A 135,831-nucleotide genomic window follows, 5' to 3' on the forward strand; every position below is an offset into this window, starting at 1 on the left:
GTCTTTTTCTTTGGGGCTGTAAGGCTCCTTTTAATGCTCCCTACAAAGGTAGATTTTTTTTTTAAGAATTCTCTTAGTTTCTGTTTATTTGTGAATATTTTAAATTGGCCTTCATATTTGAAGGATAATTTTTCTGGATAAAGAATTCTCAGCTGGCAATTTTACTCTTTCAGTATCCTAATTGTCTGTTCTCTGGCTATTTTTCTGGGAGAGACACAAGTCCTGTGTCTCTCTAGTCCTCCTTCTTCCAGAAGTGGCTGGCTGGGTTTTTTTACATTTATCCCCACCCCACCCCCATTGTTGTTTTTGTGCTTGCTGTCTGCTCTCTGTGTCCACTGGTCTCCCTTTGTTGCATCATTGTGCTGCACCAACTCTCCGTGGCACAGCCATCAGCTCTCTGTGGCATGGGCCAGCTTGCATTCACCAGGATGCCCTGGGACTCAAACCCCAGGCCTCCCATATAGTAGATGGGAGCCCAATTGCTTGACCCACATCCGTTTCCCTCCTAGTGTATTTTTAATTTCATTCATTGTTTCTTTCATTCCCATAAGCTCTTTTACTTTTCTTTGCAGGCTTTCAAATTGTTCTTTATGCTCATCCAGTGTCTTCTTAATATTCTTTAGCTCTTTAGTCATATTTTCCATCAAATCTTTGAACTGACTTAGGAGATATGTGTAATTATCATTGATTAGTTTGTCTTAAATCCTGTATCTCACCAGGATATTTGATCTAATCCTTTTCCTGTTTTAGTGTGGCTTATAATTTTTTACTGATGTCTAGGCATCTGAATATGTTGGTGAATTTACTCTGATGCTCAATTTTCCTCTCTTGCCTAGTGTTTTGTTTTGTTTTTTTATGCTCTTCTTTGATTTTGGTTCAACTTACTCTGAGTCTTTTAAGTTGCCCAGCTTAAGTTATCAAATTGGGCCAGGGACTCACTAATGGGGCACAGATGTTTTTCCTAGGGGTTCAGGACAAGAGAGACCTAAAAGCAATATTTTTCCTTGCGGTTTCTTGACTGGCAGTAAATGGTGCTCATCAGTGAACCTTTCCACAGAGGTGTCTAAACCTCTGCTTGCCTGTGGCAAGATTCAAAGAGGGCTTTGCTTGCCAAATTCACTTAAGAAAAACCACTCTCCATCCTCTGCTGCACCCTCCCTCTTCCCAGGGAGGAAGAAGTCTATTTGCCTCTCAGCTGGCTGCAGTGAGCCACAGGTTTTTCCAGGCTGCGTGCGTTGAGAGTGGAGATGGGGTTTAGTAACAACATGTTTTTCAGTTCAGGCTGTCTCTCTGTCCTTTGTCCTCCTAGGGTTTGCACAGCACTGTCCTGGTCTGCTAACCCCCAAAGCTGGTCCTTTGGACAGCTTTTTGCCCTTTCTCCATTTGTCGTGTGTGGGTGTGTGTGTTTTTTGAGGTACCAGGGCTGGGGATTGAACCCAGGACCTCATATGTGTGAAGCCAGCTCTCAACCACTGAGTCACATCAGCTTCCCTGAGTTGGCTTTTTTGTTTGTTTTATTTGTTTGTTTTTGTTTTTTCAGGAGGCACCAGGAACTGAACCTGGCACTTCCTATGTGGTAGGCAGGCACTCAACCACTTGAGCCACATCCACCCTTCTCAGTTTTTTTTTGTGAAAGAGTTGATCCCTGTCTGCCTATTCCTATGCCATCTTCCTCTCCTTCATTCTTGAAGGACAGTTTTGTCAGATATAGAACTCTCGGTTGACAATTCTTTTTTCTTTCAGTATTAAAAAAAAAAGTTATACTTCTGCTTTCTGGCTCTATGGTTTCTAATTAGGAATCAGCTCTTAATCTTACTAAGGTTACCTGTACATGATGGTCCACTCCTTTCTTGTTGCTTTCACAATTCTCACTTTGGCTTTCAACAATTTGATTATAACATTTCTCCACATAGATCTTTTTCAGTTTGTACTGCTTGGATTTCATTTAGCTCTGTGGATATATAGAGTCATGTCTTTCATCAAATTTGGAAAGTTTTTAGTCAATATTTATTCAAATATTCTTTCTGCCCCTTTCTCTTTTCTCCTTCTGGGACTCCCATAATGTATATATTGGGTCACTTGATGGAGTCCTACAGGTCCTTTAGGATCTGTTCATTTTTCTTCATTCTTTTCCCTTTATGATCCTCAGACTGGATAATTTCAATTATCTTTTCTTCAAGTTCACAGATTATCTATTGTGCCTATACAAATCTGTTGTTGAACCACTCTAGTGAAATTTTCACTTCAATTTGTACCTTACAGCTCCAGAATTACTACTTTTTATATTCTCTATTTATATTCTCATTTTGTTCATTCATCATTTTCCTGATTTTTATATTCTCATTTTGTTCATTCATCATTTTCCTGATTTTCTTTAGTTTTCCATGGTTTCCTTTAGCTTTTTGAGCATACTTAAGGCAATTGATTTAAAATCTTTGTCTAATAAGCCCAATGTCTCTGTTTCTTCAAAGATGGCTTTTATTTATTTTTTCCTTTGAGTAAGCCATACTTTCTTGTGTCTTTGCATGCCTTGTAATATTTTTGCTTAAAACTGGACATTTGAATATTATAATGTGGTACCTTTGGAAATCAGGCTTTCCTCTTCCCCAAGGTTTGCTGTTCTTGATTGTTGAAGGCTTAGTTTGTGTTCATCTACTGTTTTAACAGAGATTTCCTTGAATGCCAGGAGTGTACGGGTGAAAGAAAACACCTCTTCCAGTCTTGGATGAATGACTATGTGTTGAGGCACTCTTTTATTTTATTTTATTTTTTTTTAAAGGGTTAGGATTATAGGTGATTTTTAACACTTGTGTGTTTTTCTTTTTTCTTTTTTTTAAAGATTTATTTATTTATTTAATTCCCCCCCCCCCCCCCCCCCCCCCCGTTGTCTGTTCTTGGTGTCTATTTGCTGCGTCTTGTTTCTTTGTCCCCTTCTGTTGTCGTCAGCGGCACGGGAAGTGTGGGCGGCGCCATTCCTGGGCAGGCTGCACTTTCTTTTCACGCTGGGCGGCTTTCCTCACGGGTGCACTCCTTGCGCGTGGGGCTCCCCCACGCAGGGGACACCCTTGCGTGGCACGGCACTCCTTGTGCGCATCAGCGCTGCGCATGGCCAGCTCCACACGGGTCAAGGAGGCCCGGGTTTGAACCGCGGACCTCCCATGTGGTGGACGGACGCCCTAACCACTGGGCCAAAGTCCGTTTCCCTAGGCACTCTTTTAATACTTAGCCAGGCAATTGCTTAGCCGTTACTTCCTGATTTTGCTGCACTTAGAGATCCATCAGCGATGGACTTTTCTTAGCATGCATCCTGTTGGGCATGCATGTGGTTTTCTAAACTTCCCAATATACACAGATCCTTAAAATTGCTCTAATCAAAGAAACTCTCTCCTCAGCTTTTCCTCCTAGGCCTTAGATCAGGGCTTCTTAACAAGTGGTGTGTGAACTTGAATTGAAATTCAAAAAAACATTATTCTTGTGGGGACATGTTGGTGAAGATGTGATGTATTTAATTAAATAGTACACGGTATAGTGTGGACTTAGTAAGGGGTCAGTGGAACAAAAAAGGTTAAGAATCCCTGCCCTAGAGTCTTGGATAAAATCCTGGTGTCTTGAAAACTGGCATTCCTTGTGGGAATTCTGGAAGGTTGGGTCTCTTTCTGATTTTTCTGTGTATTTTTAACACCTTGCACATAGTAGGTCCCTAATACATAGATGATGATCCCACATTTAGGGACAAGATTGTGCCAGTAGAAGACCCCACCAGCTACAATTAAATAAAAATTCCTAGCTTTCATTACTACTTCTACGTTCCTTTTGCCTTCTGCTGGAGAAAACAAGACAGAAGGAAGTATCAGAATCCGAATACTGACAGTTCGGCAGTGAGCTCATGGTCGCCCTCAAGGTACAAGAAACTGGAGGCATGGACAAGTAGTCTTTCAATTTACTCGAACCCACAGCTTTTACCTGAACCCATAGCAAAGACCGCGACTACATCCGGAGTCGCACCGGAACCTCTTGGGTGACTGTGTGGGTTTCTGGGAGAACATTTTAGGAATAGGAACACTTCCTGCTGCTGTGCAGGGGCGGGGGAGGAAATTACTTCGAGGAGCGGCATCCTGCCTGCGCTAGCGGGGCGGCTTGCGGCAGAAAGGAGGCTGCGGGCGGGAGAAGTGTCAGAGCCGGTAAGTGAGCTGCCTTGGAGCGGAAGACAGCGGACAGCACTCAGCGGCTTGCTTTGCAAATCTGCAGTCCCAAGTTATCAGGCTGCCCGGTAGGGTTGGGGCCGTGCCTGGTCCATCGCCTGTCAACCGGAGCGGAGAAGGGACTGTGGGGGCGCCAGGGCCGGGCCTTGCGGGGCGTCTGACTGCGCTACCGCTGGCTGACAGCCCTGACCCAAAGCCAGCGGGTGCAGTGGGCTGTCCTGCCTGGGGCCGCTGGGATTCCGCATTCTGAACATTTCTCAACAACGGTGGCTGGAATTCCGTGGAAAAAGGAAACTCCTGGGTGTCCCATTTAACCCTCAGGACCTGGCGAGATCCTGCCAAGTGGTTGGTGGACATAATTTCGGGAACTGAGGGAAGAGCTTGTAAAGAGATGGTCTATGACTGAAGTCACACTTTCCCTACCCTCCTCAAGCTATCCGAGCTGTCGGGAGTTGTTTTTAAAAACATACTTCCCCTGCTCCTGTCACTTCTGGATAATTAACTGCTTTCAGATCCTTTGTTAATCGTATCCCCTATTCGATTGATTATATTAGTACTCCTGAAGGTATCTGGTGACTGCTCTGTAGTTATATTTGATGGCGAGTTCACAGGTAAATGTCTCCAACCATTTTTTGAAGGGGGTAAGACTAACCTAGCTATTCGGACTATTTAACCCACTTTCCCTTACCTTCACATGTAATCGTTTTTAGCTTTCAGGGTAAGGATAGAGAGTCATCTTAAAGGTACTGGATTCAGTTAGAGTTTTGCATCCACAAAAGGTCCATCATATAATAGGGTATAAAATTATTTATTACTGAGCGACATAAGCACGACGATTATATAGAAATTGTTACTGGAAAAATCAGAAATACTTTTTAAGTTACTGCTTTTCTGTTGCCTTAGGTTCGGCTTTAGAGTGTGGTGAAGGGTACTTTTCATGGTGCATGGAAGGAAAGCCAATGCGCAGGTAGGCATTTAGGAAGCCCTTCTGTTCACTGGTTGAAATTTAGCACGTAATAATTCAGGCTTTGTTAAAAAAATAATTTATAAAAAGAACTTTCAAATCAAATCTTACTAAATTCTGCTTGAAACTAATGATTCTTGTTCTAAAATAAAATTATCGTCAGAATTAATATCTTTTTAATAGAGTAAACTCTAAAACTATAGCATGCTGTAATGTTTACGTAATTTTAATATTAAAATTTTTCATTTCTACATTTTTTGTGGTAAAAAATATTAACTGCACTATGTTATTTTATGGGTTCATAATAGTTTTAAATTCATATAGTATGTAGAGGGTTCTGTTGCCATATAAGAATAATAATTATTTATAATCCACTATGCTGAATGTTTGATTTTGGGTTTGGTTATTTCACTGGTGTTCAGTAATATAGTTCTGTTAATTAAAAGAGCTGCATTGCAGGGCAGGTTGTTTAAGGACTAAAAATGGTATTGAATATGAAACTTAGTCCATTGAAAAATAGAACATGTGTGGGAAAATATAGACAATTATAGACCCTCCCCTACCTAGAATTTAGTGATGCTTTTTCTCTGTTCTAACAAGTGGGGCTAACAACCCTATTAAAATGAAATCAGTCCGGTTCTATGTCTTTTCTTTCAAATTCTACAACCTGTAAAGCAAAGTTTCATTTTTTAAACTCATTTTATATTTATCAAACTGTTATTTTTTATTTGATGTCAAAGATGAATAGCTTTGGCAGATCTTTCTAAGAGACTAAACATTTCATGTTGGGGTATGAGTTGTAACTTAGAACCAGGAGCAGGAACTAGAATGTACAACTCTTTCCATATCCATTATTGATTTATTGATTGACCTTGAACTGGTTACCTTCTCTATGCCCCAATTTACTTTTCTAGTTTGTTTTACTAGGGTACTGGTAATTAATGAAGGCTTGAAAATGCTTTGAGATGGCCAGATGAAAAACTGTTATGGAAATGACAGATGCCATTATCAGTTACATATTCTTCTTTAATAGGAGTAATATTTGATGGCAAATTACATTACGAAATTAACAATCCATATATTAAATGTTTCATCACTTCAACTTTTAACATTTGCAAAAACCACTGATTGCTGCTATTCATTTTCAGCTGCCATAAATGCCATATCTTAAATAACTGCTAAAATAAGCGCTTATTGTTTTTTTAAAAGGGAAGCCAGAGCCTGGGAATATTTTTGGGTTATCAGTAATTCCTGTATGAAATATTCACTTAATCACACATGTCTATTCTTTTTTTTCCCCTTGCTTAATTACATAATACTGCCAGTTATTAAAAATCATGTTGGATAATTCTAGTGCCATTAATTCTTCAATTTACAACTCTTTCTTCATCATCAGCACTTGACTAGAGCCTGACCTGCCCATTGCTCTCTGGTCTGCTTTTATTTGCTGCCTGCATTAAGGCAGAGTTAACAGCTCCCTACGCTTTCCTTGTTGCGCTGTCATTCTCTTGGTGCTACATCCCAGAAGGTAGTCTCTGCAAAGTAATGATGGGTTTGTTCTCAGCTGCTATCGAAGAAGCTTTGAATGAGAAGTAACTCATTTTCTACAGAATTCTCCTTACTAGATTGTGAGCTCTTTGAGTCCCATATGTTTCAGTAACTTTGCATCTCTAGTACCTGACTACTGAATAACGTTTTTTTTTTTAAAGATTTTAAAAAAAATTTCTCCCCCACCCCCAGTTGTCTGCTCTCTGTGTCCATTCTCTGCGTGCTCTTCTGTGACCACTTCTATCCTTATCAGCAGCACTGGGAATCTGTATTTCTTTTTGTTGCGTCATCTTGCTGTGTCAGCTCTCCATGTGTGCTGCACCGTTCTTGGGCAGGCTACACTTTTTTCGCTCTGGGCGGCTTTACTTATGGGGTGCACTCCTTGCACGTGGGGCTCCCCTATGCCGGGGACACCCCTGCATGGCAGGGCACTCCTTGCGCACATCAGCGTTGTGCATGGGCCAGCTCCACACATGTCAAGGAGGCCCGAGGTTTGAACTGCAGACCTCCCATGTGGTAGGCGGATGCCCTATCCATTGGACGAAGTCCACTTCCCTGAATAATGTTTTGAATAACTAAACAGTTGGTCTACAAACTTTTTTCCCCCTGCAAAAAAGAAACTCTTTGGATTAGAAGAGATTGGAAATTACTGTTAAAGGTATTCTAATGCTTAATTATAAAGTATTTAAAAGTCAATTGATTTTTTTTTTAGTAAAGCTTCATTACATTCATTTAACTATTACATGTACATGGTGCAAAATTTAATAGCTATATTAAGATATTCAATGAAAAGTAAGCTTCCCAATTCTGACTCCAGCCCCCAGTTCTCTCCAGAGGACAAGCACTGTAAACAGTTTCTTATGCTTCTTTCAAAGGCATTGTAGTATGTATACAAGCATATATGAAATATCTTCCCTTTTTTAAAAAACACTAATGTCAGCATATTATACACATTCTTCAGTATCTTTGTTTTTTCATTTCACAAATTATCATGTAGAGTGTGACAAATACAAAAGATTGCCTGCGTTATTCTTTTCAATATTTATATAATCCATTGTTTGTAGATACTATACTTAATTAGTCTCTTTTGGGCGACATTTACGTTATTTGGAATGTTTTGCTGTTATAAACAATTCCACAACAAATGTCCCTTTATGCACTTCTTTACCCAAATGTAAAAGTATAGAATAAGTTCTAAGATGCATAATTGCCCAAAGAGGTGTGCATTTTTAAGTAATATTGACAAATTTCCTTCCTCAGAGGTTGTACCAGTCTATTCTCATGACAGTATGCCTGCTTTGGAAGATATTTTTAATTATTTCAAATGTAGATACTAAAATATTTTGTCATGTAACTCTTCCATCTTTCCTTAAAAATATGAATAAGGCACAGAGCTTGAGTTTTTTAGACATTAGTTGATTCATTCATCAAACATTTATATAGCACCCGCTCTATGCCTGGAACTGTACTGAAAGTATACCTATGAAATGACAGGAACAGACATATAAACAAACAATATAATACAAGATGAAAAGGATTTTCATAGAAATGTGAATACAAAGGATGGAGCCTCTGCTCTGGGGAGATGAGGAAAGCTTCACAAAGATGGTGATATTTTTAATTAGGTCTTCTAGAAAGAATAAAAAATTCCTTCGAAAGAAGGAACTTAATTAAGGATACCATAATCATAGAGAACAACTTGTGCCAAAAAAAAAAAAAAAGACACCAAGATCTGAACGTGCATGACATATATGGAATGGAGAGTTTATCTGTGTGCAGGGTATGTGGGAGAAGAGAGGAAGCAGGAAAAAAAATCATAGAAAATGAGGCCGAAACCATAAGAAAGAATGTGAGCTTTTTATCCTATAGGTATGAATAGCCAGTGGATATTGTATATAGATCAGATTTGTTCTTTGTGCTATTTTTTACGTACATTGGAGATGGACTGATTAAAGGGAAGAAGTACTGACAAAGAAACTAATAAAGAACTGTTGTAGTTTAGATGAGAGATGATGTGGACTGAGTATATCTGTGGCAGTTGGGATTGAAGGAAAGGGATGGATTTGAGAATTTGTTTAATTAGTAAAATTCAAAAGATTTGGAGAACATGGGAAGAGGAAAAGGTAACAATATAAATGACTCTAAAAATTTCTACCTTGGGATACGGGGTACTGCCAGAAGGAGATTTAAAAAATACAGGAAGAGGAATAGTTTTCAGTAAGCCAAGAATAGATTATATTGTTTACACTTTAAGGTAATTATGTCTAGGAAACAGCCTGGTGGGAATGACCAGCAGGTAATTGGAATACAGATCTGGGCCAGAAGAAGGTTAGGCTAGAAATGAAAATTTTCAGAGTCCTCAGTACACAGAAGATTCTTAAAGTTGTAGGCATGATGAATGAGGGTAGAAGAGAGAAGGAGAATGCCAAGGACAGAATCCTAGGGAGTGCCAGGGATGCCTAAGGTGGGGCCGAAGAGGAAGACCCAGTGAAGATTCTGAAATGGGCAATAAGCCTTAGGTGCTTTGGGTCTTGGTTTTATTTAATTGTATCGAGAGTTTTTATAGATAATTTTTCATTGACAGTGAAGATCAGGTCCTTGATTTCAACTTCAAAAGACAAAAGGAAGATAACCAACAGATGTCATATCACTAGAATTTCTTTTTTATTCTAGTCAGTCTAAAATGTATGCTTAAAAAATAGTGTAAGCTACACCTGCTTGATTTAACTTTTCCCTAGTGCAGTACGCAGTAGGTTGATTCAGCACCCCTTCTTCCTTTCCTACCTCTACTATGAGGCATTACAATATTGAATACTGTACTTGATCTTTTCATATTTCTTGCATCTGCAGAATGGCTATTTGACATGTTCTGCCAAGAAGATGTCAGCAAAAGTTGGTGAGGGTATTCTAGGAAGGCTTTTTTTGCTTTCCATAAAGGAAGACAAGGTTTTTTGCATGGCCATTTGCCCTTCCTCTTTTTTTATTTTATTTTATTTTATTTTATTTTATTGACTTTGTAATATTACATAAAAAATATATATATGAGGTCCCATTCAATCCCACCCCCCCACCCCACCTCTCCCCCCCCCAGCAACACTCGTTCCCATCATCATGACACATCCATTGCATTTGGTAAGTACATCTTTGGGCACCTCTGCACCTCATGGTCAGTGGTCCACATCATGGCCCATACTCTCCCCCATTCCATCCAGTGGGCCCTGTGAGGATTTACAATGTCCGGTGATTGCCCCTGAAGCACCATCCAGGGCAGCTCCATGTCCCAAAGACGCCTCCACCTCTCATCTCTTCCTGTATTTCCCCATACCCATCAGCCACCCTGTCGACTTTTCCCAATCCAATGCCACCTCTTCTATGTGTACATTGGATTGGTTGTGTCCATTGCACCTCTCTGTCAAGAGGAGGCTCAGATTCCACATGGATGCTGGATGCAATCCTCCCACTTTCAGTTGTAATCACTCTAGGCTCCATGGTGTGGTGGTTGTCCTTCTTCAACTCCATCTTAGCTGAGTGTGGTAAGTCCAATAAATCAGATTGTAGGTGCTGGAGTCTGTTGAGGCTCAGGACCTGGCTGTCACATTGTCAGTCCAGAGATTCAAATCCCCTAAATATATCTTAAACTCCAACACTAACTGCACCTGCAGCACATTAGCATGAAAGTCTTATGAAGAGAGATCCCATCTGAGTCCAGATTCATAACACATAAACACCATTTGCCCTTCCTCTTTTATCCTGCCTTGATTGCTGGGCAGAGGTACTCAATGCTGACACTCATTTTATCTAATAAGCAGTGATTATTAGCAGTTGCAACCTGTTTTCAGATTTCATACAGGTTAACAGCCTGACTTGCTGATATGGAATCAGGCACAGAATGTAGTGCCTAGATGTTGCCTTTCTAGGAAGTAGAACTGGCATTCTATGTTAAACTAATATTTCCGTTTTGATTATTTTAATGCTCAGATCTCTAGCTCTCTCTAGTCAGATATGTTTAGGACTATTAATGAGAATAGCACAATGAATCTTTTTTTAAGATACTTTTTTTAAAGATATTTAGATTCCATAAATGTTACATAAAAATATATAGGGGCTTCCCATATGCCCCGCTCCCCATAACTTCCCGATTTTCCCACATCAACAACATCCTTCATCATTGTGGTACATTCATTGCAATTGATGAACATGTTTTGGAGCATTGCCACTAAGCATGGATTATAGTTTACATTGTAGTTTATACCCTCTCCCATCCAATTCTCTAGGTTACGTCAAGAGATATAATGGCCTGTATCTGTTGTTGCAATGTCATTCAGGACAATTCCCAAGACCCAATAATGCCCCCATATTACACCTGTTTTTCCCTTTCCCTGCCCTCAGTACCTCCAGTAACCATAGCCTCCACATCAATTATATAATTTCTTTCATTGGTAGAATCACAAGTCCACAGTATAATACCACTAAGTCTACATTAGTCCATAATTCATTCCCCAATCCTGAGGATTCTGGGATGGTGATGCCCCCTCCACCTCTAATGAAGAGGGGGCTTCAATCCCACATGGCTGATGAATGGGACTGTCTTGCTTGAAGTTGTAGATTCTTTTGCTTCCTTGGTATGGTGGTTGTCCATCATCTCCTCCATGTTAGTTGTCTTGGGTGAATCCAATGAACTGGAGAGTAGGTGTTGCAACTCAGTTGAGATTCAGGGCCCAGCTGGCACATGGACAGCCCAAAGATTTAAGTCTCTTGGACATACACTTACCAACTTTAGTACTAATTATGGGTTCAGATAGAAGGGACAGTAGAGCCATATGTAGGGACTGAGTCTAACTCTGTCACACTGGGGAGCATAAATTCCGAAGTAGGGCCCACTGGCAAGGCACCAAACTCCTGAGCTATCTGCCCCAACTATAATGTCTGGATGTCCTCAGAGCCCTCAAGAGCCACGCTATTTGGGGTAGCATAAGCTTTGGCTGTCAATGAGATACTGCTGAGATACGCGTAAGTGCAACCTTTGGAATGACCTCCCGACTCATCTTGAAGTCTCTTTTGCCAAATAAACTCATTTATCTTTACCTTTTTCCCTTTTTGGTCAAGGTCTTTTTCCAATTGCATTGCTAGTTGGTTCTTGGTAGTAATCCCTCGGTGCCAGGGAAGCTTATCCCAGGAGTCATGTCCCACACTGGGGGGAAGTTATTGCATTTATATGACAAGTTTGGCTTAGAGAGAAGCCTCATTTGAGCAATAAGGAGAGTCTCGGGAGGTAACTTAGACACCCGATAATACTAGGCTAAAATGAAGGCCTACCTTGCTGAGTGACTAATATCAGTTGGAGAGTAGGGTGGCTCTCCATCGGGGTGCACTCCTTGCACGTGGGGCTCCCCTACATGGGAGACACCCCTGCATGGCACAGCATTCCTTGCATGCATCAGCACTGTGTGTGGACCAGCTCACCACATGGGTCAGGAGGCCCTGGGTTTGAATCCTGGACCTCCCATGTGGTAGGCGGATACTCTATCAGTTGAGCCAAATCTGCTTACCAATAATGCTTTATAGTAAACATGCAATGTCAGTATTGCAATAACAATTTTTGAATTGGCCTTCTGTCTTTAATAGTTTTTTTTTTAAGTTTGATAGTATCACTGTTAACCATGAGATTTATTCTTTCAGCATCTACTATGTACAAGGTGCTGTTAAGCTCTATAGTTAAAACCTTTTTTGATTGTTTTATGTGGGTGGTAAAAAATTATCCTTTAACTGCTCAGCTTTATGTCCCAGCCTTTAAATTATCAAGAATAAGAAGTGCTGTTTCTATCAGATGTCAAGAATTGTGAACAGTTTGTACTCTAGAATGTAGACTCACCTGTGGGCTGAAGCTAAGCATAGAAAGATTGAACTTATAAGTACTTTGAAAAGAAGAATCATGTTCTTTGTTTTCACATTTTTCCTACAATCAGTTTCTTTGCCCCAGAATGTCCTTTTAGTTTCTCCACCCCTTTTTCCCAGGAGACGTTTTCAATACCTAAGCTTTTATTATACTATATCCTTTGTCAGTGCTACAGATTTGAGATGTTAGACATCTCAATATTGTCATAGATGATTAGCCTCAGAGAGAGAATCACATGAGACCGATCTAAAACCCAGTGATCAGCATGTTTGAGTCACCTACCTCCCCCCCAACCCCCCGTTTTAAATAACCTGGTACCTTTGGAAGAATTATCAGTAGGCAGCTTAGTGAATATAGAATCAAAAACAGACACATAGTGATCTGGAACATGGGTGTAGAATGTTTCACCTAAGCTAATATTCCCACCTCACAACAAAATACATACCCTTGCAGTCACCTGTTTGCTTATGCATGTCAGATCCAGGATCTTTTTCTCTTGAATGAAGTTGAACAAATTCTTAAAAGATTGTGCCTTTTTCAATTACGTTATTTATCATGGCTCTCGTCTTTCTGGTTATTCAAGTATCTCCACTTAATTAGATTTCCTCTTTATATTCCTTTGAATTTTCCATGGTTCATAGCAAAATGCTTTGTATATTATAAGCAATTAGTAAATAGTTGTTAAAAGAATAATTACCATCTTAACTCAGAAGCATAGATTCTCTTTTTTCTGCATGTTTATCAATAAAGTGTGGATTACGAAAATCCAGATATCTTAAACTTTGAATGCTGTATTTTTCAACAATTTAAGTTTGTGACTTTCACCTTAATTTCTATATATGAAATATGAATATAAGATACAAATTTGTTTTCCTTATATATTGTCTGGAGTAACTTTTTAAAAGGTAATAAACCCTTGACTATATTTTAGAAATTCTTAAAAGTAATTCCAAAAATTTCTTAGAACATCCCAGTAATTTTTAGCTAGAAGAGAGAGGACTTAGGTTCAATTTTGTTATGTTTGTTTCCTTAAATCTGAAATTCCTTTTGTAGGCCTGTTTTACCAAGTCATTTGATTTGTATGATATTTCGCTGGAGAAGTTCTTTATGATGACTGGATCTAAAAAAATCTGAATTTAGTACAATTTCCTGGGCTCTTAAAAAGAGTTGTGCAATAATTTGGATAATCTGTAGGAAAGAAAAACAAAGATAAATACTTATTTTAAATTGCTAAATAATCCTACAAACTCTCCCCACTTCCCCCTAGCACTTCCATGAATCACATTTATTCAATAGTCACAGAATCTCAGGAGGTACCTGTAGTTTATTCAGAAGCATCAGGAGATCTGTTTTGATATTGAAAATATGATTTTGAGCAAGTCCTAACCCAATGAGTTTCTTCATCTGTAAAAGGAGAGCATTATGCTAGATTATCCAATGATCCATTCCGTTCCAAATCTAGGTCTCCATTTTTTCACGCTGTAGTAACAGATTATACCAAGCAAGGAAGGCAAGGTTTCCTATTTAAGACTTAGAAGGAATATCAATTTGTAAAATTTATAGGCAAATACACGTATATATATACTCCGATCCTATAATGCACTGTTTATCAAATTTGAAGACTGTACAGAAACGCACCTCCCTTTTCTCAGATCCATTTTGTTCTGCAAATTGTTGTTCTCTTAACCTCATATTTTAAAAATTAACCAAATTTGTTAATTAAACTATTTCCTGCTATTGGTTTCATTAGGGGAGGCAATAAGGGAACAGTGTTTAGATTAGTTTTTTCCATTTTTAAAAATTTATTGAAGTATATCACTCATACATAAACATACATAAACAGTAAGTGTATAGTAATAGTTGTAAACTTATAAAACGAACAAGTATAACATCATACAGGATCTTGTACCTCATCCTACCACCAAAAACTTGCATTGTTTTAAGCATTTTTAACTAATGATTAAAGAGCATTGTCAAAATATTACTATAACCAAAGTATTTTCCCCCAACCCACCCTATTAGTATTATCTTTGTATCATTTATATATGAACAACATAAACAATAAGTGTATAATAAAAGTTGTGAACTTACCAAGCAAATGTGGGTAACATCATACAGGGGTCCCATACTTCAACCTTCCACCAACATCTTGCATTGTAATGAGACATTTGTTACAAATTACGAAAGAATATTGTCAAAATCTTACTACTAATTATAGACCTTATCTTACATAAGGTATGTTTTCCCCCATCCCACCCTATTATTATTTTTTAAATATACTTTTTACAACATATGTTGTAAACTTATAAACAATCATGCACATGTGCAGAATTCCCCAACAACACCCCTCTATCAACACACCACACTGTGGTGAAACATTTGTTACAGATAAGATAATATTATCTGATTGTTACCATGTCCATAGTGTACATTTGGCACATATTTTCCATTCTGCCCCACTATCAACACAGTACATCTTTGGCATAGATGCAAGCATATTCTATTATTACCACTAACCACAGTCCATAGGTCACTCCAGTTGTATTTTTCCCATGCTTTTCCATGTTCCCAACATCCTGCAATAGTGATGTACATTTGCTCCAGCTAACAAAGGACACTCTTGCATCTGTACCATCAACCACAATTCTTATCCACCTCTTGGTTTACCCTGCTATTCAGTTCCTAAATTATTCTCTAGCATTCTTTCATTTGGCATTTACATACCTAGACTACCATTTTCAACCACAACCCCATTTATAAACTAGCTGATACTCACTATATGTTACCACCCACTCTATACATTTCCACACTTTTACAGCAAAGCTAATTAAAACTTCTCATACATTAAACATCAATAGTACATCTCAATCCAAGGTCCACAGAGAAAATGTGGCATTGGTGTGGGAAGGGTGGCCATGGTGGCTGCTGGGTGCGGGGAATGGGAGGAAGAGATGAGATGGGGAGGTGTTTTCGAGACTTGGAGTTGTCCTGGGTGGTGCTTCACGGACAATTACAGGACATTGTAGATCCCCCCAGGGCCCACTGGACAGAACGTGGGAGAGTGTGGGCTATGATGTAGACCATTGACTGTGGGGTGCAGAGATGCCCAGAGATGTACTTACCAGGTGCAATGGATGTGTTATGATGATGGGAGAGAGTGTTGCTGTGGGGGGAGTGGGGGGGGGAGGCGGTGGGGTTGAATGGGACTTTATATTTTTTGAATGCAATATTTTTTTTAAAAAAGAATGAAAAAAAAATAGTACATCTCAGTCCTCCTCTTATCTCCTTTAAGAATCTACCACCTAACCCCAGGTCTTGAAGATATTTTCCTGTAATTTCTCTAGAGACTTAATGGTTCTTTCTTTTATTTTTAGGCTTTTGATCCATTTTGAGTTCATTTTTGGTAAAGGTATGAGATTGGGGTCCTCTTTCCATCTTTTGGGTATGGATATCCAGTTCTTTCAGCATCATTTGTTGAATGGTCTGTTCTGCCCGAGTTGTGTGGGTTTGACAGGCTAGACAAAAATCACTTGATCATACATGTGAGGGTCTGTTTCTGAACAATCCATTTGGTTCCATTGTGTTCCATGTGTCTATTTTTATGCCAGTACCATGCTGTTTTTACCACTACAACCAGATAATATGATTTAAAGTCTGGAGATGAGAATTTGCTTTTCCCTTTTAAGTGTTTCTGGCTATTCAGGACCACTTACCCTTTCAAATAAATTTAATAATCGTGTTTTCAGTTTTTAAAAATGCTGGTGGAATTTTTATTGGGATTGCATTGAATCTATATATCAATTTGAGTAGAGCTAACATCTTAATGATATTTGGTCTTCCAATCCATGAGCATGGAATGTTCTTCCGGTTACTTAGGGCTTTTTTGATTCTTTTAACATTGTGTTGCAGTTTTTAGAATATAAGTGCTTTACATCGTTAGTTAAGTTTATTCCTGACTATTTGAGTTTTAGCTATCATATTTTATTTTCACCACTCTTTTGACACTTTACTTTTATTAATATAATCTTCATTTATAGACTCTCTTCCAGGCCCCTCTCTCCTGTCTTTTCTTTGCAGACTCTAGCACACCCTTTATTTCCTGAAAATCCAGTCTCTTGGTTAGAAATTCTCTGTTGCTGTTTATCTGTGAATATTCTAAACTTGCCCTCATTCTGGAAAGACAGCCTTGCTGGATACAAGATTCTTGGATGGAAGTTTTTCTCCTATAATATCTTTTTTTTTTTTTTAAGATTTATTTTTATTTATTTAATTCCCCTCCCCTCCCCCGGTTGTCTGTTTTCTGTGTCTTTTTGCTGCGTCTTGTTTCTTTGTCCGCTTCTGTTGTCGTCAGCTGCACGGGAAGTGTGGGCGGCGCCATTCCTCGGCAGACTGCTCCCTCCTTCGCGCTGGGCGGCTCTCCATATGGGTGCACTCCTTGTGCGTGGGGCTCCCCTACGCGGGGGACACCCCTGTGTAGCACGGCACTCCTTGCGCGCATCAGCATTGCGCTTGGGCCAGCTCCACACGGGTCAAGGAGGCCCGGGGCTTGAACCGCGGACCTCCAATGTGGTAGACGGGCCAAAGTCCATTTCCCTCTCCTATAATATCTTAAATTTATCACACCACAGTCTTCTTGCCTCCATGGTTTCAGCACTTAATCTTATTGGGTATCCCTTATATGTTATGCATTGCTTTTCTATTGCTGTTCTTAGAATTCTCTCTTTGTCTTTGGCATTTGACATTCTGATGAGTATGTGTCTCGGAGTTGGTCTGTTTGGGGTTTTTTGGATGGGAGGGAGTACATTGTGCTTCTTGGACATGGGGATCTATGTCCCTCAATAGGGTTGGGAAATTTTCTACCATTATTTCTTCAAATATTCCTTCTGCCCCTTTTTCTTTCTCTTCTCCTTCTGGAGCACCCATGACACATATGTTTGCACATCTTTTGCTGTCATTTAGTTCTCTGAGACCTTGCTCAATTTTTTCTGTTCTTCATCTGTTCTTTTGTATGTTCACTTTCAGAGGTCATTTCTTCAAGCTCACTAATCCTTTCCTCTGCCACCTCAAATCTGCTGTTATATGATTCCAGGGTTTTTTAAAATTTCATTTATTGTGCCTTTCATTCTCATAGATCTGCTGTTTTTCTATGTATTCTTTCATATTCTTCTTGGTGCTCATCCAGTGTCTTCTTAATATCCTTAATCTCTTTAGCCATCTCATTGAATTTTATTAAGGAGGTTTGTTTCAGCATCTGTGATTAGTAGTCTCAACTCCTTTATGTCATCTGGAGGCTTATCTTTTTCCTTTAACTGGGCCGTAGCTTCCTGTTTCTTGGTGTGGATTGTAATTTATTGTTGATGTCTTAGCATCTAGTTTACTGAAGTATTTATTCTGGGTGCAGTTTTTCTCTTTAGTTTAAGACTTCCTGCCCTTTCTCCCTTGCTGGTTGTGCAGTAGCAGCCAAGGATGTAGTTGGTGCTATAAGCTGTGGAGGCTCAAGCTGCTGTCATTGCCCCAGGGACCAATGAAGCTTCTCCCAACTTTCTCCTTTGCCAGGGTTAGGGACGGAGTTAAAGTGCTGTGCAGTAATCCAAGTCATGCAGACCTAGACTGTAGTTGCCCAGAGAGACTGATGAAGCTTCATGCCCCTTTCTCCCTTGCCTGGGGCAGGTATGAAGCTGCAGATGTGGGCAGCAGTCCATGCAGTGCAGGTCCAAGATGACCACAGTTGCCCCGGTAGACTTCCGATTATTCAGGCTGTGCCAGCCAAATGTACTAGCAGTTACTGGGATAGGCTGGTTCAGGGCCCGCCAGCCTCCTCCCTACCAGAGGTGGGGCTGAAGCCTAGGCTAGGGTTGCAGGCTGATCTGGGTGAAAGAAACAGGTTCCTACCATCACTGTGATTTTTGGTCAGCCAGGCTTCCCTTCATACTGGGGGTGGAGTCAAAATGGCGGCTACTAGCTTCTTTCTGACTTGGACAGGTTCAAACTTTAGCTATTCTTAGGGTTATACTTTAGCCAGTTGAATTTACTAATCAGTAGCTGAATTCAGTGGCCAACCGTCGCTTCCTCCCCTGTTTTTGGGAAATGGAGCTTCAAATTTCAGCCACAGAATAGCTCCTGGGGCAGCTTGCACTGCCAAAGTGGGATAATCACCGGCCTCCGTGGCTTGGCCAGTAATTTCCCAGAGGCTGGTGCAGGTCACCCCAGCTTCCTCCTTGCTGGAGGTGGGGCTACGACTTATACTAGAGCTGCAGTCTGACCTGGATGGAAAGAAGCTGGTCTGTACCAGCACTGAGATTTTCAGTCCACCCCACTTACCCTCATGTCAGCTGTGGAGTTAAGATGGCAGCTACCAGCCTATTTCTGACTTGGACAGGTTCAAACATTACCTGTTCTTAGGATTATACTTTAGCCTACTGAATTTACTCATCTGTAGCTGATGTTGGTGCCCAACCATGTCTTCCTCCCCCACTTTTTGGAAATGGAGCTTTCGATTCCAGCCGTGGAACAGTTCGCAAGGCAGCTGGTGCCTTCAGTGGAGAATGGGCACTGTCCTCTGTGGCGTGGAGCGCTCTACTTAGGAGTCTTCTCTGCAGATGGTCTGTCTCCTCCTTCCATTCCTTCAAGGATGTTGCAGGGTGCTCTTCTGGTCTCCTGGAGCCCCCAGACAGGTGCTTCAGCTAGATCTAGAAAGCTCTGGGTGTTTGCTAACTGCCCTGTAGCAGGAACTGTCTCTAGGAGCTCCTTACCCCAGCACCATCTTGCTGGTTGTCCTAGATAGATCACTTTTAAAAGGAAAACAATTAATACAATCTCTCAAGCATGTGTCACCTAACACAATTTGGGCAGCACATACTTAATATATAGGAAATGCCAAATTTACAGACATCCACATTTATGTATACAAGTAACTACCCATTATCCTACCCTAAAACCTTTGGTTAAAAACCACAAACAACAACAGCAACAAATTTTAGAGCTTTGGAAGAATTTGTGCTTCAAAACTAGAAGAGTAGGAGAATCTGTGAAGAAGAGGACCCAATTACTGGGGAATAATCTTTAGTCAAGGAGGGATCAAGATTATCTTCTCTTCTCCGTGATATGTTACTGAATGAAAAAGCAAAATGAGAGTACTGTGTATAGTATGATAACCATTTATATTTGTATATATAAATGTAAACATGGTTGGGCATACAAAAAATATCTGGAAGGATGTACCCCCCACTGTTAAAGCTTACTCCATTGAGAGAAATGTTTGTATTTTACTCTATATATGTTGTTATTTTATTTCTTAAAATAATGATCACCAATACTTTTATTAAACAGAGAATAAAACATTTCCCTCTACTGTGCTTTCATACTGTTTTTACTTTTATTTGTTTTTCTGCCTAAAATTAAAACTAAAATTAATTTGGGCATCATCTTTTAAATATTCAAGACCACTGGAAGAATTTAAGAATTTATTAAAAATATGTTAGTGAGTTAGTTTAATATGATTCCTCCTTTCCCAAAAAAAAGAAACTCTTCCTTTAATCAAGTTTATTTAAAGAACACAGTTTTTTGGCGGGAGAGAAGTAGATAAGAAATTTTGGAGCCCAGAACATTTCAGAGCACCAGACTAAAAGAAGAGGGTTATCCTAGGGGGTTACCTTAGGAACTTACCAAAGGTGTTTGAGAAAAGTTATAGAAATTGAAATGGGAAGGTGCCAGAAGCAAGATTCACATGTTTTAGAACTTGGCCTTAGGTAATCCTGAAAAGAGAGCTGTTCTTTTCCTTCTCCCTTCTTGTACTTCTTGACCCTTGTGGCTTGAGACCCAAAACTCAGGCCAGACCTGTATGTCAGTGGCTTTTTAACTTTTCTGATATAACCTGCAGGTTACAAAGGCACGAAATATATAAATATATGTGAATTAGTATGTGTACACACATACTACTGAATGGTGCGTATGCCAATATTTTTTCTCTCCTTTGGTTTCATTTTTTTAAACCATTTATTTTGAAATACTTTCAAACTTAAAGGACCATTTAAAAAATAATACAAATCCCATACAGAGAACTCCAACATACCTCTATTCTTCCCAGATCCCCAGATCCACTTATGTCTGTCTTTCTACTTACCAACCCATTTTCTGAATATTTGAGTGTATGTTGTATACATTATGCACCTTGAACACTTGATACTGCCATATACATTTCCTAAGAACAAGGATATTCACTTATTTAATCACCTTAAATGCAGTTATTAAGCAAAAAAATGTAATATGTATATAAAACTTAAAATCTGTATTCCAATTTATTCATATGTCCTAATACTGTCTCTTTGAACCTTTTCTCCTCCCTTACTAGATTCCTTTTAGGATTGAGTATTGCATTTAATTGTCATCGTTTCTTTAATTTCTCTTTCTCTTTTTGGGGGGTGATTTTGGGGACATATATACCACATAAGCTTTCCCTTTTTCACTACTTCCAATATCATTGAATGGGATTAATCACATTTACAATACTGTGGTACCCTCACTACTTTCCAGTACTAAAACTTTCCCATCTCCCAAACAGAAATCCTACACCAATTATGTACTAATTCCCCATACCCCTGCCTCCTGCCCCTGGCTACCTGTTCTCTAATTTCTGTCTCTATAAGCTTGCATATTCTTTTTGTAGTTACCATGGGCCTTAACCTAACATTCTAAATCTACAACTATCTTATTTGCTGCTGTACCAACCCAACTTCAAGAGTACATACAAAGTATATTCCTGGGAAGTGGACATGGCTCAACTGATAGAGCATCCGCCTACCATATGGGAGGTCCACGGTTCAAACCCAGGGCCTCCTGGCTTGTGTGGTGAGCTGGCCCATATGCAGCACTGCCTCGTGCAAGGAGTGCCCTGCCACAAAGGGGTGTCCCCCGCATAGCGGATCCCCATGAACAATGAGTGCACCCTGCATTGAGCCGCCCCATGCGAAGAAAGCACAGCCTGCCCAGGAGTGGTGCCACACACACGGAGAGCTGCAAGCTGGAGACATATATACCACAGCAAGATGATGCAACAAAAACAGACACAGGGAAGCGGATTTGGCTCAACTGATAGAGCATCCATCTACCATATAGGAGGCCCAGGGTTCAATCCTAGGGCCTCCTGACCCATGTGGTGAGCGGGCCCATGCGCAGTGCCAATGCACACAAGGAGTGCTGTGTCACACATGGGTTTCCCCCACATCGGGGAGCCCCACACACAAGGAGTGCACCCCACAAGGAGAGCCGCCCCACACAAAAAAAGCACAGTTCGCCCAGGAGTGGCGCCACATACACAGAGAGCTAATGCAGCAAGATGATGCAACAAATAGAGGCACAGATTCCTGATGCCACTGACAAGAATGCAAGTGGACACAGAAGAACACACAGCAAATGGACACAGAGAGCAGACAACAGAGGGGGAGAAGGGGAGAGAAATAAATAAAAAAAAAGAGACACAGATTCCTGGTACCACCAAGAATGCAAGAGGACACAGAAGAACACACAACAAATGAACATAGAGAGCAGACAACAAGGGGAGAGAAATAAATAATAAAATAAGTCTTTTTTTTAGAAAAACACAAAGTATATTCCTAAACCCTCTGTCCCCCCACCTTTATGTAATTATTGTCACAAGTTACATGTTTATACATTATGAGTCCAAAATCACTGATTTATTGTTACATTTTATGCATTTGCCTTTTAATCCTCTAAGAATGAAAGTGGAGTTATAAACTAAAACTACAGTAGTACTGGCATTTATATTTACATGTCATTACCCTCACCGGAGATCTTTATTTCTTCATATGCCTTGAACTGTTGTCTATTTTCCTTTCCTTTCAACCTCCAGAACTCACTTTAGCATCTCTTTTAGGGCTGGTCCAGTGGTAACAAACTTCCTCAGATTTTGTTTTTCTGGGGATGTTTTAATCTCTCCCTCATTCTTAAAAGACAGTTTGGCTGGAGGAGTTTTTTTTCAGGTTTCAAAATTCTCAGTCTTTGGCATTGGATTATAACAATGCCTGGTGAGGGTGGTGTCTTTTCAGTTAATCCTGTTGGGAGTTCATTGAGTGTCTCGGATGAGTATATTCATGTTTTTTATTAAATTTGGGGAATTTTCAGCCATTATTTCCTTAAATATTCTCTGTACCCTTTACTCTTTCTTTTCCTTCTGAGACTCCCACAATGCATATATTGGTATGTTTGATGGTATCCTGCACATTTCTCAGGTTCTACTAACTTTTCTTCATTCTTTCTTCTTTCTTTTCCTCAGACTGGATGATTTCAATTGTCTTATCTTCAAGTTCAGTGATTATTTCTTCTGTCAGCTCCAGTCTGCGGTTGAACCCCTCTATGGCATTTTGGATTCCTTTTATGTTGGTCTTCAGTGCTGTTTGGTTCCTTTTCATAATTTCCATCTTTCTATTGATATTCTCTTTGTATTCATCTGTCATTTTTCTGGTTTCCTTTAGTTCTTTGTCCATATTTCCTTTAGCTCTTTGAGCTTAAATTAATTAGGACTATTTATTTAAAGTCTTTGGTACATCCCAAATGTAATCCTTGGCATTGATAGTTTCTAATGCTTTAGTCTTCTCCTTTGCCTCTGCCATGTCTTCCTGTTTGTATGTTTGTAATCTTCTGTTGAAACATGGACATTTTGATATTGTAATGTGTTGCCTCTGGAATTTAGACTTTGTGGCATATGTTCCTTAGTTGGTGTCCAGGGAAGCTGACTTGGCCCAGTGGATAGGGCGTCTGCCTACCACATGGGAGGTCCACGGTTCAAACCCCGGGCCTCCTTGACCCGTGTGGAGCTGGCCCATGTGCATTGCTGATGCGCTCAAGGAGTGCCCTGCCACACAGGGGTGTCCCCCGCATAGGGGAGCCCCACACACAAAGAGTGCACCCCGTAAGGAGAGCCGCCCAGCGTGAAAGAAAGTTCAGCCTGCCCAAGAATGGCACCATATACATGGAGAGCTGATACAACAAACAACACAACAAAAAGAAATACAGATTTCTGGTGCTGCTGATAAGGATGGAAGCGGTCACAGAAGAACACACAGCAAATGGACACAGAGAGCAGACAACTGGGGGCAGGGGGAAAGGGGAGAAAATAAATTTTTAAAAAGTTGGTGCCCAGCTAATATTATGACAGAGCTTTCCTTGATTGCCAGGAATGTCCAAAGGAAAAGGAGACAAAGAAAACACTTGTCCTAATCTTTGCAGATTAATCTGCGCAGGAACTCTCCTTCAGGATTTAGCAATACAATGAGTTTAGAGAATAACTCCAGGCCAAAGTGTAGGGACCTCCATGATCCTTTCTGGGCACACAGCATCCTGTCTTGGGCATATACATGTGGCTCTAGGGATTCCCCCATTTACAGGGTTCTGAATCTCCCTTCTTCCCTAGGAAAGTTTCCTCATAATCCCAGGGATTGTACTATATGTTTTACAGCCTGCAATCCCTTGCCCCAGGCAGCATGATTTGACTGCTCTACCGTATCATTCTGTAGAAGAGTTTCTTGAGCTGCCTTATACATGCAGGCCAAATTCTGGGACAGTGAGCCCCTCAAGCCACCACTAGACAGATTGGACCAGAAATATATGCCCCTGGTATGTACACGAAGGTGATTTTGCTCCCTTCAGAATCACAGGGGACTTGTGGGCAGCTCTGTAAGCTGGTGGGGGGTAAAGGAGGACTAGCCAGGCTGTCACAAGATCCTACTCCTTTTATATAGCCTTTTTCTTAATTTGGCACTTGCCCTATTACTACACTTCACCTCTTTTCTGGAGCTTTGAGAAAGATGTTTCTGCCAGTTCTTGCTGGTTCTTCAAACTTCTGTGGGGGGTGGAGCCCTGAAGCCTCTCACTCCTCCATCTTAAATACAGCAGGCTAAAGGTGTTTCATTTTTAAATGCTTCTTGTGACCCATTGAACTGATTTTATAACCAAACCTACCCCCAACTTAACATTCTTTACTGTAGAAAATACAGACATCTAAACAGCTGACATAAAAATTAAACTTTTAGAAAACTACTTATTTGTAAATTGAGGGCTGTTTATGAACCTATACATTTCTTTTGTAATCTAGTAAAACTTCTCTGATCAACTAATTGGGTGGGAACAATTTGATATATATGTGCTTTTAAATAAATGAAGCCTACTGTCATGTTTAACATCTCTAACCCCAAATTAATCTAACAAAATCATGATCTGGAAACTCTTAAGAGTTCTGCTAAATGAATATTTTCCTTGCCATCTTCTTTACCCTTTTGATTTTCATGAACTGTGAAAAATAGATTCTAAGTAAAGATAAATTTTAATCTAGACTTGCTGAATCATCATTTATTCAAATTTTTCTTAAATTTTAATTGAAACATATTAACTTAGGTTTGATTTTTTTTAAGATTAATTTATGTAGTTCTCTCCCCTCCTTCCCCCCACCCCAGTTGTCTGTTCTCTATTTGCTGCATCTTCTTTGTCCGCTTCTGTTGTCAGCGGCACGGGAATCTGTGTTTCTTTTTGTTGCGTCATCTTGCTGTGTCAGCTCTCCATGTGTGCCGCACCATTCTTGGGCAGGCTGCGCTTTCTTTCGTGCTGGGCAGCTCTCCTTATGGGGTGCACTCCTTGCGTGTGGGGCTCCTCCACACGGGGGACACCCCTGTGTGGTAGGGCACTCCTTGCGCACATCAGCAATGCACATAGGCCAGCTCCACACGGGTCAAGGAGGTCCGGGGTTTGAACCACGAACCTCCCATGTGGTAGACAGACGTCCTATAGGTTTGATTTTTAATATGGATAAATGTGACCACCTTATCTGAAATGGATGTAGACAGTTTTATTACTACAATAGCTACAATTTTAAATCATTAATTTTAAGCTCTGAACTGAATGCTTTTTTGTACATTATCTCATTTAATTTTTCCCTTAAGATGTAAATACTTAAACGTTTTGAATACAAAGAAAATGGGATCAGAGAAGATAAGTAACTTGTTCAGTAATTGCCAGTACTATGATTTCAACCCAGATTCCAAGTCTGCTTTGAAACTTTACGCTGCTATAACTAGAAAGACTCTAAATGAATATCAAATTTTTAATTACAGAATAGCCATAGTACTCAAGTATCAGAGCCAATAGAATGGGGTGGGGTAAAAGAAGAAAGAAGAAATCTTGAAGACACAGTAAAATGTTTTAAGACAGTTGTGATTTCACTTAGTGCAACATATGTAGAGGGGGTTGTTTTTGTTTTGTTTTTGTTTTAGGCAATGGGGCCAGGGATTGAACCCAGAACCTCATATATGGGAAGCCAGTACAGAACCACTTAAGCTATTAATATATCCGCTCCCCAAGGGAAGAAATTTTAAAACTCTTGATCCTCATTTTTTTCCCTGTGAATTGCTTCTAAAATATTTGATTTGATTATTTTCCTTCTTAGGAGCAAACTCTTATAAGTAACTATATAGTTATACACTCTATTTTCTAAGGTTTAAAAACAGTTTTTTAAAAATAAAAATACTGCATAAAAGGTACACAAGGATTTTCTTATTAGCTGGCAATATAGCAAGTATTTAACCATATAATTGATTCCTCAGTTTTCTTCAGTATCTCAATCAAATTTTGAGTAGGAGCTTCTCATTTCAGTCTAGAGAAAATATCAAGATTTTGGCTAAATCAGATTAACCCGCTAAAGTTCATAAGTCTGTTTGTGCAGAGACAGAATTATTTACAAATGTTTCCATAAATTTTTACTAACCTTACAACAGGTAGTTTTAAGAAATGTGGCCTAAGATAGTCTAACTACTTCTGGAATGAAAAAAGAATTATCTTTTATTTTATGCAAGTACATAGTAAAAGGGCTTTGACTTGGAATTAATAGCTGTGCATCCTCCAAGAGATTTTAAAGAAGTTTACAGATTCTAGAATTCTTAGAAAGGGAGTTCTTTGGGGGCCTAGTACTCTTGTCTTATGAACACTTTAGGGCAGATATAAGCTTCTAATAATATTGCCATTTTCTCTCTCCTTTACCCCCATTACTGTAGGTGTACCAGCATTCGACCAGGAGAGACTGGAATGGATGTAACAAGCCGCTGCACCCTTGGAGACCCCAACAAACTGCCAGAAGGGGTTCCCCAACCTGCCCGCATGCCCTATATCTCAGACAAGCACCCTCGACAAACCTTGGAAGTTATTAACCTTCTGAGAAAACACCGGGAACTATGCGACGTGGTGCTAGTCGTGGGCACTAAGAAGATATATGCCCATCGAGTCATTTTGTCAGCCTGTAGTCCTTACTTTAGAGCTATGTTTACAGGAGAATTGGCAGAGAGCCGACAGACAGAAGTCGTGATCCGAGACATAGATGAGAGGGCTATGGAACTCCTAATTGACTTTGCATATACCTCCCAGATAACTGTAGAAGAGGGCAATGTTCAGACCCTTCTACCTGCTGCTTGCCTCCTCCAGCTGGCAGAAATACAGGAAGCTTGTTGTGAATTCTTAAAGAGACAATTAGATCCTTCTAACTGCCTGGGCATTCGGGCTTTTGCTGATACACATTCATGTCGTGAGTTACTAAGGATAGCAGACAAGTTCACTCAACATAACTTTCAAGAGGTGAGTTGTACTTGGTGGTTTGAATGAGTTTATAATGTATTTGTTAAGAGAGCTTATGGGTTCATATTCTGCTATGAATATAGCATATTCATACCTGCCTAGATATTTATGGCTGATTCTAACTCATAATATGAAAGAAATATGTTGTTATAAAATATACACCTGACTTTTGTTTTAGAGGTCCATTTTGTTTTCTACCAGCAGAAATTAAGGTTTAGGGTTAAATCTCCCTAGCAATATTCATAAAAGGCAATTTATAAGCCAGAGTATGGCTTGTTAATTGATAAGAGGATCATCATCTGATAGGATACCTGGTATCAGTTGTTTGCATAAGGCATTCCCTTTCTGATTATATTAGTTGCTCAGCAGACTAAATTATGAATCACAGGTTATTTGGTGAACTGATAATCAAAAGAATGAATTTAAATATTAGCAAAAATATTTTTCATTAAGCCTGTGATTTTTTTCCTTATTTATTTAACAAATATTTATAAAGCTGCTATGTTCCAGCCACTATGCTTAGGACCTGAGGCCATGGTGGTGAACAAGATACCTAGAGTCCCTATATTCATAGAGTTTATAATCTAGCAGGGAAGATAGCCAAAAATGCATAATTACACAATTAATTACAGTTAATGAGTGCTACAAAGAAGCAGCACTGCATGATTTAAAAGTGTACTACAGAGAGACTTAGAGAGAGAGAGCTCTGGAACAGCTCATGGAAAATCCTGGAATATGAAGAAGCATAACTAGTTTGATGAACTGTAAGGAGCCCAGTGAAAACCAGGGAGTAATAGGAATGGTGTTACATATTTATTTTACAAAAAGAGCAGAGCCAGATCACTCTGGAGTTTAAAAATCATGTTAAAAATTGAGTCTTAATCTTAAGAGCTATAGAAACCATTAAAGGGTTTTAAGCAAACGAGAGACATGGTACAATGTACACTTTAAAAAACCACTCTTGAGAAGCAGATTTGGTTCAACTGATAGAGTGTCTGCCTACCACTTGGGAGGTCCAAGGTTCAATCCCAGGGCCTCCTGACCCATGTGGTGAGCTGGCCCATGCACAGTGCTGATGCGCACAAAGAGTGCCTTGTCACACAGGGGTGTCCCCCGCGTAGGGGAGCCCCATGCACAAGGAGTGTGCCCCATAAGTAGAGCTGCCCCGTGTGAAAAAAGCACAGCCTGCCCAGGAGTGGTGCTGCACACACAGAGAGCTGACGCAACAGAAAGAGACACAGATTCCAGGTGCCGCTGACAAGAATACAAGTGGACACAGAAGAGCACACTGTGAAAGGACACAGAGAGTAGACAACGGGGTGGGGGGGAAGGGGAGAGAAATAAATTTAAAAATAAAAAATAAAATAAAAAAACACTCTTCTCTCTACCAGAATAACCTCTAGTAGGACAAGGATTTAAAGATAAAGATGAAGCCATGAATATATTAGATGATGACATGAAACAATTTCTTTATAATTTTGACAGGAGGAAGGCCTTTCTAATTGCCTAATCCAGAGGCATGGAATGAAAGATTAATTGATTTGACTACATAAAAATAAAAAACTTCTCCATGATAAAAACAAAATAATAACAACAAAATAAAGGTCAAAAGACAAACCGGGAAGGGGGGAAATATTTGCAACTCATCACAGAAAAAAGGTTTATCTCCTTAATATTATCAATAGCTCCTATTGGTCAGTAATCTAGACCAATGACCTAACAGAAAGATGGGTAGTACATTTAAAAGAAGTATAGATTGCCTTCAAACATATGAAAATGAACATATACTACACCAAAGAACCATGTTTTATCTGTCAGATTACAAATACCCAGATTGTGTACTCTTGGCAAGGCCATGGGGAAATAGGCATATTGCTGGGGAAATAAGTAAATTGGTACAACTCCAGAAATTTTGTAGAATCTATCATAATTGGAAATGCACCCATTTTTGATGCAGTAGCCCCACTTGTGGAAATTTATATTACAGATGTACTGGAGAGGGGAGCAGTCTGAGGAGATAAGATAATGGGTTCCATTTTAGATCCATGTGCATTCACATATATATGTTGGTTTGAGGTGCCTGTGAGATCTCTAAGTAAAGCTATTGAGCAAGCAACTGCTTAAATGAGTTTCTTGCTTAGAAAAAAGGTTAGGCTGAGATTAAAATTTAGGAGTCATCAATGTAGTAATTAAGCTATGGCTTAAACTTTTCTAAGTAGTATACATCCTAGAAGCTATTAAGAAAGAAATTGATAGGTTTGATTGCATATATTTTAATCACTTTTATAACAAAAAAAAATGTACCATAAATAAATCATGCCAATGAGATTGCCTTGGAGGAAAAAGAAGAAAAGACACCTGATATTTTTCCAATATTGGGGGATAATAAGTGAAGGAACAACTGGCAAGGAGACTGAGAAATAACTAGGAAAGAGGAAAAGGAAATCCAGGGATATGGAGTCATAAGATGCAAAGGACAGGGTTGTCTCAGGAAGGAAGGAGGAGTATTCAGGAATAGTAGCCAGGAACTTTCTGAAAAATAGTATTAGGGTTATTGGCCTTAAAAAATATTAAAACAGTATAAACATGTTATAATGGGAAGAGAACAAAGCAATGGAGGTAAGAGAGTCGACATTTCAAGTCAGTGGGGGAAAGTAGAATTGTTTAATAAATGTCATCAGAAAAATTGGTGATTTGGGGGGGAAATAAACTCTTTAGATGAAATTTCTAATGTATCAATAATCTAAACCTAAAAAATGAAATTCTTAAAGTTCTAGAAGATAGCATTAATAGGCTAGGAGTAGAGAGGAGAGGGCCTTGCTAAGAAGGGTACAACCCAGAAGTCATAAAAGAAGAGACTGATAATTAGGATTACATAAAAGTTTAGAACATCTTTATAACAACAAAAAAAGTGCCATAACCTACGCCAAAAAAATCAGTGCCAAACTCAGAAAACCTATTTGGAGTATATATGACAGAAAAAAAAGGCACATTACCATAAAGCTCATACAAATCCAATGGAGAAAACCTATGAAAAACAATAGAAAAATAGGTAAGCAGTATAAATAAGCAATGTGTAAAAAAAAAAAGACATTCAAATGGAAAATAAACATGTTCAAGCTTACATGAAATTAAAGAAACAGATCAAAACAAGAAACCATTTTTAACCTATTGAAAAAATAATTTTAAATTTTTTAATTTGAAAAAAAATTCAAATTTATAAGAAGTTGTGGGAAATAGACATATACCCTTTACCAATTGTCAACATTTTGTCTCATCATTTGCTTTATCATTCTCTCTCTCACTATACAAATCTTTTTCTCAACCATTTAAGTGTATACTACATATACATACTTCTTTACCCCTGAACACTTCAATCTTTTCTAAAACCAATCGCATTCTCTTACATAATCACCAAGTACGAAATTCAGGAAATTTAACATTGATATAATATTATCTAATCTATAGTCCGTATTTCCAGTTTCAATAGTTTTCCCGTTGTCTCAGTGTTGTTCTTTATAACATTTTTTTTTCCCAGTCCAGGATCCTGCATTGCATTTAGCTGTCATGTGTTTTTAGTCCCTGTTAATCTGGAATTCTTTTCTCTACCTTCAAGAGTACAGGAGAGGTATGTTTTAGAATGTCCCCTCAGTTTGAGCTTGTCTGATGTTTCTTCATGATTAGGTTTGTGTTGTCCATTTTTGGCAGAAATATTACATAAGCATATTGTGTCCTTCTCCAGTGTGTTATATCCAGAGACATGTCTGTTGGTCCCATTGCTAGTTATGTTAACTTTGATCACTTAGTTAAGGTGATGACCCCAAGGACATCTCTATAAAGTTATTATTTTTCCTTTTATAATTAAGACCTTTTACAGGGAGATACTTTGAATTCATGTAAATATCCTATTACTCATCAAATTTTAACTCAAGTTTTAGCATCCATTGATGATCGAATCTGCCTAAATCATTTATTATCATCATGGCTGCAAAATGCTGATTCTTTTTTTACAACTCAAGTTTTCTGTGTACCTGTTGTTGTAAGAATGAGCTTTCCTTATTGACTGATTGATAAACATTTTTTTTAATTTCTTTTTATTTTTTATTTTTATTTTTTATTTTATTTGTTTATGTCTTTTTATTTTTTATTTTTATTTTTTATTTTATTTGTTTATTTCATCAAATTTTAACTCAAGTTTTAGCATCCATTGATGATCGAATCTGCCTAAATCATTTATTATCATCATGGCTGCAAAATGCTGATTCTTTTTTTACAACTCAAGTTTCCTGTGTACTTGTTGTTGTAAGAATGAGCTTTCCTTATTGACTGATTGATAAACATTTTTTAAAATTTCTTTTTATTTTTTATTTTTATTTTTTATTTTATTTGTTTATCCCTCCCCCCACCCCCACCCCGGTTGTCTGTTCTCTGTCTATTTGCTGCGTCTTTGTCCGCTTCTGTTATCAGCGGCACGGGAATCTGTGTTTCTTTTTTTGTTGTTGCGTCATCTTGTGTCAGCTCTCCATCCTTGGGCAGGCTGCACTTTCTTTCATGCTGGGTGGCTCTCCTTATGGGGCACATTCCTTGCCCATGGGGCTCCCCTACGCGGGGACAACCCTGGTGGCACGACACTCCTTGCGTGCATCAGCACTGCGCATGGGCCAGCTCCACACGGGTCAAGGAGGACCAGGGTTTGAACTATGGACCTCCCATGTGGTAGACGGACGCCGTAACCACTGGGACAAGTCTGCTTTCCAATAAACATGATTGATTAATGGATTCTTCTTATTCAATGGATTATAATAACTCATTGCCACCTGTAATGTTGGTGCTCAAATATTGCAGATTAAGCCAATGGTAACATTTACAAGCTGGCTGCTCTGTCTTTTTGATGGATCTCCATCAAAAAGCACATACTTATTTTCTGGCATAGCAAGATGTTCCCGGCCTTCTTGTATACTCTCTGGCCCAGCCTGGGAATCAACCATTTCTCTGTGGAGCCCTGATTGCATTTAGTGAAGAATGATATTTAGAAACCAAATATGTGTACTCATTACTGCTGGGGTGTCATTGCTTCTTGGCCAGTGATCAGCAAACTCTCTGTAAAGGGCCAGGTTATAAATATCTTATTTTTTTTTTAAATAATGATTTTATAGTAATACCACTGTAGCAATTTAATATTATTTATGAATTCCAAAAAGAGATATAGATTATGTTTATAAACTGGTCTTTTTCTCCGGACATGATACCCTTTGATTGTACTAAATTCAAAGGGGAAGCAGATTTGGCTCAACTGATAGAGTGTCTGCCTACCACATGGGAGGTCCAGGGTTCAAACCCAGGGCCTCCTGACCTGTGTGGTGAGCTGACCCACACACAGTGCTGATGTGTGCAAGGAGTGCTGTTCCACGCAGGGGTGTCCCCCATGTATGGGCAAGGAGTGTGCCCTATAAGGAGAGCCGCCCTGTGTGAAAAAAGCGCAGCCTGCCCAGGAGTCGTGCCACACACAAGGAGAGCTGATACGGCAAGATGGCACAAAAAAAAGAGACGTAGATTCCCAGTGCCGCTGACAAGAATACAAGCAGACACAGAAGAACACATACAACGAATGGACACAGAGAGCAGAGAATGTGGGGGGAGGGGGGAAGGGGAGAGAAATAAATTTTGAAAAAATAAATCTTTAAAAATAAATAAATTCAAAGGCTTTATATTTGCTTGATTAAATCAAGATTAGGGCTTTGATTCAACCACATCATTAGGGCATACAGGGTTAAGTCCCTGCCCCCTTGGTGGGCTATATAAATGGATGCTTACTCAAGAAGATACACAGGAGAAGATACATGGAAGAAAAATTAGCTCTATAGACAAGGCAGAGGAGAGAACTTTGATCCTAGGGCCCCAGAGAGAGCTGAGCCATTCACCTGATAGTTTACAGCTGACTTTGTGAAGAGACTAGAGCAGCTGAGCCCGGGAAGAAATGAGCCCTATGCCAGCCTATAGCTGAGGTCAGAAGAAGCTGGTCCCATGGAGCCTTAAGTGGAAAGAAGAAGGCTAAACCCTGACAGAGGTTGGCAACCATGTTTGGTGAGAAAGTACCTCTTATGGTACTTTGAGTTGGACTCTTTAGGACCTTGTAACTGTAAGCTCTTACCTCAAATAAATACTCTTTATAAAAACCAACAGATTTCTGGTACTTTGCATCAGCACCTCTTTGGCTGACCAGTGTAACAAATCAAACCCCATTCCTTGCCATTCCCCCATCCTGTATTTGCATCTCATTTATGGCTCTCAACAACATCAGTATATTGAATAATTTGCTTAGTGCTTCAGTATATGCAGAATGGTTTCAGAATTGCTATGCCCATACCACATCCAAAGCAGAGTTTAAGATGTGTTTCTGGTTTTGTTTCTTCAGATCGAGGGTATATAGTCAAAATAATTTGTTCAAAAGTTACATAGATTTGTTGCTTTTTTTCCCGTTTTTTCCCCAAATTCTTTTTAATTGAGTTCATTTAATTTCATTTGTATTCAATAGTAATATTTCCCCTATCCATGTTGATTTTATTTTTTTTAGTTGGACTTGTAGAATACAGGTAATATCTTAAATGATTCCATAAATAAAAACTAAACAAAAATATACTCAGGAAAGTTTTGCAACTTTCCTATCCTTTCCATCTGGTTCCCACAACCCACAGAATATAATTTCAGTAGTTTATGGTTTATCCCCCCTTTTGTTCCTCTCTTCAAAATCAAACAGATATATGAATATTTTCTTATGGCCTTTTCTTTCCTACCCAAAAAGTAACATTCTCTATATTTTTTATTACATTTAGTCATTTACTTAATGTACTCTAGAAATCACTCTGTTTATAGATATCTCCCTTGTTCTTTCTTAATAATCGTGTTGTACTCTTTGTGTGGATGTACCAGAATTTATTCAATCATTTTTCAATGTTTGAGAGCAGTTAGGTAGTTTTCAATATTTTGCTATTACAAATAATGCTGCAGTGTATAGCATTATGCATAAATATTATATTATTGTTGAAGGTTTATCTTCATTATATTCCTAGAAATGAAATTGCTAGGTCAATAGGTAACTGTGTATGTCATTTTGTCAAATATTATCAAATTTCCCTCTAAAGGTATTGAGTCATTTCCACCAGGAATGAATGAGAGTGTCTGATTTACTGTAGTTCCACCTATAGAATGTATTACCAGATTGTGGGAAGATGGTGGAGTGGGAGCTCCAGGACTCAGTCCTTCCACCAGAACAACTGTTAAACAGGCAGACTGTTTGAAACAATGATTTTGAAACTCTAGGAGCTGACAAAAACACTGTACAGCATCCAGGGAAGAGAGGAAGGAAGAGGCTGATAAATTACAGTAAGAATAGTAAATTGCCCTCTCCACGCAGAAGCTGCCAGCACACATCACCCACTCTTGCAGCAGGCTCTCGTGGGGTCCAGCCCCTGACGAGCTTGCTGGTTGCAGAAAGGGACATAAAATCCTCTTCGCCAAGACCAGGAGTGGGCATTACTGATCACTGATCATGGCTTTTGATTAGCAACTTTGGACGCTGGAACCCAGCTCTGAGGGCAGCCATTCTTTCAACCTGCCCAAGTCAAAGGCTGTGGCAGAAAAGAATGAAAGATCCTACACTTCTTCACAGCTGTGTGTGGGGGGGTGCAATTAATAGAAGGCATGCAATTTGCTGGGCAGACCAAGAATGCTCATCTATGGGGAGCCACAGAAGAAGCTCTTGGCACCCTTCCTGACCCCCTCCCCAGGGTACTTTACAGGCAATCTGTGTCCTTTTTGTAGATCCCAGACCCTGTTTCAACCAAGAAAGATTGACATGGGAAAGTTTTCACTGGCATGCCCCTCCTCCCAGAATTTGCCCTCCAAGCAAGAACACCTTGAAACAGTGAAAAGAGAAGAAACTATAGAGGCTAACAATCTGGGGCAAAGGCCTGTTGACTTTAGACACCCAGGAGAGGGAGGTCTGTCTCCTGGGAAACGGGACAACCAAACTCTGTTAATAGAGGAACTCGAAAACAATTAACACACAAAAACTCAGGACAAGACAAGACCTAGAAAGACAGGGAAAACCCTGCACACTGCATCTGCCTATGTCAGACCTTCCTGATTGGAAGACTTAAGCTCAAGAAAACTCTGTCTTATTACCAGCTGGTTAAAACACCAAGAAGCAGACACCTCAGGGAATAAATCCCAGTGTTAACATGTTAAGATGCTAAAATGTAGTGTGCAAAAAGAGTCCAAGACAAACAAAGAAACAGGAAATGATGGCCCACCAACAGAAGAAGAGGGTAAAAATCCAGAAAACACCAATGAAGAAATCCAGAATACGGGCTTACAAGACAAAGACTTTTTTAAAAAGATCCTTTTTTTAAAAACAATTACTTTTTTAATTTATTTATTTAATTTTTTAAAAAAATTCATCCCCCTTCTCCCAGATGGTTCTCTCATCGTTCTGTTCCTTGTTTGCTCACCTTCTTGAGGAGGCACCAGAAACCAAAACCCAGGACCTCCCACACGGGAGGCAAGTGCCCAGACAGTGTACCCACTTCCCACAGGCTGCAGCATCTGCTGACTTGTGGCATCTGCTCGTTTAGGTGTCTAGCTCCGTGTGGCGGTGTGGCATCTAGCTTGTTGCAATGTCTTGCTCATTGCTGTGGATGTGGTGTCTGCTCGTCTTCTCTAGGAGGCATCAGAACCTGAACCCGGGACCTCTCATGGTAGGCAGGTTTCCATTTTTTTTTTAAATCTTAAAATTGCTAAAGGAGATGAAGGAAAATACAGAGAAAGAACTAAAGGGTATCAGGAAAACAATGAATGAGCAGTGTAAGAATCTTAGTAAAGAGATAGAAATTTTTAAAAGGAACCAAACAGAGATACTGTAGGTCACACTTTACCTGAAGTAGCTTTATCAAAAGGTCCTACTTAAATGGGTTCACATCCACAGGAATGGGTTGACTTTAACAGTATGTTTTCTAGGGTACATACAGCTCCAAACTACTGTAGACTTATAAAGACTAAATGGCAAAATAGCAGAAAAGTCCTGAATTACCAGTAGTGATTTTAAATGTGTTATAGATCTACTTTCCAGTCAAAAGGTAGAGCTAGAATGAATGAAAAAAACATGACCCAACATATTCCGTCTGCAAGAGACTCACCTTAAATTCAAGATATAAGTAGATTGGAAGTGAAAGGATAGAAAAAAATACACATTCAAGTAGTGACCAAAATAGAACTGGGGTGGCTATATTAATGTATTTGTCAGCTAAAGGGGTGCTGATGCAAAATACCAGAAATTAATAAATGTCTTAAGATGAATAAAAACTAGAACACCTTATCAAATCCTGGTGGGTACAGTGAAGGCAGTGCTGAGAGAGAAATTTATAGTCCTAAACGCTTTATTAAAAGAGAAGAGAGAACTAAAATCAGAGCTAACTGGAACATGAAGGAACTAGAAAAAGGAACAGCAAACAAGCAAAGGGAAGAAATAATAGATAATAGAGCAGAAATAAATGAAATAGAGAACAAAAAAGCAGGGAAAATCAAAAACAAAAGATGGATCATTGAGAATGTTAGTAAAATTTGCAAACCCTTAGGAAGACTGACAAAGAAAATGAGAAGATGCAAATAAATAAAATCAGAAGTGAAAGGGGGACGTTATGATTAACCGCACAGAAAAAAAAGGATTATAAGAGTATTATGAGAAACTGCATGCCAACAAATTAGGCAATCTAGAAATGCACAGCCTACATGGACACTACAAGAAATACAGGAAATCAACAAACCAGTCACATTTAAAGAGATTGAATCCATCATCAAAAATCTCTCAACACAAGAAAACTCCAGGACCAGATGACTTCACACGTGAATTCTATCAAGCATTTTGTAGAAGTTGATATAGTTATGAATTCCAAAAATAGATATTGGATTATGTTTGTAAACTGGTCTGTACCTGGGCATGATTAAATTATGATTAAGGCTTTGATTGGGCCACTTCAGTAGGATGGGTGGGGACTCAGAGATAAAAGACATGGCAAAGGACAGAGTTGGAGGTTTTTGATGTTGGAGTTTGATGCTGAGGTCTTAAGCTGCAGCCCTGGGGAGTAAGTACACAGAGGAAAGAGAAGCAAGCCTCAAGAAGAGAGGAACCCAGGAAGCCTGAGCCCTCACAGACATCAGCAGCCATCTTGCTCCAACACATGAAAATAGACTTTGGTGAGAGAAGTACCTTAAGCTTTATGGTCTGGTATCTGTACGGTCCTACCCCAAATAAATACCCATTATAAAAGCTGACAGATTTCTTGTATTTTGCCTCAGCATCACTTTGGCTGACTAATATCAGAATTTGGTGTGAGGAGTAGGGTAATGCTTTTGCAATTACCAAAATGCTGGAATACTTTCATAAATGGGTAAGGGGTTGTTTGTTTGTTTGTTTGTTTGTTTTAGGAAGAATTGTGAAATGCTTGATGGAAGAGGCCTAGATCGCTTTGAGGAGACTGCTGATAGCAATATGGATGCTAAAGGGACTTTTTATGATGCCTTAGAAGTAAATGATGAAACTGATTGGAAACTGGAGAAAAGGCAATCCATGTTTTAAAATTGCAGAGAACTTAGCAAGATTAACTCCTGATGTTTTATGGAAAGAATAATTTGAAAATGGTGAGCCTGGGCATTTGGCTGAGGAACTTTCCAAGGTAAACCTGGAAAATGCGGCTTGGCTTCTCCTTGCAGCTTATCATAAAATGCTAGACAAGAGAAATACGCTGAGGACTGAACTGTTGGGCGCAAGGAAATCTGAAACTGATTCCAGAAATTCTAAGCCTCTGATGTCAAGTCCCTAGAGAAAGTACCCCATTTAAGGACTTGACTGAACTTTAAACTTGTAAATCAAGATTGAAGATGGGAAACGGACTTGACCCAGTGGTTAGGGCATCCGTCTACCACATGGGAGGTCCGCGGTTCAAACCCCAGGCCTCCTCGACCCATGTGGAGCTGGCCTATGCACAGTGCTGATGCGTGCAAGGAGTGCCCTGCCACGCAGGGGTGTCCCCCGCGTAGGGGAGTCCCACGCGCAAGGAGTGCACCCCATAAGGAGAGCCGCCCAGCGCGAAATAAAGTGCAGCCTGCCCAGGAATGGCGCCGCCCACACTTCCCGTGCCGCTGACACAACAGAAGCGGACAAAGAAACAAGACGCAGCAAATAGACACAGAGAACAGACAACCGGGGGAGGGGGGGAATTAAAATAAATAAATAAATCTTTAAAAAAAAAAAGATTGAAGAGGCAGTTATGTTGGAAAGACTTGTGGGAAGTCTTACTGTCTGATGGCTTGGACCCCTGTTTCTTGCATGCTAAACCAACAGACTTTTTGAGAGAGCTATATGAACAAAACCACTGTCAGCCTGGAATAAAAGGAACATGGAAAGGAGAGATTGAAGGGGAAATGACTTAAAGAGAAAAAACATGGAAGCTGAGATGTGGAATTAAGACATCCCTTGGGCCAAGAGAGGAACCCCACCCATGTGTACAGAGAGGGTGAGTTTGCCCCAGCAATTGAAGAGGGTGGATGTTCCCACCTGATGTTCAGGAAGAGTTTGCCACCCTGATTACAGAGAGGGTGAAGCACATTCCTCAAGGATTAGGGAGGTTTAGGTTGATGACTCATAGGTCTGGGAGGGGTGGGCCTGTCCCCCACGTATTAGGGAAGGCCAGGTGGTCAACTCATTGCCCTGAGAGGTTTGAGCCTGTATGCCAAAGGATAAAGAGGATGTTGCCTTCACTTCACTGTACTAGGGGGGTTCAGAATCTAACCCAGACATTGGGTAATGTGTGATAATCACCTCAATGCTCTTGGTAGTGTGAGGTCCGGAGCTTGGTTGACACCCAGATGCTTCATGAGGGTGGAACCAAGAAAATGGCCATTGGGCAAGCCTGTGGAAAGGGTGGGTCCCCGTGTGGCCCCAAGGAGAGGAAACCATCATCTTAAGAATGACTCTCAGACTTTGAAATCAAACAGAGGATGCCCTGCAGGTTTACTGAACTGTAGATAAACTATGACTCATGTTTCCCTCCCAATTTCTCCTTATTGTAATGAAAATATTTATCCTATGTCCGTTTGTGTATTGGAAGCAGATAAATTGCAAGTTTCAGGGGTCTATAGCAGACAGGACTTTTCCCTAAGACAAACTGTATTTCTTTAAATAGACTGTGATATGATTTAGTACTTGCACTGTTTTTTTTGTTTGTTTGTTTTAATATTCTAATGTCTTTTTGGAATTCAGAAGATGGAGTACAGCAGTTTGACATAGCTATGAATTCCAAAAATAGATACTGGATTTTGTCTGTACCTGGGCATAATTAAATTATGATTAGAGCTTTGATTGGGCCACTTCAGTAAGGACAGAGTTGGAGGTTTTTGATGTTAGAGTTTTAATGTTCGGAGTTTGATGCTGAAGTCTTAAGTTCAAACCCTGGGCAATAAGCACACAGAGGAAAAATAAGCAAGCCTTGTGAAGAGACGAACCCTGAACCCAGAGAGAAGCAAGCCCTGGGGAGAGAGAAACCCTGACCAGAGAGAAGCAAGACCTGGGAAGAGAGGAAAGCCTGAGCCCTCGCAGATGTCAGCAGCCTTGTGAAAGTAGACTTTGGTGAGGGAAGTCACTTATACTTTATGGCCTGGTATCTGAAAGGGCCTACCCCAAATAAATACCCTTTATAAAAGCCAGCAAATTTCTGGTATTTTGCATCAGCATCCTTTTGGCTGACTAATACGCATTTCAAGAAGACTTAACACCAATCCTATTTAAACTCTTACCAAAAAATTGAGAAGGGAAAAATTACCCAGCACATTTTATGAAGCCAACATCACTCTAATAAAGCCAGATAGATACTACAAAAGGAAAATTAAAAATCTCTTTAATGAACATAGATGCAAAAATTCTCAACTAAATACTTGCAAATAGAACCTGACAGCATATAAAAGAATTATACACCATGACCAAGTAGGAATTATTTCTGATGTACAAGGGTGGTTCAACACAAGAAAATCAATTAACATAATATTACACATTAACAAATTGAAGGGAAAAGAAGCACATCATCATCTCAATCACTGTAAAAAAGGTATTTGACAAAATCCAGCATCTTCTCTTGATAAAAGCACTTGGGAAGGAAAGTTCTTCAATATAATTAAGGGCATATATGAAAAAGCTGCAAGAAGAGATGAAGTCATGAAGGATATAATAATATGTATATGAACATGAAGGATATTATGTTGAGTGGAGCAAGCCAGACACAAAAGGACAAATATCCTTTGATTGTGCTATTTTGACCTAAATTTATTGAGTAATCTTAAAGAGTTAATAAGTAGAATAGGTCACCAGAAAATAGAGTGAGGTTAGAAAATGGAAAGCTGAGGTTTAATCTGGGCAGAATTGTAAGAATTTTGTCTGTTAATCTTGGAAATGAATAGAAATGGTGAAACCACATCATAGTGCTTGTAACTAGCCGTCCTAATATATGGGTATGATAGTCATTGAAAGGGAATGTCTAACGTCCTGTATGTTAGTGGAAGGAAAGCTGAAAAAATGTAACTTGGATCTAAATAGCGTAATGAAACCTCATGTGAAAAATAAGTATGGGTAATATTGCATATATAACACTCTTTTAACTGAAACAGAACAAATGTAAATGTTATAAAATGTTAATATCAAAAATACAATTAGTTAATATATACCACATTCACACAAGAAATGGAAGAAAACACATGATCATTTCAATTGATGCACAAAGGCATTTGACAAAAATGTAATGTTTATCAAGCATCTCTTCTTGATAAAACCACTTAGAACACTAGGAAACTTCCTCAACATGATAAAGGACATATAAGAAAAGCCCAGGCTAACATAATATTTAATGGCAAAAGACTGAAAGCTTTCCCTCTAATATTGAGACAAAACAAGGATGGCCACTGTCACCACTGTTATTGAGCATTGTACTGGAAGTTGTAGCCAGAGCAATTAGGAAGAAAAATAAATAAGAATCATCCATATTGGAGTCTACAGATTCACTACAATTCTAATTAAAATTCCAACAACCTTCTTTGCAGAGATGAAAAAGTCAGTCATCAAACTTACATGGAAGGGGAGCAGATGTGGCTCAAGCAATTGGGCTCCGTCTACCATATAGGAGTTCCAGGGTTTGATACCCAGGGCCTCCTGGTGAAGGCAAGCTGGCCCATGTGGCGAACTGGCCCACGCAGAGTGCTGGCCTCTGCAGCTGGCCCACGCAGAGAGCTGGTGCAGCAAAATCATGCAACAGAAAGAGACGCAAAGGAGGGATAATAGGAGGCACAGCAGACCAGGGAGCTGAATTGGCACAAGAGAATGATCTCCTCTCTCGCACTCCAGAAGGTCCCAGGATCAGTTTCCAGAGCTGCCTAATGAGAATACAAGCAGTGAATGGACACAGAGAAGAGCACACAGTGAATGGACACAGAAAGGAAATGGTGGAGGGAGGAGGGAGAAATAAATAAAATCTTGAAAAAAAATTTATGGAAAGGTAAGAGGCTCCAATTAGTCAAAGCCATCTTGAAAAGAAAGAAAAATTCTTTAAAATACATTGAACAACTTTTCATATGCTTAAGAGGCATTTTTATAAATTTTAAAAATTGGTAATATATTTTGCCCTTTTTTCTGTTGATTTTTTTCTCTTTTTTCCTACAATTTTTAGAAGTTCTTTCTATAGCAATGTTAGTCCTTTATCTGTGTTACATGTTATAGTTTTTCCCAATATGCATTTGTCTAGTGTTTGTATGGTCTCAATTTATTTTGTGCATGGTTTTAAGTACCTTTTCGAAATGATTATCTAATCCCAATTCCATTTACTAAAAAGTCCTTCTTAACCCCAATAACTTCAGATAACATCTACTTGCTTCTAAACTTTCTGTTCTAGGCCATTCATCAATACCACACTGTTTTCTACAGTATTTTAAGACTTTGCAGTTTACTTTAATATTTGGTAGGGCTAGTAATCCCCCAGTCCCCTTCAACACACATAAATCTTTGTATGTGTGTGGGTTTTCCAAGCTTTCTTGCATGCTTACTTTTCCAAATGAACTTTAGCATCACCTGATCCAGCCAGCACCAACAAAAAAGCTTGTTGGTATATTTATTGGGGTAATAATTTATCAGTTAGCTTAAAAAGAGCCATCATTTTTATGTTTACTTGTCCTGTCCAAGAACAGAAGAGATGAATTTTTACTTCTTCAATTCTATTTTTATATCTCTCAGAAGTATGCTATAGTTTTCATTTCATTTTTGTAAATTTCTTTTTAGTTTATTTCTAAGTATATTTTTTGTTGCTATTGCAAATGGGGTTTTCTCTTCATATTTTCTATGTGATTATTATTAATGTATACAGAAGCTACCTTCATGAATTCTTTTAATTCTTTGAACAAGTTGGGGGTTTTTTGTTTGTTTTTTGTTTTGAGGTACCAGAGGCTGCTGACCTTGTATGTGGGAAGCCGGTGCTCAGCCACTGAGCCACATCAGCTCCGTGTATTTTTTCATTTGTTTTGCTTGTTTGTTTTCAGGAGGCACCAGAAACCAAACTCAGGACTTCCCGTGTGGGAGGCAGGAGCTCAACTGTTTGAGCCATATCCACTCCCCTTTGAAAAAGTTTTATCATTAATTCTTCATAAAGTTTTCTGGATATACTGTCTTGTCATCTGCATGTTGATAGTGTTAAATTTTTCCATTTTTAATGGTTCTAAATGTTTTCTTTTGTCTAATTGCTTGGTTTAATACTTCTAGTAAAATATTAAATAGTAATGGAAATATTGGAAATCCTTCCTTTGTTTCTGACATTACTAACAATGCCTGTGTTGTTTTCCCATTGAGTAATATATTGAATTTTGGATTGAGGTATCAATATTTTATCCTATTATGGAGGTATCCATGCCTAATAATTCCTTTCCCTGTGTTTTTTGTTTTTATTTTTATTTTTTTAATCCCCTCCTTGTGACTTTTTTTTTAATGTGCTTTCTGCTCTCTGTGTCCATTCATTGTGTGTTCTTCTGTGTCTGTTTTTATTTATTTTATTTCGCCTCATCCCTTGCGGCTTGCTTGCTTTGTGCTCTCTGTGTCCATTCACTGCACACTCGTCTGTGTTTTTGCTTGTCTCCCTTTTTTTGTTGTTGTTGCATCACCTTGCAGAGTCAGCTCTCCATGGCGCTTGTGGGCCGGGCAGCACTCTACAGCGTCTGTGGGCTGGGGAGCACTCTGCGGCGTGCAGGTGAACCTACCTTCACAAGGAGGCCCTGGGATGCAAACCTAGGGCCTCCCATATGGTAGACGGGAGCCCAACTAATTGAGCCACAGCTGCTTCCTCCTTGTGTTTTTTATTAAGAATACGTGTTGAATTTTGTCAAGAACTTTCTCAACATTTATGGAGAGAATCATTTTAATTTTTCCCCCTAAACCTATTATTCCTAAAATTAAACCATCTTTGTCTTCTTTGTGTATACCATTTGGTCATGGTGTATTGTTAATGGTGTGAGAAATCTATTCACTAATATTGTATTCAGTATTTTTATGTCACTATTCATGTGATATTAGTCTTTAATTTTCTTGTGCTATCTTTAGCAATTTAAGTACAAACGTTTTATCTCGTAAAAACAAGTTAAAAGTTTTCCTTCATGTTCTGTGCTTTGAAATAATATATACAGCATCTACAAGTTTGGTAGAATTTTCCTGTGAAACCCTCTGGATTTGATCTATATAAAGTTGTATAACGTCATCCTTTTAAATTTTAAGTTCCTTCTGCATCAATGATATTTACCACTTGATGTTTTGTATTTTGTGTGTGTGTTGTTTTTCTCTTGAATATGTTAACTAGAGGTTTTTTGTTTTGTCTATTTTATTAATATTTGTCAAAGAATTGGGACTTTGACTTAGTCTACTTTTTCTCTACTTAATTACGTTTTGTTTTTACCTTTATATTTTGCTTCTTTGTGCTTTCTTTTGACCTTGTCATTTGTTTAACTGTTTGAGTTGGGAATTTAATGCATTTATTTTCACTCTTCTATATTAACTAATTTTTAAAATTTTATTCTTTAAAAAAAAAATTTGAACCCCTGTGTGGTCCAGAACATCTTCAAAAATGAAGCCTAATATATTGCCAAATTCAATTAGTAATGATAGGTTTAAAGATTAGAAATAGAATACATACTAATTTAGAAAAACTAAAATAAAGTAAAAACTAAATTGGGGTATTAAAAAATGAAAAATAGGGAAGCAGATTTGGCTCAATGGATAGAGCATCTGCCTACCACATGGGAGGTCCAGGATTCAAACCCAGGGCTTCCTTGACCCATGTGGTGAGCTGGCCCATGGGCACTGCTGATGTGCGCAAGGAGTGCCCTGCCATACAGGGGTATCCCCCACATACGGGAGCCCACATGCAAGGAGTGCGCCCCGTAAGGAGAGCTGCACTGTGCAAAAAAAAAGTGCAGCCTGCCCAGGAGTGGCGCCTCACTCAACAGAGAGCTGACACAGCAAGATAGCACAACAAAAAGAGACACAGATTCCCGGTGCTGCTGACAAGAATACAAGCAGACACAGAAGAACACACAGTGAATGGACACAGAGAGCAGACAACTGTGCTGGGGGGAAGGGAGAGAAATAAAATTTTAAAAAAAGAAAGAAAAATATCATAAAACTTTGTTTTTGACATTTTGCCTTTCATCACTGTAGTAGGTGTTGCCCTGTATATACAGTGGCGAGGCAGTTTCTTTCATTCCTTCCTCAGTATCTATATCCTTTTTTTTTTTTAATTTTTAATTTTGTCTTCAAAAAAGTTTTATATATATTAACTATTAATAGTGTTTAAAAATATTTCCTGTAATCACTGCTTTAAATATATTTAATAATTTATCTTTAGAGTTTCAATATCCTTTTACAAAATTTCTGTTTGTATTTTTCCTATAACCTAAGAACTTATTGATAGGTTTTGAAATTCCCAGGTACAAAGATTTTTTAATGAGTTTTTAATTTAATTTTTAATTTCTATTTTTAGTGTATTGTAATCAGAGAGTGCTGTTGGTGATTTTTCTGCTTTGTGATACTTACTGATGTTTTCCTAGTGATCTAATATGTGATTAGTTTTTCTGCCAGTACCATGTATACTTGAAAAGAAGGTGTATTTTCATGTTTCTATTCTTAATAGTGTAGTGTTTAGTATATATCATAGACCTACATTATTTATAATTTTACTTGCTCTTTTTATACTTATTTTTCTTTACTTGACCCATCTTATACTGAGTGATATATTAAAATCTCCTATGTTAGTATGTTTCTCCTTGTATCACCTGTATTTTATAAAGGTGGTTGCTATGTTGCTTGATGTAAAGATAATCATAACTTATATTTACATTTATATGGTGACATTTAGCATTATAAAGGGTCTCCTTTGTCAGATTTAATTCTTTTATTTGAATTCTACATTACCTGCAATCTGGATTGCAATTTGGTTTCTTATTGTTTCCCTTGCCTAGTATGCCTTTGCACATCAGATTACTTTTAATCTTTTGGATCATGTTGTTTTAGGTGTTTTTCTTGAATTACCATAGAATCGTGTTTTGCTTTAGGAACCAATTTGAAAGCCTTTTTTTTTGAATAGGCAATTTAAGTCTATTTGCGCTTACTGATATGACTGATGTATGTTTTTTCAATGTGATGTCTATTTTGCTTTTTACTTTAATTTCTTTTGATATATAGGAATTTTTGTATTTTTGTTTCAGTGGTTACCTTTGTAAGCTAGAAAAAATTGCAAATGAGACCAAAAGTAAGTAGAAGTAAGAAAGTAATAAAGGTGAGAGCAGAAATTAATGATTCTTGGAAAAATCAGTAAAATTAGTAAACCTTTAGGTAGACTGATCAAGAAAAAAGGAGATACATAAATTACCAATATCAGAAACAAAAGCAGGACTACCACTACATACCCTATGGTTTTACAAGGATAAGGGAAAATTTGAAAAATATTTTGCCAATAAAGTTGACAACTGAGATAAAATGGACAGATTCCTTGAAAAACACAAATTATTACAGCCGATTAAAGAAAAAGTAGAAAACTAGAAATGCCCTTACCTGTGCAAAAAAATTGAATTCATAATTTCAAAACCTTCCCTCAAGAATATACCAATCCCAGATGGTGAGTTCTCTCAAACATTTAAGGTATAAACAACATAATACACGTGAGATTTTTTTGCAGGAATGTGAAGTTGGTTTAACTTTCAAATATTAATCTATTTGGTTACTTCTTGTTGACCAAGATGTCAGAGTAAGACATTCCAGTGTTCCATTCACCCAGATAATCTTTGAACAACTGTCAAAACCTGCAGAGGCATCTTCCTCACAACTCCTGGAAACAGTTACAGAGGGTTGCAGTAACTGCCTGAGTGCCAAGTCAAGAAAATGCAGCTTGAAAAATGGTAGATGCTTGTGGCACCCTTGCTATTCCTCCTCCTGGCTCAGTTCTGGAGGGAATAGAGTAACCCTAAGGACATACTGGGGTACCTGTATGTCAATTCCAAGCTATCAGGTGGAAGCCTAACTTTTCTTGAAGGAAGAAGCAGCTTGTAGTGCTAAAGCAGTGTAAGAAGGAATTAAATCAAAGTGCCCTGGAGCACAGGTTTATCTGCATCAATATATACAATATAGCACTAAGTAGGGGGGTAAAAATCTATTGGAGAAGAGGGGTGTTTTAGTTTGCCAAAGGACTGCCTGTGCAAAGTACCGGGAATGGGTTGGCTTTTATAATGGGGATTTATTTGGTATGAAGCTTAAGAGGCCCCTGAAATGTCCTAAATTAAGGCATCAGCAGAAATGCTTTCTCTCCAAAGTCAGCTATCATGTAGGAAAGCACAATCGGTGCTGATCTCCACCTAGGTCTCTGCCTTACCCTCCAGAATCACCATCTCCCGGAGCTCAGCTGAGGGCAACCAGGGCTTGTCTCTTTCCAAGTCTCCTCTATTAGGCTCAGCTGTTCCACTTTCCTCCTGAGTTCAGCTACAAGCTGTCAGGCATGTGGCTCATCTCTCCCTGGGCCTCAGCTCTTTGAGTCTTTTGGGGGCTTCTCTCCTTGCAGCTCAGCTATGGGTAAAATTGGAGAGAAAGGAATATGATGGCTTCCTTTTCTTTGTGTGTGTCTCTCTCTGTCTCCATTTATATCAGACCCAGCAAGAAGGCATTCACCCCTTACAGACATAGTGCAATCAAAAGCCCTAAAGCAGTCTTATCAAGTAATCTAATCAAAGGTCCTTCAACCGAATTTAATGCAATAAAAGGGTACCACATCCACAGAGAATATATTACTTTAAGACCATAATCTCTTTCTTTGTTGAGGATTCATAAAATAACTTCAAACTGTCACAAGGGGGCATTCCAATTGCTCTAAACAGAGGAATCCCTATGGCTGTGAGTAAACACAAGCCTAGACCAAGAAGCAAGCTCAGGGGAAGCAGACTTGGCCCAATGGATAGGGCATCCGCCTACCACATGGGAGGTCCGCGGTTCAAACCCTGGGCCTCCTTGACCCATGTGGAGCTGGCCCATGCGCAATGCTGATGCGTGACGCAGGGGTGTCCCCCGCGTAGGGGAGCCCCACGCATAGGGGAGCCCCACGCGCAAGGAGTGCACCCTGTAAGGAGAGCCGCCCAGCGTGAAAGAAAGTGCAGCCTGCCCAAGAATGGCACCGCACACACAGAGAGCTGACACAACAAGATGATGCAACAAAAAGAAACACAGATTCCCGGTGCCGCTGATAAGGATAGAAGCGGTCACAGAAGAACATTCAGCAAATGGACACAGAGAGCAGAGAAGTCTGGGGGGGGGGGGGAGATAAATAAATAAAAAGTAAATCTTAAAAAAAAAAGATGATACAACAAAAAGAAACACAGATTTCCGGTGCCACTGATAAGGATAGAAGTGGTCACAGAAGAACACACAGCGAATGGACAGAGAGAGCAGACAACTGGGGAGACGGGAAAGGGGAGAGAAATAAATAAAAAATAAGTAAGGGAGAGAAATAAATAATAAATCTTTAAAAAAAAAAAAAGCAAGCTCAAATAAGATATCGAAGACCTTTATTTAGCATTGGCCTTGGGCTGATCTTTACATAAGTGCGATCTTTACATGATCTTCTTTACATAAGAGCACCAGCCACCACATAGCCAAATTCCAAAAGTTGCCTTTTGCTTTGGTTTATATACCTTTGTTAGCTCCTATCGCTCTAGGAAATCTCTGTTGTATCACTAACTGGATACAAACTTAAAGAACACATGCTCAGGACCTAAATTCCAGAGTTTAATACTTTAAAATATTAAAATGTACAGTGTGCAACAAAAGATTAAAAGACAAGCAAAGATTGTGATCATGCGTGCACAATTTAAAAGACCCTAAGTGCTGCATACTTTAGCCACCAAGATTACTTTAGGTATTCCTGAAGAAAGAGTATCTTAGTTGATGAAGAGATAGATGGAAAACAAGGACCATTAACTGGTGAACATTAGGAAGAAACAGCTGGTGTTAAAAACTGGCTTATCATTTATGGAACCAAAATGCTGGCATCTATTTTTTCATTTATTTTCAAATAGTTTTAAACTTTCATGACTGATTTTTTTAATAAATCAGGTTTCTAAGTGAGACCTCTGATGTGCCACGAGGACACTGTGTCTGATGTGTTTAATGTAATAAGATGGGAAACAGATGTGGCTCAAGTGATAGGGCTTCTGCCTACCATGTGGGAGGACCAGGGTTCAATCCCTAGGTCCACTTGGTAAAAAAAAAAAAAAAGAGAAAGTGTGCCCACATGGCGAGCTGAGTGCCTGCACAAGTGCCTGCATGGCAAGCCAAGTGCCCATGTGATTGCCTGTGTGGCAAGCCAGTGCCTGCATGGCAAGCCAAGTGCCCATGCGGTGAACCAAGTGTCCACATGTGGGCCATTTTTGCCGGCGCAAGTGAGTCACGCAGCAAGATGATGACACATCAAAAGAGAGATGAAGGGGGGTCATGGTGAAATGAAGCACAGCAGAAACCAGGAACTCAGGTGGCGCAGGTGACAGGGATCTTCTCTCCATATCAGAGGTCCCCAGGATCGAATCCCGGGGAATCCTAGAGGAGAAAAAATGAGAAGAGAAGAAAAAAAGAGAAATAGGTACAGAAGATCACACAGCGAATGGACACAGCAAAAAAAAAAAAAAACAGCTGGGAGAGGGAAGGGGGGAAATGTAGTGAACCATCAGCATCTTTATTTTAGCAATTATTTGTGAATTTTCTGTTTAAATATTTTGGTGGGTAGTATATTTGTGTTTACCATTCTAAGATTGAGTTTTTTGCATTCAGGTAACTTATTTGACTTCTTAAAAATTACAGTATTTGTATTATTGCTATAATAAAATTTGGTTTTGTTTTTACAGTCATGCACAGGGACAGTATTTGTTCTACATGCTATACCACTATAAAAAGTTTCATAGGAGACTTAAAAGTCTTGATATTATGAAGCAGAGGTTATTTTGTTGAAAGATTAAAAGGATGTTGTTGCTATCTGGTTTTGTGTTTTGTATATATAATGTAAGGGAGGTTAAACAGCAAAGTGAAAGTTAAGTAGTGATGTTAGTTTGGTAACTATGAAAAAGATACTCTTTTCATAACATTAAAAAGTACAACTTTATATTTTACATAATAGATGTTTCATATCGATTAAAAGCTACCAAAGGAATTTTGATCATGGTATTAGTGTTTAAAGCACTCTTTTCTGGACTATACCAAGCTTATAGAATGATTTTGTGCAAAATTTTTAAAAGATTCTCCCTTTTGAAATATGCGTGTTGAAAATAGGACTTCTTACAGACTTCCGCATTAAAATCCTCACTCTTTAAGTATCATCGTTATTTCTATATTTGTAAATTTTCATTTGTGAGTTCTATAATACGAGGTCCCTAAAAAAGCAAATAGATTTCTCCTTTTTTTTTTTTTTTAAAGATTTATTTATTTATTTAATTCCACCACCACCACCACCACCCCCACCCCGGTTGTCTGTTCTCTGTGTCTTTTTGCTGCGTCTTGTTTCTTTTGTCCGCTTCTGTTGTTGTCAGCGGCACGGGAAGTGTGAGCGGCGCCATTCCTGGGCAGGCTGCACTCTCTTTCGCACTGGGCAGCTCTCCTTATGGGGCACACTCCTTGCTCATGGGGCTCCCCTACGCGGGGGACACCCCTATGCGGGGGACACCCCTACGCAGGGGGCACCCTTGCGTGGCGCGGCACTCCTTGCGCGCATCAGCACCACGCATGGGCCAGCTCCACACGGGTCAAGGAGACCCGGGTTTGAACCGCGGACCTCCCATTTGGTAGACAGATGCCCTAACCACTGGGCCAAGTCCGCTTCCTGATTTCTACTTCTTATATTTTAAGTTCATTGTGTCCAGAAATTGAAACTATTGTAATTTAATGTAAACTTACCTCAAATAGAATTAGTTTAATTAGCCTTAAATTACATTAATAAAATTTTATGGTGTTTGAAATATACATTTCTCATTTAAAAAAAGGGACAGGCATTGAAACTGGAAATGATGGTTCACCCAAAGGAACAAGATAAAAATCCAGAAACCATCAATGAGGAGAACCAGACATTGTACATACCAGGAAAAGACTTTTTTAAAATGACCCTCAATATGATCAAGGAGATATGGGAAAATATGGAGAAAGAACTAAAAGATAAAGGAAAACAATGAATGAACAATCTGAAATTCTCAGTAAAGAGATAGAAGTTTGAAAAAGGAACCAAACAGGAATTCTGGAATTGCAGGTCACAACTGAAATGAAAAATTCCCTAGAGGGTTTCAGCAACAGTTTGGAGCTGGAAAAAGAATCAGTTATCTTGAAAACAAGCCAATTGAAATGATTCAGACTGAGAAGTGGAAAGAAAAAGGGATTTTTAAAAAAAGAAAGCAAAGCCTAAGAGGCCTGTGAGACACCATCAAGTGTACCAGTATATGCATTATGGGAATCCAGGAAGGAGAAGAAAGAGAAAGGGGGCAGATGTAATATTCAAAGAAATAATGGTGGAAAACTTACAAATTTGAAGAAAGACATGAATATGCACATTCAAGAAGCCCAACAAACCCAAAAGACTAGAAACTTGAAGAGATCCATGCCCAGACACATAGCAGTAAAACTGTTGAAAGCAAAGGGCTAGGAAAAAGTACTGAAAGTTGCAAGAGAAAAGTCGTGTGATACATACAAGAGATTATTAAGTCCTGATTTCTCATCAGAAACCATGAGAGCAAGAAGGCAGTGAGATGCAGCCTTTAAATGCTTAAAGAAAACATTTAACAACCAAGAATTTTATATCCAGTGAGGCATTCTTTCAGAAATGAGGGAAATAGTAAGACATTCCCACATATGGAAAAGCTGGGGGAGTTTCTTACCACTCCACGCAGAGCTAAAGGGAGTTCATCAAACTGAAAAGAAGAGACACTAGACAGTGGATAAAAGCAACAGAAAGAAACAAAGACCTCTGGTAAAGGTAGCCATATGATTAATTTTTTTTTAAAGATTTATTTTATTTATTTCTCTCCCCTTTCCCCCCCCTCCCACCAAGTTGTCTGTTCTCTGTGTCCATTCACTGCGTGTTCTTCTTTGTCCACTTCTGTTGTTGTCAGCAGCACAGGAATCTGTGTCTCTTTTTGTTGCGTCATCTTGTTGTGTCAGGTCTCCATGTGTGCAGTGCCATACTTGGGCAGGCTGAACTTTCCTTTGCACTGGGTGACTCTCCTTACGGGGTGCACTCCTTGCGCGTGGGGCTTTCCTACGCAGGGGGCACCCCTGCATGGCACGGCACTCCTTGCATGTATCAGCACTGCACATGGGCCAGCCTCACACGGGTCAAGGAGGCCCGGGGTTTGAACCGCAGACCTCTCATGTGGTAGACAGACGCCCTATCCACTGGGCCAAGTCTGCTTCCCATGATTAATTATTAATGCCAGCATTATTGTATTATATTTTTTTAGTAGGTAACTCCACTTTTTACTTCCCACAGGTTCTAAAATGTAAATTCATAAAAAGTAATACTCTATGATTTTGGATATACAGTGTATAAAAATATAATTTGTAACAAATATAATGAAAAGGTGAGGGTATGGAGGTATATATAAACACTGTAGGTGAATGTTATTGAAGTTGACATCCAGTCAAAAGTGACTGTTACAGATTTAGTATGTAAAACTAAGCCCCATGGTAACCACAAATAAAAGATCTGAAATATATAAACAGAAGGAGATGAGATGGGACTCAAACTACAATACAAAAAATCACAAATATGAAACTAGCCATTGGTGGAAAAATTGAGGGACGGAAAATGTGTAAGACTTAAAAAGTCCAAAGATCAAAATGGCAAAAGAAAGTCCTGCATTATCAGTAGTTAATTTAAATGTAAATGGATTAAACTCTCCAATTAAAAAGTAGAGATTGGGAAACGGACTTTGGCCCAGTGGTTAGGGCGTCCGTCTACCATATGGGAGGTCCGCGGTTCAAACCCCGGGCCTCCTTGACCCGTGTGGAGCTAGCCATGCGCAGCGCTGATGCACGCAAGGAGTGCCGTGCCATGCAAGGGTGTCCCCCGCATGAGGGAGCCCCACGCGCAAGGAGTGCGCCCGTGAGGAAAGCCGCCCAGCGTGAAAAGAAAGAGCAGCCTGCCCAGGAATGGTGCCGCCCACACTTCCCGTGCCACTGACGACAACAGAAGCGGACAAAGAAACAAGACGCAGCAAATAGACACCAAGAACAGACAACCGGGGGGGGGGGGGGATTAAATAAATAAATCTTTAAAAAAAAAAAAGTAGAGATTGACAGAATAGGTAAAAGTACATGACCATACTATCTGCTGCTTACTAGAGATTCACCTTAAATTCAAAGACCTAACTAGGTCCAAAGTGGAGAGGATGGGAAAAATATATATATAGCATGCAGACAGTAATCAAGAGAGACTGAGATTCATACACTAATACCAGATAAAATAGACTTTAAATCAAAAACTGTTATGAGAGACAAAGAATGTCATTATATTCTGATAAAGGGGTCAATTCAACAAGAAGACATAACAGTTATAAATATATGTGCACCTAATAGCAGAGCCTTAAAATATATGAAGAAAATATTGCCAGATTGGAAAGGCAAAATTGGCTTAATTTTTCATTAATAGTAGGAAACTTCAATACACCAATTTCAGTAATGGATTGAGGGGAGTGGGTGTGGCTTAAGTGGCTGGGCTCCCATCTACCATATAGGAGGTCCAGGGTTCGATTCCCAGAGCCACCTGGTGAAAGGCAAGCTGGCCCACGTGGAGTGCTGGCCTTCTTAGAGAGCTGGCATGGCAAGAAGACACAACACAAAGAGATGCAGAGGAGAGACAATGGGAGATGCAGCAGACCAGGGAGCTGAGGTGGCGCAGGAGATTGAGCACCTCTCTCCTACTCCAGAAGGTTCTGGGATCAGTTCCCAGTGCTGCCTAAAGAGAAAACAAGCAGACATAGAAGAATATGCAGTTAATGAACACAGAGAGCAGACAGCAGTCACAAAACAATGGGGGGGGGGGTAAATAAATCTTCAAAAAGTAAAAAAGCAAAAATAATGGATTGAACATCTAGAAAGATCAGTAGTAAATAGAAGATGTGAATGATACCCTAAACCAACTAGAACTAACGGACATATATAGAACATTTCACCCAATAACAGCAGAATACATATTTTTCTCTTGTGCATGTGGATCAATCTCTAGAATAGACCATATGTTAGATCACAAAACAAATCTCAAAAAATTAAAAAATACTAATATCATACAATGTGTGTTTTCTGACTACATTGGAATGTAGCTATAAATCAATAACAGAGAGGGAACTGAAAATTCACAAATGTGTAAATTAAACATTAAACACTTAAACAACAAATGGACCAAATAAGAAACCAGAAGTAAAATTAGGAAATTTCTTGAGGTGGATTAAAATGAAAATACAACATACCAAAACTTAAGAAATACAGAAAAGGAAGTGCTGAGAGGGAAATTCATAGTTCTGAATGATTACACTAAAAAAAAGATCTCCAATTAAAGACTTAACAAGCAGAGGAAAGAAAGAAGAGCAAATGAAACTTAAAGCAGAAAGTGAAATAACAAAAACTAGAGAGAAGAGAAATGAAATAGAGAATAAAAAACAATAGAATCAGGAAGCAGACTTGGCCCAGTGGTTAGGGCGTCTGTCTACCACATGGGAGGTCCACGGTTCAAACCCCGGACCTCCTTGACCCATGTGGAGCTCGCCCATGCCCAGTGCTGATGCCCGCAAGGAGTGCCGTGCTATGTAGAGGTGTCCCCCACGTAGGTAAGCCCCACACGCAAGGAGTGCGCCCCGTTAGGAGAGCCGCCCAACGTGAAAGAAAGTTCAGCCTGCCCAGGAATGGCGCCGCACACATGGAGAGCTGACACAACAAGATGACACAACAAAAAGAAACACAGATTCCTGTGCCGCTGACAACAACAGAAGCAGACAAAGAAGAATATGCAGCAAACAGACCACCAGGTGGCGGGGGGGAGGGGAGAGAAATAAATAAATAAATAAGTCTTTTTTTTTAATAAATAAGAAAATTAAAAATTAAAAAACAATAACATCAACAAAATGAAAAGTTGTTAATTTTTTAAAAAATCAATAAAATTGACAAATTATTGGCTAGAGTGACAAAAAGAGAGAGGATGCAAATACCTAGAATCATAAATGAAAGGGGGACATTTATGATTTCTGTGGACCAACTCCACAGAAATAAAAAGGATTTTAAAAGTGTACTATGAACCTGTACACCAACAAATTAGGTAACCTAGATGAAATGGCCAAATTCTTAAAACACCCTATGCTGAATCAAGAAAAAATAAAATCAACAGATTAACAAGTAGTAAAGAGAATGAAATGATATTCAAACATTGCCCAGCAAAGAAAGGTCCAGATGACTTCACCAGTGAATTTTACCAAACATTTGAAGAAGGCTTAACACCAGTCCTGCTCAACTCTTTAAAAATTGGAAAGGAAAGAACACTCCTTAATTCATACTATAAGACCAACATCATTCTAATACCAAAGATAAAGATACCACAAGAAAAGATTACAGCCCAATGTCCTTGATGAATACAGATACAAAAATTCTCAAAAAATACTAACAAATGAAATACAACAGCACATTAAAAGAATTATGACTATGATCAAGCAGGATTTATCTCAGGTATGTAAGGATGGTTCAACATAAGATAATCAACTAATATATACTATGTTAATAAAATGAATGATGCAGAAAAGACATGTGACAAAACCTAGAACCCCTTCTTGATAAAAACACTTAGAAAAACTAGGAATAAAAGAAACTTCCTCAACATGTTAAAGTGCAAATATGAAAAAAAAACACAGCTTACATCATATTTAATGGTAGAAGACTGCTTTCCCTCTAAGATTAGGAACAAAACAATGATGTCACTGCCACTACTGTTATTCAACATTGTAGTGTAACTTAGAGCCAGAGCAATTAGGCATGTTAAAGAAATAAAAGGTGTACAAACTGAAAAGGAAAAAGAAAAATTTTCCCTGTTTGCAATTGACATGATTCTATATACAGATAATCCTGAAAAATATGCAACAAACCTACTAGACCTAATAAATGAATTCAGCAGTGTCAGAGTAAAAGATCAACATGCAAAAATCAGTAGTGTTTCTATACATTAGTAATGAACAGTCTTAAGAGAAAATTAAGAAAAAAATTTCAGAATAGCCACTAAAAGACCAGATATTTCGGAATAAATCTAACCACAGATATAAAGGACTGGCGCATAGAACTCTACAGAGCATTGCTAAAAAAAAATCAGAAAAGACCTGAAAAAACAAGTTCATGGATTGGAAAACTAAATATTGATAAGATGTCAGTTCTACCCAAAATAATTTACATATTCAACACAGTACCAATCAAAATTCTAACCACTTTCTGTGCAGAAAAGGAAAAGCTAATCATTAAATTTATATGAAAGAGTCCTGAGTAGCCAATGCCATTTTGAAAAAGACAACAGCAAAAAAGAAAAAGTTGGAGGACTCAAACTTTCTTATGGTAAAACTTATTACAAAGCCTTAGTAATCAAAATAGCAAGCTACTAACACAGTGACAATGGGATCGAATTGATAGTTCAGAAATAAGCCCTTATATCTATGGACAACTGATTTTTGACAAGAGTGCTAAGTCCACGAAATAGGAAAAGAGTAGTCTTTTCAACAAATAGTGCTCAGAAAACTGGATGTCCATATGCAAAAGAATGAAGGTGAACCCTTACCTCACATAATAAACAAAAATCAACTTAGGAAGTGGATGTGACTCAAGCGATTGGGCTCCCGCCTACCACATGGGAGGTCCATGGTTTGGTTCCTGGTGTCTCCTAAAGAAGACAGCAACTGGTAAGATGGGAAGGCGTGGCAAGATGACACAACAAGAGACACAAGAAGAAAAACATAATGAGAGACACAACAAAGCAGGGAGCAGAGGTTCCCAGTGCCTCCTAAAGAGGACAAGTAGGATGGTAAGCTGGTGCAACAGCCTGGTATGGTGAACTGACATGACAAAATGGCAAAATAAGAGACACAAGAGGAAAAACATAACCAGACACAACAAACCAGGGAACGGAGGTGGCTTAAGTGATTAGGCACCTGCCCCCCACATCAGAGGCCCCAGGTTTGGTTCTTGGTGCCTTCTAAAGAAACAAAGAAGATGAACAGACACAACAAGTGCAAACAACAAGAGGGTGGGGAGAGAGAAATAAATCTTTGTTAAAAATCAACTCAAATAGCTAAATGTAAAAGCTATAAAACTCCTTAAAGAAAATATAGGGAAGCATCTCCAGGACTTTATGGTAGCATTGGTTTCTTAGACTTTAACACCCATTGTAAATGGGAAGCAGACTTGGCCCAGTGGATAGGGTGTCCGTCTACCTCATGGGAGGTCCACGGTTCAAACTCCAGGCCTCCTTGACCCGTGTGGAGCTGGCCCATGCACAGTGCTGATGTGCGCAAGGAGTGCCCTGCCATGCAGGGATGTCCCCCGCATAGGGGAACCCCATGCGCTAGGAGTGCACCTCGTTAGGAGAGCCACCCAGCGCATAAGAAAGTTCAGCCTGCCCAGGAATGACTCCGCACACACGGAGAGTTGACGCAACAAGATGACGCAACAAAAAGAAACACAGATTCCCCTGCTGCTGACAACAACAGAAGCAGACAAAAGGAAGAACACACAGCAAATGGACACAGAACAGACAACTGGGGCAGGGGGGAGGATGGGAGAGAAATAAATAAAAAAATAAAAAATTAAACACCCAGTATATAGGCAGAAATATAAAAAAATAGATGAATGGGGACCTCATAAAATCATGAAAGTAAGCCAGAACCTCACAGAATGGGAGAAAATATTTGTTAACCCCATATCTGATGAGTTTAATGTCCAGAATATATAAAGAAATCCTACGAGTCAACAAAAAAAGACAAACATTACAATTTTTAAAATGGATAAAGAACTTGAATAGACACATCTTTGAAGATGTACAAATATCCAAAAATCACATGAAAAGATAATCAAAATCATTAGCCATAAGGGAAATGCAAACCAAAACACAATAAGATACCGTTAGAATGGCTAATTTTTTTTTAGATCAACACCTTAGGAATTGATCCCAGGACCTCATACATGGGAAGCAGACACTCAACCACTGAGCTACATCTGCCCTGCAATGAGAGCTGGGTTTTTTTTCATTTGCTTGTTTTGTTTCTAAGAGGTATAAGAGATCGAACCTGGGACCTTGTGCATGGGAAGCAGGTGTTCAACCACTTTAGCTACATGTGCTCCCCAAGAATGACTACTATTTTTTAAAGTGGAAAATTAAGTGTTGGAGAGGATATGGAGAAATAATAACACTCATTCATTGTTAGTGGGAAGGTAAAATGGTTCAAGTTTTGTGGAGGAAAGTTTGGTGGTTATTCAAGAGAATTAAACATAGAATTGCCGTATAATACAGAAATTCCACTTCTGTGTATAATATATATCAAAAAAAAATTGAAAGTAGGCACTTTAACAGATATTTTCGCACCAACATTCATAGCAACGTTATTCACTATTGCCAAAAGATGCAAGCAACCCAAGTGTCCATGAACAGATAAGTAGATAAACAAATTGTGGTATATACATACAATGGAATATTATTCAGCCAAAAAAGAGTGATTTTATGATACATAACAACATGGATGAACCTTGAAGCCATCATTTTGAATGAAATAAGCCAGAGAGAAAAGGATGAATAGTCACTTATATGACATAATTTGAAAAAGCAAACCTATAGAGTTAGAAAGTAAAATGTAGATCATCAGGGATTCGGGAGGGTTTAGGGACTGGGGAGTTAATGCTTTATTGGTACATAATTTCCGGTTGGGGTGATGGGAAGCAGTAGTAGCATAACATTGTGGTAATGGATGGTAGCAGTAGTAGCATAACATTGTGACCATAATTAATAGCACTTAACTATATATTTGAGTATGGTTACTAGAATTAAAATTTTAAAGAAAATACTGTAAGAGTGTATAACACAGTGAACCCTAGTGGAAACTATAGACTGTAGTTACTAGTATGGTTATAATAGTATTGTTTCAGCAATTGTAACAAGAGTGCCTAATGTAAAATATTAATAATGGGGAAATCTGATGTTGTGAGGGATGTATATGGAAAACTTGTATTTTCTGCATGATTTTTCTGTAAACCTACAACTTCTTAAATTAAAAAAAATAATTTTTAAAAAGTAATCAATTTTTAAGAATTGATAAATTTACCATGTTAACGGTATAAAGGAGAAAAATCATAATTTAAAAAAACTTCCTCAGTTTGATAAAGGGTATGTACAAAATTACATATAACCAACATTATCTTTAATGGTGACAGACTGCTTTCTGCCTAAGATCAGGAACAAAGCAAGGATTTCCACTCTCACCACTTTTACCCACACTGTACTGGAGAGCCAAGGCAGTAAATAAGCCAAGGAAAACAAAGAGCTCTTAGATCGGAACGGAAGGGGGGTTAGCTAAAGACAAATGAGTTTATATGGCTAAGAGACTTGAAAGTGAGTCAGGAGGCCATCACAGAGGTAGCACATATGCACATTTCAACAGGATCTCATTGACACCCAAGGAACTACCCCAAATAGCAAAGTTCCTCAGGGATATGGAGACATCCAGACACTGTCCCATCAGGGCAGATAGCTCGGGAATTTGGCTCCTTGCCAGTGGTCCTTAATCTGGTGTTTATGGTTCCCTGTGTGGCAGAGTTAGACTCAGCATAGGTTTCCCTATGCACAACTCTTCTGTCCTTCTATTTGAACCTATAATTAGTACTAGAGTTGGTAGGTGTACATCTAAGAGACTTAAATCTGGGCTGTCAATGTGCCAACTGAACCCTGAACCTCAGTGGAGTCGCAACACCTACTCTCCAGTTCAGTGGACTCACCAGGACAACTCATGGGGAGTAGATGATGGACAAACAACATAACAAGGAACCAAGAGTGCCTACAACTACAAATAAGAGTGTCCCATCCATCAGATGTATGGAATCGAAGCCCCCCTCAATTAATGGTGGAGTGGGCATTACCATCCCAGAGTCCTCAGGATTGGGAAACAAACTACGGACTAAAATAAACTTACTAGTATTCTACTATTGACTTATTGTGATTCCAGCAATGGAAGAAATACCATTGTTGAGGCAGTGACACATGAATTTCTGGGATTAGGGAGAGGGAAAAACAGGTATAATAGGGGGGCATTTTTAGGACTTGGGAATCATCCTGAGTGATATTACAATGACAGATACAGACCCTTATATATCCAGCCATAACCTGCAGAGTCCAATGGGAGAGAGTGTGCTGTGAGCCTTCTTCCCTTCAAGACCCACGTTGGGTGCCAGTTGCTGAGATCAGCTCAGTGATAGGTTGGCTCAAAGGGAAGGCAACACAGAACTTTACAAAATAAAGGACAGAGAGAGACATATATAAGAGAGGAGATAAAGATGGGACCAGGGGACTCACATCTTCTGGAACTGAGAGCCTTGACCCTAGTTTCCACATCGTATTTATTGGAAACTACCGAGCAGCTGTTTGATATCAGAACTGCAGCATTATCTACAATAATAAGGAACAACTGCAACATCTACAATAAGGAACAGGTCATACAAAGTTCAAATGTAGAGAAGCGGATTTGGCTTAACAGATAGAGTGTCCACCTCCCACATGGGAGGTCCAACATTCAAATCCCGAGCCTTCTGACCCATGTGATGAGCTGGCCCATGCACAGTGCTGATGCGTGCAAGGAGTGCCATGCCATGCAGGGGAATCCCCTGCATAGGGGAGCCCATGTGCAAGGAGTGTGCCCTGTAAAGAGAGCCGCCCAGGACGAAAAAAGTGCAGTCTGCCCAGGAGTGGCACCACACACACAGTTAACACAGCAAGATGACACAACAAAACGAGACACAGATTCCTGATGCCTCTGACAAGAATGCAAGCAGACACAGAAGAACACATGGGGAACGGACACAGCAGACAACCGGGGGGTGGGGGGTGGAAGGGAGAGAAATAAATTAAAAATAAATCTTACCCAAAAAAAAGCTCAAATGCAGTTTAAATTATTTTCCCACAAGAGCGTAAACTACAATGTAAACTATAATCCATGCTTAGTGGCAGTGCTCCAAAACGTGTTTATCAATTACAATGAATGTACTACACTGAAAAAAGATGTTGCTAATGTGGAAAAATATGGGAGGTGTGGGGAGCAGGACATATGGGAATCCTCTATATATTCTCTGTAACATTTATATAATCGAAGTATCTTTAAAAAAATTAAAAAAGTGGAAAAAAAACACCTAAACAAAAAACAGCTGTTCATAGACAGCGTGACCATGTGTGTAGAAAATTCTAAGAAATCTATAGAAGACTTACTAGATCTAATAAGTGAGTTTAACAGCCTTTCAACATATAAAGTTAATATATATGGGAAGTGAATGTGGCTCAAGCAATTGGGTTCCTGTCTACCATACGGGAGGTCCAGGGTTTGATTCCCAAGGCCTTCTGGTGAAGGTTAGCTGGTCCACACACAGTGCTGGCCTACACAGGAAGCTGGCCCAAGTAGAGTGCTGGCCTGCGCAGGAGTCCTGGCCCATGAGGCAGGCTAGCCCAAGTGGAGAGCTGGTGCAGCAAGATGACACAACAAAAAGACACAGAGGAGAGACAATGAGAGATGCAGCAGACCAAGGAGCCGAGGTAGTGCAAGAGATTGAGCACCTCTCTCCCACTCTGGAAGGCCCCAGAATTGGTTCCCAGTACTGCCTGAAGAGAAGACAAGCAGACACAGAAGAATGTGCAACGAATGGACACAGCAGGCAAGAGGGGGAGAGGGTAAATAAATAAATATTTTTTAAAATAAATATACAAAAATTATTTTTTTCTTTCTACTGTGGTATTTTAAATTTAAAATTAAAAATACCATATATATTAACATTTTAAAAATAAGATACTTAGGGAAACTTACCAGAGAATATACGTAAGACCTGTAAACCAAAAACTATAAAATGTTGCTGAAGTAAATTAAAGAGCACTTAAATAAATGGAGAGTGTTATCATTTTCATGGATAGGAAGATTCAGTATTGTTAATTTGTCAATACTTCAAAATCTATAGGTTCAATATAATCTCAATCAAAATCCTAGGCTTTTTTGTAGAAATAAATTGAAAAGATCTAGAATAGCCAAAATAATTTTTGCAAATGAACAAAATTGCAGGACTTAAAGTACCTGATTTCAATATTTACTATAAAGTTACGCTAGTCAAAACTGTGTGATAATGTTAAAGAATAGATGTATAGATCAATAAAATTGAATAGAGTTCACAAATAGACCATGCACATATGACCAATTAATTTTCAATAAAAGTACCAAAGTAATTCAATGAGAAAATAATATTTAATCTTTTCAACCAAAGGTACTAGAACTGGATATCCTTATAAAAAAAAATTTTTTTTAATCTCAACCATTACTTTACCCTGCCGTCAAAAATTAGCTCAAAATGGATCATAAATCTAAATATAAAAACTTAAAACTATATAAAGAATAAAAAAACACAAAAAAATTTTTTTTAACTTAAACTATAAAACTTGAAGAAAGGGAGTGGACGTGGTTCAAGCAGTAGAGTACCTACTTCCCACATGGGAAGTCCCAGGTTCAGTTCTCAGAGCCTCCTAAAAACAACAACAAAAAACAAACAGGCAAACAAACAAAAAACCAACTCGGAGCTGGAGCCAATGTGGTTCAGTGGTTGAGCACCAGTTTCCCACATAACAAGGTCCCAGCTTCACCTCAAAGAAAAGTATTAATTCAAAAAAAAAAAAAACTTAAGAAAAAAAAGATCTTTGCAAACATTTTTAAGGTCACAAAATGCATGAATCATTTAAAAAGTTGATAAAATGACTTCATCAAAATTCTGTTCTTAAAAAGTCATTATTAAAAATATTAAAAGGCAAGCCACAGACAGGGAGAAAATATTTGTAATATAATATCTAACAAAGAACTTGTATCCAGAATTTATAAAGAACTCTTAAAACTCAATAAAAATATACAAAAATGTGCAAAATATTTGAAGACACTTTATCAATGAAATTATATAGATGGCAAGCACATGAAAAAAAATCTCAATATTATTTATTATCTTAAAAATATAAATAAACCACAATGAGAAACTGCTACATACCCTTTGGGCTAAAATGTAAAAGTCAGACAATTCCACATCTTTGCCAAAATATGGTGCAACTATAACTCAGCATTGGTTTTGGTAATGTGAGATGTATTTATTTCCTATTGCTGCTATAACAAGTTAGAACATGGGCATTGTCTTAGTTTCCTAGGACTTTCATAATCAAGTACCACAAACTGGGTGGCTTAAAACAACAGAAATTTATTCTCTCACAGTTCTGGAGTCAGAAGTCTGAAATCGAGGTGTCAGCAGGACCATGCTCCCTATGAAACCTGTGATAGAGAATCCTTCTTTGTCTTTTCTATCCTCTGGTGTCTCTTGGCAATCCTTGGCATTCCTTGGTTTGTGGAAACATCACTACAATCTCTGTCTCCATCTTCACATGACTGTCTTCTCTCTTGTGTCCATCTCTGTTTCCATATTTCTCTCTTCTTACGAGAACACCAGTCATATTGGATTAGTGTCTACCCTAATGTACTTTGGCTTCATCTTAACTAATCTTATCTTCAAAGACCTTATTTCCAAATAAAGTCACATTCATGGGACCAGGGGTTAAAACATGAGCATATCTTTTTTGGGGAGTACAGTTCAAGCCATATAAACATCTTTGGACAAACATTCATCTCTCTACCACAGTCTGCCTTCAGAACCTCAAAGATTCATGCCCATCCCATATGCAAAATACTTTCACCCCATCCCAACATCCCTCAATATCTCAACCCATTAGAGCTTCAATTCAGAATCCAAATTCTCATCTAAATATTATCTCAAAATCCAAAATCTTACCATCTAAATCAGGTGTAGGTGAGACTCTGGTAATGATCCATCTGGGGCAAATTGTCCATCTGTGAAACTAGAAAGCAAGTTACTGGCTGCCAAAACACAGTGCCCTGACAGAGATAGGAAACATCTACAGACATTCCCATTCAGAAAGTGAGAAAATAGGAAAAGAAAAAAAAGGACACACCATTTCCAAGCAATTTCATAACCCCATAGGGCAAGCATCATTGCGTTTTAAGGCCTGGGAATAATTCTTTATGGCTCGTGGCTCCACCCTCTAGGTTTATGGCTTTACCCTCAGAGTCATCCTTCCTTTTTTTTCATGAATGGCAGCACATGTTTTCAACTGAGTAGTTTTATCAGCCTGTTTCCTGACTGTTAGAATTTTAAAAATCCAAACTTTTTCTTTCATTTTGTCCTGTCTCTGACATTTTCCCTCAAAATTGGCAATGTTTCTGCTGATAAAATTTCTCAAGAGCCTTGTTGGTCCCATATATATCATGGGGATACACTCCCTTTCTGTTCTAACCTTGCCTCCAAAGCATACCTGATAGCATTAATGAAAGCCCAGTGAGGAAACCTTACCCTTGTTTATGGACTAGATGGCTCCATTATATGAAAAACAAAGTCATCATTTGAGGCTTAAGAATTGTGATTCGTTTAAATTATTCTCAAACTTAATCAAATCTTATTGAATTTCTTTCTGTTACATTCAACCTAGCTTAATTCATACAGTGTTATTCTTATCCATAAACATAAATTAAAAACAGCTGTAACTTCACCATTTTCTATTAGAACTCTTTGTGATTTTTCTTATTTATTCTTTTTTAATTCTTTAAATAGTATGCATTCATCTAAAGAAGCTAAAATAAACTGATTAACATAATAATATGGGACTTAAAATTCAGGTTTTCTCTAAACTCTTATTTAAGACTAGATACTTTGAAGCATTATTTTCTTAACCTGATTATTTGGTGCAAGGTTAGACTTCAATGCAAGATTTGTCCTGATAGTATATCATTAGTATTTTTCTTGTTGGTGGGAAAAGAAGTGGCATTTTACTCAAACTTTGTCTATCAAAAGTATTAATTTTACTCTCTGCTCTTGGTAAGTGCCAAACAAATATTTTCAGACATGATTTTTCACATTATCCAGATACCTCATGATTCCAGTGAGTGATTTTTTAATATCTTAGTGGTTTATTCACTAATGGTTGAACTTGCTGATCATTGATGTTTATATAGCATTTGATTTATGAACACTAAATTGGAGAAAAATTTATATTCTCACAACATCCAAGAAGAGTGTTAAGGCACTTCACAAAGATATGATAAATGATATTTGTACATAAGTGAAGAAATCAGAGCAAATAGAAAATAAGATTGGAATGTAAGATGCAGCCATGGCTAAAGTAGAGTATAGTAGAGTAAAGTAGCATGCTTTAGAGGCTAGTACACTTAATAGAACTAGGCTCCAAAGTTGGTTCCAGACTTTATATCCCCCAATGTAGGGTTGCCAGAAAAAATACAAAATGCCCCTTTAAATTCAAATTCCAGATAAACAATTTTTTTTTTTTTTTGGTTTATGTCTCAAATACTTTCTGGAATTTTTATTCAGTAAATCTGGCAACCTTATACAGAGAGTAAAATGCTATCATTCTAATTACTAAATTAGCTGGCTAAGCAACCTCAGCTAAAATTGAAAATTTATCTATACAATTTCCTGAACCCCAGAAGATCTCTCACTCAGATGACTGGAAGACTCTGTGCTTAAAAATTGAAATGTCCATTAGTATTGTTTGTTATAGGTGTAACTGACTTCATGGTCCTTAGCTGTTTTGAGATTCACATTGTTTTCTAATGTACTTGGGAAAAACGCTCTTAATCAAATATCCAAATTATTATGACTTACCTCATATCCTCTTAAATGTTTGGATTTTGATAACAATGCAAATAACCCTGTCCCAAGAGAATCTGTCATCTGCATGAGAGGTTATCAAAGTAGGAATTTGAGCTCTTAATCATGTCCTGCCTGCACTGATGGACATCTCATGTAGCTTAATCTTCTGAGCATAGAACAACATAGAGGGTAGCAGTGACTGCTCTCCTTTGCATAGTACCCTCTCCCTTTCACTGTACACACTGAAGAACAGTCTGGGAGATCTTGGAATTTGTGATTGGGCTACACAAAAGGGTAATAGCCTTGTCATTTCATCTCCATTTCTCACAATTCCCTAGTCTTGGGTAAAGATTAATTATTGATGTGTTTGTAGTTTCTCATTGGCATATATATCAGAATGGTTTGGACATCAGAGGCTTCCACTGTTTTAATTCTCTCCGTATTCATTCTTGCCTACAGAATTGCTGATTTATTCCTTTTTTAAAATGGGTGCTTTGATGTTTCTGCTCTGGACACTGCCCTTTCTGCAACTAATCTTCCTCTGAAAGCTTTTCTTGATTTTTTATATGCCTTTTATATTCCTGGAGTTTTAATTTGCTATAGTTAATTTGGTTTATTTTGAATATAAAAATTTTATTTTGATGCTTCCCTTACTTTCGGGAAAAAAGATAATTCATTTTTCTTAAATCGCTTGAAATCACACATTATTGTTTTTCCTCAGTTCTGTGTCTCTCTACTCTCCTCTGTTCCTTTTTTTTTTTTTTTTTTTTCCCTTATCCTCTGGTATTTTCATGAACTTCAGCTTCATTGTGGAATAGAGCTTTACTTTATAACTCTTCTAAAAAAAAGGTTGAGACAATATATATCAAAACATGAACACAGTTTTTTTTTTCTTTCATTCTTGCCTAACTTTAAACAGGTGATGGAAAGTGAAGAGTTCATGTTGCTTCCAGCCAATCAACTCATTGATATAATATCTAGTGATGAGCTAAACGTTCGCAGTGAAGAACAGGTGTTCAATGCAGTGATGGCCTGGGTCAAATACAGTATTCAAGAAAGACGTCCTCAGTTACCCCAGGTAATGATGGAAATGCTTTTCTAAGAAACTGCATTGTACTAGATGAAATAATATGTATTTGACTTGAATATTTCACTCTCCCTTATATTATTAGACTGCAGAAATCCCATAATTTTTTTTCAAATAATTAAGGAAGTGTGTCTAGAAGCATTTTGACTGCTTACTGTTGTAAACGTTTTGCTCCTTTGCTTACCCTCTGTATTAGTCTGCCAAAGGGGTGCCTAGGCAAAATGCCAGAAATCTGTTGGCTTTTATTAAGGGGATTTATTTGGGGTAAAAGCTTACAGTTCCAAGACCATAAAAAGTCCAACCAGAGGAGGTGCTTTCTCAACAAAGTCAGTTGCCACGTGTTGAAGCAAGATGGCCACCGATTTCTGACTGGTCTCTGCCTTTGCCTCCAGGCTTATCGTTTCCCATGGGTTCAGCCTCTTAAGGCTTCATGCCTAAGTGATCCTATAGTCCTCTCACACCTGGCATAGGGCTTGTTTCTTTCCTATATCAGTCTTGGCTGTTATACTGTCTTCCAAAATTCAGCTGTAAGCTATCAGGCAAATGGCTTATCTCTCCCTAGACCTCAGTTGTTTGAGTCATCTTCTTGCTATCACATGGCAGGATCAAAAATGACAGAGCTTGGGAAGCGGACTTGGCCCAATGGATAGGGTGTCCGCCTACCACATGGGAGGTCTGCAGTTCAAACCACGGGCCTCCTTGACCCGTGTGGAGCTGGCCCATGTGCAGTGCTGATGCGTGCAAGGAGTGCCGTGCCATGCAGGCGTGTCCCCCGTGTAGGGGAGCCCCACGCGCAAGGAGTGCGCCCCGTAAGGAGAGCCGCCCAGCGCAAAAGAAAGTGCAGCCTGCCCAGGAATGGTGCCACACACACGGAGAGCTGACACAAGATGATGCAACCAAAAGAAACACAGATTCCAGTGCCACTGACAACAACCAAAGCGGACAAAGAAAAAGACGCAGCAAATAGACACAGAGAACAGACAACCGGGGTGGGGGGGCGGGACGGGGAGAAATAAATAAATATTAAAAAAAAAAAATGAAAAAAAATGACAGAGCTCTCTCTTCCTGTGTCTGTCTCTGTGAGTATCCTTGTAACAGTTTGATATCATTGAAAAATTCCAAAAAGAAATATTGGATTATGTTTGTGAACTGGTCTGTACCTGGGCATGATTGAATTATGATTAGGGCTTTGATTGGTCCACATCAGTAAGGTGTTGAGTCCCCTCCCCTTGGTGGATGGGAACTCACAGATAAAAGACATGGCAAAGGACCAAGTTGGGAGTTTTGATGTTGGAGTTCTGATGCTGGAGGCTTGAGCTGGAGCCTTGGGAAATAAACACACAGAGGAGCTTGGTCATGAGGAAAGAGAAGGCTCTGGGAAGAGAAACAAGCCATTCACTTAATAGTCGACAGCTGGTCTTGTTGAGAAAGGCAAAGCCTAGAGAGCCTCGTAGTCTACAGCTGACCTTGTGGAGAAAACAGAGGCACTGAGCCCAGAGAGAAATGAACCCCAGGAAGAGAGGAACTTAGGAAGCCTGAACCCTAGCACATGTCATCAGCCATCTTGCTCCATCATGTGGCAAAAGACTGTAAAGGAAGTAACTTACACACTTTATGGCCTGGTAACTGTAAGCTTCTACCCCAAATAAATACCCTTCATAAAAACCAACTGATTTCTGACATTTTGCATCAGCACCCCTTTGACTGACTAATGCAGTCCCTTTCTAACAGACACAACAAGGAAGCAGGGACTCACCTGACCTAGTGAAATCTAAAGGCCAGAGCAATCTTATCAAATAACCAAAGGCCCCTCAGCCCCTGCAGTCAAAGAGTCTCATGCCTGGAGGAATAGATGAGTTCACAAACATAATCTTTCTCTTTTTTGGAGTCATAAAATGATCTCAAACTGCCACACCCTCTATTTTGTATCAACTGTGCGTTTGGATGATAACATAAATAATGAACAAAAGAAAGGAAGGTTGCTAATTATCATGCTTCCTTTCACTGTAGCTTGGAAATCCCACCTCACTTGGAAGAATAAAGAGATGATAAGAAAGAGGTATAAGTAGTCACTGAGTGAAGTGTTTAATACCCTCTCTTGTTGTTATGATACTGGTCTTTTACAAGTTAACAGCATATTTTTCTGGAATGTTAATTAATCAATTTGAGTCTAGTTGTTTACACTGATTTTAGAAGAGCTTTTGCTGAAAACTTAAAGAAGCATTTTGAAGTGACATTAGTGTGCTTTGAATTTTCCAATTAATTACTTTACTGAATTGGTGATTAGAGTTAATTTCATTTACTTTTTAATGCTGCCCTTTTCTCTTTCTTTCTTTTTTTTCACTTTCAATTAGATCTCAAAACAATTGGAAACAGTAGGTGAGCATGGGTCATGCATTCTCTTATATATCTTGCAGATGGGAACTCATATCTTTAATATCATTTATTATCTCATAGGTGCTGCAGCATGTTCGTCTGCCTCTGCTTAGTCCCAAGTTCCTGGTGGGTACAGTAGGCTCTGATCCCCTCATCAAAAGTGATGAAGAATGCAGGTATGAATGGCCCTGGAAAGGAAAAACCAACAACTAAGCATCCCTATTTTCTCCTAATTTCCTTATTTGTATTACTTCCCTAATATTATATTTCTTAGTGCTGAAACTAGGGGAGTCTTTAACACATTTTTCTTCTGGGCTTGGATCAAGAGGAGGAGATGGAAGAAGAAAGGACTGAACTTCCAGTATTGCATTCCATTAGTTTTTGTTGTAGTTTTCCATTAGTTTGGGGTTTTTTTTTGAAAGAAGCTTTAGATTATCCACTAGTTTTTTATGTGTGGTGCTTATTGATGTAGAAGTTGTGATAAATAAATTTCTAAGATTTTAATGCAGTTATAATTTAAAGAGGTAATTATTTACTGATACTTTTTTTCTTAAGATAAATTAAATAATGCTATTGACGCTGTGTCAATGAATACTTTTTCATTCTATTTGCCTAGTTAGGAAATAGGACCAGCCTTGCATTGTAAGATCTACCACACTCCTAAAGAAGCTATGGAAAGATTTCCTCTAGAGCTTGGAGAAGCAATTTCCAAACATTATTTGATGAAAGGAACTCTAGTTGCTTAAAAAAAAAAAGGGCATTTTACTGGGCTCTCTCTGTAATATAGACAAAATTTTATAAATTACTTTTCCTAATTTGAGAAACGTTTAAGATTTAGACTCAAATCTAAAACCATCAGATTTGGTTTTTAAAAGGCTTTTGTTGCACAGGGGGTATAGCTGAGTGATTGAGCGCCTGTTTCACATAAATGGGGTCCTGGGTTCAATCCCCAGTATCTCCCTTAAAAAAAAAAAAAAAAAGAGTTTTGTCCTGCATGTTCAAAATGAAAGAGTAAATCAGTGCTCTTAAGCTATAGGGACCTTTGGCTCTCCCTTACTGACTGAAGAATTATCCCTGATCCTAGAACACAGGATATATCAAATCATTTGCACTTTCTACATTCTGAAGCCTGTCCCTTTAACAGAAGAAATTAGATGGGGATTTTAGATGTTTGTCCTTTACATTAAAAAGTAAACAGCAATTGATTCTCATAGACCTTTACAATAGCAGGAAGGAAAACTCTTAATTCTGCATGATGAAATCTGAAGAAATACAGCAATGACCCCGCCTCTCAAAAAACATAAATCACATTACACTGATTTCTTTTTAATATACTTTTTTATTATTTTTTAAAGATACTTAGATTACATAAATGTTACATAAAAAATATATGGGATTCTATATGTCCCACTCCCTAGCCCTCCCACATTTTCCCACATTAAGAACAGCATTTATTAGTGTGGTACATTTGTTATAGTTGATGAACACATTTGGAGTATTGCCCCTAAATGTGGATTATAGTTTACATTGTAGTTTACACTGTCTCCCGCTCATTTTTGTAAGTTATTACAAGATATATAGTGACCTGTATCTGTCATTTCAGTGTCATTCAGAACAATTCCCAAGTCCCAAAATGCCCCCAAATTACAGCTATTTTTCCCTTTCCCTTCCCTCAAAACCTCCAGTGGCCACTACCTCCACATCAATGATAAAAGTTCTTCCATTGCTAGAATCACAATAAGTCTATAGTAGAGTAATAGTAAGTCTACTCTAGTCCATTGTTCATTCCCCAGTTCTGAGGATTCTGGGATGGTAATGCCCACTCCACCTCTAATTGAGAGGGGGCTTAAATCCCATGGGACTATTCTTGCTTGCAGTTGTAGACTCTGTCCTTGAGATCATCCTTGTCCATCATCTCTTCCTTATTGGTTGTCCTTGGTGAATCCAATGAACTAGAGAGTAGGTGTTACAACTCCATTGAGATTCATGGCCCAACTGGCACATGGAAAGCCCAAAGATTTAAGTTTCTTAGACATATACCTATCAACTCTAGTACTAACTATAGGTTCAAATAGAAGAGGCAGAAGAGCCACGTGTAGGGAAACCACAACGGAATTCAACTCTGTCACACTGGGGAGCATAAATTCCAAAGTAGGGCCCACTGACACAGCACCAAACTTCTGAGCTATCTGCCCTGCCTATAGTGTCTGCATGTCTCCAGATCCCTCAGGAGCCCCACTATTTGAGGCAATATTTACTTTGGCAGTCAATGAGTTCCTGCTGAGACGTGCATAAGCATAACCTCTGGAATGACTTCCCAACTCACTTTGAAGTCACTTAGCCATATAAACTCATTTGTCTTTTTCCTTTCCCCCTTTTGGTCAAGGTCTTTTTCCAGTTGCATTGCTAGTTGGTGCTTGGTAGTAATCCCTTAGTGTCCAGAGAGTCTTATCCCCAGGAATCATGTCCCACACTGAGGGGAAGGTAATGCATTTACATGCTGAGTTTGTCTTAGAGAGAGGCCACATTTGAGCAACAAGGAGGCTCTCAGGAGGTAACTCTTAGGCAACCTATAATACTAGGCTAAGTTTCAATATCAAAAGTGAAGATTCATAAGTAGATTCATCACTATTAAGGGCACTCAGGGGATTCTTACTGTCCCATTAGAGAATGTGGCAGAACTCCCAGGATAGGAATTTGATATTCTTTTGCTTATCATGTGAATCTCCACCCACTGTAACAATGTCCCATGAACAGTTGACTTATAGGTATGCCCTAGGTGAACCTCCTCCCATGCATCCCTCATCTCTGACACCCCACACAAATGATCCTCCCCTGCCACAGCTGTAACCCCCCTGCGATCCAAAACCTCCCCAAAATTGAAGCCAACAAAATAACCAGATACAATTAAATAGGAAAATGATATAATAATGATAGTTTTAAAAATAACTAATAAAATATAAATTATTTTAAAGTTTGAAATAATAAAAAGAAATTTAAAAATTAAAATTTTTTTAAATTATGGCTTTCATTATTGCAAGATCTTCTGTCCCATATGCACAGTGACATCCTCTTCTGTTTATTCCCCCACTGTCTTATTTTTTCCATTCCATCTTCAAAGGAGCTTTAGGTTACAGAAATTCACAATCAGAATATAGGTGATTCCCATATACCCAATATCCTTCCCCTTTCCCCCTCTCCCCTATCAATAACATTTTACATGTGTATGGCACATTTGCTACAATTGATGTACAAACTTTGAAACATTTCTACTAACCATGGTCAGTTCCCTACACTATGGTCTACATTTTGGACTGTACACTTCTATAGATTTTGATGAAGTTTAACGTGGTCTGTATCCATCATCATTGCAAGATCATACGGAACAATTCCATTGCCCCAAAATTGCCCCATGTTCTGTCCATTCCACTCATCCCTCTCCCTCCCCTTGGGACCCATGGTAACCATCAAGATTAACTCATTGAAGGACAACATTCTTAGTTACAACATTATTGAAGACTTGCCGTACTGGCCTGCTCTCCCCTATTAGGCACTGCCTGTGCTCTCAAGAGCCTCCTTCCCCCTAATTATGTGAATCTCCACCCACTGATACAGCACACTGACAAGATGAACACTACACACTCTCCAGAGGTCTGCCCCAGGTGCACCCCGTCCCATATGCCCCCCACATTCAATACCTTAAACCAGTAACCCTCCCCTGCCATATTTGCCAAAAAAGCATTCCCAACATTGTAATTTCAACCACATACTCACCAATCCCCATCGTTCACCTGCTCCCTCCCCCCATTTCCATGGACAGTCCAACCCACCCTCCCCACCCTACTCCCTTACAGACCAGCGCCACCCAACCCAGTAGCACCACTGTTATGCCCATCCACTGCACAACTACACCCTTCCACCTTATCATAGATTTTGCTCATATGGACATTGGCTCACAACCTTCTCCCTTTCTGTCTCCTGTAAACCTATCTTCAAGACTCTAGCTCTGTGAGTCTGCTCAGTTTGCTTATTTTATATTAGTGAGGTCATGTAATATTTGTCCTTCAGTGCCTGGCTTGCTTCACTCAACATAAGGTCTATCCCTGATCCTAGAACATAGGTAGGATATGTCAGAGAACAGGGATAGAACATAAGGCCAATCCCTATTCTTGAACACAGGTAGGACATGTCAAATCATTTGCACTTCTTACAACCTGAAGTCTGTCTCTTTAACAGAAGAAATTAGATGGGGATTTTAGATGTTTGTCTTTTATATTAATAAGTAAACAGCAGAGAAGTGGATGTGGCTGAACCACTTGAGCACCCACCTACCATGTGGGAAGTCCTGGGTTCAGGTCCTGGTTCCTCCTAAAGAAGATGAGCAGACACTGCCTCCCAGCACAATAGAATGCTGCCTCCCCTCAAGGAGCTAGAAAGCGGCCTCTGCCACAACAAGGTAGGCTCCGCCCCCACTGCAACAAGCAGAGGTCATAAACTTAACTGATGAAGCATCCTGTGAGAAGCAGATGTGGCTCAGTCTGTTGGGCACCTCCCTCTCATGTGGGAGGTCCCTGGTTCAGTTCCTGGTGCCTTCTGGAGAAGGTGAGTGAACAATAAACAGATGGATGAGAGAAACATCTGGGGAAGGTGGGGGATAAATAAAAAGAAAAAGAAAGTAAATAAAATAAGGCTTTTTTTTTTTAAAGTAAACAGCAGGGAAGCAGAAGTAGCTCAAGTGATTGGGCTCCTGCCTACCACATGGGAAGTCCCTGGTTCAGTTCCCAGTGCCTCCTAAAGAAGACAGCAAGCTGGCATGATGGGCAGGTGCAGCAAGCTGACACAAGAGACAAACAAGGAAAAACATAATGAGAGACGCAATAAAGCAGGGAGCAGAGGTTCCCACTGCTCCCTAAAGAAGATAAACAAGACAGTGAGCTGGCATGGTGGGCAGGCACAGCAAACTGAAGCAACAAGAGACACGAAAATGCAATGAGAGATACAACAAAGCAGGGAATGGAGGTGGCTCAAGCGATTAGGTGCCTTCCTCCTATATCAGAGACCCTGGATTTGGTTCCGGTGCCTCTTAAAGAAACAAGGAAAACAAACAGACACAGCAAGTACAAACAATGAGGGGTAGGGAGAAATAAATAATAAACAGCAATTGGTTCTCACAGATATTTACAATAGCACGGAGGAAAACCATGAATTCTGCATGCTGAAATCTGAAGAAATAATACAGAGATGACCCTTCCCCACAAAAAACATAAATCACATTGCACTGATATTTTTAAATTTATTGAAGTATAAATGAACATGCGTAAACAATAAGTATATAGTAGCAAGTTGTGAACTTGCAAAACAAATGTGCACAACATCAAATCCACCCTATTTTTTTTTTTAACATTTTTATTACAGAAGTTGTGAACTTATAAAACAATCATGCATATGTGTAGAATTCCCATACATCCTTCACCAATGTACCACACTTCGGTGGGATATCTCTAAGAGATTATGAGATAATATCATCAGATCATCAGATTGTTACAAACAACCATGGTCCATAGCATACATTTGGCACACTTTTTCCATATTCCCCCATTATCAACACGGTACATCTTTGGCATAGATGCATGAATATTAAAGTATTGCTGTTAACTACAGTCCATAACTTAACCAATTGTATTTTTCCCATGTGTTTTAGTCAGCCAAAGGGATGCAAAGTACCAGAAATCTGTTGGTTTTTATAAAGGGTGTTTATTTGGGATAGAAGCTTACAGTCACAAGGCCCTAAAGAGTCCAACTCAAGGTACCAAAAGAGGTACTTTCTCACCCCAAGTCATTGGCCACATGTTGGAGCAAGATAGCGGGCAATGTCTGTGTGGGTTCAGCCTTCCTTCTTCCTCTTAAGGATCCATGGTCCCAGCTTTTTCCTTTTTAGGTTAGCATAAAGCTAGTTTCTCTTTCCCTAGGGCTCATTTCTTTCTGGACTCAGCTGCTCTGCTCCCTCCACCAGGACAGATGTAAACTATCAGACAAATGGTTCATCTCTCTTCCCAGGGCCTCTGCCATGTCTAATGGAACCTTCTCTCTTTTCCTCGCATATCTGCTTCTCTATGTATTTACTTCCCAGGGCTCCAGCATCAAAACTTAAACTCTGTCCTCTGCTGTGGTTTTCTCAGAGTCCCCACCCACCAAGGGGGCAGGGACTCAATATCCTACTGACATGGCCCAATCAAAGCCTTAATCATAATTTAATCAAGTAAAAGTGAAACCTCTGAAGTTAATACAATTTAATATGTCCAGAGGAACAGACCAGTTTATAAACAAACCCAATATCTATTTTTGGAATTCATAAACAATATCAAACTGCTACACCTTGCTTCTCTACATTCTCACCACCCTGTAATAATGGTGTACATCCCTTCTAGCTCACAGAAGGACATTCTTGCATCTGTACCATCAACCATAATTCTCAATCAACTCTGGGTTTCACTGTTATTCAGTCTCCAGTTTATTCTCCAGCTTTCTGTCAGTTGACAGTTACATCCCTTTATAAACCAGCTGCTACTCACCATAATGTGTTACTGTCAACTCCATCCGTTTCCACACTTTTACAGTAAAGTTAATTAAAACCTCTACATACATTAAGCATCAGTAGTCTTTCTCAGCATTCCTTCTATCTCCTAATAACCTATACTTTAGGTTCTAACTCCATTTATTCTTCATGTTTAGTTCATATTAATGAGACCATGCAATATTTGTCCTTTTGGGTCTGGCTTACCTCACTTAACATAATGTCTTCAAGATTCATCCATGTTATCATATATGTCCCAATTTCATTTCTTCTTCCTGTAGCATAGTATTCCATTGTTTGTATATACCGCATATTGCCTACCCATTCATTGGTTGATGGACACTTGGGTTTCCATCTTTGGACAATTGTGAATAATGTCTCTGTGAACACTGGTGTGCAGGTGACTGTTCATGTAAGAGTTTTCAGTTCTTCTGGATATATTCCTAGTAGAGAAATTGCTAGATTGTACCAGAGTTCTATATTTAGCTTCCTGAGGAACAGCCAAACTGTCTTCCACAGAGGCTGCACCATTTTACAATCCCACCAACAGTGAAGGAGTGTTCCTTTCCCATTTCTTGCCATCCTCTCCAGGACTTAATGTTTTCTGTGTTTCTAATAATGGCCATGCTCTGTGGTGCAAGATGTTATCTCATTGTCCTTTTGACTGCATTGCACTGGTTTTGATACAGAAAGTGAGTGTACTTAGAAGTAACCTTAAAAAGAAACCCTTCCTGGGAAACGGACTTGGCCCAGTGGTTAGGGCATCCGTCTACCGCATGGGAGGTCCGCGGTTCAAACCCCGGGCCTCCTTAACCCGTGTGGAGCTGGCCCATGCGCAGTGCTGATGTGTGCAAGGAGTGCCCTGCCACGCAGGGGCATCCCCCACGTAGGGGAGCCCCACGAGCAAGGAGTGCACCCATAAAGACAGCCGCCCAGCACGAAACAAAGTGCAGCCTGCCCAGGAATGGCACCGCCCACACTTCCTGTGCCGCGGACGACAACAGAAGCGGACAAAGAAACAAGATGCAGCAAATAGACACAGAGAACAGACAACCATGGGAGGGGGGGGATTAAAAATAAATAAATAAATCTTTTAAAAAAAAAAGAAGCCCCTTCCTAATATCCTGGCCTCACCATTTACTTGCTGTGTGACCTTAGGTAAGTTACTATAACTTCTTTGTGTAGCAGTTTCTTTATCTATAAAGTAGGGATAATAATAATACCCAACAGGGCTGTTGTGAGGATTAAATGAGATAATATCTATTAAGCACTTAAAATAGGGTATTATAGCAAATAGCTAGAGGTGTTGCTATTTTTGTTACTATTAATTTTGTGGTGGCTTGCTAGGAAATAGCCCTATAGTACTCTTTCCCCCACTCCCCTTTCCCCTCCTCCCACCCTGCTATTTTTGCTGTCTGTGTTGTCTTCTCTTCTCATTTTCTCTCCTCTAGGATTCACCAGGATTCAATCCTGGAGACCGCTGATGGGGAGAGAGGTTCTCTGTCAATTGTGCCACCTTAGTTCCTGGTTTCTGCTGCGCTTCACCTTGACTCTCCCCTTGTCTTTCTTTTGATGCGTCATCATCTTGCTGCGTGACTCACTTGTGCAGGGCACACTGGCTTACCACGGGGGCACTTGCAGGCCACTCGTGTGGACACTGGCTCACCACACGGGCACTTGTGCAGGCATTGGCTTGCCACACAGGCATGCTTTCTCTTCTTCTTTTTCACCACAAGGCCCCAGGGATCAAACCCAGATTCTCCCACATGGTAGGCAGAAGCTCTATCAGTTGAGCCACATCCGCTTCCCTCTATAGTATTCTTTTTAGGAACCCTTGAATGACTTAAAAACCAGCTATTAGAAATCATAGTTTTGGTCTTTAGGGCAGGGGAAGCTAGAAAAAGCTCTTGGTCCTTTGGTTGTGTGTTTCGTTTTGTTTTGCATAGTTTTTGTTTATTTGTTTTTGTGTTTAGTGTTGGTAGACTCAGAAGGGCCTTAGCAAAGCCATATATTGGAAAGTGAATTATTGGGCCATGAATAGGGCTGACCCAGCAAGAATAAATTACTCTGTAACATAAGCCTAGAAAAATGAAAATGTGGACTAGTTTAGGAAATATTTCAGGGTAGAGAGAGACAGAGTAACAGAATGAGTTTGTATTACTCACACCCTGAATCACTCATAGAGTAAGTGATTCATAATTTGTATGAGGATATTGTATTTAACAAATGTAATTACTAGGTTAATTAAAGTCCCTTAATTTTAGACAGTAAAAAATATTTTTCATCCTCGGTGGACTTATTAAGAAAAAACAATTCATACAGTGCCAGATAGCAAATTAATATTAAGTGACAGGAGGCAGGTGTAGCTCCAGTGGTTAAAAAAAAAAAAGCAGTATAGTATTTATTTTTAGCAATTGAATTTTTGACACAGTTTTATTACTTTAATCAGTCTAGCAAGTATATGGTACCCTAGCTGATGTTCTACTTTGTCAGTATCCTCCATATTCTAATAAAATTTACTTAAAAACAAACTATGCAGCCTGGAAACCAAGATGTAATTTTCAGTTTTCCAAAGGTTATTGTTGGCCCCAAGCGTATTGAGTTTTAGTCTAAATTTGCATTGAGATATGATGTCATGATGGGAATACCGGCAAATTCACAACTCATGGTGTGACCAGCATCATTGCTCTCATGTTTGTGTCCCTTTTAAATATTGCCTGGCATCCATGATTGTTTTGATTTATGCTTGCTCCACTTTCCCAAATTACATACTCTAAGCCATGATGGGACTTCACTAACAGTGTTATTTAAACATTTGGAATAAAGGCAGAATTTTTTTTCCACAGAGACTTGGTAGATGAGGCTAAAAACTACCTCCTCTTGCCTCAAGAACGACCGCTAATGCAAGGACCAAGGACAAGACCACGGAAACCTATCCGATGTGGAGAAGTGCTCTTTGCAGGTTTGGATCTTAATTTACTGTGATTGCTAGACTAAAACCAAATGGTTTTCCTCCTGGAAATGTTATTTGAATAATCTGTACAACTGTGATATCCACTGTCAAAAGGAACACAAAAGAAGGCTGAGGTTTGTGAATCTGACAGCATATAGTTTGAATCTTTTTTTTTCAAAGATTTATTTTATGTATTTCTCTCCCCTTTCCCCCATTGTCTGCTCTCTGTTTCCATTCGCTATATGTTCTTCTGCGTCCACTTGCATTATCAGGCGGCACTGGGAAACTGCGTCTCTTTTTTGTTGTGTCATCTTGCTACATCAGCTCTCCATGTGTGCGGTGCCACTCCTGGGCAGACTGCACTTTTTTCACATTAGGCTGCTCTCCTTGTGGGCCACACTCCTTGCACATGGGGCACCCCCACATAGGGGTATGGCACGGCACTCCTTGCACGCTGCAACATTGCATGTGGGCCAGCTTACCACACAGGTCAGGAGGCCCTAGGGATCGAACCCTGGACCCTCCATATGGTAGGCGGATGCTCTATTAGTTGAGCCACGTCGTTTCCCTAGCTTGAATCTTAAGCCATGACCCAACACTGGTATTCTCCAAGAGTGCTTTATTTTTATGTAATTTTTTATAAATCTAAAAAATATTGTACAGTGGATACTTTGTCGAAATTACTCACATGCATTAATTTATATACCAATGTTCTAGCACCTGATAATTACATGGAACTGTCAAAAACATCTTACATAAATCAGTACTTTTTCCTAGCTCTGTTAATCTTATAACCAAAATGACCTACGGTATCATTTTGTTCCTACTGTCTGCTCATAAATCTCTGAGATCTTTCCAACTCAGATGCTTTACGTCTGTGCATGTAAAGTCAGTTCTCTGGTCACCTGAATAAGAATTTCCTCATTGTTTTGGGTTTTTTTTTAAGATTTTATTTTTTATTTATTTCTCATTATTTAATAAAATGTCTCATTAGTTCTTACCCTTCAATTTTTTTTTCCAAATCCTGATTCTTGGAGCTAGTGGAGATGTAATGTGTTTAAGTACCTAAGTTTCAGTATATCCATGGCTTCTTGGATATGGGCATCTTCCAATTCATATTATCATATGTGAAGTGTTCTTTTTTTTTTAATCTGCCACATAGTCTTTGTTCTACATTTTTAGTATAAAAAAATTAAGTGCACCACAGTGTAGAGCTGAACTTCCATTCATAGTCAGTGTTACAGTCAAACCTCACATATACAGAATATAAATTTAGATTAACTGAAATCATAAGATAAAATCCAGTTTCAGAAAACCAAAATCAAAATACTAAGGATCCCTGAAATATTCTTAATTCTGAATGGGATTTCACTAGACTTCAAGTCATTTTGTAGTGAGGCATTCACAATATGACCCCACTGACCTAGCTTAGGAAATCTTAGGAGCCATGAATGGCACATCAGACACTCTGACAAGAAATGGTAACCAATTTTTAGAATGTTTTAAATTTGGCTGTAAAGTCACCAGGCTTTTGAAATACATCCTTCTCCTTGCCACTCATATTTTAAACAAGCTATTTTTTACAGTACAGTTTGCAGTGTCATGAGCTCAGTTTTTCTGGAGCTGAAGCAAATTTGTGTTACGTTCTTATATGCAGTGGCAACCTATGAGAAGGGTCCAAAAGGCACCCTCCACTTTTGCCTGAAAGGATGCAAAAGCAGAAGTAATGGGGTTTGTGCTTGGGGGACAGAGGAGTTTTCAGAGGATCCTTGTGAATGACTAGTTAAAAGGTGACAAGTGGGGAGAAGTGCAAGGAGAGAAGGAAATTAGTCTGACTGACTTTCTGTCCTGCACCATTGATTCAATGTAGACTGATGGGAGGGAATGGAAGACTGGGGCTAGGGGTACATGGGACAAAGGATGGAAAGGAAGAGTCAGACAACTAATGTGTTTCACTGTTAACAAGTAACATAAATTGAAGACTTAAAGGAGATTAAAAACCAATTAGAATAATTTGGCAACTTTAATTCTTAGGAAGATCAAAGTTCCTTCCAAACCTAATTTGATGTTTTATTACTAAAAGCAAAGACTAGTAGGATACAGTATTACTCTGGAGGAATTGAAGGACGATTCTTAAGAGTTGCTTCACCCACATTCATTTTATGAATGGATACCTTCCCTACCTCAAAATGCTTTAGGGAGGTACTGCTACCATTATACAATGCCTCGTTAAATCTGAAAAGTTTGGACACTAGAAAGACACCCCAACAATGTGTCCAAACCGCAACTTCAAGTTAATATGACTAAAGCAGTTACATTGTGAGAAGTGCTGAAGGTATATGATATCTTTCCCAGCACAGAGGTGACCTTGGTTCCTCACCAGGTGATGGAGCCACCATCTGTGCCACCCATGAAGAAGTTTCCCTTTCGGTGAGTTATGAGGATGTTGACTCCCTGCATGACTGCAAGCTGAACAGCATTGGGAGGGCATCCAGGGGTAGAGGAAGAATGTTGCCAGCAGTCGCTGCATCTCCAAATCTGGCACCTGTGTCATATCCTGCTTCCATCAGCACTCCTGAACCATGTAGATAGATGGGGCCAACTGGATAATAAGCCATGAGGATTGTGAACCCAAAGGTCCAATAGCCACATACTGGGCCAGGGGAAGACAAGGTGCCAGGAAATGCAGCTGGCATGATAGGGACTGTGGCAGCCCCTGGGTACACAAAACTTGGATGATACTGCTCTGAGTAAGCAGGTGGAGCATCAGTTTAGGGTGGAGTCTAAGGAAGATGCAAGGTTTGAGGATACACTGGATTCCCAGGAGGCTGCATAGGGTAGGTTGCATGCGTTGGATATTGACCTTTCCTGTTCATAGTGGTTGCGAGTCTGGTTTGGCTTGTTGTGGTGTATGGTTATTTTTTTCATCCTCTTCCTGTTTAGAGTAACTTCCATGTCTGTGTTCTATTCTTTTTCATCATTAGGGTATGATACCATCATTAGGGTATGATAACCTTTCCCATCAGCCTAACCTATCTTTTCTCTCTCCAGCTTAAATCTCTCTTGGAAATGGGGATGTATTTTCCTCTATATTTTTTAAAGAGAAATTTGTTCATTTCTGTTTTAATTTCTCTCTTTTAAAATGTTTTCTTTTAAATTTCTTCATGTGTAGAATTGCAGCATTTCTTCCAAAAGAAAATTGTTGCCAAATTTTCTTTTTGTCTCTAATCCTCATCTTACTTTTTTCTTTCTCATTTGGAAGCATTTCTTCATTCTTGTTTCAGATTTCAAACTTAGTAATTAATTCATCATGCAGTGAATTCTCCCATACTGCAGTGTTCTAATGTCTCTATTATTATTTGCAGATTCATTATTTCTAATATTCATATTTATCCCTATTATTTTCATTCCTATATATGCATGCACATTTATGTCTTCATCTGTGCATATGAGGTCATATACACCTGCGTGCACACAACTACACACATCTGCATTCTTACTCCTTCATCCCAGGCTATGGTTACCAAAGATTGGTAAAGAAATTCATTTCCAGATTTGGTTAAGTTCATGGGAAAGTCTATATAGCATTTATTTAGCTTTCATGGTTCAGTTAAAGAAATTATACTTTTAAGGTTCTTTTATATGCAAAAATAATCTGTTGTGCCAGCTCCCCATACATGTGAGAATGCTGTACGTTATATTAGACCTTTTCTGTTTCCCAATTTTGAAAGTCTGTTTATTTTTTTAAATTAGAAGTCTGTAAGGTCTGATTATTTGGTATCTGTGGCTTCATGATGTCATGATAGTTTCAGAAATTCTAGGATTAGGGCCATCTTTGTGGAGGCATTTCCATTAACTGTCTTATTTAGCTGTCAATTTTAGTATCTGAAGTACAGAAGTGGCAATACACTACTGGTTTGCAGACCTCAGAACATTCTGGCAATGATTGGGAAAAAATTTAAGAATGAGGGGCTATAACAGGAACTCAAGGGAAATTACAACAGATAAACACGGCCCTGTGATCAAAAGAAAGAAGCCCAATCCGAATCAGTGTATGGACAGTACATTTAAGTTGCAGGGTCTCTTCTGGATTCAGTGAGGGTACCAATTCAGTGGTACTAGACTAGATTCCTTTGGGAATGCTGAGGGACAATTATGTAGCTCCATTTCATTAGAAATTTTAACTTGATTTCTCTTAAATTATTGAATAACCCATCATCTTTATCCTCCTGCTTCCTATCATACTTCCTCAATATGACATGATTGATTATTATCAAGTGACTTGTTTTCCATGTATAACCTTCTTCACTAAAATCTCATTTGCCTCATTTAATTAAATCATAGAATCAATTCATCCACACTTTTATCTTCTTTAGAAACCAGTTAAATAAGATCAATTTTATTCTCTTAAATTCTGACTAGTAATCTTATAATTGCATTTGCTGATTGGGTATAAATCTCATTCCTCTTCTACATTGTTAACTACTTGAAGTCAAGGACTGTTTATAATTTTATTTTTTTTTAAGATTTATTTATTTATTCCCCACCACCACCACCACCTTGTCTGCTCTCTGTCTGTTTGTTGTGTGTTCTTCTGTGGACCTTCAAGAATGGGAGAGAGGCGATCATTCTCTTGCGCCACCTCAGCTCCCTTGTCTGCTGTGTCTCTTATCTCTTCTCTGTCTCTTTTTGTTGTGTCATCTTACTGCGCCAGCTCTCTGCTCAGGCCAGCTCATTGCACAGGCCAGCTTGCCTTCAACAGGAGGCCCCAGGTTTTGAACCCTGGCCTCATATATAGTAGACAGGAGCCCAATCACTTGAGCCACATCCGCTTCCCTGTAATTTATTTTTGTATTTCCCAAATTGAGTGTCAATCTTGTCAGAGTAGGCACTCAATAAAGATTAACTGAATGTTGTTGATCCAGAGGAACACCTAATGAGATTGATTAATGGAAAAACAAAAAAATGAAAAGGGCATGCCAGTAATAATACTGTTACTAATGTCACTTTTTATGTGAAAGATAACTTATTTTTTTATTAGAGAAGTTGTGAGCTTATAAAATAATCATGCATAACATGCAGAATTCCCATACATCATCCCTCCACCAATACCTTGCATTGTTTTGGAACATTTGTTACAGATTATGAAAGAACATCATCTAAGTAAAAAAACTATGGTCCATAGCTTTAATTTTATATATTTTTCCATACACTTCCCTATTATTAGTATTGTACATTTGTTATAGTTCATGAGAGAATGCCCTGTTAATCACATTCCATCATCTACCATATGGTTCACTGTTTTATACAGTTCCATGCCTTGTATATCCATCCAAAGTATGTACAAGTGGCTCTCAGTTTCATCACAGTTGTGCTGTGATCTCCTCAGTAAGTTTTTTAACGTCTCCCTTAATCCATATCCCTCTATTATTGACTTTAGTGTTGATATGGTACCTTCTTTGACATCAATGCAAGAATTTTACAATATTGCTTTTCATTGTAGCCCATAAGTTACATTATTTGTATTTTTCCAATGCATCATCATATTCTTACCACCTTGTAATAGTGATGTACATTTGTTCTAATTCATAGAAGAGCTTTCTTGTATTTGTGCTATTAACCACAGTCGTCATCCACCACTGGGTTCACTATGTTATACAGTCCGTAGATTATTCTTTAGCTTTCTTTCTATTAACATTTATGTCCCTAGACTACCCCTTTCAGCCATAATCCCATTTATAAACAAGCTGTGTTACTTATACTCACAATAATGTGTTACCATCAACTCTATTTCCATGCTTTTAAATCAAGCTAATTAAAAATTTTACATACATTAAGCATCAGTACCCTTCTTACCCCTTATCCTATCTCCTAGTAACCTATACTCTAGGTTTTAACTCCACGTCTTTATTCTTTGTTTTTAGCTCATATTAGTGAGACCATACAATATTTGTTCTTTTGTGTCTGGCTTATTTCACTCAGCATAAAGTCCTTAAGGTTAATCCATGTTGTCATATCTGCCCCAATTTCATTTCATCTTAAAGCAGCATAGTATTCCATCGTATGTATATACTACATTTTGTTTACCCATTCCTCAGTTGATGGATGCTTGGGCTGGTTCCATATTTTAGCAATTGTGAATAATAGTGCTATGAACAGGGAAGCGGAAGTGGCTAAAGCAATTGGGCTCCCATCTACCATATAGGAGGTCCAGGATTCGATTCCCAGGGCCTTCTGGTGAGGGCAGACTGGCCCACAAAGCAAGCTAAGAGCTGGCCCATACAGAGTGCTGGCCCCCATGAAGTGCTGGCCCACATGGAGAGCGGGCGTAGCAGGATGACACAACAGGAAGAGGCATAGAAGGGAGACAATGGGGGACACAGCAGACTGGGGAGCTGAGGTGGCACAAGAGATTGAGTGCCTCTCTCCCACTCCAGAGGGTCCTGGGATCAGTTCCCGGTGCTGCCTAGAAGGGGAGGGACAAGCAGACACAGAAGAACACACAGCAAATGGACATAGAAAGCAGACAGCACAAAAGCAGCGGGGTGGGGGTGGGGATAAGTAAATAAATCTTAAAAAAAAATAATAATGCTATGAACAGTGGTGTGCAAATATCTGTTTGTGTCCCTGTTTTCAGTTCTTCGGGATATATTTCTAGTAGAGAGATGGCCAGAGCATACTGCAGTTCTGTATTTCGCTTCCTGTGGAAACGCCAAGCTGTCTTGTAGTTTTCTGTTATTTTAATAATGGCCAGTCTATGAGGTGTGAGATGATATCTCGTTGTAGTTTTGATTTGCATTTCCCTAATACCTAGTAATATTGAACATTCTTTCATGTGTTTTTTTGCCATTTGTATTTCCTCTTTGGAAAAATGTATGTTTAAGTATTTTGCCCATTTTTAAATTGGATTGCTTGCCCTGTTATTGTTGAGTTGTGTGATCTCTTTATATAGCATGGAAATCAAATTCTTATTGAATATGTGGCTTCCAAATATTTTCTCCTGTTAAGTGGACTGCCTTTTCACCAGCGTGATAAATCCTTGGGAGCACAAAAGTTTTGAACTTTGAGAAGCTCCCATTTATCCATTTATCCATTTTTTCCTTTGTTTTTCACGATTCCAGTGTAAGGTTTAAGAAACTACCACCTACCACCAGGTCTCAAAGATGTTTTACTCTATTTTCTTCTAGAAGTTTTATGGTTCTACCTTTTATATTTAGGCCTTTATTCCATTTTTATTTTGTATAAAATATTTTGTATATTTATTCCATATTTATTTTTGTATAAGTTGTGAAATATGTCCTCTTTCTTTTGGATATGGATACCCAGTTCTCCCTGCACCATTTGTTGAATAGACTATTCTGCCCCAGCTGGGTGGGATTGACAGCTTTGTCAGTAATCACTTGGCTGTAGATATGAGGAACTGTTTCTGAAGAATCAATTTGGGACCATTGGTCTCAATGTCTCCTTTTATGCCAGTCCCATGCCGTTTTTACCACTGTAGCTAGGTAATATGATTTAAAGTCCGTAAGTGAGAGTCCTCCAACTTCATTCTTCCTTTTTAAGATGTTCCTAGTTATTCAGGACCCCTTACCCTTCCAAATAAATTTGATAATTGGGCTTTCTATTTCTTTAAAAAAGGTTGTTGGAATTTTTTTCTCTTCCCCCCCTTCCCCCCGCACTTGTCTGCTCTCTGTGTCCATTTGTTGTGTGTTCTTCTGTGTCCGCTCGTATTCTTGTCATTCTTGTCGGTGGCACCAGGAATCTGTATCTCTTTCTGTTGCATCATCTTGCTACATCAGCTCTCCCTGTGTGTGGCACCATTCCTGGGCAGGCTGCATTTTGTTTTGTTTTTTCACACAGGGCGGCTCTCCTTGAGGGGCACACTCCTTGCACGTGGGCTCCCCTATGCGGGGGACACCCCTGCATGGCACAGCACTCCTTGCATGCATCAGCACTGCGCATGGGCCAGCTCACCACACGGGTCAGGAGGCCATGGGTTTGAACCCTGGACCTCCCATGTGGTAGGCAGACACTTTATCCATTGAGCCAAATCCAATTCCCGAGGTTGTTGGAATTTTTATCAGGATTATATTGAATGTGTAAGATGTCATTTCTACCCAAACTGATTTACACATTCGATTCCAATCCATAAACATGGAAAGTCCTTCTATTTATTTAGGTCTTCTTTGATTTCTTTTAGAAATACATTGTAGTTTTCTGAATACATGTCCTTTACATCCTTGGTTAAGTTTATTCCTAGATATTTGATTCTTTTAGTCACTGTTGTAAATAGAAGTTTTTTCTGAATTCCTCCTTAGATTGCTTATCAGTAGTGTAAGGAAGTGCTACTGATTTTTGCTTATTAATCATGTATCCCACTACTTTGCTGAACTTGTCTATTAGTTTTAGTAGCTTTGTTGTAGATTTTTGGGGATGTTCTAGCTATAGGATCATATCTGCAAACCATGAAAGCTTTACTTCTTCCTTTCCAATTTGAATGCCTTTTATTTCTTATACTTGCCTGGTTTTTTTTACCTAGACCCTCTAGCTCTATATTGAACAACTTTGGTAGCATTAGACCTCCTTGTTTGTTCCCAAACTCAACAAGAACGTTTTCAGCCTTTCACCATTGAGTACAATGTTAGCTGTGGGTTTTCCATATATGCCTTTTACCATGTTGATAACATTTCCTTCAATTCTTATATTGTGGAGTGTTTTTACCAAGAAAGGATACTGTAATTTGTCGAATGCCTTTTCTGCATCACTCAATGTGATCATGTGATTTTTCATCTTTGATTTATTGATATGATATATTACAGTGATTTTTCTTGTGTTGAACCACTGTTGCATTCCTGGGATAAAACCAACTTGATCATAATAAACAGTTCTTTATTTTTTTCTCTCTCTCTCTTTTTATTTTTTTTTAAATGTTATATGCAAAAAATATAAAAGGTTCCCATATACCCCCCAACCCCCTCACCCCACTCCTCCCACATCAACAACCTCTTTCATCATCATGGCACATTCATTGCATTTGGTGAACACATTTTGGAGCACTGCTGCACCACATGGATAGTGGTTTACATTGTAGTTTACACTCTCCCCCAGTCCACCCAGTGGGCCATGGCAGGACATACATTGTCCAGCATCTGTCTCTGCAGTACCACCCAGGACAACTCCCAAGTCCTGAAAATCCCCCACATCATATCACTCTTCCCTCTCCCTACCCTCAGCAGCTACCATGGCCACTTTCTCCACATCAATGCTACAGTTTCTTCCATTACTAATCATAATAGTTCCATAGTAGAATATCAGTAAGTCAACTCTAATCCATACTCTATTCTTCCATCCTGTGGACCCTGGGATGGTTACGTCCACTCCACCTCTATATCAAAGGGGGCTTATATTCCACATGGATGATGGATGCCATTCTCCTGCTTTCAGTTGTAGGCACTTTTGACTCCCTGGTGTGGTAGTTGACCTTCTTCCCCTCCTTATTAGCTGGCCGGGGTATGTCTAATAAACCAGAGGGTAGGAGTTGCAAGTCTGCTGAGGCTCAGGGCCTGGCTGTCACATGACTCCCAGGGATGAGCCTCCCTGGTGCCAAGGGATTACTACCAAGCACCAGCTGATGATGTAACTAGAAAAAGACTTGAATAAAAGGGTCAACTCAGACCAGCAGAATATCTCAGCCTGCATGTAATATCAGGTGTTAAAAACTGCTTTTTGACCTTGAATAAAAGGGGGAAATGGAAAGGACAAATGAGTTTATATGACTATGAGTCTCCAAAAGAGTCAGGAGGTCATTAGAGGGATCATGCTTATGCACACTTCAGCAGAGGCAGCCAAAGTAGATGCAACCCCAGGTATTAGTTCTCCTGAGGGCTACAGAGAACCACAGGTTCTATGGTCATGGCAGATGGCTCTGGAGTTCAGTGCCATGTCAGTTGGCCCTACTTTGGAGTTTGTGTTCCTGAGTGTGATGAAGTTGGACTCAGATGTGACCTTCCTACACATGCCTCTTCTGTCACTTTTACTGAACCTGTGGTTGGCGCTGGGGTTGGTGTATACTCAAGAGACCTGAATAGTTCTTTCAATGTATTGTTGGAATCAATTAGCTAGTGTTTTGTTAAGGATTGGTCTTTAGTTTTGTTTTTTTTTAATTAGAATTTTATTGAATTCATGATAAATTTGGGGAGAATTTGCATCTTACCTTTACTGTATCTTCCAATAAATGAATAAATGAATATAGCTTTTTTTTGTTTACATTATTGTTTATATTTTACACTGTACAAATTTCTAGATTTTTAGTTTTCTTATGTTTTACATTATGGTTTACATTTTAGTTTATAGACTTTTCTTTTTCTTCTTTGTTTTCTTTTAAATGTTAAATTAAAAAAATATGAGGTCCCCATATACCCCCTACCCCACCCACCCCACCCCTCCCACATCAACAACCTCTTCTATCATTGCAGCACATCCACTGCACCTGGTGAATCCATTCTGGAGCACCGCTGCACCACATGGACAGGGTCCACACCATAGTCCACACTCTCCCCCAGTCTACCCAGTGGGCCACGACAGGGCATACAACATCCAGCATCCATCCCTGCAGCACCACCCAGGACAACTCCAAATCCTGAAAATGCCCCCACACCATATATCTCTTCTTCCATCTCCCTACCATCAGCAGCCACTGTGGCCACCCTCTTCACATCACTACTTGGTCTGTAGTTTTCTTTATCTGGCTTTGGTATTAGGGTAGTATTGGCATCATAGAATCAGTTTGGTAGAGCTCCCTCCTGTTTAATGTTTTGAAAGAGTTTGAATAAAATTGATATTATATCTTCCTTGGATGATGGTAGAATTCACCTGTGAAGCCATCTGGTCCAGGGTTTTTATGTTGAGGATGTTTTTGATGACTTCATTCTCTTTAAATGGCATTGGTTTGTTGAGGTCTTCTATTTCTTCTAGGGTCAGTGTAAGTTGTTCATATGTTCCTAGGAATTTTCTGTTTCATTTATGCTGTTTAGTTTGTTGCTATACAGTTATTCCTAGTTATCCTCTTATTTCTCTGGGGTCAAGAGTAATGTTCCTGCTTTCATTTCTGATTTTATTTCTTTGCATCTTCTCTCTTTTTATTTTCTTTATCAGCCTAGATAAGAGTTTCTCAATTTTTTTTTTAAGATTTTTTTTTCTCTTCCCTTCCCCCTACCCACCCCAGTTGTCTGCTCTCTGTGTCCATTTGCTGTATGTTCTTCTGTGACCACGTCTATCCTTATCAGCAGCACCGGGAATCTGTGTCTCTCTTTATTGTATCATCTTGTTGTGTCTGCTCTCCATGTGTGCGGCACCATTCTTGGGCAGGCTGCACTTTCTTTCACACTGGGCGGCTCTCCTTATGGGGCTCACTCCTTGCGCATGGGGCTCCCCTACATGGGGGACACCCCTGCGTGGTACGGCACTCCTTGCGTACATAAGCACTGCGCATGAACCAGCTCCACATGGGTCAAGGAGGCCCGGGGTTTGAACCGTGGACCTCCCATGTGGTAGGCAGAGGCCCTATCCATTGGGCCAAGTCCACTTCCCTCAATTTTATTGATTTTCTTAAAGAACCAACTTTAGGTTTTGTTAATTCTCTTTTTTTTTTTTCCTCAATTCCATTTACTTCTACCCTGATCTTTGTTTTTTTGTTCCTTCTGCTTGCTTTGGGAATAGTTCGCTGTTCTTTTCCTTGTTCCTCCAGATGTGTGGTTAGCTCATTGTTATTAGCGCTTTCTTCTTTTTTAATGTAAACTCTTAAGAGCTCTAAATTTCCCTCTCAACACTGCCTTCATTGCAACCTATAGGTTTTGATACGTTGTTTTCATTTTCATGTCTTGAGATATTTATTGATTTCACTTGCAGTTTCTTCTTTGATCCACTGATTATTTAAGAGTGAGTTGTTAATCTCCATATATTTGTGAATTTTCCCTTTTTCTACCTGTTGATTTCCAGCTTCATTCCATGGTGATCAGGAAAAGTGCCTTTTTAAATTTATAGAGATCTGTTTGTAACCCAACATAACAACATATGGACCATCTTAGAGAAATATCCATGAGCACTTGAGAAGAATGTATATCCTGCTATTTGGAGGTGCAGTGTTCTGTATATGTCTATTAAGTTTAGTTCATTTATCCTCTTATTCAAATTCTCTGTTTATTGATCATCTTCTGCCCGGATGTCTATACAATGATGAGTGGTGTATTGAAGTTTCCAACTGTAATTGTAGAGATTTCTGTTTCGCCCTTCAGTTTTGCCAGAGTGTGCCTCCTGTATTTTGAGTCATGATTAGTTGCATATACATTTATTATTATTATTTCTTCCTTTTGGTAACAGATCATGTCCTTTCTTGTCTCCAATAACAGCTTTGCTTTTAAAGTCTATTTCATCTGACATAAGTATAGCTAGGCTTCCCCCCCTCCTTTTTTTTTTTTTTTTTGGTTGCTGCATGAGTGAGATTTTTTTCCCCAGCCTTTCACTTTCAATCTGTTTGTATCCTTGGGTCTAAGGTGAGTCAGTGTATAGCATTGTACACAGCACATACATGGCTCATATTCCCTTATCCATTCTGCTAATGTGTTTCTTTTGATTGGGGAGTTTAATCCTTTAACATTCAATGCTGTTACTGTAAAGGCAGTTCTTTTATCACTTATTTTGACCTTTTAGTTACTTTTACTAATATAGTCTCCATTTCTAGACTGTCTTCCAAGCCTCTCTCTCTTGTCTTTTCTTTTCAGACTATAGCACTCCCTTTAGTACTTCCAGTTATGCTGATCTCCTGCTTAAAAACTCTCTCAGCTTCTGTTTATCTGTGAATATTCTAAATTTGCCCTCATTGTTGAGATACAGTCTTGCCAGTTAAAAGATTCATTGCTGGCAGTTTTTCTCTTGCATTATCTTAAATGTATCAGACGACTTCTTCTTGCCTCCATGGTTTCTGATGAGAAATCAGTACATAATCTTATTGGGCATCCCTGTTATGTAATGAATTGCATATCTCTTTTTGCTTTCAGAATTCTCTCTTTATCTTTGGTATTTGACATTCTGATAATTATACGGCTTGGAATAGGTCTATTTGGATTTATTCAGATTGGAGTACATTGTGCTTCTTTGACATGGATACCTATGTCCTTCAGTAGGGTTAGGAGATTTTCTACAATTATCTCCTCAAATATTCCTTCTTCCCCTTTTCTTTTCTCTTCTCCTTCTGGGACACCCATGATATGTATGTTTGCACATCTCTTGTTTAGTGCCCTGAGATACTGTTAAATTTTTTCCCATTCTTTTATCTGTTCCTTTGTGTTTTCGCTTTCAGGGCCCTATCTTCAAGCTCACTGGTTCTTTCTTCTGCCTCTTCAGATCTGTTATATGCCTCCATTGTATTTTTATTTTCATTTATTGTGCCTTTCATTCCCATAAGAACTGCTATTTTTCTATGTATGCTTTCAAATTCTTCTTTGTATTCACCCAGTGTCTTAATATCCTTAATCTCTTTAGCCATTTCATTGAATTTATTAAGGAGATTTGTTTGAACATCTGTGATTAGTTGTCTCAACTCCTTTATGTCATTTGGAGGGTTAGTTTGTTCCTTTGATTGGGCCATATCTTCCTGTTTCTTGGTATGGCTTGTAATTTTTTGTTGGGGTTTTAGCATCTGATTTTCTTGGTGCATTTATTCTAGGCTCAGTTTCTTTCTTTAGTGTAGAGCTTTCTATTTTATTGGCTTTGTGCTGCAGCCCCTCTTTCATATTTGGTTCAACTTAATTTGGAACTTTATAATGCTCGTGTTTATTAGCCAATCTGGATTTTTTTCCAGCTCTTTTTCATCTGTTTCTTGCCCTGTCTCCCTTGCTGAGGGTGGAATAGGAACCAAGGGTGCAGATGATACTGTAAGCCATGGAGACTGAAGCTGCCTGTGTTGCCCCCAAGAACCAATGAAGCTTCTTCCACCTTTTTCCCCTGCCAGGGGTGGGGATGAAACCTCAGCTGTGTGTAGTATTCCAAGCTATGCAGACCAAGACTGTCTGTAGTTGCCTGGAGAGACTGATGGAGGTCCACACACCATCCTTTCCTACCTGGTGTGGGGATGAAGCTGCAGATGCGGGCAGTAAACTAAGTCATGTGGGCCAAACTGACCTCAGTTGCTCAGGTAGACTGATAAAGAACCCCTCTCTTTCCCTGTCAGGGGCAGGAATGGAGCCACAGGTGTGGGAATAGTCTAAGCAGTGCAGGCCAAAGGTGACTGCAGTTGCCCAGAAAGGCTACAGAAGAACAACCACCCTCTCCTGCCCTGGCAGGGATGGGGATGGAGCCACAGGTGTGCACAACAGTCTTGTTTGTGTGGGCCAAAAGTGCCTGCAGTTGCCCAGAGAGGCTGAGGAAGCACCATCCCTCTCCTGTCCTGCTGGGTCGGGCATGTAGCCACAGGTTTGCCCATCAGTCTAGTCCAGCAGGCCGAAAGCAACTACAGTTGGCCCAGAAAGGCTAGTGCAGGTCCCCATAGCTTCCTCCCTGTCAGAGGTGAGGCTGGAGCCCAGCCTAGGGCAACAATCTGACCTGGGTGGAAAGACTCCAGTCCCTACCATCACTGTGATTTTCAATCAGTTGCACTTCCCCTCATGCCAGGGGCAAAGTTAAAATGGAGGCTACCAACCTCTTTCTGAACTGGACCATTTCAAACTTTAACTGTACTTAGAAATGGACTTTAGCCAACCAAAGTTATTCATCAGTAGCTGAAGTCAGTGCCCAACTATCACTTCCTCCCCCATTTTTGGTAAATAGAGCTTCCAACTCCAGCCAAGGAGTAGTTCCTAAGGCATCTTACCCTACCTGTGGGGTATGGACACTGGGCTCCATGGCATGGAATGCTGTACTCACAAGTCTTCACTGCAGATGGGCAGTCTCCTCCTTCCGTTCTTCCAAAGATTTTGCAGGATGCTCTTCTGGTCTACTGGAGCCCCCAGACAAGTGAGTTAAATATTGCTGGCTGATTACTAACTGCACTGTAAGACGAGCTGTCTCTTGGTGCTCCTTACTATGCTGTAATCTTGTCCTTCCTTCAAGATAACATTTTAAATGACACTTTCTGTTTTTCTGGTTATAGGAGTTAATACACACACAGTATAAAAACTTCTTTTTTGAAGATTTATTTTATTTATTTATTCCCCACCAGCACCACCACGTTATTTGTGCTTGCTCTCTGCCTTCTCTGTCCTTTCATTGTGTGCTCTCTCTGTCTGCCCGTCTTCTCTTTAGGAGGCACTGGGAACTGAACCTGGGACCTCCAATGTGGGAGAGAGGTGCTCAATCCTTGAGCCACTTCTGCTCCCTGCTTTAATGTGTCTCATTGTCTTTCCTCTTTGTGTCTCCTTGTTGCATCATCTTGTTGCATCAGCTTACTGTGCCTGCCTGTTGCACCAGCTCACTGTCATGCTCATATTCTCTAGGAGGCACTGGGAATCGAACCAGGACCTCCCATGTGGTAGGTAGGAGCTCAAACACACGCTCCACATCCACTTCCCTAGAAATTTTGATTAACATGAAAAAATATAAAGAAAATTTGTCATCTTCACCTTATCTTATACTATTAAGATTTCCATTTTCATTTTAGCAACTATTATGTGATCTCTTTACAACTGGTGTTGGATTTCTCTGCTTTCTCTAACTTTCTATATCATCTAGAATCTGAATTCCATTCTTGAGTAATACTGTTCACTGGACATAATTTTAGATCTTGACCTATTTGTCTGTACTTAAATCTTAGTCCTTAGCTTACTTTTGTTTTATTGCAGTTTTGTTTTTATTATTTTTGGTATGCTGAGTGTATGCTCTTTCTCCTTGAATCTCTCCTTTCCATGTCCTTTTTATTCCAGGCTGACAGTGGTTTTGTTTACACAGCTCTTTCAAAAGCCTTGTTGGTTTAGCATGCAGGAAGCAGGGGTCCAAGCCATCAGACAGTAAGACTTTCCATAAGTCTTTCCTAGGTAACGGCATCTTCAATCTTGATTTACCAGTTCCAAGTTTAGTTTAAGTCTTCCAATGGGGCACTTTCATCTGGAATATTGATTTCCAGAAGTTTGGAATTTCCAGAATCAGTTCCTGTTTTCTTTGTGCCTGACAGTTCAGTCCTCAGTATATCTCTCTTGTCTGCCATTTTGCTATAAGCTGCAAGCAGAAGCCAAGCTGCATTCTCCAGGTTTACTTTGGAAATTTCTTCAGCTAAATGCCCAGGCTCACCATTTTCAAATTCTGCCTTCCATAAAACACAAGGAGTTAATTTTGCTAAGTAGTCTGCAATTTTAAAACATGGATTGCCTTTCCTTCAGTTTCCAATAATAATTTCATCATTTACTTCTAAGGCATCATAAAAAGTCTCTTTGGCATCCATATTGCTATCAACAGTCTCTTCAAAGCACTGTAGGTCTTTTGTTCCAAGCATCTCACAATTCCTCAAAAAAATACCCCTTATCCATTTATAAAACCATTCCAGCATTTTGGTAATTGTGCAAGCACTACCCCAATCTCAGTACTAAATTCTGTATTAGCCAAAGTAGTGCTGATGCAAAATACCAGAAATTGGTAGGTTTTTATAAAGGGTATTTATTTGGGGTAGGAGCTTACAGATCCCAGGCCATAAAGCATAAGTCACTTCCCTCACCAAAGTCTGTTTGGAGCAAGATGGCTGCTGACATCTGCGAGGGTTCAGGCTTCCTAGGTTTCTCTCTTCCAGGATCTTGCTTCTCTCTGGGTTCAGGGTTCCTTTCTCCCTGGAGCTTGCTTCTGTTTCCTCTGTGTGCTTACTTCCTGGGGCTCCAGCTTAAGACTTCAGCATCAAACTCCAACATCAAAACTCCAACATCAAAAACCCTCAACTCTGTTCTTGGCCATGGGGACTCAATGCCCTAATCATAACTCAGTCTTGCCCAGGTACAGATCAGATTACAAGCATAATCCAATATAATCCAATATTTCTTTTTGGAATTCATCAATAATTTTAAACTGCTACACTGAGTCACTATTCTCAGGTAACCTTTGGTAAATTGAATTTCCCCTTTTTTTTCAATCTGTGGAAATAAAATAAAAATTACAAGCCTAAGGTCAAATCTATGATCATAGTAGTTTTGACTTAGGAGCATTTTACACCTTTTGATATCTTTGTTTTTAGCTTTTCCTCCTGTTTTCAGCTAGCCACCTTTGATGCTTATCAATAATTATATGTTTCTGTTTTAATGGTCACAGCTTAATGACCTTATTCCAGATTCTTTCTGAAAGTTGCCTTCTTTAGAATAACACTTTTTGACCAAATCTAAATTTGAAGTTATTCTTTTTAAAGTTAACATATCACACACATAAACATGTGTTTCCCTTTTTCTGCAGATTTTTTTCCTTAGATATGTTATTTAACTTAAATTGATAGCTGCCAGGGCAGGGATTATTCACATACTTAATTTTTCAAAGTACAGTTTACTCAGCCAGTAATAATGAATTGACTAGTCCCAGTTATGCCATCACTTGCTGCCTTGGAAATCATAATGCCTATAAAATCACCATGAGACAGTAAAATTGAGCAACCCTTTCCTTTTCATACAGATTTAAGCCAGTGGAAAGAAATTTGGTTTCCTAGAAGCCTATTTTTTTTGTCTTTGGTATCAAAGAACACAATATATAAAGTGATATTAATTTGATTTGAAGTCATGTAATCCAATAAAAAATAAAAATTTTATAATGACTTCCATTATAAAATTGTGCCTGAGCTATAACGATTAATCAGTGAGATTTGTCTCAAATGCTTATAACCCTCACATTTGCAGGAAGGTTCATTTTAGAATGTAGGATGCTTTCCCTGATGTTGAAACTCCTTGCATATCTCCTAGGAAAGAATTAGAATTTAAGCTAGTTAATTTATACAGAATTTACTATGAGTTAGTATTAGATGGATATCCTTATTTAAAATGAAACCATAATAAAATAAAATTTATATATCACATTGAAATTTGAAATAAAGTTCCCTAACTAATCCCTCTAGAGGAAGTTTATAAACATTATTCCCATTTTAGTCTGGTTCAGAACATTACATGAAACACCCTTTAGAAACTGCCAGTTTTCAAATGTTTTGATGTTAAGGTGTCCTTTGACTTCATTTTTTATGTTCCAGAATCTGTTTTTATTTTGGATTGAAATAGGGATGATTTAATAATTTAAAGGTATCTTCCATAACCACATACTTATTTTTTCAGGTAGCACTCAGAGAAGCTTATGGAATTCAGTTTAAAACTTTTGTTCTGAGTATTACTCATATATAAAAAATGTAATTTCTTCAAAATGTTTTCTGATCTTAAATGTCATGTTGAATAATTTAGGATTCAGTACAGACTGCAATTTAAACAGCAATTAAAATATTTTGTAATAAAAGTCATGAGAATTTTTGTACTATTTTTAGTCCAAAAGGACCCTATTAAGAGATTATGAGTAGATAAGCCAAAATCCATCTTCTGTAATAGAATAAAAAAAAAAAACAGGCTTCTGAATTTTAGTCCTTCTTTTGACTTTTGATAACACATTACATTATGTATCATCTTATACTTTAGAAAGCAGTTTCCCATATATATTTCACTTTTTTAAATTTGATGCCTCAGTTTACAAGTGAGAAAACTGGTTCAAGAAGAGTGTACAGGATTTCCCCAAGGTCACCTAGCTAATAAAGACAACACTTCATCCCAGTTTTCTAACTGAATTCAGTGTTCTATATATTATGTGCTATATTACCTTCCAATAGTATTTGAGTTAGTATCTTTGCCTTCCTCTATGATATGGACATGATAAGAGCGTACTTAGAAAAATAACTAAATATTATAACAATCCCAGTGGAATAGTTAAAATCAAACTTGTATTTTGACCTGCTAGTTCTAGGGATATTTGTTGAGCACAATTTAACGGTTAACAATAAGTGACACATTCTATGCATTAGGACAGGTATTCTCCTGACCATTTATTTCTGTTACTTCCCCAGTTGGTGGTTGGTGTAGTGGGGATGCTATTTCCAGCGTTGAACGATATGATCCTCAAACCAATGAATGGCGAATGGTAGCTTCAATGAGCAAAAGGCGATGTGGAGTTGGTGTCAGTGTTCTTGATGACCTTTTATATGCAGTAGGAGGCCATGATGGATCCTCTTATCTCAATAGTGTTGAAAGGTGAGTAAAGCCAACTTGCAATTTTTTCTCTACTATACAGTTTTCATTTGAGACATTAATTAGGAGACCCATGTGATTGTTGCTTCTATAGTATTGCATCCACAGCATTAGTTGGCAGGCTAGACCCATTAGCATGATATACAAGTTCTTTATGATCTAATTTCTGCCTATTTTTCTAGTCTTTCTCCCATGGCACACTACCATTCCCTAAATATGCAGCTGCAGACTCACCAAACTACTTGCCATGCTTTGGACACATCATTGTCTTTCGTGCCCCTTTCCCTACATGAATGCAGGCTGTTCTTTCTTTCCTGGAATGTCTCTGCCTCTTGATTACCTGTTGTATCCTTACTTATCCGTCAGGACTCAAATGTTATATCTTACATAAAGCCTCTTCTGACACCCTACTGATAATTAGTTACTCGTTCCTCTGTTCTTTCCTTAGCATTTTGAACTTACCTGTACATATCATATTGTGCTATAATTGTTTGTTGAAACATCTTTTTCCATAACATCTGTCACAGTACCTTGCACACTGGAAATCTCTAGTAAGTGTTTTTTAAATAACTTCTTGCTCTCACAGACCCCTCTTCATTCAGCTATGTGGCTCTGATTTAGTGTTAATATTTCTGAAACACATTATGAAACCCTGCAGCATGTCAACATCTAGAGGTGTATAGATTGTATAATTAAAAAAACAGAGGGATCAGCTCCATAGAAGAAAAAACAAAGAAACAAAGCAAGCACGTTTAAAAACAAATGGTGGGTTAAAGAAAAATTAGAGGGGAAATGACTATTTACAACTTAATAACAAACCCACATATCTCAAGATAAATGGGGTTCAGCCAAGATGGTATTCAGAGACAAATTTATATGTACTTTAATTGATATGGATTCATTTGAAAAATAAGGAAGGTTGAAAATAAATGGATCATGTTTTTTGAGTTAAAAAGTTATAAAAGGAGCAACCAAAATCCAGGAAAGTAGGAAGAAAAAAATAAAAATAAAAACATTAACAAAATTGAAAACAAATGAAAATTGATATAACCATAAAAAAAGCAATTTGATAATATATTTTTATATCCATTTATACAAGGAGAAATATACAAGGGTCAGTATTTTTTATAACAAAATGTCAGAAACAATCTAAGGATACATCAATAGGGAAATGATTAAATAATATATGGCACACACAATTTAATGAAATATATGTTAGGTCAAAGAAATAGTCTAGAGGTATGTTTATTAGCATGAATAGATTTTAAAAATATGTTGAGGGGGAAAATACTTTGGAACAATGCCTATTGTTATATTTATGTAAAGAAAACTTAATATATATGTGAGGACATATATACATATTTTAAGTTATTTTACAAAAAAGTCTTGAAGGATATACACCAAATCAAAATGGAAGAAACCAGAATTGAGGTGGAATTCAAGGGGACTTTAGCTTTATCTATAACATTCTGAAATGTTTAAAGAAAATATATTCATATATATTGTTTAGATAAAAATGAAATTCAAAGCTTAAAAACATTACATTACACTTTCATATACTTCATTATTATTAATCATTTCATATTTAGAGGAAAGAATATCATATAAATCCTTATTTTGAATATGTAAACATTGCCACACTTTCTTTATGTAATCTAAACTGTGCTCTTGGTATTTCCTTTGCAGGTATGACCCCAAAACAAACCAATGGAGCAGTGATGTGGCCCCTACAAGCACCTGCAGGACAAGTGTTGGTGTGGCAGTGCTTGGAGGCTTTCTTTATGCTGTAGGTGGCCAGGATGGTGTGTCTTGCCTCAATATTGTCGAGAGGTGATTTTTTTAAAGTCATTTTCAATTTTTTTTAAGGATTTAAAATATCTTTAAAAGAAACAATTACAACTAAATTTAGTTAGAACACTAGGGGATCCATTATTCAGTAGATTTCCTGTAGGCTTTAAGGAGAACATTTTCAGTGGTATTAAGGTCTAGAAAGATAAAAGATATAACCTGTTTTTTTTAAACATGTGTCACACTGTTTACTCCTAAAACTGAAATGTTGGAAATATATTTTAAATCACATTCTTTATATACTATCAAGCATACCACTTCTGAAATCTGTTCTGTTTTTTTTTTCCCAGTCAACCTGGAATGTACTTAATGCATGACTTTACCAAGACGTTCTCTAGATAAATTATTAAGTAATAATACTTTGTCTAGCACATCTTCTAAAGAGTCCAAATTAATGGTTCATGGATTCTCACTAATTTTTTTTTTTAAGATTTATTTTTCATTTATTTCTCTCCCCTTCCTCTCCCCCCAGTTGTCAGTTCTCTGTGTCCATTTGCTGTATGTTCTTCTGTGACCACTTCTATCCTTATCATTGACATCGGGAATCTGTGTTTCTTTTTGTTGCATCATCTTGTTGTGTCAACTCTCCATGTGTGCATTCTTGGGCAGGCTGCACTTTCTTTCGCACTGGGCAGCTCTCCTTATGGGGCACACTCCTTGCGCGTGGGGCTCCCCTACGCAGGGGACACCCCTGCATGGCACAGCATTCCTTGCACGCATCAGCACTGCACGTGGGCCAGCTCATCACATGGGTCAGGAGGCCCTGGGTTTGAACCCTGGGCCTCCCATGTGGTAGGTGGATGTTCTATCAGTTGAGCCAAATCCACTTCCCTAAATAAGTTAGTTTTGATGGAACAAATTATGTTCTTAATTTCTCGCCCTGTCAGCTTTTATCATTCTCTCCTAGAGATTAAATTTTGGAATATTGTGTGCTGTGAGTATTGATAAGACATACCATAGTTTATTCTCACTTGCAAAGAATTACTTTATAACTCTTCAGAATTGTTTAATAGTATTTACTACTTTGGTTACCATGTTTAAATTGAGAGATTAACTCTGTCTTAAATAGAGGTAAAGTTGAAGGTAACCATTAAAAACTGTGCCAGGTGCAGGCCCCCATGCAGCACAGAGAGGTGCAGGCCCCCATGCAGCAAAGCAACACACCAAAAAAGACAACCCAACCAGATTTTTAAAAAAAAGAAAAAAGCTGTGCCAGTTCCAGTTTATCTCTCAGTCAAGTCACCTGTTTTTCCACCTTCAAAACTCCATGCATACTGCTGTGGAAAGCAGTATGTCAGTTCCTCAGAAAGTTAAGTATAGAATTATCATACGACCCGGTGATCCCAATAGGGTATATACCCCCAAAAAAGTTGAAAACAGGGATTTGGATAGATATTTGTACACCAATGTTCATAGCAGCATTATGCACAGTAAGTCAAAAAGATAGAGGCAACCCAGATGTCCATCAACAGATGAATAGATAAACAAAATGTGATGTATACCTACAATGGAATATTATTCAGCCATAAAAATTAATGAAATTCTGACACATGCTACAACATGAACCTTGAAGACATGTTGAGTGAAATAAGCCAGACACAAAAGGACAAATATTGTATTATATCATTTATGTGAAATAACTAGAATATGCAAATTCATAGAGACTAAAAGTAGATTAGTTACAGGGTTGGGAGGAACAGGGTTTGGGGAGTTAATTTCTCCAAATTCCCACATAAAAATAGAGAGTAGTAGAGAGCAACACTAAAATAAATAACAAAATCGAAAACCTCTGGGTAACATATATGACAAAAGTAGAGGAAAAGGTATTCCCACAAACCCCAAAACATAAATGGGCAAAGACAAATTATCAGTAGCTGAAAGACCCACGCGATATCAGTATCTGTGCAAGACAAAACAGAGAAGCAATCAGATACCTGACAGATTTAAGAACAGAAGAACTAGTAAGATATAGTAGGTAATACAGCCATCATTCTAACTACAACTAAGAAAAATGATAAATTACAAATATATTTTTAAAGACATCAGAGATATGTGAAAGTAAAGAGAGCTAGATAAACAAAATTCCAGTGAGGAAAGAGCCCATTTTATGTGAGTCACCTGTGACTAAGACCTCCATAAAGAAATATATGCTGAGCTCTTTTGGGTGGATTGCATTTTCCAAAGATGACAAAAACATATCTCCTATCCGACATGCTCTTCATAGAGTATAAAGATCTTTTGACATTGTTCTTACTGAAAGGTGGGGTCCATTTTCTCTCCCTTGAATCTGGGCTGACTTATGACCATGGCAAAGTAGCACTATATGCCTGCTGATGGTGATATACTTTAACTTGGATCTCTTGGGGCACTCACTTTTTTTTTTTTTAAGATTTTTTTTTTCATTTATTTCTCTCCCCTTCCACCTGCCCCCCACTGTCTGCTCTCTGTGTCCATTCACTGTGTGTCCTTCTTTGTCTGCTTGCATTGTTGTCAGCAGCACCTGGAATCTATGTCTTTTTGTTGCGTCATCTTGCTGTTTCAGCTCTCCGTGTATGCAGCGCCATTCCTGGGCAGGCTGCACTTTTTTTGCAATGGCAGCTCTCCTTGAGGGGCGCACTTCTTGCACGTGGGGCTCCCCTACATGGGGGACACCCTTGCGTGGTGCGGCACTCCTTGCACGCATCAGGATTGTGTGCAGGCCAGCTCACCACATGGGTCAGGAGGCCCCGGGTTTGAACCCTGGACCTCCTATGTAGTAGGCAGACACTCTTATCAGTTCAGCCAAATCTACTTCCAGGGGCACTTACTTTTGAAGCCTTGAACTGTCATGCATATCATGCTGTGAGAAAGCCCATACTAGCCAACATGGAGAGGCAACACTGAGTGGCCCTGAAGTAGACTACATGAAGCAAGAGATGTTCAATCAGCCCCCAGCAGCTTCAGCCTCCTGTTGTTCCATCATTTGACTACAACTACATGAGAGACTAGAGCCAGAACCATCCCGTGAAACCTTTCCTGAATTGCTGACCCACAGAAACATGAGAGTTAATAAAATAATTATCATTTTAAATCACTGAGTTTGTGGTTGATTTGGTATGCAGTAGTAGATAATTGGAGCACTGGCACTGTTAACCTCAGGAGCTCAGAGGAGGTGCCCCACAGAGCTATGACTCAGATTTCCGTGAGGCTAGTTTGAGGAATGCTAAAAAAAAAAAAAAATAGAAAGACTAGAAACTAGAATCAGCTGGTACAATCAGGATGAAGGGCAATTGCTGAGAACACTGATAGGGAGAGCAATCAAACAGAAAGGAGCAAGTCCCTCTTTCCTCACTAGATTTCCAATGACTACTCTTTCCTTTTGGCAGAATCTCACAGAGAGCCAGCTAGCAAAGGAGAAATGCTATTCACAGAGTTCTAACCCCAGCATCATAAGTTAGAGTATAAAAAAGAGCTTAATAACTGGCACGGGCACAAATTTTTTAAACTTTTTTCCTTAATAACTAATATGTTAGATTCTTACTGTGCATTTTACCACAGCAAGTCTATGCATTCAGTAACTTCAGTGTAATTTCAGACCTTATAAAAAAGACTTAATAAGAACATGTTTGTAGAGTTTGGTGTCTCTCACTGTAGGTATGATCCAAAGGAGAACAAGTGGACTCGAGTGGCATCTATGAGTACCAGAAGACTAGGTGTGGCAGTGGCTGTGTTAGGAGGTTTTTTATATGCTGTAGGTGGCTCTGATGGGACATCTCCACTCAACACAGGTTAGTCCATTCCAAATCAGTCTGGCAGCACAATTCCCTTACAAGAGTCCCCCTGCAAACAGTATAAAAGGTCCAGGTTATCCTGTAATTTATCAGGAAAATTTTCATTCTTGGAGAGTGCAACTTTCAGCTCTTCCTCAACTCTTTCTGTAGCCATTGTCTTCTAGTACATGTATAAATATTTCTTTCTCCCTCCACTTTACAAGATGCTGGAAATTTATAATGAATAGAAGAACTATTTTCTGATTATGATCATTTCCCTTCCTCCACCATCAATACCCCCTCTCCTAAAACAAACAAAAAAACCCTCTTTATAGCTAGAAACTGGTTTATTCATTAGTCCTTTCTATTTAGAAAATGGGTATTTTTGCATTAGGAATTGTCATTGTGCCTCTAACATGAGATTCATTGTCACATCTTGTCTTCTCTTCAATGGCTTAGAATGAAGTAGGCTATGGACAAGCAAGTACAAGAATACAGAAGTTGTCTGTTAATAAATTTAGTACTGAAAGGGGCTTGATGATCATACAGTTCAGTCCCTTCATTTAAAGATGAGAGGTGCTGAGGGTCACCTAGCTAATTAGTGATATAGCCAGAACTAGAATGTAAATGTCTTAACTCCAACACATCCTTTCTTCTGTGCCATACCTAAAAGAAGTCAGTTCCTTAGGGAGTGTAGGCAGTGTTGTTCAAAATTACATAAGTCCTCAGAAGCGAAAGTCAGATATTTATTGAAAATATGTGTTATCATAAAGTTTTGGTGGCTATGAGGAGAACTAGAGGTGGGGGAAATGTTTGGATGGTCATTTACTGGTTTTTCTTTTCCCTGCAGTGGAGCGCTACAATCCTCAGGAAAACAGATGGCACACCATAGCCCCGATGGGGACCCGGAGGAAACACCTAGGCTGTGCAGTGTATCAGGACATGATCTATGCTGTAGGAGGTAGAGATGACACCACAGAGCTTAGCAGTGCTGAGAGATATAACCCCAGAACCAACCAATGGTCTCCGGTGGTGGCTATGACGTCCCGCCGTAGTGGAGTAAGTGCCTCCTACTTGCCCAGCTACTGAGGTTGAGAGCTTTGAAAAATAGGCACCAAGAGATGACTTTGTAGAAAGAGAGCTCTGATCTGAACAATTTAATACACTGGATGGTGAGGAGGTGAACTGCTAATGCTTAGGTATTTTATTGTACTGTTGTCTTACCTGGTGCTAGTGGGATGCTTTTAGGCAAATCAGTTCCTGCTAATTTTGTACTGGAAAATTTTTAATTTCTTTTTATTACTCTTATCCCAAATAGTTAAATATCTTATATCCATTTATATCTTTAATTAAGATAGAGAATTAATTTTATGATATATCATGTATCAGTTGCTTCTCTGAAAGGCATCTTCCTGTTTTGTCTACTTCCTTATCTAAATTCATCTATATTTATTAAAGCTAGGAATTTCTACCTAATGTTTCTAGCTAGTATTACAAGTAGTTAGCATACCATGACAAATGTCGAGTCAAAATATATCTGGCCCTGTCACAAAGACGCTGGTTTTATTCTATTCCATCTGTAGTATAGGCCAGATCAGGCTGACATAAGTCATGTTCTAAACCATGAGTGACCTATGATTTCAAGACTTCCAGGGATAGGGTATAGGATTCAGCCATCCTGGAACATTTAATTCAGAGTGAAAATGTAAACCATAAACCACTAGTCTTATCAGGAGTCCATCAATATGACACATCCACAAACAGTAAGTAAAGGCTCTCTAATCTGAGAATAGATATCTAAGAGAGAGAATTCTGGTTTGCATAAACCAGGGCACACTGCTAGAGGCTTCAGTGAGTTAAGGCATTCACACATCTATGGTTCTTTATTGCTGGTAACTAACAGCTTCTTTGTCACATTCATGGTGTTTTCACTGTTAAGTCCTGTTGATTATATTTTCACTTATTTAACAAACATTAAGTACCCAGTTGTACTGGGAAAGGGAAAATGAAGTATGACATGTCCCTCTCCTCCAGAAGCTCTCAGTTTAGTGAAGGAAACTGAAATGTTTACAACAAACTAATAAATAAACCCCATTAGTAGTGGCATGTGTATTATAGTACATGGGAGACTGCTTTGGGGAAAGTAAGAATTGATGAAGGCAGTGAAGAAATTTACCAGAGAAAGTCACATGTAAGCTAGCTATGAAGAATATGAGGAATAGAGTGTTCTAAAAGAGGGAAAGAAAACTCCAGCAAGGGAACAAGTAAAATGTATGGAAGAAGTGAGGGAAGCAGATATGGCTCAAGCAGTTGGGTGCCCACCTACCACAAGGGACGTCCTAGATTCGGTTACCAGTGCCTCCTAAAGAAGGCGAGCTGACACAACAGGCTGGTGTGGCAAGCTGATGCAACAAGATAATGCAACAAGATGACACAATGAGGAAATACAATGAGAGACACAAGAAGGGAGAGGAAGTGGCTCAAGCAATTGAGCACCTCCCTTCTACATGGGAGGTCCCGGATTCAGTTTGAGGTGCCTCCTAAAAGGAAGACAAGCAGACACAGAAAGCAGACAGCGAGTACAAACAACGGGGAGGGGGAAGGGAAGAAACATATATAAAATAAATCTTCAAAAATATATATATATGCTACTTATCTCAGAAGAGAGTTTTACATCCTGAAGCTAATCAGGGAGAAGTCTTATTCCAAGGAATGATTTCAGGGTAAATTTTAAAAGTGAATAAAACTATGGTCAGCTTTACTTGTGATTAAAATTAATAAAGTTTAACACTTTAGATATTTCTCAGCTTTCATGTTTGCCTTTCAAGGGTTTAAGATTCATTAATTTTGCTATGTCTACAATTTTACATTTACAACATGAATCGAAAAGCTTCTTCATCCCTATCTGGACATACCTACAATTCAAGTCTTCTGGATCATATGACCAAAACCAAGACAGCACAACAGTTATTTTGAAACCTAAATCATAAGAAGAAATTAGTGTCTTAAAAGCTGAACTTGAAATCTGTGAAATGATAATGATACCATAAACTTATAAGAAAACTAGCTCTGTTGATTTCACTGACTAGAAATATTTTAAATGGTGCCATTTTTAATGAAATACGCTCTCTGGAAAGTAAAGGGAGAGTATTAGGCTTTTAAATATTAGAGAAGATTTCTTATCGGGTTCAGTTCCAGGTGCCTCCTAAAAAGAAGACGAGCAGATACAGCACACAAACAGTGAGGGGTGGTGGGGAGAAATAAAATCAATCTTTTTTAAAAGTAAGGAAAAGTGAAAAATGCATGGTATTTTCCAGGGACTGGAAATTAATCCAGTATTACTATACTATTACTAGAAAAGTGGGCTAGGATGGATTTCTGGAGGGCCTGAATAACATAATAAGGACTTTAAGCCTTATCTTTGGGCTGTAGGGAGGCTTAGCAAATTTGTAAGGAGGAAGGTGACCACATTGTTAGATCTGTATTGTAAAAAGATAATTTTAGTGGCAGTGTAGAGAGTTATGTTCAAGTAAGCTAGTGTAAAGCCATGAAGAATTATCTTTTATTAAAGCAGTTATCTAGAAAACAGTCTAACTTTTCCTAGTAATTGTTTAGTTTCTTTAGTGTCCACTGTGTTTTGGTCCTGTAGGTTGGCCTGGCAGTCGTGAATGGACAGCTTATGGCAGTAGGAGGTTTTGATGGCACTACATACTTGAAGACCATTGAAGTTTTTGATCCTGATGCCAATACATGGAGGTAATTTTTAAGCTGTGTTGCAGACCATGTCATTGCTGACTTGAAAAACATGGGCTTGAGATAGCCCATGACCATCAAAATAAGAAAGTTCAGTATACTGAAGTACCTCTTGGAGAGATACTTTGAAGTACTTTGAAGAAGGCTTATTTCCCATATTTGATGCTTCAGTTTGACTTGATGGCTATATCTTCCAAAATTATTATTCTTGGTAACTGTCCAGTTATATAAATAGGGCTAGAAGAAAACATTATAAAATCTCTTCTCTAAGACCCCTCATTTTCAGCTGAGGAAATTAAGGCACCAAATTGCCTAAACGACTTCATGATAGTTAGAATTGGAACCTACTTTGCTCCCAATCTGTCAGTGAAGTTTTTTGCTTTTCTTGTGGGCAGCTTTATTCCCAGGAAAAAGAAATTATAGTTACTTTTTTCCTTTTTTTTTTTTTTTTCTTTTTTTTTCTTTTTTTTTTTTAGGTACCGGGGGCCAGAGATTGAACCCGGGACCTTGTATGTGGGAAGTCAGTGCTCATGCACTGATCCACATTGGCTTCCCTGAGTTGGCCTTTTTTGTTTGTTTTGCTTGCTGTTTGTTTGTTTGTTTGTTTTTCAGGAGGCACCAGGAACCAAACTCAGGACCTCCCATATGGGAGGTGGGCACTCAACCACTTGAGCCACATCCACTCCTTGTAGTTTTGTTTTTTTTAAACCACCCCCCATGGCTTTTTGCATGCTGTCTGCTCTCTGTGTCCATTGGGTGTGCATTATTCTGTGTCTACATTTATTTATTTTATTTCCCCTCCCCCCTCGCAGCTTGCTTGCTCTCTGCTCTGTGTGTCCATTCACTGCGCACTCTTCTGTGTTTTTGCTTGTCTCCCTTTTTTGTCACATCACCTTGTTGAGTCTGCTCTCCGCAGCACTTGCAGGCCGGCAGCTCTCCACAGCATGCAGGCAAGCCTGCCTTCACAAGGAGGCCCCAGGACGCAAAGCCAGGGCCTCTCATAAGGTAGACGGAAGCCCAACTGATTGAGCCACAGCCGCTTCCCCTTATAGTTCCTTTTAAAAAAAATAACACTTTATTTCATTTTAAAACCTATTTTTTCCTTGAGCTTTTCAAATAACTTAAATGTATTATTCTGTTTTAAAATTTTAACAGTCACTTTTAGGGTGGGGGAGAGTCTATGTCTTATTTAAGAGAATTTAGCTATGTTAAACTACATATATAGGTTTAATTTTTACTTCACTTTTAAATCTTTAATTGTCTAAAAAGTCCTAATTAATTAGCAGTTCTTATAAATTCATGTATATCTGGTGACTCCTGCATTTATCTTAAATGTTTGAATACTTTTACAAACTTTTCAGACTTAATACAAAATATTAATACTATGGGTTTTCACTTGTTTTATCTCTATACTTAATTCTAAATACTAACTTTCTAAGAAGAAAAATTTGCCTTCTCAAACAAATTGGAATTTCTTTCCCAATAAATTGGGTTTGCTTGCCTTAGCAAATTTAGTAACCATCTCAGTGGCTAATGTTGCACATCAATCAGAGATATCAGTCTGTATGTGAGATCTGGAACAGCAGGCATGTAGGAAATTTTTCTCATGACCCTGAAGGATAAGTCACTATTATAGTCACTATTCCAAAAGGGGCAATCTCATAGTCCATTCCCACAGTATTCTAATTATGCATTTCCTGATTTTGAGCCGCATCCACCCATCCAAAGTTGTTTAATCGTTCAGTCAGAGTCAGCTCATGAATTTACTGAAGTTCTTTTCATAGTCTTCTCTAGGAAGACTGCAACTCTTAATATATTTAAATGACATCCTTTGGATTCTGCATATCTCTCATGAGCTGTATGCCTCATTGTCATATTACTGCTATCTATAGTCCATAGCTTATATCTGGTATGTTTTTCCCACAAATCATCCTTTTAGTAACACCATGTATTAGTATATTTGTTATAGTTCATGAGAGAACGTTCTCATGTTTGTACTATTAACCACAGTCCATCATTCATCTCAGGGTTCACTGTGTTATACAGCCCCCGCCTTGTTCAGTCCATACAAAGTGTACACGCAGTGGCTCTCAGTTTCATCACAGAGTTGTGCTGTCTTCAGCTCAGTCCAATTCAAAATGTTTTCACTAATCCAAAAGGAAAGATTCCATACCCTCTTATGCCCCCACCCCCATTATTGAGCCTTAGGGTTGATACAGTACCTTCTTTGCCATTGCTGTAAAATTTTGGAATATTACTTGTTACCTATAGTCTATATGTTACATTAGTTGTATTTTCCCCTGTATCTCCATATTCTTTTTTTTTCCCCTATCTGGTTGCATTATCGCCTTTTTTCTGGTGCATTGCTTTGCTGCGTGGGGGCCTGTGCCTCTCTGCGCAGGTCTGGGATGCCTTTTTTCTTTTTTCTTTTTTTAACAGGAGGTCCCAGGGATCAAACTTGGGTCCTCCATATGGTAAACAGGAGCTCAACTGCTTGAGCTACAACTGCTTACCTATCTCCATATTCTCAACACCATGTAACAGAGGAACATTCTTGTATTTGCTCTATTAACTACAGTCATCCTCTACCACTGAAATCGCTATGTTATACAGTCCATGGATTACCCTCTAGCTTTCTTTCAGTTGACATTAACCTCCTTAGACTACACCTTTCAGCCACAATCAAGTTTATAAATTAGCATTGTTGATTATACTCATAATATGGTACCATCAACTTTAGCCATTTCTGCACATTTATAATCCACCTTATTAAACATTCTGCATACATTCAGCATCAGTTTCCCCCCAACACACATTCTAGCTCCTAGTAACCTATACTCTATAGTTAGATTCCATCAGTTTACTCATATTTAGTTCATATTAGTGAGACCATTCAATATTTATCCTTTTGTGTCTTGCTTATTTCACTCAATATACTGTGTTCAAGGATCATCCACATTGTCATATGCATCCCAATTTCATTTCTCTTAGAGCAACATAATATTACATTATATGTATATACCACATTTTGATTATCCATTCATCACCTGATGGACACCTGGGCTCTTTCCATAATTTAGCAATATTGAATAATAAACATTGGTGTGCAAATATCTGTGTTCCCTGCTTTCAGTTATTCTGAATATATTCCTAGCGTGGGATTGCTGGATCATATGGCAGTTCTAATTTAGCTTCCTGAGGAACCGCCAAACAATCTTTCACATATGGTACACCATTTTACATTCCCACCAACAGTGAAGGAGAGTTCCTATTTCTCCACACTCTCTCCAGCACTTGTAGTTTCCAGTTTTTTTTTAATAATGGCCATTCTTGAGGCATGAAATGATATCTCATTGTAGTTTTGATCTGCATTTCCCTAATAGCTAGTGATACTGAGCATCGTTTCATATGCTTTTTGACCATTTTTATTTCTTCTTTGAACAATATCTGCTCATGTTTCCTTCTATTTCTATCTTTCAGAGTGTTTTTATCAAGAAAGGATGTCGTCAAATGCTTTTCTTCTTGTTCATTGGCAAACAGTTGTTCATTATATCCTTTTATGATCTTTCTTATTTCTGTGGAGTCAGTGGTAATGCCCCTGTTTTTTATTTTATTTATTTTCATCTTCTCTCTTTTTTCTGTCAGTCTACCTAAGTGTTTGTCACTTTTGTTGATTGTCTCAAAGAACCAGCTTTTGGTTTTATTCACTCCTTTTTTTGTTATTATTCTCAGTTTCATTTCTTTCTACTCTAATCTTTCTTTCCTTTGGCTTGCTTTAGGAATAGTTTGCTGTTCTTTCTCTAGTTACTCCAGCTGTATAGTTAGTTCACTGATATTAGCTCTTTTTTTTTTTTTTAAGATTTTTTTCTCTCCCCTTCCCCCCCTGCCCCCATTGTCTGTTCTCTGTGTCGATTTGCTGTGTGTTCTTTTGTCCACTTTTTGTTGTTGTCAGCAGCACAGGAATCTGTGTCTCTTTTTGTTGTGTCATCTTGCTGCGTCAGCTCTTCGTGTGTGTGGTGCCATTCTTGGGCAGGCTGCACTTTCTTTCGCGCTGGGCAGCTCATCTTACAGGGCGCACTCCTTGTGCGTGGGGCTCCCCTACGCGGGGGACACCCCTGCATGGCACGGCACTCCTTGCACGCATCAGCACTGCGCATGGGCCAGCTCCACATGGGTCAAGGAGGCCCGAGATTTGGACCACGGACTTCCCATGTGGTAGACGGATGCCCTATCCACTGGGCCAAGTCCGCTTCCTGATATTAGCTCTTTCTCCTTTTTAATGTAAGCATTGAGGGCTATAACTTTCCCTCTCAGCACTGCTCTCACTGGACTCATAGGTTTTGTTTTTGTTTTCATTCTTCTTGAGATATTTAATGATTTCTCTTGCAATTTCTTCTTCGATCCACTTAATATTTAAGAGTGAGTTGTTAATCTCCATATATTTCCCCTTTTTCTGACTGTTGTTGATTTCCAGCTTCATTCCATTGTGATCAGAAAAAGTGCTTTGTATAATTTCTACCTTTTTAAATTTATTGAGACCTGTCTTGTGACTCAATGTATGGTCTATCCTAGATAAGGATCCGTGAGCACTTGAGAAGAACGTCTATCATGTTTTGGGGTATTATGCTTTATAAATGTCGGTTAGATCTAGTCATTTACCACATTATTCAAGCTTTCTGTTTCCTTATTTATCTTCTGTTGTGATGTTCTATCCAGTCCTGAGAGTGGTATAATGAAGTCTCTGCCATTGTAAAGACATCTAATTCTCTCTTCAGTTTTGCCAGTGAGTCTCATGTATTTTGGGTCACCATGTTAGGTGCATAAATATTTATTAAAGTTATTTCTTCTTGGTGAATTGCCGCTTTTATTAATATATAGTGACGTTCATCTCTTATAAGTTTTGCGTTTAAAATCTATTTTTCCAATATTAGTATCACTCCTCCAGATCTTTTTTGGTTACTATTTGCATGGAATGTCTTTTTCCAACCTTTCACTTTCAGCCTGATTGTTTCCTTGCATCTACGGTGAGTCTTTTGTAGATAGCATATAGATAGCTCGTATTTTTTTATCCATTCTGTCAGTCTATATCTTTTGATTGGGGAGTTCAATCCATTAACATTCAGTGTTATTACTTGTAAAGGCATTACTTACTTCATTTTTTTCCTTTGGCTTTCTGTTGTCATAACTTGGTATTGTCTGTCTTTTTACCCTTTAATTTGCCCTTCCTAGTAATCTTCATTTCTACATCTTTTCCATCCCTTACATCTTATCTTTTAGTAACAAACTCTCTCAGTTTTTGTCTCTGAAGACTTTAAACTCACCCTCATTTTTCAAGGATAGTTTTGCCAGATAAAGAATTATTGGCTGGCAGTTTTTCTCTTTCCAAATCTTAAGTACATCATACTACTGTCTTCTTGCCTCCATGGTTTCTGATGAGAGATTGGCACTTAGTCTTAATTGAGGTTCCTTTGTATGTGATGCATTGCTTTTCTCTTCTGCTTTCAGAATCCTCTCTTTATCTCTGGCATTTGACATTTTGAATAGTAGGTGTCTCAGAGTAGGTCTATTCAGATTTACTCTGGGGTGTGTTGTCCTTCTTGGATATTGATATTTATGTCCTTCATAGGATTGGGAAATTTTTGGTCATTATTTCCTCAAATATTTTTTTCTGCACCTTTTCCATTCTCTTCTTCGGGACAACCAACACATATATTTTGTGCATTTCACATTGTCAGTCAATTCCTTGAGACCCTTTATTCTTTTCTCTTTCTATTCTCATCTTTTCAAGTTAAGGTGGTTTGTCCTCCAATTCACTTACTCTGTTCTCAACCAATTCAAATCTGCTATTATATGCCTTTAATGCAGGGGTTCTTAACCTTTTTTGCTCCACAGACCCCTTTGCCAGTCAGGGGAAGGCCACAGACCCCTTACTAAGTCCACAATATACTACATATTATTTAATAAATGTATCACACCCACACCAACACGTGTCCACCAAAATGTTTTTTTGAATTTCAATTCAAGCTCACAGACCCTTATTAAGAACCCCTGTGCTAATGTATTTTTAATCTCATCCATTGTCTTTCATTCTTATAACCTCTGTTAACTTTTTTTTGCAGGCTTTCAAATTGTTCTTTATGCTTACTCAGTGTCTTCTTAATATCCTTTATCTCTGAATTGATTTAGGAGATTTGTGTCAACATCATTGATTGTCTTAAATCCTGTATCTCATCAGGATTTTTATAGTCCTCTGACTGGGCTATATGTTCCTGCTTCTTAGTAAGGCTTGTAATTTTTTTCTGATATCTAGGCATCTGATTATGTTGGTGAATTTACTCTGATGGTCATTTCTCTCTCTTGCCTAGTGGTTTTGTTTCATGATTCTTCTTTGATTTTTGGTTCAACTTGTTCTAAATCTCTAAGATTACCCAGCTTAAATTATCAAAATGGGGCCAGGGATCCACTAATGGGACACAGACCAGATTAATGGTGCTAGGACATGAGAGATTCCAAAAAGTGTTTTTACTTCTTGCAGTTTCCCTGCCTGCCAACTGATATCTCTCTTTGACAAAACTTTCCATGGATGTGTCTATTTCAACCCTCCACTCACTGATCATTCAGGTCTGGCCTGAGCCAAGATTCAAAACCAGCACTGGAGGCAAAACTCACTTTCCACCCTTTGCTGCAGCTTTCCTTCTCCCAGGGAAGAAGATATCCATTCCCCTCTCAGTTGGCCACAGTGAGCCATGGGTTTTACCCAGGCTCTTTGCCTTGTGGGTGGAGTAGGGCACTATTCCCAGCCACAGTGGCTAGTAACTGACAATTTTTGCCTTGGCCTCTTTGTCTCTCTGGGCTTCTCCCTCCTGGACATTGTGCAGCACTCTCCTGGTCTGCAGACCCACAAAGCAACTCCCTCAGGCAGCTTTTTGCCCTTCCTCCATTGTTCCAAGAAATCCCTTTGATATTCAGGTCAAGTTTAAAAGATGGTTAGGGAAGCAGTGAAGGCTTCACTGAAAAAGGTAACATTGTAGCAAAATAGAGGTAAAGGATAGATAATGGCAGGTTTTCATGAACAGGCGCCTCCAAATTATAGGGTATTTTCTTCCATATATGGCTTTCTATTTTTAGTGAGAATTTGGAATAAGTATATTTTGGGAAGGCAGCCAAATTTAGTTCTACACTTACTATGAGCCTACATAAGGACTTGTTTCTTAGTAACTGTCACTAAATGGAATTAGTAATTTGTGACCAAGTGATAGTCATGTAATTCTTGAGGATCAACTCTTGAAAAATTACTACCTAAATTTTTGCAATTACATATCCCAAACTTAAAACAATTTACTTCACAGCTGATAGAGGATCTAGTGTTTTCCATTGAAATGCTTACTTTTGAATATGATTTTATTCACAGCACAAACTAGATGCTAACTTTGTTTATGCATATCCAGTTTTATTCCATAAAGGGTTTGAGGAGGCTTACAGAAATATATACAAAACAGAAGCATAGAAATAAATAATTGAGGAAGTTTGGGCAAAGGGGAAATATGGATGATGAAATAATAGAACCAGGAGCAAAATTAGACACAAATACACAGAACATATGATCCTGTATAATTGTTAGAACTTATAACTTATAAAACAAAAAGTGGATGTATTCTCTTATTCTTAAAACAGCCTTCAATAAGTGAAAGCAGTTCAGTGTCTGAATAATTTTGCTGCTTACTAGTGTTTAAGTTCTACCTCCTAATCTTTGGAAGAGATGTATGAAGCTGAAAAAATTAGTTGCAATATAAAACATAGAAATGTGCTTGATTAACATCATAGTTTTTGAAAGAAACAATGCATTTTCCAGTTAGAAAATCTGATTTTGTTTCTTTCTTTGCAGGTTATATGGCGGGATGAATTACCGTCGGCTAGGGGGTGGTGTAGGAGTTATTAAAATGACACATTGTGAGTCTCATATATGGTAAACATTTAAAAGACAGTCGTGAATATACTCCTATGTATTCTGGAGAGCTTTGACTTTGGAGCTTTTTACAGCTCAAGAAAACATTAGAACAAATTTTATTGTTTGTTGGTCCCTCAACATACAGATATAGAAATCCAATGAAAGTACTTCACCTGCAGGATGCCACTTTGCACAATAATTTTTAATTCCGTGCAGAAGAATATTTATTTTTGGTTTTAATTTATCTTATATTTTTGGTACTTATCTTTCCTCCCACCAAAAAAAGAAAAAAAGACTAAAATCCAAGCAGCAAAGCTTTATTTTTAAGGTATTAAATTTGAAAATACTGATAAAGGGAGAAGGGCTATGTGTGATCTGCGTTATTTCTAGGCACTCCATCCATATGACTCCACTACTAATATGGACTACCAGTGACAAAGTTATGTATGTAAAATGTATTAGCTAACCATTATTCTTACACTAAAACACCAGAAGACTTGAAAATCTTTTTTGAAAAATTTTAAAAAGGAAACATTTTTTAGTAGTGCATTTCAAAAGGAATATTAATAAAATCACCAGATGCGACAGTTGTCATCAGTTGAAGTTTGAGTCTTGTTTCCTTCAATATGAATTTACCTGTTTTCTGCTATATTAAAAGCCTTTTTTTTTTTCATAATTTTCTCATAGACTTTCTGCTAGATCTAGAGCTCTGCTCAGTGCCTCTGAAAAAAACAGTGTATGAGTTTCATGTGCTGTCTTTAGAATCCCCCAAAAGAATCATGTGCAACTTTACAAGAATTTTTCCTTGTAAAATCACCGACTGAAGAGCTTTCCCTCCTATTTCCTTATTGCTTCCAAGGACCAACAGGGGACAATGTCCTCTCCCCAACAGTGAATACTGTTAAGCAATCCTTTACACTTGATGCTCAGGCCTGGTGAAGCTGAGGCATACCATTAATAATAGCCTCCAAGGGAATAAGTTCTTCAGTTCATGTAATAGCACATGTTGATGAGTGTAAAACCAATTGAGGCATTTTATTTATATCTTGGTTCTTTTATACGAAATTTATATTATTCTGTAAAGCCACTGTTATTGTCTCAAATTGCACTTTCTGGTGAAGAATGAAAATTTTTAAGAAAAAGTGTGATAAAAGTTTCAGTGGTTAAAGTTGTTGATTTTTTTTTTTCATTGTCCTCATAGACCAGTTTTGTTTTGTTTTGTTTTTCAGTATATTATGCAGGAAAATCTTTGAATAAGACTTTAACCACAAACAAAAGGAATAACCTCCTTCTCCCTTCCCCCAACTACAAAAATGTTTGGTAACTCTTGTGTTTACATTTAAAGATCATTTGCACCTTTACAAGGAAAAAAATAAGTATTTGGTAAATAATTGTTTACATGTATCATTTATGCTTTTTTTCTAGCATGTATAACTTTTTAAAATAAAGGTAGTATTTACCATAAAAATTTTGGTTAATGCTTTTTAATGCTTATACCTTTGCTTTTAATTTGTGTTTCCTGTTTCTGTATCATTTATGTCGACTTTATATGAAGTTAGAAGTACTTTCAACCAGAAGGAATAAAGAGATTGCCAGTTAGAACCAGGGACTTTTAATATATAGATTTTATTATTATATTACCTAACCTCAAAACTTATTTTTAGTGTAGGACTTAGAATCATACAACATTTTTTGAGTTGGAAGTACTATTAACAGTCATGTGGTCCAAACTCATTTATAATACTGATCTAATACCTGAAAACCAAGAAAGTCTTCCCCAAGATTAAATAGTCGATGACAGAATCTTCATTAGAAATCAGTTCCCTTTTTTAGGGAAAAAATGAGAAGGGACTCAACATGGTACAACGGAAGAAACCAAATAAATATAAAAGTAAACAATGGTAGATTGAGGGACAAAAAAGACGAAATACAAATCAATACTTACAGATACTTACAGAGACCAAATAGCAACAGAGCAAGAGAAAGTCCTATATTATCAGTAATGACTTTAAATGCAAATAGATTAAAATTTCCAGTCAAAAGGCAGAGACCGGCAGAATGGGTGAAAAAGCATGACCCAACTATATATTGTTTACAAGAAACTCACCTTAAATTGAAAGATTAACAAGTGGGCTTTAAGTAAAGGGATGGAAAAATATGTAACTATCCAAATAGTAAAACAACTAAGACCTGCAGTACCTATACTAATATCAGAGAAAATGGACTATAAGTGATAAGTGTTACAAAGGACAAAGAAGATCATTATATACTGATAAAAGTATCAATTGAACAAGACACCATAACTATAAACATATGCACCTAATTGCAGAGCCTCAATATATGTGAAGTGTTATAATAACAGATTTGAAGGAAGAATAGAAGTTTCTATGTTAATAGGATGCTTCTATTTACCACTCTCAATAATGGTTAGAACATATAGACAGAAGATAAGTAAGGAAATAGAAGACATGAACAGTACTCTAAACCAGGTAGAACTAACAAATACATATGAAACACTTCAACCAACAGCAGCAGAATATAGATTCTTCTTTAGTTCATATGGATCATGATCATTCTCTAGGATAGACCATATCTAAGGTCACAAACCAAGTCTCAGTAAAATAAGAAATACTGAAATTGAAGTCCAGGAAGATGGAGAATTTGACACAGGACTCACTTCCCTCCCAGAAAAATAGCTAGAGGACAGGCAGAAATTACCTGAAAAAAATGTTTAAGGCACAAGAGAAGGCTGGACACCATCAGAAAAGAGGGGCAAAGGAAAAGAATCTTGACAGGAAAACTCTGAGTAAAGGCTGCAGATGCAGCTGCTGGCACCCATCACCCCAATCTCAGAGCAGAAATCTTTGAATTCTTTAGCCTCTGGTCAGCAGCTATGGACAGAGAAGGTGCAGGAGTCCACCACCCCAGGAAAAGGGAAAGGGAAGGATGCAGCCTAAGGCAGGTTCAGTTTTTGGTCAACAGATTTGGTCTGCTGTGTCCAGTGGGGTCATGCCATTGTTTGCCCTGGGAGCCAGCAGGGGATGAGAGATCAACTCACAAACACCCTGGACTGGTTGTTGAGGACACAGAGGGGAGTGGAATTACATCCTACCTGGGAAAAGGGAGGAGGCTGCTGGCAAAGGCTGGAGAACAACCTATGAGAAAGTTTGATTTCCAAGGCTTTGAATAGCCTTGAGGCAGGATCTTTGGTCACATTGTTGCAGTCAGTATTGCAGTGAACACATTCCAACCAGCCTTGAACTGAGAGAGCTGCTAAAGATCTCCATTTGCTGGCAGACCAATGACGTGCATGAGAGGAAATTAAGAAAGTAAGAGAGTGGGAAGTGGACTTGGCCCATTGGTTAGGGCATCCATCTACCACATGGGAGGTCTGCGGTTCAAACCCCAGGCCTCCTTGACCCATGTGGAGCTGGCCCACTTGCAGTGCTGATGCACGCAAGGAGTACCCTGCCATGCAGGGGTGTCCCCCACATAGGGGAGCCCCACGTGCAAGCAGTGCACCCTGTAAGGAGAGCCACCCAGCGTGAAAGAAAGTGCAGCCTGCCTAAGAATGGCACCGCCCACATGGAGAGCTGACACAACAAGATGGAATATAACAAAAAGAAACAGATTCCTGTGCCGCTGACAACAGAAGCAGACAAAGAAGACAATGCAGCAAATAGACACAGAGAACAGACAACCGGGGCGGGGGGGAAGGGGAGAGAAATAAATAAATCTTAAAAAAAAAAAGTAAGAGGGACTTTTCGAGTCTTTACAGCCTCTCTCCCCAAGACCCTTGGAAGGGAGCCTGCAACCCATTACTGGGTCCATGGTCTGGATTTGAGCAACTAAATAGGGTATTCCTAAAGAGCTAGAACAAATTGAACCAAGAATCAACAGCAGTAACACAGCCTCCTGCCATTAGATCCCTATACAAGAGAAAGAAATTGAGTATCAGAGTAAACTCACCATCATAATCAGATGCCTAAGCATCAGCAAAAAATTACAAGCCATTCTAAGAAAATGAAAGAAATTACCCAAGCAAAGGAATATGTCAAAAACCTAGATGAGGCACAGAATTGAGACAACTAATCAACAAGGTTCATAAAAATCTTCTAAATCAGATCAAGCCAAAAGAACTATGGCTAAGTGATAAAAGACATTAAAAGGACACTGAGTGAGCACAAAGAAAATTTGAAAACTTGAAGAGAAAAATGATAGAGCTTATGGGAATGAAAAACACAGGGTGCAACTAGGGCAGGTTTCTAGGGAGTGTATGAGTGCTCATCTTGTCATAGTGGTTTATATCAGTGGGTGGTGACCCATACAATGAGTGGGAAGGTGTTGTACCCTCATCTGGGGAGGTCTGATGTTCTCAAACAGAGGGGAGGGTGTCTCTCGAGAGCATGGGTGGCTCCCAATGGGGGAAGACAGACTAGTCTGTCAAACCCTCAGCATTGTTGGAGGTACCTATGCATCTTGTCCTTCAGGCAGTATAGCTTGGTTGTCACTGTGGGCCTCTGGAAGGGGGGGAGGGGAATAGAGTAGATGGAAGAGGGGCTAACTGGTGGGCAATGGAGGTGTTCTGTGTGATCATGTGGTGATGGATGCAGAGGTGTATGGTCTAAAATGTAAACCATAATGGAATCATGGTTGGTAACTATGTTTCAATATTTGTACATTAGTTGTAGCAAATATAACATCCAAATGTAAAAAGATCATTGCTGGGGAAGGGGGAGGAGGGGGAGGATGTTCAGTATGTGGGAGCCCCCTGAATTCTATATGTGACTTTACTGTGACATAAAACTTATTCGAAGACATAATTTTTAAAAAAGGATGTAGACACTGAGGAAGAAATGGAAGATATTGCCTTGTCACTGTACATACAGGGCAACACCTATTACACTGATGAAAGGCAAAATGTCAAAAAAAATTTATGATATTTTTCATTCTTTTAATACCCCAATTTATTTTTACTTTATTTTAGTTTTAGTTTTTCTAAATTATTATGTATCTTATTTCAAATCTTTAAACCTATCATTACTATTTCACTTTCCTTTTAACTGAATTTGGCAATATATTAGGCTCCATTTCTCAATAAGTTTTGGATCACAGAGGGGTTCAACTATGGCAGGGTGTCATTGGTGTCATTGATGGGGGAAGCATGGGTGGGAGGGAGGTCTCCAGGGTAGGCATACAGGGTATATAGATATCTTCTGATGTTCATTGGGTGTTGACATAGTGGGAAGAGTTTCACATGACAACTCAGGGAGTGCTGAGTTCCCATCCTGGGGAGCTCTGTCACACTCCCCAGTGGAACAGCAACAGTCCCCCAAGTGCAAGGGCAAAGATCAGTGAAGAAGGATGGTCCAATGATGGGCCCTTGATACTGATGACTATGCTTATGAGCCTGTGCACTTGAAATTTCATCTTGACCTAGAGCTGCACAGTGCCTAAGAGTTACCTCCTGAGAGCCTCCATGTTGCTCAAATGTGGCCACTCTCTAAGCCAAACTCAGCACATAAATGCATTACCTTCCCCCCAGCATGGGATATGACTCCCAGGGTTGAGCCTCCCTGGTGCCAAGGGATTACAACCAAGTACCAGCTGATGATGCAACTAGAAAAAGATCTTGAATAAAAGGAGGAAATGGTAAAGATAAATGAGCTTAAATGTCTAAGTGACTTCAAAATGAGTTGGGAGGTCATCAGAGGGGTCATGCTGTCTCAACAGGAACTCAGAGACAACCAAAGTAGATACAACTCAAGGTAGCGGTGCTCCTGAGGGTTATGGAGACACCCAGGTCCTATGGTTATGCCATTATATATTAAGAGAAAAAAGGGACAATCCACCAGGAAGAAATAACAGGTATAAGTGTTTATGCACCTAACCAGGGTGCCCCAAAACACAAGGCAAACTCTGGTAAAAACTAAATGGAGAGATAGACATCTCTACAATACTCAAGAGACTTCAACAGACCACTCATGTCAATATATAGAACCACTAGACAGAAGATCAGCAAAGAAACAGAAAACTTGAACAATATGATAAACAAGCCAAACCTAACAGACATATACAGAGCATTGCATCCCAAATCAGCAGGTTATACATTCTTTACAAGTATTCATGGATTGTTCTCCAGGATAAACCATATGTTAGTTCACAAGGGAAGTTTCAATAAATATAAAAAGATTAAATTAAACAAAGCACCTTTTCAGATCATAATGGAGTGAAACTGGAACTCAATAATACACAGGAGGGGGAAGTGGACTTGGCACAGTGGTTAGGGCGTCCGTCTACCACATGGGAGGTCCGCAGTTCAAACCCCAGGCTTCCTTGACCTGTGTGGAGCTGGCCCACGCACAGTGCTGATGTGCGCAAGGAGTGCTGTGCCACACAGGGGTGCCGCCACGTAGGGGAGCCCACGCGCAAGTAGTGCGCCCCATAAGGAGAGCTGCCCAGTGCGAAAGAAAGTTCAGCCTGCCCAGGAATGGCACTGCACACACACAGAGCTGATACAACAAGATGATGCAACAAAAAGCAACACAGATTCCCGTGCTGCTGACAACAACAGAAGCAGACAAAGAAGAACATGCAGCAAATAGACACAGGGAACAGACAACTGCAAGGGGGCGGGGGAAAGGGAGAGAAATAAATAAAATAAATATTTAAATAATAATAATAATACACAGGAGGGGAGTAGATGTGGCTCAAGCAGTTGAACACCTGCTTCCTTCATGGGAGTTCCCAGGTTCAGTTCCCAGTGCCTCCTAAAAACAAAACAAACAAACTACAAACAAAAGAAAGAACCAACTCAGGGAGCTGATGTAGATCAGTGGTTGAGTGCTGGCTTCCTACATACAACGTCCTGGGTTCAATTCCCGGTACCTCAAAAAATACTAATAATAGACTGGAAAGAGGAAAATTTACAAATGTGTGAAGGCAGAACAACATACTCCTAAACAATCAGCGGGTGATAGAACAAATTGTAAGTGAATACATATATGGAGACGAATAAAAACAAGAACACAGCATATCAAACCTATGGCATACAGAGAAGGCAGGGAAATGCATAGTCCTAAACACCTATATTAAAAAAGAAGAAAGTGCTAAAATCAAAGATCTAACTGAACAACTGGAGAAAATAAAGAATCGCAAACCATTCCCAAAGCAAGCAGAAGGAAAAAATAAAGATTAGAGCAGAAATAAAATTAAGAACAAAAAATAGAGACAATCAATAAAACCAAAAGCTGGTTCTTCACGAAGATCAGTAAAATTGACAAACCTTTAGCTAGACTACCAAATTAAAAAATCAGAAATGAAAAGGGGAAAGTTAGAAGTGAAGCCACAGAAATAAAAAGGATCATAAGAGGATATTATGAGAAACTGCATGCCAACAAACTAGACAACATAGGAAAAATGGACAAGTTTCTAGAAATACACAATGTCCATGGACACTACAAGAAATACAAGAACTCAACAAACCAATCATATTTAAAGAGATTGAATCTGTCATCAAAAATCTCCCAATGAAGAAAAATCCTGGACCAGATAGCATTACAGGTGAATTCTACCAATCATTATGAGAAGAATTAACACCAATCCTGTTTAAACTCTTACAAAAAAATTGAAGAGGAGGGAAAATGACCCTACACATTTTATGAAGCCAACATCATCCTAATACCAAAGCCATATAAAGATACTACAGGAAAAGAAAATTACAGACCAATCTCTCTATTGAACATAGATGCAAAAATTCTCAAAATACTTGCAAATAGAATCCAACAGCATATCAAAAGAATAATATACCGCAACTAAGTGGGATTTATCCCTGGTATGCAAGGGTGGCTCAACATAAGAAAATCAATTAACATAATAAGCCACATTAACAAATTGAAGGAAAAAAATCCACTTGATGATCTCAATCAATGCAGAAAAGGCATTAGACAAAATCCAGCATCCTTTCTTGATAAAAACACTTCAAAAGATAGGAATTCCTAAATATGATAAAAGAACATATATGAAAAACCCAGAGCCAACATCATATTCAATGGGGGAAGGTTGAAAGCTTTTCCTTTTAGATCAGGAACAAGAAACATTGCCCACTGTAACCACTGTTTTTTTTTTTCAGGAAGCACCAAAACTGAACCCTCAATCTCCCATGTGGGTAGAAGGCACTCAACCACTTGAGCCACATCTGCTCCCACCACTGTTATTCAACATTGTGCTAGAAGTTCTAGCTAGGGCAATTAGACAAGAAAAAAGAAAGGCATCCTAATAGGAAAAGAAGTAAAATTCTATTTGCAGGCCACATGATCCTATATTTAGAATACTCTGAAATGTCTACAACAAAGCTTCTTTAGCTAATAAATGAGTTCAGCAAAGTGGCAGTATACAAGTTCAACACACACAAATCAGTAATGTTTCTGTACTCTAGTATTGAACTATCTGAGGAGGAAATCAGGAAAAATTTCATTTACAAAGCAACAAAAAGGCTCAAATACCTAGGAATCGATTTAACCAAGAAACTACAGGACCTATATATTCAGGAAACTACAAAGTAATTCTAAAAGAAATCAATGAAGACCTAAACAAAAGACATTCTGGGGAGCAAATGTAGCTCAAGCAGTTGAGTGCCTGCCTTCCATATGGGCGGTCCCAGGTTCAGTTCCCAGTGCCTGCTAAATAAGACAAACAATGAGCAGACAAAGAGCAAAGACATCAAGCAGACAATGAGCAAAAACAAGCATGCAGGGCACAGATGTGGCTCAAGCAGTTGAGCAACCATCTCTCACATGGGAGGGCCCAGATTTGGTTCCCAGTGCCTCCTGAAAAAAAAAAAAATCAAAAACATATGAGCAGACAATGAGCAAAAACAAAGAGCAAACAGATGAGGGAGCACCTTGGAGGGGACAAGGAAGTAGTGGGGTATCTATGTACCAACAAGAAGCAGTTGGAAAATACAATGGACAAAAAAAAAATCTCATGTAAATAGTAACCACAACCACAATAATCACCTCCACTAGGAAAAAAGAAAAAGACATTCTGTATTCATGTATTGGAAGACTGAACATCGTGAAGATGTCAATCCTACCCAAAGTGATTTATATATTCAATGCAATACCAATCAAACTTCCAGTAGTCTACTTTACAGGAATAGAAAAGACAATTACCAAATTTATTTGGAAGAGAATGTGCCCCCGAATAGCCAAAAGCATTCTAAAAAGGAAGAGCATTATAGGAGGAATTTCACTTCCCAACCCTGAAACATATTACGAAGCTTCAGTGGCTAAAACACATGGTATTGACATAAAGATAGACACGTTGACCAGTGGAATAGAATTGAGAGTCCAAAAATAAACCTTCACCTCTATGGCCAACTGGTTTTTGACAAACCTACCAAGCCCATGTTAATGGGACAAAAGAGTCTCTTCAACAAATGTTGCTGGGAAAACTGAATATTCATAATCAAAAGAATGAAAGAGAGCCCCTATATACTCCCTATACAAGAGTCAACTCAAAATGAATCAAAGACCTAAATATAAAAGCCAGGACCATAAAACTACTAAAAGACAATATTGGGAAACATCTTCAATTCTTGTAGTAGGTGGTAGTTTCTTGGACCTTACACCCCAAGCATGCACAACAAAAGAAAAAAATAGATATATGGGACCTCCTCAAAATTATACACTTTTACACCTTACAGGATTTTTTCAAAAGGGTGAAAAGGCAGTTGATTCAATGGGAAAAATATTTGGCAATCACATATCTGATAAGGGTTTAATATTCATGATATATAAAGAGATACTACAACTCGGCAATAAAAAAAGGCAAACAAACCAATTAAAAAATGGGCAAAAGAACTTGAATAGACATTTGTCCAAAGAAGAAATAAATATGGTGTAAAACACATCAAAAATGTTCAGCATCATTAGCAATTAGGGAAATGCAAATCAAAGCTATAGTGAGGGAAGCGGACTTGGCCCAGTGGATGGGGCATCCATCTACCACATGCAAGGTCCACAGTTCAAACCCCGGGCCTCCTTGACCCGTGTGGAGCTGGCTCATGTGCAGTGCTGATGCACTCAAGGAGTGCCGCAGGGGTGTCCCCCGTGTAGGGGAGCCCCATGTGCAAGGAGTGTGTCCCGTAAGGAGAGCTGCCCAGCACGAAAGAAATTTCAGCCTGCCCAGGAATAGCACCGCACACACGGAGAGCTGACACAGCAAGATGATGTAACAAAAAAAAGAGACACAGGTTCCTGTGCTGCTGACAACAACAGAAGCAAACAAAGAACACGCAGCAAATGGACACAGAGCAGACAACTGGGGCGGTAGGGGGGCAGAGAAATAAATAAAATAAATCTTAAAAAAAAAAGCTATAATGAGAAATCATTTCATATCTATCAGAATGGCCATTATTAAAAAGACAGAGAACTACAATTGTTGGAAATGATGTGGAGAGAGAGGAACAGTTATTCTCTGTTGGTGGGAATGCAGAATGGTATAGCCACTGTGAAGGACTGTTTGACAGTTCCTAAAGAAGTTAAATATAGATTTTACCAGGTAACCTGGCAATACCAGTACTAGGTATATACCCAGAAGAACTGAAAGCAGTGACACAAACAGACATCTGCATAGCCAATGTTCATAGCAGCGTTATTCACAATTGCCAAAAGATATAAATAACCAAGATGTCTACCAATGGATGAATGGATAAACAAACTGTGGTGCATTCACACAATGGAATATTATGCAACTGAAAGAAGAAATGAAGTTGTAAAATATATGACAACACAGATGAATCTGGAGGACATTAAGTTAGTGAAGCAAGCCAAACACAAAAGGACAAATATGGTATGAGTGCACTATTATGAACTAAATATATTGTGTAATCTTATGGAGATAATAACTTTAATATGGGTCACCAGAAAACAGAATGAGGTTAGAGAATGGAAAGCTGAGGGTTAACTTGTGCAGAATTGGTAAAAAGGATGTGTTAATCTTTGGAAATGACTAGCAAAGGTGAAAGCACAGCATAATGTTTGTCACTAGCAAAGCAATTATATGGCTATGACAGTCGTTGAAAGGGCAAGTTTAAGGTCATGTAAATAACTAAAAGGAAAGCTAAAAAAATGTAACATGGGACTACTATTCAATAGTATAGTAAAAACTCATGACCCTAACAGCTGCTTGTCACCTTGACCTAACATTTGGTGTTGAACTGTGGCCACTTTCTGTCTGTGTCACAACTCAGAATGTTATAAGTGACCTGCACACTGCTTTATATCCTAATGGGGATGTTAAGGAAAAATTTTACCAAGCCTTGAACATGCTCATTCAAATTTTACCACTCTGTGACACTGAGACCTTCAGGGTCTTATGCAGCCCTCCCTGGACCTGTTTGAGATCTGCACCCATGCTTCAATGATCAAAACCAGAAAAGTAACCAAAAGAGACTTTATACTTTTGGGGAAAAAATCCCCTCCTCCATATTATATCTATCCCTTTCACTTTCAGTTTGGGGAGCTGCTGGACTTTTCTTAAGGAAACATCTTGCTAGACTGGGATACTGCCTCCATTTAAAAAAAGAAAACTCATGTGAAATATGAATATGGGTAATATTGCATATATGACTATTTTTCATTGAAACTGAACAAATGTATATTAATATTACAAAAAGTTAACATCAGACCAAAAATAACACATTATTCTAAGTGACAGTAACCAAACACAAAGTACTTCATATTGTATGTTTCCATTTATATAGTATGTAAATATAAAGCAATTATAAAGGTGACATGAGATTAGTGGTTATGCAGGGCTGGGGAAGGATAGAGGGATTGAGAGGTGACTGCTAAAGGGGTAGAGGTTTTCATTTTGGATTAATGAAATTGTTCTAAAATTTTTTGTGGTAATGAATGCACAATATTGTGACTACGTTAAAAGCCATTTATTATATACTTTACATAGATCATATGGTATGTGAATATATCTCAATAAAACTGCAGGGAGGGAGGAAGGGAGAGAGGGAGGAGAAAGGGAGGAAGAATAACCAGGTGCAGCTATGTAGAACAGAGTAAGCACAGAGACTAAGAGGTGATGAATTTTTGTTTGTCTTTTTGTTTTTTTAGTAGTATTATCATTATTGAAATAATGAAAATGCTCTAACAATGACTGAAGCAATGAATGCACAACTATGTGATTATGCCAAATAACACTGATTATACAATTTGGATGGACTGTATGCTTTACTAATATGTATCAATAAAATTTATTTGTTTAAAAACTGATTTTAAAAAATGATTAGAGTGAAGATAAATGAGATAGAGAATAAGAAAATAGAATCAACAAAACAAAAAGTTGGTTCTTTGAAAAGATCAATAAAATCAACAAGCCTTTAGCGGTCTAGCTAGAGAGAGGACATTAACTAAAGTCAGATATGAAAAGGGGGACATTACTACTGAAACCACTGAAATAAAAAGGATTTTATGAGAATACTCTAGGGGAGTGGGTGTAGCTCAGGTGACTGAGTGCCTGCTTCCCATATACAAGGTTCTGGGTTCAATCCTCCCTATCTCCAAAAAACAGACAAACAAAAAAACCAACTCTCTTTGGGGAGCAGATGTAGTTCAGTGATTGAGCACCTGCTTCCCATATATGACATTCAATCCCTAGTACCTTGTTAAAAAAAAAAAAAAGGATACTATGAACAACTATATGCCAGCAAATTAGACAATCTAGATGAAATGGACAAATTCCTAAAAGCACGCAAAGTACATACACTGACTTAAGAAGAAATAGAAGATCTCAACAAACCAATTAGTAGTAAAGAGATTGAAACAGTAAATCAAAGACCTCCCAAAAAAAAATAACCCAGAAACAGAAGGCTTCACTTGGGAATTTTACCAAACATATCATATTCCAAGAAGAAGAATTAACAACTATCCTGCTCAAAGTCTTCCAGAAAATTGAAGATGAAGGAACACTTCCTAACTCATTTTTTTTGTGATAAAAACACCACAAAAATAGAGAAATACAGACCAAAATCCCTAATGACTATATAGATGCAAAAATCCTCACAAAATACTAGAAAACAAAATCCAACAGCACATCAAAAGAATTATACATTATGATCAAGTGGGATTCTTCCCTGTTATGCAAGGGTGATTCAATGTAAGAAAAATCAATAAATGTAATACACCAATTAACAGAACAAAGGAAAAAATATCACATGATCATCTCAGTTGATGCAGAAAAGTCATTTTACAAAATCCAGCACCCATTCTTGAAAAAGAACCACTAAGAAAATTAGGAATATAATGAAACTTTCTCAACATGATAAAGGGCATGTTTGAAAAACTCACAGCTAACATACTCAATGGTGAAAGACTGACAGCATTCCCTCAAATTTTAGGAACAAGACAAGTATGCCCACTGTCACCATTATTATTCAACATTGTACTGGAAATTCTAGCTAAAGCAATTAGGCAAGAGAAAGAAAAGGCATCCAAATTTGGACAGGAAGAAGTAAAACGTTCCCTATTTGCACGTGATAAGATCCTATATACAGAAAATCCAGAAAAATCTACAACAAAGCTACTGGAACTAATAATTTCAGGAGAGTGGCAGGATAAAACATCAACATGCAATAATCAGTAATTTTTATATACACTAATAATGAACAACTGGAAGAAGAAATCAAGAAAATAAATTCCATTTACAATAGAAGGAAAGGAATCATATCTAGGAATAAATCTAACCAAGGCTATAAAGGACTTGTACACAGAAAACTACAAAACATTGCTAAAAGTAATCAAAGAAGATCTAAATAAATGGAAAGACATTCTGCGTTCATGAATTGGAAGATTAAATATTGTTAAGATATCAATTCTATCCAAAGTGATTTAAAGATTCAGTGCAATCCCAATCAAAATTCCAACAGCCAGATGGCCAGAAGCTCTGGAGCATAAAAGCCTTGCCTAATAAAGGAAAATAGTCTAATAAGCCAAGACCTCGATATTAATGATTGCACTTAGGAACCTTATTCCTGCAGTAATGAAACTAAGCCTAATTATAACTAATACCAAAGAGCTGCCTCCTGAAATTCTCCTTGTTTCTTAAATGTGGCCTGAAGTCTAAGCCAAATGTGCAAATAAATTCAGAACCTTCCCCTCAGTGTGAGACATGACTCCCAAGGAAGAGCCTCTCTGGCACCAAAGGATTATTACCAGCCAGAAATTTGAATTAAGACCTTGATCAAAAGGGGGAAATATTAAATAAACGAGGGTTTTTATGGCAAAGAGATTTTAAAGTGAGTTGGGAGATCATTCCAGAGGTTACACTTAACACAGATCTCAGCAAGATTCCACAAAATGCCACAGTAAACAAAGTCACAAACAAAAATGTTCCTGAGGGCCCTAGGGCTGCCTGGACACCACAGGCAAACCACAAAGCCACATGAAATCAATACCCTTTTGGTGTGCTCCATCTGGAAATATATGAAAAGCTATTTCCCCAGCATAACATAGTTATACTTAGTTATAAATACCCTAATCTTGATTCTTCTGCTTCTTTGACTTGAACACTATAATTTTCAACTTACTTGTTATGTATATTTCTCAGAGACTTAGTCTTCAGATTGTTCCTATGCCAGTGGAGCCCTGAAACCTAGTGTGTATGTGGCCAACTCATACTCTCCAGTTCTGTGGGCCTGCCCTGGACAACTAGCAAAATGATGGTGATAAACCAGCCCTCGCCCGAAAGGAAGGAGTAGATTCAGCTACAAGAAAAACAATTCCATTCCTCTCCCCCATAATATCTACATCTCTTCTCAGATGAAGTAGTCAGAGTGGCCATCATCCCAAATCCCACAAGATTGAGAAATGAACAAAAATAATGTGTGTGGGACAGTTTGAGATTATTTTATGAATCCCCAAAAGAGAAAAGATTGTTAACTAATCCATTCTTCTAGGTGTGATACCCTTGATTATAATGGATTCAGTATAGGGGCCCTTGATTAAATTACTTAAGATTAGGGCTTTGATTCGACCATATCAATAAGATGTAACTCAGGTTGAACCCCCACCCCCTGGTGGGCCAATATAAGCAGACACTCATTCAAGAAGACATGGGAGGGAAACGGACTTGGCCCAGTGGTTAGGGCGTCCGTCTACCACATGGGAGGTCCGCGGTTCAAACCCCGGGCCTCCTTGACCCGTGTGGAGCTGGCCCATGCGCAGTGCTGATGCGCGCAAGGAGTGCCCTGCCACGCAGGGTGTCCCCTGCATAGGGAAGTCCCAAGCGCAAGGAGTGCACCCCATAAGGAGAGCCTCCCAGTGTGAAAGAAAGTGCAGCCTGCCCAGGAATGGCGCCGCCCACACTTCCCGTGCCGCTGACGACAACAGAAGGGGACAAAGAAACAAGATGCAGCAAATAGACACAGAGAACAGACAACCGGGGGAGGGGTTGGAATTAAATAAATAAATAAATCTTTAAAAAAAAAGAAGACATGGGAAAAGGAAAAATTTTGTCATCTTTATCTTGCCATGTGACAGAAAGAAGTCTCAAACAGCTAAGGCTCCAGGGAGAGATGAGCCATTTCCCTGATAGCTTACAGCTGACCATGGGAAGAGAGCCAAGACTGATAAAGAAAGACCAGAAGAAATGAGCCCAATGCCAGGAGAGAGGAAGCCCTGAGAGACAAACCCTGTGCCAGCCTGCAGCTGAAGGAGAAGAAGCCCAGAGGGGAAGGCTGAACCTTCTCAGAGATCAGCAACCATCTTGCTTCAACACATGGCAACTGACTTTGGTGAGAAAGCAACCTTGAGCTGGATTCTTCATTGCCTTGTAACTGTAAGCTTTTACCCTAAATAAATACCCCTTATAAAAATGAACAGATTACTGGTACTTCACATCAGCACCACTTTGGCTAATATATAACCTATATTCTAGATTCTGACTCTATGAGTTTGATTATTCTATTTCATATCAGTGAGATCATACAATCTTTGGCTATTTCACTCAACACGATGTCTTCAGTGTTCATCCATGTTGTCACATACATCAGAACTTCATTCCTTTTTATGGCTGAGTAATATTCCATTGTGTGGAAGATAGTTTGCTAGTTCCTTAGAAAGTTAAGTATAGAATTATTATATGGGAGAAACAGATGTGGCTCAACCAATTGGGCTCCCATCTACCATATAAGAAGTCCAGGATTTGATGCCCAGGGTCTCCTGGTGAGGGCAAGCTGGCCCACGTTGCAAGCTGGCCCATGCAGAGTGCCAGCCCATGCAGGAATGCAGCCCTGTGCAGGAGAGCTGCTCTGTGGGGGAACATCACCCCGCACAGGAGTGCCAGCCAACATGGAGAACTGGCACAGCAAGATGACGCAACAAGAGACACAGAGGAGAGAAAATAAGAAGACATAGCAGAACAGGGAAGCTGAGGTGATGCAAGAGAGTAATTGCCTCTCTCCCACTCTGGAAGGTCCAAGGATTGGTTCCCAGAGCTGCCTAATGAGAATGCAAGCAGACACAGAAGAATGCACAGCGAATGGGCACAGAGAGCAAATGATGGGGAGACCAGGGGAGGGGGGGTAAATAAAAATAAATCTTAAAAAAAAAAAATAGAATTACCTTATGACCCAGCAATCCCACTACTAAATTTATACCCATAAGAATTGAAAGCTGGGACTGGAACAGATACTTTCACACTGATGTACATAGCAACATTATTCACAATTGCTAAAAGATGGAAACAACCGAAGTGTCCATTAACCAATGAATGATAAACAAAATGTGGTATATACATACATTGGGCTATATTTTTAATCATATCTCCCCGCCATTTATCATCTTAATTATTTCTGGCACCTCTTTGACAGACTAATACAAAGGAGGAGTGTAACTGCTTACTAAAGCAGATTTATTGTTATTATAGTTACCTTTTGTTAACTGAGTAACATGTAACATTGATATAAAAAAAATAAATTTTAAGAAATTTCTAACAGCTTACTCTGCAGATATGGAAAAGCCTATCATCAAATTGATATGGAAGATTATGGACCCCCAAATAGCAAATCCATCTTGAAAAAGCAGAACAAAGGTGAAGGACTCACACTTCCTGATTTTAAAACTTATTACAATGCCAGAGTAGCCAAAACAGCATGGTTCTGGCACAAGAACTGTAGCAGTTTGATATTATTTATGAATTCCGGAAAAAAAAGATATTTGATTGTTTGTAAACTGGTCTGTTCCTTTCTCTGGGTGTGATACCCTCTGATTGTATTAGATTCAGCTGAGATGCCTTTGATTAAATTATGCTAAGATTAGGGCTTTGATTCAACCACATCATTAGGGCAACTCAGTTTGCGTTCCCACCCCCTTTGTGGGCTATATAAAGGGATGCTCAATCAAGGAGACACATAAGTAGATACACAGAGAAAATACACGGAGAAAATACACAGAGGAAGGGAGCTCCATAGATATCAAAGAGGTTCCTGCTGCCCTGGAAAGAGAGATGAACCATTCACCTGATAGCTGTGAAGAGAACAGAGCAGCTAAGCCTGGAAAGAAACAAACCCTCCAGCCTACAGCTGAGATTGGAAGGAGCTGGGACCATGGAGCCTTAAGAGGAAAGAGAAAGGCTAAACCCTCGCAGATATTACCCACCATCTTGCGTCAACATGTGGCAACAGACTCTGGGTAAGAAAATACCTTGGGTTGGACCCTTTAAGGCCTTGTAACTGAAAGCTTTTACCCTAAATAAATAACCTTTATAAACCAACAGATTTCTGGTACTTTGTATCAGCACTTTTTTGGCTGATTCATACAAGGACAGACAGAAAACCAATGGAACTGAACTAAGAGTTCAGAAATAACCTCACATCTATGACCAAATAATTTTTGGCAAGGGTGCCAAGTCCACTCAATGGGAAAAGAGTAGTCCCTTCAACAAATGGTGCTAGGAAAAATGTATATCCATATGCAAAAGAATGAACGATGACCCTATCTAACATTATATATAAAAATTAATGTAAAATGGATCAAAGACATAAATATAAGAACCAGGACTATAAAACTACTAGAAAAAAATGTAGGGAAGCATTTTCAGGACCTTCTGTTAGGCAATGGTTTCTCAGACTTTACACCAAAAGCAAGGGCCACAAAAGAAAAAAATAGATAAATGAGACTCCATCAAAATGAAAAACTGTTGTGCATCAAATGATTTCATCATGAAAGAGTAAAAAGACAGCCTAAAGAATAGGATAAAATATTTGGAAATCCCATACTTGATAAGGGTTTAATATCCAGAATTTATAAAGAAGTCCTACAACTCAACAACAAAAAGACAACCCAATTTAAAAATGGGCAAAAACATGAATAGATATTTCTCCAAAGAAGATACACAAACCAAAAAGCTCTTGAAAAGACCCTGTTCACCATCATTATCCATTTGGGAAATGCAGATTAAAACCACAGTAAGATACCATTTCATACCCACTAGAATGGCTATGTTAAAAATGGAAAATTACAAGTGTTGGAAAAGATGTGGAGAAATAGGAATCCTCATCCATTATTGGTGGGAATGTAAAATGGTGCAGCCACTGTGGAAGACAGTTTGGTGGGAAGTATAGAATTACCATATGACTTGTCAATCTCACTTCTATTTATATACCCAAAATAGTTGAAAGCAGGAACTTGAGCAGTTATTTGTACATCGATGTTCCTAACAGCATATTCAGTTGCCAAGCAATGCAAGTGTCTATTAACTGAATAAATGAAGAAAATATGGCATACATATATACAATGAAAAAGAAAGAAGTTCTGAGACACGAGACAATATGGAATTAACCTTGAAGACATCATATTGAATGAAATAAGCCAGACACAAAAGGACAAATATGTATGAGCTCATTGATATGAAATAATTAGAATAACCAAAGGTATAGAGTCAGAAACTAGAATATCGGTTGCCAGGATTTGAGGTGTGGGTAAGGAATGCGGAGTTTATGCTTAATTGGTATAGAATTTCTGTTTGGAGTGATGGAAATATTTTAGTAATAGATGGTAGTAATGAACGTAATAAGCATCACTAAATTACATATCTTACTATGGTTAAAAGGAGAAATTTTAGGTTGTATATATGGTACTTGAATAAAAATTTTTTATAACACCATAGGATTGTGCAACACAGTGAACTTTAATATAAACTATGGACTATAACTGACAGTACAATTTGAATAATATTCTCTTATCAATTTTAACAAAGGCACCAAAGTTATACAAAATATTAACATGGGGTGAAGTAGACATGGCTCAACTGATAGAGCATCTGCCTACCATATGGAGGGTGCAGGGTTCAATACCGAGGGCCTCCTGGCCCATGCGCAGTGCTGCCATGCGCAAGGAGTGCCGTGCCATGCAGGGGCACCCCCGCGTAGGGGTGCCCCACGCACAAGGAATGCGCCCTGCAAGGAGAGCCGCCCCATGTGAAAAAAAAAAGTGGTTTGCCCAGGAGTGGCACTGTACCCACGGAGAGCTGATGCAGCCAGATGACGCAACAAAAAAGAGAGGATGCAGGACGGTATATGGAAACTATTTTATCTGCATTTTTCCATAAACCTACAACTTGTTTAATAAATAAATACATATCTATATATATATATTATCAACATTTTGCTAATCTGGTTTTACCTGTTTTCTCCTACCTTCACTTTTCCTTCCCACCACCACTGTAGTATTTCAAAGCAAATCTAGGAATTGTGGTATTTCATCCGTACTTTCATTATTTAATTTCAACAGGTAAGGTCTAACCATAGTAGGGGATGGTCCAAGCAGAGTCTGCCACCTCTCCCTGTGATCCACAAATAAATCCTTTCCTCGGGACTTTGCCTGATGCCTAGGACAGATAATGAATGTGGGCTGATGTCCTTCTTGGGAGTGCCTTGTGGTAAAACTCATCCCCTAACAGGTAGTGGCCTACCTGCCAGCATAGTCCTTCCCTTTTTGCCCCAAGCATATGGAAACACCCACTGGAGACAGCCTACCTACAGTATGTAAGTGTTACGGCACTTGGCTTACCCCTGCTGGTACATGTTTCTGGTGGAGAGGAAGTAGTGTCCTTCCACTGTAACATGAATAATGTGCTAGACCATGTCCCTTTGTAGGCTGTGGATTAAGACCTGGTGGCCACAGGGCCACTAGTGAAGATGACCTTGCTCTGTCTCTTTTCTATGTGACTCAAACATTATGTGTGTCATACTATTGTTACCCTGACACCTGCAAATCATTGAATGGGTTGGGAACCCAGGACTGGTGTTCTTGGTGGCAGAAATTGAGATGCTCTTTGTTACTCTCCATGGGGTGAGACTCCTCCCTTAGAGGTGGGTGGTAATAGGTGTCCCTCTTTCTGACAGTTTGGTAAAGCAAGCAGGGTGCTGACACTAACATAATCAT

General features: G+C 38.8%; 1 protein-coding gene and 1 pseudogene across 2 annotated transcripts; one reads left to right on the plus strand and one right to left on the minus strand.

The window, feature by feature from the left end:
* Positions 1 to 4,006: 4,006 nt before the first annotated feature.
* Positions 4,007 to 116,840, plus strand: KLHL20 (kelch like family member 20). Of its 2 annotated transcripts, XM_004484774.4 has the most exons (12): positions 4,029 to 4,181; positions 5,106 to 5,169; positions 26,668 to 27,241; positions 66,772 to 66,930; positions 69,397 to 69,491; positions 78,736 to 78,851; positions 97,894 to 98,077; positions 99,761 to 99,904; positions 103,556 to 103,689; positions 104,522 to 104,730; positions 107,321 to 107,427; positions 115,310 to 116,840. In XM_004484774.4, exons 2-12 carry the CDS (start codon positions 5,147 to 5,149, stop codon positions 115,392 to 115,394), a joined length of 1,830 nt encoding a protein of 609 aa, XP_004484831.1. In that variant the 5' UTR covers positions 4,029 to 4,181; positions 5,106 to 5,146; the 3' UTR covers positions 115,395 to 116,840. The 2 variants fall into 2 exon arrangements, with proteins under 2 accessions (XP_012377513.1, XP_004484831.1); XM_012522059.4 differs by lacking the exon at positions 99,761 to 99,904 and having other exon boundaries at positions 4,007 to 4,181.
* On the minus strand, positions 81,219 to 81,718 carry LOC105745360 (DAZ-associated protein 2 pseudogene; annotated as a pseudogene).
* Positions 116,841 to 135,831: the final 18,991 nt, after the last annotated feature.

The sequence above is a fragment of the Dasypus novemcinctus genome, chromosome 13 (genome assembly GCF_030445035.2).
Source record: "Dasypus novemcinctus isolate mDasNov1 chromosome 13, mDasNov1.1.hap2, whole genome shotgun sequence".
Lineage (NCBI taxonomy): Eukaryota > Metazoa > Chordata > Mammalia > Cingulata > Dasypodidae > Dasypus > Dasypus novemcinctus.

What these genes read in the sequence shown, in the direction of transcription:
- KLHL20 (XM_004484774.4), top strand. Translation starts at nt 5,147, where the DNA reads ATGGAAGGAAAGCCAATGCGCAG. An exon ending in GACGTCCTCAGTTACCCCAG is followed by an intron (nt 66,931 to 69,396) that starts GTAATGATGGAA and finishes ATTATCTCATAG; the next exon opens with GTGCTGCAGCATGTTCGTCT. An exon ending in CCTGATGCCAATACATGGAG is followed by an intron (nt 107,428 to 115,309) that starts GTAATTTTTAAG and finishes CTTTCTTTGCAG; the next exon opens with GTTATATGGCGGGATGAATT.